Consider the following 143,532-nt stretch of genomic DNA (forward strand, 5'->3'; position numbering starts at 1 on the left):
GTTGTGCTGCTGTTCTCCTCAACTCAGCCCTGTCCTACCCACTGCTTCACGTTTGCTAACTTCAGAGGGGCACGTGGGGCAAGAAAATCTCTCTCTGCCTGTCTTCTAGGGTAGTGGTGGGTGGATTATCTGAGCCTTAAATCAAGCATTTAATTAAATCAAACAAATCAGGCACCTGCTGAGTGAGGCAGAGCCTGTTTCTGCATGTTGGAGGCTGCAGTAAAAACACTGAGACCCAAAGTCATGCTTTGTGGATGTGGGCCGTGATTTCCTCTGGATGGGAAGATGGGTATGGAGTCCTGGGGCATTCCAGCCCCTTCCGGGGTTGTCCAGAGCAGAGCTGCAGGGTTAATACAAAAAGTGCCTTTAGATACAGGTTAAATACAGCTTCTCTACACCCCATACAAGAGAGCCTGATCTCAACTGATGTCTAGAGGTAGTCATGAAATATAAAAAGCACTAAAGTTACTTAAGTTTATTCTTCCCACTTTTCTTCCAAAGATGCGTAACACTTTCTTGCCAGGCCTGTTAGCAGAAAAGTTCAACATACTAAAAAAGCAAACAAAAGGCCTCAACTTCATGAGAAACTGTTTAAAATCCTTGTGAAACCATGCTTAATTAACTGTTTTGTGGCATGTTGCATAAGTGATGGACCCCTTTCCCCCCCCTTAGTGGTTTCCACAGTTCTGTGCATGGGTGCCATCCTGATTTAATGACCTAGAATTATGTCTAATTGCTGTTCTACTCTTCTTTCCCACACCATGTGGGGCAAGGAACTTTTCTCATGATAACAGTGCCTTAGCTTTTTATTTTTTTTTATATTGTCGTTTTGACTCCTTTTATGCCCTGATCTGAGGCCTATTAAAATAATTCTGTTCCATAGCATGTTAAGAGAATGACTTGGCACATCTTGCACTGAGAAAATGGCTCCCCAAAAGGTGGTGTTTCCCCAGGCTGGCTGGACATTTGGAAAGCAAGTGCCATCCAAGCAAGGTGTCTAGACTACCTTTACTCAGTATGGGGCACAGGAGGACTCATTCTGAATGTTTAACATAGGTTAGATAAATCATGCCCTAAAAATACTTGTTTTTTCCCCTTATTGCCTTATAAAGGGTGAAGACAAATAACCGCAACATAAGCACATACCCCAAATATGCGTAAAGAAAAGGGAGATGAACCATCTCCACAGTGTCTGTGTTATAATAGTTCTAGTATCTGAAAGAAGATATGGTAAAAGGAAGTATCAGGGGCAGAGGTGGATAGAAAGAAGCAGGAGAGAGGATAAAGGACAGCACATCTAGCCTATCATGTAGCTCATACATGCCACATCAGGCAGTAAAAAAAAAAAAAAAAGAAAAAAGCATGTGTGTATGTGTGTGTTAGAACATCCTCTGGCTAGTTAATCTGCATCTCATTAAGCAGCTTAGACAACTTTTCAAGTTTCTAAACCGAAACGCTTGCTCTGCTCCTCCTTTTCTGCCAAAGCATGCTCCTAGAATTGTGCTTTTGGGCATCAGAAGCATATGGAGCATCAGAGTAAGCTATGTTGCTCCAGCATCTGAATATCCAGCAACTCCCATTTTGGCACCCCAAAAAAAAAAAGAGGCAAGATTTTTCAGGAAGCGCCGTTTCTATTTTGACAACCTAAAGTGTCAAATTTAGTTCCTGTGTGAAAAGTGAATGCTCGTGACAATCCGAACCTCTTTTTCGCTCGTCACCAGGCGCTGCTGAGCTACATCCCCCATGACCCCACCGCCGCCGCAGGACGAGCACCAGCCCAGGTGGGCCAAGGTGCTCTTGACTCCAGGCCTGCCAGGCATTCAGAGCTGCCGAATTCACACCTCTCTCAGCCCCTCGGCCCACCTGCACGCCTCTCCTCAGACGCTGGCACCATGAGGCTGAAGGGAGACCTTCTCCCTCTCTGCAACTGTCTGAAAGGAGGGTGTAGAGAGGTGGGGGGTTGGTCTCTTCTCCCAAGTAACAGGCAATAAGACAAGGGGAAATGGCCTCAAGTTGCGCCAGGGGAGGTTTAGATTGGATATTAGGAAAAAATTTTTACACTGAAAGGGTTATTAAGCATTGGAACATGCTGCCCAGGGAAGCGGTTGAGGCACCATCCCTTGAGGTATTTAAAAGATGGGCAGACATAGTGCTTAGACATACGGTTTAGATTAGTGATGGTTTTTGTCAGAGTTAGGCTCATGGTTGGACTAGATGATCTGAACGGTCCCTTCCCAGCTGGGCGATTCTACGATTCTGTATAACCCCGGTGGCTGGGGGAGAAACTGCCACTTACTGATGTCCCCTCCCGCAGGCACTGGCAGCTAGAGGGGAAACTGAAGGTGAGGGGGGGTCGCAGCCCCTCACTGACGTCCCGAGATGGCGGCGCTCAGGCCGAGGCACGGCGCCTCACGCCGGCCCGGACGCCTCGCCTGACGTCACTTCCCGCCCGCGCACCGCCCTTAACGGCCGTCCGCCAACGGCTGCTTTTCCCCCATGGCGGCCGCGGCGGCGGCCGGGGGGGTAGGCGGCGGCGGCGGCTCGGCGGCGCTGGGCGACAGTGGTGCCATCGACTACTCGGTGCACGAAGCGTGGAACGAGGCCACCAACGTGTACCTGCTGGTGGTGCTGGCCAGCCTGGCCCTCCTCGTCTACGCCCGCCGGTGAGGGAGGAAAGGGGGGGCGGTGGGAGGCGGGGCGAGGGCTCCCGCCGGACAGCGGCCGCGCCGGCCCCACGTGTAGCCGGGCCGGGCCTCTCACCGCCTTGCTCCCGTCGCAGGAACAAGAGGAGGATCATGCGCATCTTCACCCTGCCCCCGGCCGCCGAGACGCCGCCCGAGCCCAACTTCTACGACAGCATGAAGAAGATCCGCCTGCGGCAGCAGCTGGAGATGTACTCTATCGGTGAGTCAACGGAGAGAGGGGGCTCCCCTGGGCCCGTGGGGTTACTGGGGACGGTTCCTGCGGGGGTGGCCTCCAGCCGGCCTGTCCCACTGCGGTGGGGACCTGTGGCACCCCGCGAGCAGGGGTTCTGCCGGAGCGTGGGGCACAGGACTGAGGTGTGAGGGAGCGGCCGTGCGAGTCTCTTCTAGCTGACAAAACGAATCCGATGGTGAAGTTAAAGAGAGCTGGGAATGTCTGACTATTGTCAAAACGTGGAAGGATTTGTAAAAGTTGAGAGGACTGTGGAATTGCAAGTAATTCAACTTCATACACTGAAAATAAATGAGAATTTTACTGTACCAATATGTGTTGCCACTCCTGTCTTAATGTTGAAGGTCAGGATGGAGGTAGGAAAGGGCCCCATGCCTCTGATGTTCCAGAGGTCCAGTTCAGAGAAACACCTGTACTTGCTTCACTTCTGCCATACATGCATGCCTAGAGGGAATACATGCAAGAAATAAGTTAATGAATTGAAACCACCTTTTAAATGTAAAGATTTAATATAAAGACTCTTAAGCCAGGCCATTGCATTCTGTAGGAAGCAGATCCTTTTTTGTTCCTACAGAGTAATGCCTGCTGGCATTCATTGTTGGTGTTTGTTCCACCACACACAACTCTTTGATCTCCCTTTGCCTTGCTAACCAGATTAATTTTGAAGTCAATGTAGTTGTTAGCTTGTGGCTTGTATATTGTGGAGGAGATGAGTGATGTGGAGATCAACTTTGTGACTAACAAGTCGCTCAGGTCATCTGTAGCCATAGTCTTTAATTTTTTTTTAAATGAAAGGACCTGAACAGAATCATAGTTTTCTGCCATTAATTTACTGATGTTTTGCTATGACCCCACTGTTCAGCCTTTCCAAGGCCATGCACTAAAGGACTAGTTCCACGTGGTGAGTCGAACTTCCCCTTGTGTGGCTAAGTGGTGAAATGACATTCTCCAAGTCTGTTTCTTGATTGTTGTCTTATTTATACATGTGTATATATATAGATATGTATACAGGCACACACATATATATGCATGTATATAATAAATGGTATAATTGGTGTTGATCGGTGTTTCTTTTTTTCAGCAAGGAAGTATGAACAACAGCAGCAGCAGCCACCAAAACAGACTGAAAGCGTACAGCTCTCAGTGGAGTGAAGCCCACAGTTGTAGCAACTCAGGGTTTATTTCCAGTGCTGATAAGAGTCAGTGTGGAGCTATCTTCAAGGCCTCTTAATTGATACATAGCTAAAGGCAAGGGGTAAAGGAAGGGGACTCTCCTAAAAAATTTTGTTCTCAGAGCCCCATGAAGTAAACTGAGTGCCTACTGAAACATTGAGCATGAAAGTACCCAACACAGGACAGACCTGCTCAGAGAAACCTCCGAAGGTAGAGAAGTGCAGTCTTACCAATATTTTAAATTATTTCTCTCTCTGCCAGCACCTTGGAAATCAGCTCCTACCTTTTCTGGTAACGGCACCCTAGGGAAAGTAAAGCAGTACCTATCTGCTGGGAAACCTTTTTGTTTCTTGATCACACAGTGCTGAATTTGCTGAATGATTTCAGTAAATGTGAGTGAAGATACTGTGGCCTTACTGCCTTGTGAAGGCGAACAAATAGCTCTGAGAGCCCAGCATGTTGCTGGCGGTAGCGCAGAGAGATTCTGCCCTCTCTGTTTATATGGAGGTTGCACGTGCAATACCGTGAACCTTTCCTGGAGAAGCTCTAAGAAGTACACGGTGAATTGGATGTCTAGAAGACACTTTAAGCCAATACGGTAACGTTAATAGCAAAGGTGGTTAGCGTAATTTAGCCAAATTGCTTTAAAGAATGGAACTGTCTATAAAAATTTGCATAAACAGAAAGATCATGGCTTATGCAGAAGAGACATCACACCCCAGTTACTTTATTTCTTTCTAGGTAAATCACAAACTCATTTAATTTAAAGAATACTGCATAAATCACTTCTTAATAAAAGCATCATGAAAACTACTTGAAGATGTATCCTGCTGTAATTCCTAACATCGCACGACTTGAGCGGTGAGCAGAACACTAACAAACCGCACACAGCGCTGGGGGCCTACGCCCAGAAGGAGGGTTTTTTTCCCCAATTCTGTGCTAAAATAGATGAAGCCTTGGGGCAGTGGTAAATAGCACTGCAGTTCCGAATCATCTGTACTGTAGGGACTGAAGCACGAACGGGGCCGCACCGACCCCGGCGGGAGGCGGCCAGGCGCGTGCGCCCCGGGGAAAGGGGCCCGTTGGGGTGAAGCCATCCGCGGCGGCGGCCCCTCCGGACACCTGCCCCGCCCGTCACCGGGAAAAACCGAAGCGCGGGGCAGAGGGAAGCGAGAGGCCGCGGGAACCCCGGGGCCCGCCCTCCCCCCGCGTCTCCCCCTTTTCCTTCCTACGCTACACCGTCCGTACGACGACCCGGCTGCGCGCCCTCTCCCCGGGGCTGCGCGGTATTTACACGGGACGGACGGACGCCCGGCCCGGCGGCGCAGCCCCTCTGCCCGCGTCCCCATCCATCCACCTCCCCCGGAAGCAGCGCCCCCCTCCCCTCCGCGCCGACCTCACTTCCTGCCGCCGCTTCCGCCTCCGGGCCGTGCCGTGCCGGCTGCCGCCGCCGCCGCTGCAGTTGTGAGGCCGGAGAGCGCCCGCCGGGCGGTGAGTGGGGGCCGCGGCGAGGCACGCGCGCGGGGGCGCCCCGCCCTCGCCCCTCCCCTCGCCCGGTTGGCGCGGGGTCGGGGGGGGGGCGCGGCGCGCGGTGGCGGCGCGCGGGGGGCCGTTGCGAGGCGGGAAGGGGCCGCCTGAGGAGAGAGCACGGGCGGCGGTGGGGAGGGGGCGACCGGGGCCGACTCCGGCTGCGCTTGAGGCTCCGGAGCGGGCTGTGGGACCGCCGGGCCGGGTGGGTTCCCCCTCCGTCCTCCGCGGGAGGGCTTTCCGTCTCCTGTGCCCGGCTTCAGCCCGACCCGGCGCCGTAGCGGCGTCCCGGCGCGGTGGTTGTAGCGGGAGCTCTGCCCGCCTTCCCAGCGGCCCGGCCCACCCCAGCGGTCAGCCGGCGAGGAGCCCTGCCTCATGGAGCATCTGCTGTCACGCTGGCCGGGGCTACTGTGCTCGGCAGCCATCCGGTGCGGCCCCGCGCGCTTCAATAAAGCAGCGTGTCAGAACGAAACCCTTTTCTCCGGCTTCCTAAACCCGGCCGTCTGTAACTAGTAATTTTACAATTTTCCTCACAGCCGAGCTGGAAGCACTGTGAAGCGCATAGAAATCTCAGGCGGCTCCCAGCTCCGCTTGTATTCGTGGACCTGAGGTAGCAGCACAAGTATTTCACCAACTTACCTGTAGAGACAAAACGTGTTTAAGGAGAGGCAACCAAAGCTAAAGCTTCTCCGGGGCACGTGCCTTTCGCATTTGCCTAGCGCGTTTGCATGAGAAGAATGGTGCTTGAACCATGAGCGACCGGCAGGTAGTGGTTTCTTTTCCTGACCTAAGTGCAGTTATCGAAGTTCTGTCCTAGCAAAACTATACCCTGTTTTGTTGCGAGTTTTTATATTTTAGTTTTGCCATACAAGTATGCTTTGGAATGGAAAGTGCAGCCACCTTTTGAAATTTTACTTCAAATTTCTGCAGTGATCTTTACTCATTAATTCATGATATTGCATGTAGAAATAAAGTGCTTTCTTTAATTGGTAGTAAAAAATTGGTGAATAAAAGCAAAGGCAGATAAGGTAGAGACAGTAGATCTATTTTTTTATGTTCATTTGCACTAGTTGGGCTTGTAGGCATGAGCAGGAACAGATTCTCAAACTCTTGTGGACCTTTGTTCATGCTGAATTATTAGATGTCTTGGATGGGGAAAGCTTGCGACCTTTAAAAAAATTGTGCCAAAGTTATCTTTAGTCGCGTTTATTTTTGAGAATGCTGTACAGAGGCAAATCTTACTAGCTTACCCAATGCTGTTTAAAAAGCTGTGTATGATATGTAGATTTAGTGGTGTCTGATCGCACAAAGGGTGCGAGGGAAGGCTTTCAAAGCAGTTAAAACTTTGCATATGTAAGATACCGCAAAAAAGCGTTAGCAAGTTGCTCTCAATTATAACTCGGATGTTGTTGAGAATCTGACCGCTCTGTTGTGTCCATGGGAGCTGCTGAACAGTCAGATCTTTGTAAATGCAGTTTTCAGATGAAGTTACAACCATGACTCTCTAATCTTATGCGAAAACTATAATCTTCTGCTAAGTGGTGGAAAAGTTACCTCTCTCTTCATAACTAAAATGTGGCTGGCTAGGTTTTATACTCAGTGCAGCTCAGAAAATCAAAGCTTTTCAGATAGAGCTTTATAAATTCTGTGACAAGGCTCAAGAGGGTCTTACATATTTCTAAGCTATGAGTGTGGCTGTGTTTAAAGCTGGAGTTGTAAACTCTGTGGGCCTTCTTGTGAAAGTATCTTCCCCCGTGCCATGAGCATTTTGAGTTTCAGTCCAGTGTTACATGCTCGGATAGTATGAACTGGCATGTGCCGTCTGAGCCCAGATGACAACGTAGCCTGTAGCAGCTGCTGTGGTGTGTTACAGCCATAAGAGTTACAAATTTCAGCAGAGTGACACTCGGGTGGTGCTAAACTTGTTCTCAAACTTCCTTCTTTCTGCCTCCCGGTCTGTCAAGAAGACCCTCAGGGGAAGCCTTTGCTGTGCCACTTGTACCGCTGACGCCAAGTAGAAACTCTGAAAATAGGGAGAGTATCCCAGTGCCTTTGTCCAAGGTTGGTTTGCCAAGAAGTTTCTTCAGCGCAATGCAAAATTATTCATTGAGAATATTCTAACCTATGATGAATCTTTATGTAATTTGCATTTTGCATATATGATTAAGCAGCATTGGCCAAAAGCCTGGTGACAGCACAGGGCTCTGGAATGTCTCCCTGTTGCCTGGGCAGTTTATTCACGTTAGCTTACTTTTGTGAGCATAATCGTTCCTTTTAAAGTCCTCCTGAACTCGGGAGTGCCGCTGCTATTGAGCAAGCTGAAATTATACACGCTGCAGAGGGAAAGGTGGGGATGTTGCAACTTAACCTCTCTTTCGAAGGAATTTTTGCCCCAGCCCTAATTTCTACATTAAAGAGATTGAAAATTGTCACTACGTGCCTTCTTCAACAGAGAAGAAGCATCTTGTTGGAAAACGTGCTATTAACTCCATGATGTCTTTGGCCTGTTATGCCTAAAGAGCAATGGTGTTTGGAGGAGGCTTGCTGACAAAGCACGCTCTTCAGTCATGGTTGCGTATGTTCTGAATCGGAAGTAGCAATCAAAAGGCGTTCCCTTTGCCCTCCGAATGCTTAAACCGTGTTTTAGTCATGGTAAGGAACCTGGGTGTTGTCACCTAGTTTATTAACATAGTCGCTCACACAAAAAGGCAGCACTTGTTCTTGTCCTTGAGACAGGGCTGCCACTGAAGAGCAGAAGGTTTCAGTGCCTCGGGCCCCTGAGAAAGGAGGTAAGATCCTTTGCTTTGCAGCCCTGTTTCTGTTGTGGCATAAGAGTTAAGGGCTAAGAACAAGTTTCTTGTAGTCTAACAAGCTCTGTCAGAAATTGGTGTTGCCTGGGTCGGCAGGACTCCCTGCTGACGAAGGGACAGGTACTGAGTATGACCAGAGATAATGACTGCTGGCAGAACACCCCAAAGCCAGTGCGAATGTCCCATGAGAAATCTGATATCGGGGAGCAGAAATCAGTACTACTTCTGTAACAGAAGACAAGAAGGGAGGAGGAAAAAACCAACACCTTGTGTTAAGAGCAAAAGGCTCAGGATGTCTTTAGGCAGGAAAAATCCTGCCTTAATAACTCCTTTTTCCAACTCCCAGAAAAAAAAAAAAAAGGCTGATAAAACTTCTCAGTGTTCAGTTGTCTCTGTGAAATCTGTGCTTACAAGGAAAAGGCTAAGGACCTTTTTAAGAATGAAGGTGCTTTGCCTGCTTTTTGCAAGGAATGTCTAAGCTTTGGGTGTTACTTTAATAAAAATAATTCCTGATCTTTTTATGGAATATCTGAACTCTGGGCGTTACTTTAATAAAAATAACTCCAAACTCCAAGATTAACAGAATTACTAAAAGGAGTTAGTTCTCAATGAGAAAAACAATAAACTGAATTTGGAATTTCTGAACCAAGCCCTCGAAGGCAATTTGTGGCAAAACTCCAGAAAAAGAAAAAAAGAATCTCAATTTTATAAAATAGCCATATATCTTCTTTCTCAGTTATAGCCAGGCACTGCTTTGAAAATTGATTCTCCCCTCAGAGAGGCCTTGGAATGAGGTGTTTTAGGAGAACTGGGTATAATTTTAATCTAACAGTAAAATGTGTTAATGATCTTAAAAATCTTGCTGCTCAAATCAGGGATTTGCTGAAATTGGAGTCTGAGAAAATACCTTACATTTTCACTTCTGAAGACAAACTTAGCTCCTGAGTCTGTGAAGGAGTAGTCCCCTTCGGTTCCCGCCAGGCTGTCAGTCTTGCTGGAACTGGTGATGTATACATCCGTGATGTATAAAGGCACGAGTGGGTCTATGGCTTGCTCCTGAGAAAGACCGCGGTTTGGACAAGATTATAGAAACATTGTCTTTTTTGTAATGGAATAGAAGGAGTATTTTGAAAAGACTCGCCTGGCAGGAGGGCTGTATTACTTTCCAAAATATCCTCTGGATCATCCTGAAAATATAGTTTGGAATATGCTCTTGACTGACAGCGTAGGGTGGGAAGCATAAATTCCTGAACAGGAAAAGATGTACGTTGGTTGTGCAATGGGAGACTCCATGTGATCTCGTTATTTATGGCACTCCTCTCAGATCTCTTTCTGGGATTCGAACAGCTGCTGTGAACTTTACCCAGCAGAGAGTAGTTGGTATGTTTGAACGACTCTATTTTGCCGTTGCTCAGATCGTGGTGTACACTCCGATGAGCAACATTAGAACCAACTTCTGAGAGTGACACTGGTGGTAAAAACAGAGCAGAACTTAGGGAACCCTTCTACTCGTTGATGAAAAGCTTGAAGGGGAAAAAAAAGTAAGAATATCATCTTCCATAGCTTTGGTTGGTGGACACCAGGGAGTGATAGTTGAAGGCGTCCAATTTCTTTATACTGTAATATGGAAGGAAGGGTGGACTGCTTTTTCTTTTCAGAGGCAAGGTTGGAAGGGTAGAGGCAGAGGTACGGGCTTTTTCAATCTTACCTCTTTTCTTCATGACCATCTTGTTAAATGGCAGCAACGTTTTTTTTCAGCAAATTGCCTTCACTTTGGTAATGAGCTGTGGCTCGTTGTGCGTTTTGGTATGTGGCAGTGCCATTGCTAAATAGATCCAAATCTACAGCCAGATAAGGCTTGGAATAACTGGTGTTCTTAGCTCAACTAAATAACCAAGTTCACATGATCTGTAAGTGGCCAGTGGATTTTTTCTTAGGCAAAGTATGTACTGCTTGTATTGCACATTTATTCGAAGCTAATTTTAGCACAGCAGATTGAGAATTCTAGCAGCCAAAAATACCTTTGAGTCCATTAAAAGATTTCCTTACCCAAACTCCATTTTTATGTGTGACAAACAGAAAATATCTCATCTTTTTGACTTCGTATTCAGTAACAATCCAAAAGTGGTGAAAGCGTTGCACTCGAGGCCTCCAAGATTACTTCTGCTACTGCTGATGGGAGAATTGTTCTCTATCATTACTGTCTTCTCTTTCAACCTCAGCAAATCCTGAAATGCCAAAGGCAAACCACTTGATGGCTGATCAGAGGTCCTGGAGATGCTGGTATGGCACTGCTCTGAAACTTGTGGCTTGGACCTCTGTTTGAGCGTTGCCTAAGAGCATTGTAGAAGTTACTCTGACCAGTGTGTTGTCTTTACACACGTGAGACAGAAGAACAGGAAAGTGTATATGGCCTCTTAGGAAGAAAGTATTAAGATCATCGCTCTGGAGCAGAGTTCCTAAAACTGCTGCGTAACTATTAAACAGCATGGGGAGGTCACTGGGAAGTATACCATGGGACAATTTGACAGCCATGAGACTTGTGATTTTTATTGACTCTGATCAGTATATGATACTCAAATAGACAAAGTTGTATGTGGTTGCATTACTTAATGAGCTAACGCTTGGCAAAGTGTTGCCTGTTACCAGTTCTGTTAGTGCTATTTTGATCATTAAAGAGCTCCATTTGTTTATGGACCGTGGGTTTAGACAGGAGTTTTCTCTTGACCGGTTGCTTGCCTGAGGATTATTCTAAAGAAGGATGAAATGGTGTAATTTTCTTTTTGGTTGAGGCAAAGTAGTACTCTCTTGCCATAATTCACCAGTTCCAAGCCCATAATCAAAACACTTGCGGTAAAACAGTGATGGCTATTTGTTGTTTCTCACAGATGCTCTAAAAACTTCGTCATCTCCTTGGGGGGCCATCTTCCCATGAGATATCAGCCAGCCCTACGTTTGGACCTGATCTTTGGGACTAAGAACCTGTGGCCTGGGGTCCAAAGTTCTCTTCTTTTCCCAGAGGCTAGGAGAAGAAAATGCAGCCCAAATAGTTACTGAAAGCAGGACTGTTTTGGGAAGACGAGAGGATCTAGAACCTCAAGTTTGCTTTAAGAGTCTCCCATCCTTGTCTGCTGCTTGCATAGATCATTATTTTTTTTTCAACAAGCTTGTTGAATGAAGGTGTGGCTTTGTCCCGCATGCCTCTTGCAAGCATTGTGTGAGCAGAAACAGCAGTGACTAATAGCACTGGAGCTTTAGTAAGTACTTAGCGTAATAATCATGGTGAATATGTCATGAGCTCATCCATAACAACGTAGGCTAACAGAGGAACCTGCATCCCACAGGAACATCAGCCATGAGCAAAATGGGATTGGTTTTTCTTGGTTGGACACTGTTGTTCTTTATCCAGGCATGGAGATGGGAATTCTTTGCTGAGAGGGAGAGGTTCCTGTGTGACTTGAAAAGCTCAGCATGGTATGCTTCCTGTCGGTTCCTTTATAACTAATTTTATCAGAATCTCAGGGGGGTTGAAGGCACACAACACAGGGCAAAACAGTTTGCTTATAAAGGTGGCAGCTCTGGAGTGGAAAGGATCAGAAAAGTGAGCTTGCAGGATCTGAAAGAGGGTAAGGTCTGGTGAAATTCTGGTGGAGCTGCCAGAAAGATCCTACCAGCAGATCCCAGAAGTTTAGCATATAGAAATGTTGCTGGATAACTGTTGCTAAGTTGTTGCCTTAAAGGCCCTCGGATTACGTTCCTGCTTTGTAACAGAGCACCGTATGGGATGGGAGTTTATGGTGCAAGCCAAGGGCTGGAGCCCTCAGAAGGGGAAGAGAGGTAGTTAATAGCTGTGCTAGTTCCCATAGTGCACAAACAAAGGCATGTTTAAGTGAAATTGAAAATCAGTACATTTGAAACCTGGCATAATTATACCACATGATATTGCTGAGGCCAAAAGTTTAGTCGGATTCCAAGCAGACCTGGACATTTATATATATAATGACAACATCCAGAGTTGCAGTAAATAGGATTAAAAATAAAATAAGCATATAAACCTTCACGCTAATTGATGAGGTCAGGAAGGAATTTCCCCTTTGGGTGAATTACATCATTGTTCACTACCTGAGCTGTTCCACCTTCTGAAGCATCTGGTCCCGATCACAGGAGGCAGGATTCTCAAACAGATGGACCAGCAATCTGACCTGTCGTGGCAGTGCTTAGCTTACCCTGCCTGGATAGAATCCTGTTGAAAGGGTTTGAGAAGAGTTTTCTTTTTTTTTTTTTTTTTTTAAGGATTTTATGAGGCCACTTGCACTGCAGTATGTGTCTATTTTTCCAGTTTCTTGTTGGCAAAAGAGGACAACTGTTGACCAAATGCCTTTAATGAATCCTGAGAAGTGCCTGCTGGCATGTCAGCAGCAGCCCACGTAAAGATGGAATTGAGATGGGCACACAAGGCATGGCTGTATTGCTCCGTAGATTAAAAAGTAGCTCTGTGAGCAGCTGAACTAGGGAGGATGAGTTTACTGCAGCTTTTTCAGTTTTGGTGTCACTGAGGTACCATAAACATCTTCCCTTCTTTCTTTCCATTATATAGCAATACTGTTAGCATCCCTGATTTTCCCAACAGCACAGTGTCTGAGCAGCCCCTCACTGCCCCGTAGTTTTTGTGTATATTTAATTAAAATATAATGTCTCGATGATTTTTGTGAACGAGGCATGTTGTTCAGGGGACTGCCTTGGTTATTTATTCTGCATCCCTGTTGTAGGAATTGAGCACCTGTGAAATCTCTATCCTTTTCCATCAGATCAGGTTGAAATTGGCCTTATAATTTACGTTTCTGTGCATGGGACAGTCAGTTGTGGTTATGTAACCCTTGTTTCCTCGGGAAACAAGGGAAAATATCAGTCTTCCAAGCAAGTTCCTGTGGAATACTTTTTCTCTGAAAGCAATTAGGTTCATGAACAGTTACAGCAAATAATTGAGGCATGTGTGCTTTTAAAACATGCCCTGTGTAATCTTAAGACTTTCCCCAAGGTATAAGGGAAAGGCTTCCTTGCCAAAATACTGTAATTGAGTTAACAGTCCAGGAGGTTGCTGTGTTTTGTTACTGAGCTACGAAATTCTTCTGCCAGTGTTGGCTGCTGTGAAGATCAAAGTTAGAAGTACCAGCCTGCCAGTAAATTGTCTCTTCAAAAGAAAACAGGAAATTCCTCGGTTGTTTCAGGTGACAGCCAGCGTCAGATCTTTTTGACAATTATTAATCTCTTTCTGCAGTTCTCTTTCTGCATTTAACAGTCATCAGCCTGGGTGCGTTGTAATCTGTACGGTGCATATGCTGAATGTAGACATCTGATTAACGAGTGAGGATGTCAATAATAAATTGAATTACTTGTCAGTTAATTTCTGATGCTCAGAGAGAATATGGAGTTATGATGAGTATGGAACAGTGAAATGGTAGTTTCTGCTTCTTGTGTACACTGATCATGGTAAAAGATTAAGAATCACTGTGGTATAAAATAATGGGATGGTTATCTGGACATGTTCTGGATGACTTGCTGACGGGATGTGTGTGGCTGCCTCGGCTTTTGTGCTCTGTAAGCTCTCGAAATCTGTGATAGTTGCCTTTCAGTTGCCTGAGTAGGCAATAGCATGTTTCTCAATAGTGGGCATGATCACTGAGGCGCAGGCTTTCAGGACTGTTTGCCTCCAAAACGCTTCTGAGGGTAAGGACTACTCCCAGAATTCAGAATATGTGTTTTTCTTTGACATATAATCCTTGCACAGCAAATACATTTCTGTCCGGTTACTTGACAGGTATTGTTTCTGCAATAACCAGAGCGTTGTCAGAGGGTTTCTCGCTTTGACTGTCCAAGGCTCAGTTATCTTCTGTACTGCAATGTGCAAGAACCAAAGCCAAGACTTTTTGTGCTCGGATGTGACTGTGTCCCTATGGCTGTCCCTCGTTTCTAGTGTAAGAGAGCAGGAACGGCCTGTTGTTTCGCTGGGAGGAGTTGGCGAAGGACTGTGCTGTCTTTCTGAGTGAAGTGTGCCCTGTGTATGGAGCATGCTGCTGTCAAGTGTGTTTGCAGAAGAAAAGGAGGATTTCAGATGGGACATGGAATTCTGAGAATTTGAGATGGTAGCTGATAAGAGGTAGGATCTGCTCTGCCTCTTCTAGGAAGAGATTTTGGTGCTAGTGTTTATTTAAAGATGGCCTTAACCCTAAAAGGGAGAGAGAAAATTACTTTCATGCTTCTGTCTGGCCGAGAGCTGGCTGGCAGAACAGCTTTGGTGCCTGCTTATCTGCCCTGAAGGCTTCATGGCCAGGGAGGCTGCAGAGATCATTTCTCCTGCACCTCCTCGTTCAGCGTTCGGGCAAAATCGTGAGGCAGGCAAATGGTTTGGGCTGCTTGTTTGGACACAAGATGGCTGTATCTCCATTTTGCGGATGAGTCATCCCTCTGCCTTTTTGTTGTTAGACTCTGAACAGTGTTGCTGTTGGCTTTGGGCCTGCTTGATCCCGAGTTTTGGATGGCAGAAACAGACAGGCAAGTCCGCTCCGCCACAACCCCAAATTTTATGACATGAGTCTGGGGACAAAGACACGTTGAAAGTACCTTAGGCCTTTGTTACCTTGTAGTTAAACTGCTGTAATGCAGAGAAAGCGTCTCCTCCGGTACCCGATTAAGTGTGTAAAAACACAAATGTACTGTGGAAGTTGCGTATATTAAGGAGCATTGGGGAAAGTAGACGAGAGGTTTACATCTTTGTTTTTCATCTCAGTTGAGGGCTAGAGCTCTACTTACTTGGACAAACGGGTCCTGGGTAAAGATAACTTGCATTGTTTTCGGTAGCAGATAAGTTAGTAGATGGGTCAGCGGTTTCTTTTAGTTGAGCTGGCTGCTGCACACTAGTTCTGCAAGCTTGGCACCCGACGATGTTTTGCACAGTATGTAAGGCTAGCTGGTACAGGATTTCTCCTGCTCATCATGTCAGGAATGGAGGTGCACATGGGAGATTTCATTGGTTACCCCCATTTTGGCAGGCAATGTTTACGTGCCTAGTTTGGCAAAAGTTTGCTTTTGCGAAAGGAAACTGATTTCCTAAAAGGAACTTGAACGAAAGTTGGGATTTTATTAAAGACACAGAGGCATATTATTATTCATCTTTCCTTGCTTCATCCCTGTGATGTTTCCTGTTTTGCTTCTTGAGATACAGGTGTCATGATGAGGAGCTTCTCAGAAACAGAAGTGGATGATGAGTGGAGATGAAGAAATCATACATTTAAGAAGTTGGCTCAAGTTTCCGTTACAGGCATGGAAAGTTTCTGAGACCAAGCCATGTGAGAAGAACATGAGTAAAGAAGAGGGAGATGTAGACCCAGACTTTCTAGAAGGGATTGCAGGATTTGAGAGGACGCTGCGCTAACTTCACGTAGTTTGCTTGCTTATTCATTTACCTGCGCCCCTGGATTGTAATACTTTGTTTGCATATCTGTTTGGAAGTTGAAAAATCCCCTCACATCTGTGTCTTTAATATAATCATGGCTTCAAACTTGTTTTAGGAAGAGCAGAACGTTGCTGTAGTTTTTATTTGTGGATTAGATAGCTTTGTATTTGAAATCAGTTTTGGTTTTTTGTAGAAAACTACAGTGAATGTGGAAAAGATCAGACCATGACCACTACAAAACGGGAAATCACAGGTTTTGCTTGCCTTTAATAAACAGCCTTTGCATAAAGAGTATGACAGGTGCATAGGTAAAAGAAAAAAAAAAGAGTAGTTAGCCCTCTAATTTGAGTGTTTTTATGCTGTCCTTAGACAGATGTCAGATTCAAATATTAATTGGTTCAATCTTTTTTTATTTGACTGTTGGTCACAAAAATTTTCCAGGTAGGAAAGGATTCTTGGCAGGGCTGTGGGGTTTTACATGCAGCTTAATTTGTTTTGAGTTAGGGGAGAGCTTTTTAGAAACGTAGGGTTTTTTTAACATCTTGGCTGTTAGGTGAAGTATCTCCAAGGAAATACTAGCCATGCAGTCCAGCAAGTTACAGTGCTGTGAATAGACTTACTTTTAGTAAGTCTCTGATAAGGAGTTACTAAGACTTTGACATATATGCCTTTAAAATTTTAAAATTAAATGTAGTTTCCTATATTGGACAGTGTTGCTGGTAGAGGCAAAGAGCATCTTTATTTTTCTTACAAACTCTTATCTGTTGTTTTACCCTTAATAAAAGGCTATGGCTATTTTTGCATACTGGCCGAATATTTGGCCTTTAAGGGTATATAATTAGTTGGAAGAGTAAAAGCAGTTGTTCACGGACTGTTTTTCTAATTAAAATAGTTTGAAATCATATAATTTTAGTTTCTTCCGAATAGATATGATTAGTGTGTTGGAAATACTTTTACAGTGGATATAAAGGGAACAGTTGAGAGACAGTGGCTGAGAATGTGTTCAGCTATTTTTGTAGCTAACAGTTCTATTTTTTTCAGTCTCTTTACTTAGATATTTTGGTATAATTTAGCAGCTAAATTACATTTGGATACAAAAACTATTTGCACTTAGTAATATTTATATTTTAAAATAGATATTACTGTACTAATTGATAAGTAAATCGCAATGAATGTGAGAAAATCCTGGCCTATGTTATTACTTTGATAGAAATTTGAATATGGGATAGTATTGTTTGTACCATATAAAAATGTTTTCATGGATTATTAGCTGCTGAAACTGAAATCAATAAACTTTAGTTACTGTTGTTGACTGGAACAAGTAAATCTGCACACTTCTGTTTTCTTCGTATTACCTGTGCCTCTACGTTCACCTAGTGTTTCTTCCAGCATTACTCCTTTCATAGTATTTGCTTTTTTTAGATTCACCCATGAGGCACTCTCGGTGTGGGTTTTTGCATGTTTATATGGAAGACTTTCTTGATGGAGAACTGTGCCTCTGAGTTTGTGCAATTACTTTGTTTTCTGAATAAACCCTAGAGAATCCCAGACAAAATAAAATCCCAGGATTAGTCGAGTAGCCAGTGGGCCAGTTTGTAATTTTTTTCATATTTTAAATATATTTGTCAGTAACTGATGATTGTATTTTAAAGTAGGTACAGAATAGTCTTCTGCACACCTGAATTTCACGTTAGATAGGGACACCAGGTATCCTAGGTTGAATGAATATTAATGAACAGTGTGGTCTATGTTCTGGTTTACTTTGGAGAATGGTTGACAAATTTTTAAAACTGGAAAGGATTATGTTTATTTTAAACCCCTGGTACTTCAGATTTGAAAGAAACAAACTTGTAATATAGCCCAAATTTATTGTAAACTGTTTAGTTATTTGTATTAAATGAAATGACTCAAAGGAGTTCGTGTCTGCTGAAGATTTAAAGAAAACAAAATCAAATTGCGGGAGATAATTGGTTAAAAGCTTGGAGACAGTGTTGATTGAAATATTAAGCCCATTTGGGGAGTAGTGTATTCCACTGCTTCAGAGCAACTGTTTTCTTCACATTATTTTATTCATTGGATTTAATTCAACATCTGGTTAATTCAAGGCTGAGAGACTGATTGACAGTTGAAAAAAAGGCATAATTGATTTTCCCTTTTTAACTTATGCGTAGAAGAGATAGAAGAGAAAACGACTTCTATGACTTCTGAAGGTCTTGGTGACCAGAAACAACCAGATGTTTATTAATTATGGATTCCTCGTTGAAAAGAATTTATTTTTTCCTGAGTATTCAGTGTTCTTTACATGATGATCCACTTGCTCGTTTGTTTTATGGATAACACTGAGTGATTTTTTCCTTATCAGTATGACAGAGGTAGACTGTGGTCCACTCCAGGTCTTGCAAGAAATGTGCTCCACGTGTGCTTCCATACTCCAGAGGACTCTCATTTCGTGGCATGGTTGTCATACCTGGCTGCTGTAGACTTAATTTTATTTATTTATTTACGTTCTTTTGTCCTTTTTTGCTTAATTTTTTCCCCGATACTTCAGCGCTCTGGGAATTTGCACCCTGCCTTGGAGTGGTGTGGCTCTTCTCTTGGTGCTTGTATGGGGCGGAGAGGTCTGTCAGTGCTGTGCCATTTTCTTGGTCATTCTCTAGGTCATTTTCTTCCAGGGAAACGCATAGGTGTAGGGAAGTCCCAATTCAAGCTGTGGTGGGCACAACAGGATCCTGGCACGGCTAGCTCTGATTCTCACCCTTCTCCAGAAAGGCGGGGAAGAAGGGAGAGTTCCTTGTGGAATCCCCTTTGCTATTCCTGACCTCTCAGCAGCATCCATGCTATCTTTCTTCCTCTGGGCAACTGCCGGGGTGCTGTAATGCACCACTATCACCAGCACAGCTCAGCTATAAACACCTTTTTAAGAGGGTGAGGCACATTAGCCGCTGGCCCTGTTTGCTGGTGCCATGTACTCAAAGAAATATCTTCTGCTACTTTAATGACTTTCTTTTCTCTTTATAGCCTCTGTGTCGGCAAGCGGAGAAATTCTATCTATTCCAGCTCTTGCTGCAGACGAATACACTCGTCAGTTCACTGGAGGCAATGTGTTATTCTGCTGGTACCTTTAGGAAGACTCTTTGTATTCCACCTAGATGTAGGCACTGGACCAGTAGGCACAAACGCCAGTGTTACCAGGGTTTGCTCCCAGGCTAGAAAAAGCCCAGGTAAAACATGGAGCCATCTCTCCATGAGCAGTAACTCATCTAAGGCAGAGAGAGTTCTTGACAATAAGATCCCTGACCAAGCCCACCGTATGGGGCTGGTTTGTAGGTCCAGTTTTTCTAAGATTTTCAGTGCTGATTCTCATACGGGAGAAGCATTGAAGTGCATCATTTTCCTTCATAGAGGGTAAAGCCTAGCTTTTCTTGACCTGCTTCACAGGACCACATGCCCTCAGTAAGTCCTCTTAGAGGTGTTCACTGAGCCAAGTACCCATCTATGGGACATTCTTTGGTGTGTTGCATTGGCGATGATTTAATTCCTGGACAATGTGATAAGTTTATTGGCCACCTGTTAGCTCCAGCAGCATTGTCAGCCTACAGCGAAGTAGCTGTGACGTTAACTCTGCCTTGTAGGTGGAGCTCAAGGTTTTTGCTTCACCATCGTGCTCCTCTTGTCTTCAGCAGCAAATGCTACAGGAGGTAGATGTGGACCAGTACGTGGACTCTGAAGAGCAGAGATAAGCAGCTGCTGGATTTTGGGGGGGAAACAGGCCTTTTAGTTGGCAGGTGCCATTCTTTGCATGGGCTCCATACAGAATTAGGCACAGTCAACAGCCTCCTGGTGTAATATTTGGCTCCTGTTCCTATGAAATGAAGCCAAGGTCACAGCTTTCATTGCTGTTTCCACCTTTATATCTTTATTAATGCAATGCTTATAGGAAAAAAAAAAAAGGCAGCAGAATTTCCATTGTCACAATGTATTGGCTTCATCTACTTCCACTTACCCCCATAGCCCTGGTCGGCACCTCTGAGTGTCATGGTCCCTCTTTGGTTGTGCCCCTGGTCCATTCCTCCTTTTGGCGTTCAGCTAGCTCATTTCAGCAGCAGTTGGTCGTCTGTCCTGCTGGCCACACCGATTTTGGAGGTTGCCAGTGAGAGACAGCCAATGTGGTTTGGCATGTTGATAGCAACTCTCTCACTCCAGCTCCCTTTGAAGAGAGAGAGTCATTGGACTCAGGGGAGCCCCAACCATCTCTTCTGGCTCAAGGGGAAAAGACTCCACAGCGGTTATTCTCTGAAACCCAAACCGGAATGGAAATGGCAGGCAATCTGGGGCTTGAGGTGTCAGGTTTCCTTTATCTGAAAAATTCACATTGTTGACTTTTGGCAACCGCACTCTGGCTTCTTACCAAGGAGATCTTTGCATAAGCCTCTGAATTTGCAAAATTTGTATTTTTGGAGTGCCACGGGGGTGTTTCATGGGCAGTTTTTGTATTCTGTGTAAAGTCAGTATAGGTCTGTTAGTAATTCAGAATAATGCTTCTTGAGTTGTCAGCAGTAGCCAGGGCTCTTAGAAATACTTTGCCCATGCTGATTGCTTTCTTCAGATATGGGGCTGGGGAGGTGAAATGGTGGATTAAGCTCAGGGAGGCTCAGAGAAGCAGTTCACCCCTTTTCCTTGGGCTTAGTATGGATGTAGTGCGCTCAGTCTCCAGTGAATCAGCCAGAGTCATGGGCGATACGAGTCCAGTCCCTAGCATTAACTGGGCCAGTGCTTGAATCAGCATTGGCCAAAGCCTTGCTCCTTCAGAATGGGTTTGCTGCCTTTGAACTCCGCCTGGCTCGGTGTGGGTTTGTGCTGTGGCAGGGGTTGGAGCCAGCCTGGCTCTCCCAGGCCACACGGCACCCGGAGCCTGTGTCATCCTCTGCACCAGCCTTGGCCTCCAGCAATTCCCGTTGTGGGTTCCTCCTTTTCATTTTCCCAGGGCTCGCTTGCTCAATAGTTAAGTGTGATCTCAAGCAGGGTCATGCTCTGTACCATGGCAGCTCTTCCTGCATGCCTATGCAAGCACAGACAATTCCTCTTGCCCATCAGGAAAGGACGTCTCCTAGATGGAGTGGCATGTTCTCTTTGAAAGCCTGGGGACTTGCCGGAAAAAGAGGTTTGGACAACAGTGTGACAGAGTTCAAAGCCATCAAGAAAGTCCATCCAAATGGTTTGCTTCCACAGAGCAGAGAGTTGTTCCATGCCTGAATGCCAAGTGACTTCTTAATTTTTATGTCTACCACATTAGACTTTCCAGAGAGCCCCTGAGATGGTTGTTCTTGCAGTGAAGCACGAGTGCATCTCTTTCTATTTGTAGATTATCCTGATAGATAACAGAATGTGTTGGAGCTTGCTACCCAATATGCAAAAGCAGGTGTGCTTTTGTTGGTTGGAGCTGGCTCTTTCCAGCTTGAACGATGTTTGTAGCTCTCTGCAGAGCAGATATTCAGAGTTTTGTTGGTATTCGTTAGGCACAACGGGGTTGCTGAAGCACCCAGAAATGGTGCTGCATTTGATAGAGCTGTGTTAAATCTCCGTTAGCCTTGAGGACCTCAGGATTGATTTCCAGGTCATGATTGGTGTGTGGTGTCCTTCTTCAAGTCCCCATGGTGTAGATGGTCATGGGAGCCTTCAAAACCAAAAGGAAGAGTTTTGCAAGAGCTGTATTTCTTTGAGATACTATGTGGTACCTGTGCAGTCATCTGCAACCCGTTCTCATTCCTTCTCGTTAATTTTATTCTGGTTTGTAGATTGAGGGGAAATCACGGTTCCGAGCCAGGGCCAGGGGCAGAAATACTGATAAGGGAAACAAAAAGTCCCCATTTCTGGCTGCTTATGGCTCACAATTTTAGAGTACCAGCAGGTATGTGAAAGCCTGAAAGCTCCCATTGCTGGTCAGTAACCTTATTTAAGTTGGCACGATGTAACTGGAGCAATGTTCTGCAGCTTTTGGATGTTTTTATGGTACTTCTGTTTCTGACCAAATGAAGTTTACAGGCATTCAGGTTCCAATTCTTACAGGTTTTTATGTTAGAAAATTATAATCATCCTCCGTTATTTTCTACTCAAAATGTATGTATTTTAAAATACATATAATCACTTAAATATGTAGCGTTCCCATCTGAATGGCAAAAAGGCCATTTGCATTTGATATAAAAGTTACATTAAGTTGCAAATTACTGTTGTTTGAGTTGTTACTGGTAAATGAGAACCTGGGTATCTTTTAGAAAATAGCTGATGCGGAAATGTAAAACAAAGGGGGTTTAAAATTAATTATTGAAATCGGCATGTCCTATTATATTATTTAAACCAGAATATAAATCTGCGTAGCGTGGGCTTGTTGAATCAAACAGGGATCTCTCAATTGTGGATTTATTAGAATAAATTACAATTAAAAAAAATTATGGTATCTGATCAAGATTGTTATATATGATATTTATAATTTCTGCAAATATTTTATTTGATTTGATGGGAACCAAACTGGTGCTGCCATTGCCAAAAGCCGATCCTCATAATTTATTTTGTGGTCATATAAATTTTCCTTTGCCTGCTTCTTTAGTGGTATTCCAAATTGTAACTTTTTAATGGTCAACCTATCTTGGCTTGAATTTTCCTGTCCCTGAGGTCCACAATGCTGATTTAGCAGAACAAAAACTTTGAAGATATTTGCTTTTCTCTGTGCTGTTTATTATATCCTTTGCTTCGCCTGTAGACCGAGCCCTGAAGCTTAGGTCAACAAGAAACCACCGCTGTGGTCGGGCTGGCTCATGGGAAGCAGCACTCAAATGGTTCCAGTTTGTTGTTCTCCTGGATCCCAGATGATTCCCACAGGTCCAGCCGGCCACTTCTGGCTTTTGAAATCCATGTAGATAACTCCCAAATAACGTGTCCTTTCGACGGTCTTTTTGCCTGCGTCTGCACGCTGGTGGTGGTTACTCTAGGCTGGGTGAATGGTCCTTAAAGGAGAACTAGGGTGAGTTTAGCGCTTACTCGGACCCTTCGGGTTTGAGCTTTACCAAGCCAGACATCAACAACTTGTCAGCTATAAAGAGAACATGGAATAATATTTTGCATTCTTTTTTTTTTTTTTTTTTTACTTTATAAAGTTAAATAAGTGCTGCAAGAAAGTTTCTCTGTGTGTGTTTGTTCACTTCCTTAAAACCTTGGATTCCAGACTTATAAATAGAGGCTGACTTCATGTTTACAATTATGATCATTCTCATTTGAATTGATTGATGCTACTTGTAAAACAAAACAAAAAAAAAGCATTAAGATGTGTTTAGATCTGCAGGAGAAGATTAATCCTCTTGTTAAAATATGTTGCTTTTGTACATAAGGGAAAACCAGTGTCAAAGTGTCAACCTCTCGCACTTTTCTAAAACTGGGAAGCCTGTTTGCCAGCTATTACAGATGTAAAGGAAAGACTTTACAACCAGACTTAGGAGATGCAGCTTTTCACAAAGTTAGCACTAATATTGCAAGCTTAATAGTAGTTGGGTATTGACCTTAAATAAAGAGTCAGCATTTCTTACAAAGAATCATGGCCTGATACTTAGAATTCTTTCTTTGTTGGGGACTTTTAATGTCATCTCTGCGTTGCAGATTTCTAGCTGGAGTTTTGCCCTAATTCTTTGCAGAAGATGATGTAGGCTTACTAATCCATGTGAGTTTTCTTAAGAAATGTAAACCACTTTTCAGATTTACCAAATTATCCCTGAATATCGTCTTCAGCTGAATTTAACCAATTTAGAAAACTTTTGCCTCTTTGTTGAGAAATACCCTTTATTCAAACTTGAAAAAAATAGATGAGGTAAGAATTACGTTTCCAAGTCTGTGTTTACAAATCTAAATCGATGACTTGGCTTTTCTCAAATGTTCAGGACACAGAAAATTTACCGATGTAAGTTTATTATGTTGGAATATGATGCCGTGGCTTTGAGTGACTCAGAATGGAGTAAAACCTAAAAGTTAAATTTAAAAATCATTTATTTATAAACCATAAATGTGTCCAAATAAATTTGTGTCTGTCAGATTTTTAAACTGTGACAATGCAGTTTTGATTTACATTCCTTTTTGCTGAATAAAGTGGCTTAATTGCGCTATATAGCATTAAAGCAAATATTTTATAAAAAGCTAAGCTGGGTGCTTTTAGGCAAACATTATTTTTGCCTTGACATACATGCAAAAATGTTTCCCACTTAAAGGAAAGTGGTTGAAGGAATTTGGAATTGGGTAATTTAGGTTGAACTGTTGAAAGCTAAGTTGCTTGCTTAGGCGTCGTTCCAGTCAAAACTTGTGCACATCTTTAACTTTCTGCAGTCTGTGTAGCCTGTGAGACCTCTGCTGACATGGATAAAGTAAAAAGCATGCAACACGTTTCCCAAATTGGGTGTATGCACCCTACTGTCACATGCACTGGAATTCAGCATGCGTTTAAGCGTGCTTGCGAATAGAAGACCTGGGGCTCCTCAGAGATTACCTGATTTCACCAAAACTCCCAGCTGGCCGTCAAAAATGAGATTTCCTTTCTCGTCTATGCCTACGCTTGGGGGGAAAAAAAAAAAAGGGAACGTTTTGTTGCTTTTAATATGAGCTTCATTGGATTGGTTTGTCTCACTAGTGCAGTCGTGACGCAGTGTTGTGTTTTATCAGTGCCCACCCCCGGCAGAATTCTTTGCTTAAGAGGAGGCAGATTTTCACCTACTGAATAAGACTCTGGACTTGCATTGATGCTTCTCGGTGCTGGCTTGTGTGCTCTCCTGTGCCGGAGTGAATTTTATCCCCGAACTGCCTGGTGTAAGTTATAGCCCTCTTTCTCCCCTCTGGAAGTTTGCATGTTCAGATGTGACTGTGCTGAATGATAGGATGTCTATTTTAGACTTCAGCCTGTATTTACAATCAGGAGAGGGCAAGTCGCTGGAAGAACTTAGCTTCTTTTTCTTTTGAAACAACTTTTAAATTCTGGGTGAGTTTTTAAAGATTTCTGTGCATGGTTTTCTTCTGTAAAACATGTTTTCCATAACCATGAACACTTGTTTTCTCGGAATGGATCTTAAAAATCTGTAGTGTCGAATCATAAAAACCACTTGCTTGTTAGAAGGACTTTGTTCAGTCACTGAAGGATCACATTGTCCTTTAGTTAGAGAAAGAGATATTTATCAGCAAATGCACAACAAGGACTTGTTGATACTTTACCTATCTTACTTGTTTGTAGAATTGCTGCTTAAACGTGACTGCTGTCTGTGTTTTTAGGGAATGTTTTCAGCAACAGAATCTCCTGCTAAATATTTAATATACATTTTTGACCTTTCAGTGGTGGGAACAGAGGTTGATAGGGGCTAAGAAAAGGAAGCATCCTCTGGAAGTTTTGGGAGCTGGCGGTGACAGTCCCTCTCTGCAATGTTAAGCTGGATGGGAGTCCTTGGAAAGCGATCAACTTCAGTCGTGCTTCCATATCGAGTAGTAGCATGATGTATGCTTAAACGCATTGAGAACGTGTTAAAATAGGAACTGATTGATACAAAACCTTCTTCTGTGGATGCGGTAACTGATGTTTTTTTAAAGTAAGTTGAGGGTGCTTTTTGTGTACTGGAGCATTAACCTTGCATCATGCTTGGCCTTGTGACAAGTCCTGTGCATGTAATTTAGAGCCATATAGGGATGTTCTTAGTCTTGAACCACTTGAATTAATACCACCTTCCATATCATGAATGTAGTATTAGTAATTTAAAGTAGACAACTTGTGAGCCTTGTGGCCCGAGGACCGACTGGAAACGATAAGGACTATTGATGTGAATGATGTTAATAGCTTTGGTTATAAATCGGGCTTGGTTTCTGTGCAGTGCTGTGTTTAGTGCCGATACACTGGAATGTCAGGTCTGGTATGAGTTTATATATATAGGTGGGAAGCCTGACAGATCGGTTTTATATAAAGAGCAACATACAGAAATTAGAGGGGTATGGAATAACCTCCTAGAAGCTGCTGTCTGGTAAGCATTTGGGGCAGACTTTTCAGACGCTGGTAACTAGGAGTGAACTTGCCTGTCAGTACAAATTCAGTGCGACCGTCTATCATGAAATGTCTGCTTTTTTCAACACTGCAGGGAAAAGAAATCGTCCCCCCCCGTCTGTCTTGTCATAATGTGGAGTAGTTGTAAGACTTATCTTCAGAAATGCTACATTAGCTGCTGTCTTTTGATTTTTTGCTCATACTTGGGCAACAACAAAACAGTTAAAACCGGGACCTCGCTGAGTCTCTGTCCCATCCGAAGTAGGAGCAAGTTTTCAGCCGCAGCATGGGGCAACTTCTGAGAGCAGAAGAGCTGTGTATCGTATGATCTATATATATGGTATGAGCTGCATATGGTATGATTTATATACCTTTCAGTGTTTCAGAAGTGCAATAGGTTCTTCCCTAATTTTCTGTGAAAAGAAGATTAAAGGACATCGGGGGCGGGGGGGGGGGTGTCTCTGTTTCCTTTATGTCACGCAGTTGGATTGCTGATGGGTAATGCACTCTGATTGCTGCCCTAGACTTTGAACTTCGTCCTGAGCTTTTATTTAACCATTCGTCCCTGTTGTTAGATGTTTCTGTGTTCTCTTTTGCAGCAATTTGTTTGGCAAAAAAACCCCAAGCAAAATAATAAAAATGACAACTTTGTTTTTCAAATTTCATATTATTTTTTCCCTAAAAACCTGTCTAGGCTTAGAAGCGTACTGTGAATAGTTTCCAGGAGAGCTGTCTTAGTAAGTGTCCATATAGAAACATGTCCTAAAATGATCTCCTGATACCAGGAGATTCTGACTTTTTCCTGGGGATTCACTTGTCATTCTGCATGAATCAAGGTGCTTCCTTACCTAGATTTTCTTCCCTTAGGGAAGAAAGTGCACTTTGTGTTGACAGAGTTACAACAAGATGTTTAGCTAGCAACAAAATAAAGTCCGAGGGGGGTGTCTGGATCATCTGCCAGTGAGGCAGAGGGACGTGCTTAGCATTTCCAAAAATCAGACTTTTCTCACTGAGGGGCAAGTTCTGTAAGTTTCTAAGTCCACTTAAACAGTTAAAGGCTTCAACTCGGACTTCAATCTCAGTTGAAGTTAAAAGCTTCAATTCCTCAGTATGATACTCTAATTGTGGATCAAAGCAAACTATATTAGCTAAAAATCTTGCCTTAGCACAAAATTAGCTTCTTACAACTTGAAATTTCATCTCCACGCATGTCCTTTTGCTCTATCAGCCATCAGAGATGCACGCTCCAGCTTGGGGTCCTGCAGCTCCCCGGCGCTAACACAGTTCCTCTGCCCTGCCGATGCCCAGGGCTGAGCTGGCAGCACGGCCGCTGCAGTGGAGGCTGGGCTGGCTCAGGAAGAGTTATCTGGGGGGTAAATAGGAAAACGAACTTTTCCACCCAGGCTCTGCTGCAGGAGCGTGGCGCAGCCGACTGCGGAGGCCTTGGTGGAGAGGAGGTGTCAGTCCTGCAGGTAAATGGGAGGATTCCCTAGCATCTGCCAGGTCAGGTTGAATTGCATTTGGCACATGTAGGGGCGTGTTTATGAAATATAAATAAGTGCAGGAGAGAAACGGGCTAGTGGCTCCCACCTGTCATGCAGAGACCAGAAGATCTGCCATTCCCTACTGTACGGCATTTTTTCCAGTTTCTTTTTTGTCCCAGTAACAACATGAAATACCACAGGATCTTGGGTTAGATTAGGTGATGAGGGGCATAGCTCAGCATGTCTGAGCATGCCAGATGTATTTTGGGCTCTAGAAAGAAGCATGCTAGAAGACTTAGTCTGTATTTAGTCACTGGCCTACTTTGCAGGATATTTTGCATTTCTGAAAACTTTCTCAGCAGAGATGTGCCTTTTTTCCCCCCTTTCTTTTTTTTTCTTTCTTTAAACGTTTAACATCTCTTGCAGTTATTTAAGGTTGAAAGTAGTAGCACCTAGTCGTTCACATGCTGGCTGCATGTTAATTTTTAAACATGTGTTTATTCCCTTTCCTCTTTTCCTTTGGATTTTCATCTTGTTAAAGACAAGGCTTGGCTGTTGCTGTGCTCTGTCACTTGTGCAAACGCAATGGACGTCAAGTCGAGCCTCCCAATTTTTGGAGGAAGCTCTATTTCGAACCATCACCTTGCATAAAATGACAGGAGGGGTGACTTCTTACTTAAGACACCCTTTTCTCCTGAGGCTGTATATCCCATTTCACAGGGAGGGAGATTATGTAGCTGCCTCTCAGAGCCCTTTGCCAAGAGCCCTGCCGACAAACTTTGGGAGACTCACAAGGAGTTTTAGGAGCTTGGAAGTCTTAATTGCTTTGGGACCATCTGGAGTTCTTCTCCCCCTCCCTCCCGGGGAAGCTAATAAAGGCAACCTTGTGACTTAGTGGTTTATTTTGGAAGCTGCAGGGACTTGCTGTGGCTGGAGGAATCAGATTTGGCAAACATTGTCCCGTGAACTCCCTTGCAGTGGGGGAATGTCACAATTCCCCTTGCTCTTCCTCATCCCAGAAATTGGGTTACCACAGTAAATTGGTAGGTTGGTTGATAAGTGGACAAAAGACACATCTCTGTTGGGAATAGCGTTCATCTTGTGCGTCCGAAGGAAATGGGTCTGCCAGTGTCTGTGCATGCATGCGTGGATCTCAGTCAACTTTGCCCATTTTCAGGAGAGGAGACTGAGGCACAGGGGCTAACTTGGCAAAGGTACTGTGTGAATCCACTCGGAATGAAGAATTTAATCATTAATCTTCAGGATCAAGGAAGGACCCTAGTCCAGCACTTCACCTCCTAGCAAAAATCTGAAATACATCATAGAATCTTTTTAATGAATGGATTTAATGGAGTTTTGTCTTCCTTCACAGGCAAACAAGTGCTAACTCTAATTGTTTCTTCCAAATATTGTTAGCCTTTTCTGTCTCTGTCAAGTCCTTTTCCACTCAGTGGGCTGAGAGCTCATGAATTATAAAAGGCAACAAGTCTTCAAACATCAAAAATGCATTGGTACTTCATTTTCACATGTTATCTCATAGTATAAAAATCCTTATACAAATGTTTTTAGCCGCTAAGACCTTCTGAGATGTTATTTTAAAGTGTAAGGCGTTCAAGGATTGATGTCTGCTTCATGTCTGGAAAACACTGGAGTGACAGTTGTTCAGCCAGTTTGGAGCCTGGAGAAAGAAAGAGGGACATCTTTTCTGCTGAATATGTATCTCTAGAGAAAACATCAATCCTTGGCATCAACTTCAGGGTTTTCTAGGAAACACTTACGTATAGATGTGGTATTTTCCTGTTGGTTGTTCTCGAGGATCTAGCATCTTAGGAATGTGCTAAATTTCTTTTATTTTTTTAGTTTTGCTATTATTTCAGAGGTTTCAGAGACCTTTCTCCCTGCCACCGCAGGACCTACATTACGCTGGGTTCATCGAAAGAAATTAAGCATGGTCTTGAAACCGTGGGTATGAGACTGAAGTGACTGTGGGGAAACTGAGAGAGAGCAGGAGGTGGGCTTCGGGCATTTCATCTGATAACTCCTAGTCTCTTGAAATGCTTCTTAAAACGGGTGGAGTTGGCTGATGGGTATTTGCTGCTACATGTTAATTTGACCCCTTGTCATGTCCAAAATGACACTTTTCTGGAGCCAAACAATATGGATAGGAAAGCAGAGGGTGGCATGGGACGTTGTCATGGCGGCTGCTAGCCGAAGAGAAGTAGCCAGCAGAAGGGACAGGTGGTTTGGCAAATTTGCTTCTAGCTTTTGACCAGCTTGACATCAGTGTGGGCCTTGTCGCTCTGCTTAACAGGCTTTTGGATGGTGAAGGTTTTATTTTTTTAAAGTCCCTTTCTCTCTGTCCATTTTTTCGGTTTGAAAGAGCTCACTCTTTTTTTCTGATTAGACTAATTAAAATGTAATTCAAAAGGCAGTCATAAAACTGAAACCATCAAAAGAAATACTAGAAGGTGTCTAGTTTGAAGGTTTGAATATAATAAACCTGTTAGTAAATGGTAACTGTCTATAGGTAAGAGCAGAGAGCTCAAAAACTTTTTTAATAGACTTCCCTAGCCCGGCAGGAATACATGGGAATGTCATGATTATTGTGCTATTTCAGTGACTGAGAAGCTGTGATAACAGTAATAGATGAATATTAATGCTTTTCAGAGTATTTTCGGTGGTGTTTCCTAGACAGGCATAGAGATAAAATCATTTTTCAAAAAGGAGTGCATCCCTGTCTCCGCTGATAGCCTCATGAGAGCTCTGCTGAGGTCGGTGGAGCTAGGTGATATACATCAGCTGGGAATCAGGCTGCATGGTATGGTCTATATATTCTACGTGTCTTATATTCACTAGGTGCAAAGAGCCAAAAAGGATCCTCCTTCTAGAAGGAGAGCTTATCGCACTGCTCGGTAAATGCAAAACAAACAAAACCCCCAACTAAATCCTTTTAAATTGCTCAAAAGGTTTTCTCGGTCAGTGATATTGCAAGAAACATATTGCTTTGGAGGTGACCTAATTTTAACCTTTTCTGAATTGCTTTATGATTAGAACGGTCACATGCTGAGGTAGGACCCCATTAGTGGATTTAAATCATCTGTTTACTTCTGAAAACACACATTGTTACGGGCTCTGCTGAGTATTCCCCCCTTTTTTTTTAATTTTTTTTTTCCCTTTTTTTTTCTGTTGCAGGACAGAACGTCGCAGTTGTACCAGTTTGGGAGCAAAATATGGAATGTGTTTCACTGCTGACCGAAGGCAGCCAAATGAACAGTATTTATAGTAGTTTGAAAATCAGCAGTTAGCAGTTTCTTCACATTCTAACACTACCCAGCACTTTCCAGAGAGAACTCATTGTTTACAAGAAATCTGCTTTCCAAATCCGTTACGGTGCCCTCCAGCCTTGACTATTAACTATTTGCAAAGGGGAAGCTAATCTACGGTTTGGGGAAAGATGGCAACGGATGGGTACCTGTGGATGGTCATTGTGGGTTTTATCATTGCTTTTATTTTAGCCTTTTCGGTGGGTGCAAATGATGTTGCCAATTCTTTTGGAACGGCTGTGGGCTCTGGTGTTGTTACTTTACGCCAGGCTTGCATTTTGGCTTCGGTTTTTGAAACCACTGGCTCAGTATTACTGGGAGCAAAAGTAGGAGAAACGATTCGGAAAGGTATCATTGATGTTAACCTGTACAACAGCACCGTCCAGCTGCTGATGGCAGGAGAAGTGAGTGCAATGGTTGGTAAGTAATACTTTCCTATTCCAAGTAACGTTCGTTGTGTGTTTGTCATCCTGTTCCTTGTGAATATTGTTAATTAAGTCTTTGCATCTTCTGTGTTTGCACTTCTGGTTTTCTGTGAATGCAGGGGCCTGTATTCCTTTTTTTAGTCTCCTGTGTTTTTTAAATGCTTCTATTCATTTACATTTTTCAATGGTTCAGCCATTTAACTAATAGAAGAAAAAAACATTTAACATAATGAATCATATATATGTATTCCTAGGGTACTGAAAAAATTATTTTGGAGATTTTTTTGATGGCACATGGAAAACATGCAAGCATAGCATTTGTGACTGTACGGAAGATCCTACAGAAACAGCAGTTTGCCATGAATACGTACGAGAAGGAATTACCTAAATCGTTTCAAAAAATTACAGAAAATCCAAACATATTCGCTTAAACTGATTGTCTAGCTGAGTGATTGCAATTAATAATACACTTCACCCTTGTCCATGGCAAAATTAAAGGAGCAGTAAAGATAGTAAGGTCTTTTTAATTTTTCTGACTCAAAGCGACAGCAGTTCAGACTACCTTAGAGTCTGCTCCGCGTGCTCTTGTTTGCAGTTAAATTAGTCTCCGTTTAGAACAAATAGCGTATTCTGAGGTAAGTAACATTAAGCCACGGTATTTACTCTTTGTTTATATGCAAGAGGCTTTGTGCGCTTTTGGAGCGCTCCCTCAAGGATCAATAGCAAACCTGCTTTTAAAGAGCAGGAGGCAGCAGGAAGGAAACCCTTTCACTGTGGGAGACGCAGCCCAGGCAAGGGGCCAGCCTGCCCGTCCCACCACCACTTCTTCAGTCTGGCAGGTCCCTGGCATCCCACGCCAGCGTGAGGTGGTTTATACCAGCATCGCAGTGTCCTCTGTTTGAAAGGGATGCTCCACTCAAAGATTTTTCTTCCTTAAACCTAACCTAAATATTATTTCCACCTACTCCCTTGAACCTCCCCACAGTTTTCAGGCAGGACCTGCACATGAGATAGGTGAATCCGTGCAGAGGTCTACTACATGCGGTTATTTTCCCATTTCTTTGGGGAAATGGGAAAATTTTGCTTTTTTTTTTTTAAATTTTAATGGCTCAAGATGGACATTGAGTGCCGGTTTCTGGACTTGTTTGAGGTGGCTTTGTGTGCTTAGAGTAGGGAGGTGGTTCGCTTGGGCTTTTACTGCTCCTGAGCCTCCTTAGGGTTGGCCACCTTCCCCTGCCCAAGGGGGAGAGGGGTTGACTAGCGAGAAGTCACTGCTGGGACCGCAGACGCTTCGCCAAATGGTCCCTCTGTGATGCTGCCAACTTAAACCACATCAAATGCTCTTGGGCACCCCCATCAGTTCCTCTTTCCCGGTGCCTCAGAAGGTCAGCCGCAGATTTCTGGCCTTTCCCTCAAGCTGTCTTCGTAGTACCACTCCACTTGCATCATTTAGCCTTCTGCTTCTGGAGGTAGCTCCCTCATTTCCCACGGGCGCGTGCCTGGGAGCAGCGTGCACTGTCTGAAATGTAAGTGACCTGCATCTTCTGACCTTCACATTCTTGACAATCATGGTCCCCATTGAAGGGAGGGTCCTTTTCCTTTTCTGTATCTATTTATGGCACCCTGATCCTGGCCGGGCAAAGTTTTAAGTCTCAGATACCCCCTGTGGAGGCAACTGGCCAGAAGCTCAGAGAAAACAACTTATTTGCATGCATATTTACATAAGCCTGTGTGAACTTCATGACCACTTGCATTCCCTCCCTCCAGTAAGGGCATTAAGAAGAAATTCCGCATTTTAAATCTCAGAATTAATCACAAGTTACAAACTGCAGATTTCAATTTTTTTTTTCCTCAAATCCATTTCCAGCTTTTCTCTGGATGTGTGATATTTTTTCCTGTGTTTTCTCAGAGCCTTCCTAGATGTTTTCTTCTCCTCTTTCTGTTTTTGCTCTGCAATTTCCCCCCCGCCCCGTTCTCTCGTGCCTCATGATCATGTTTCTGCAAATGGACTTAGCTTCTGAATTTCGATGAGGCTTAAATGAGTCAATGGTCTGAGAGAGACCAAAAGTCACTGTATTCTCTTTCCAGATGTTGCTGGAAGATCCTTTGATGCTTGCAGCAAAGAGCAGATGGTGATTTTCAGGGCGACCTTTTCTCCTAAGAGAGAAAGAAGCAGGGAGCAATGGGATTAAAATGTTAAAATGTAACATTTTGTAATAATATGTAGCATATTAAGATGTTGTTTGTTAGGCAGTTGGGAAGTTAGGGACTGTTGTTCCTGGGGGTAAATTGTAGTACTTCCCTAGCATTAACTAATTGTCAGGTTATTGTCAGGAATTGCCCAAGCAGTGCTCTAGAGGTCCTGGTGGGAGCTGAAGTCTGCATCTGGTGCAACTGAGGAGATGCCATGGACAGAGAGGACATCCCAGCCAGGATTAGCAAAGCAAAGTACTAACCCAGTCTTGCAGGTGGCGTGATACTTGATGAGTGCTCGTGGCTGTCACACAGCACCAGAGCCTCAGGAGAATGGATGCGGTGCCTTCAGCAGCTGGGGAGCATGAAATGCACCCTGAGCCGAGAGCCGGCTCAGGCGACTCTTGGTCAGGGCAGTCTGCAGCCAACCCTCCTTAGGAGACAGCAACCAGGAGGAAAGGGTATGCGCCCACAGTGTCAGCAGGCATGAAGAGTCTGAATTGGTTGATGAGAAGCTCCACATGAGGCATCAATGTGCACTCGCAGCACAGAAAGCCAACCATATTCTGGGCTGCATCAAAAGAAGCATGGCCAGCAGGCCGAGGGAGGTGATTCTGCCCCTCTGCTCTGCTCGGGTGAGACCCCACCTGGAGTACTGCATCCATGTCTGGGCCCCCAAAATAAGAAGGACATGGACCTGTTGGACCGAGCCTAGAGAGGTGCCACAAAGATGATCGGGGGCTGGAGCACCTCTCCTGTGAAGACAGTCTGAGAGAGTTGGGCTTGTTTAGCCTGGAGAAGAGAAAGCTCCAGGGAGACATTATAGCCCCTTCCAGTACCTAAAGGGGGCCTACAGGAGAGATGGGGAGGGAGTGTTTATCAGGGAGTGTACTGATAGGATGAGGGGTAACAGTTTTAAACTGGAAGAGGAGAGACTTAGATGAGATATTAGGAAGAAATTCTTTACTGTGAAGGTGGTGAGACACTGGCCCAGGTTGCCCAGGGAAGTTGTGGTTGCCCCATCCCTGGGAGCATTCAAGGCCAGGCTGGATGGGGCTTTGAGCAACCTGGTCTAGTGGGAGGTGTCCCTGCCCATGGCAGGGGGGTTGGAACTAGATGATTTTCAAGGTCCCTTCCAACTCTAACCGTTCTATGATTCTGTGAATTTGAGACTCTGACTGATCAAGTGAGCCTCCTGCTTCATAGGTTAGTTTTGCAAAGATGAAAATTGGGAACGTGCATTTTGTGTTAAAGAGGAGTTAAAGCTTTGAGGTAGGTAGTTAAGGCATTACAAGCCCCAGAGGAAAGTCCTGCTCTGGCTTGATTTGTATCTCTTTCTTTTCCTTAATGTGCTTTCTTAAACATCTTTAGACCACATGTTGTCCTTCTCAGAGCATCCATCTGTCCTCCGTCACTTTCCCTCTTGCTCTCCTGTTTATTTTCATGGTGAAGTTGATTAAATAAGAAATAGTGCCGTACTCCCTCTATTTGCCCCCCAACAAAAAAACCAGTTCTCACTACACGTTTGCAATGCAGCTGTGACTTGGTTGCATTTTCCCTATTTTTTAGACTGAGTACTTCATAATTACATATCTATGGCTGGCTTATCTGTTTATTTGGCTCTTTACAGATTTTACCATCTGTTTTCTCTTTCACCTCACTTCCACTTGCTGATCTCTAAGTTCATGTCAAAGGTTTCAAAGTGTATTTATTTTTATTTTAGTACATGGGAAGAGAAGCCAAAAAACTAAAGAGCAGGTGTTCCTTGTTTGATCTAGAATTTCCAATAGCAATAGGAGTATCAGTTGTTTTGGGATAGTACCCCAGGAGAGATCAGCTTTACAAACTGGTTGACTTCCAAATGTAGCTGCATATGATGCCAGCAAATCACCATTTGCAGATGGCTCTGTTTCAAGACCTTCAAACCATCCTCTCCTGTTGGAATTGAGGATGGAGGCTGGCATTTTGACTAACAGCGTATGTCCAGCAGCCTTGCTTTATCACCTGTGGTCTGCTGGAGATCTGTTAAGAGAGGTGGCATGAGCCAAAAAAATACAGAATCTCTTATAGCAGTTTGATTGCATGAAGATTTAGTTTTAAGGCTATGAAGATGAGATCTTTCGAAGAATTCTCTAATATTAGGCGAGATCCACAGAAAGCTTCTGTCACTGCTGAAACAATTTTGGTGTGCTGAGGTTAGCACCCCTGCAAGAGGAGTAGGGAACCTGGGTCCTTGCAACGTGAAAATGAGTCAGAGCATGGAGTTGTGTGCTTGAGGGCTTGGTGGCCCACTGTGGTCTGATCTAACTATCGAAAGTTGGGACTGAAAAAAAAATACAAGGCATCCTCTCTGGTGCTTGGGGTCTTTTTGTAATATTTTTTTTTTCTTTCTCCAGCACTCTTGGTGAATACCCTTCCTTGGGCCATCTGCTGGGCACCAAGCATCGCATTTACTTTATAGACCATTAGCCACTATCCCTTAGTTAGTTAGGGGAACTTATTTCCTTATGCTATGGGTATCTTTGTTGACTCCATGACTAAGATAAGCCTTTTCTGCAGTTCTGAATTTTTCCAGTGCTGCAATGAGCTGCAAATGAAGGTAGTCAGAGAATCCTTATTTCCTCCTCAGTCCTTTTTTCCTATAGAGGACTCCGGATGGCGGCACGTCACTGAGAAGAGGCATAAAACACCCTGCCCCACAATTTGAGCCTTTCTCTGGTGGTATCTGAATTTAGGAGCATGGGTAGTTCATTAGTGAAACAGTGGATGCCTCCTCACACTCGGAGGCTTCCAGGTCCAGCTCTCAAGAATGAAGTTTTCTGAGCTTGATGCAGACTGGGAGCAGTTTGTGTATTGAGTCAGACAGGCTGTAAATACTGAAAGACTTACTTACAAAAAAAAAAAAAAAAAAAAGCAGAGCTGTTGCGCCATATAAGGAGCTGTTAGTAAAAAAAGTCATAAGTAAGATGCAGTGTTCAAAGCTGCTATTGAACTGTCTTAGTATCTGCTTTTAGGGACAAAACAGGAACAAAACTCGCTTTAGGAGATCTCTGTTGTGCATGTGGAGTGTAGGCAGCGCTCGTAAAAGAATGTGGGTACTTGGCGAAGGATTTTCTGCATGACATTATTGTTACTGTTGTTGTTTATACCATACGGTTGGGTTCTTTTTTAGGTTCTGCTGTTTGGCAGCTAATAGCATCATTCTTGAAACTCCCGATATCGGGCACCCATTGCATCGTAGGTGCTACGATTGGTTTTTCTCTGGTGGCAATTGGCACCCAGGGAGTCCAGTGGATGCAGCTTGTCAAGATTGGTGAGTCCCGTTTCCTTTTATGTGTTGCGGGTATGTGCAAGAGTGTGTGCTGCCTGCAAAAAACATTCCCAGAAGTCTGCTATGTGCTGGTAGTATTCCCTCCTCAAATTGTTTTCCACCCCAGTCCTGTCATTCAGAAGGTGCACTGATGCCGATTTCATTAACGGCTGCAGTGTGTCTCCGGTGGAGAAAGGGGTAAGACACAAGTTGCGTTTCCTCAGCAGTAGGCTGAGGAGACATTGTCCCTCAGAGACATGCTTCAAGGTTACATTCCTCCTCTTCTAATTCTTTTCGTGGCACCTCATACCACCTCGTTCTTGCTCTCAACAATGCTAGCCATCATGTGAATGCCCACAGTCATGTTTCTCCACCCACCAGCTTCAGGGAGGCAAAAGCTGGGCATACAGCACGTGTTTAACTCACAGCCTCCCACTGCCAAGATCAGCACAGCCAAGCAGGGACGTGAAGGAGTTTTCATTATTGTTTTGGAAGCCTTGTAACCCAAGTTGCAGCCTAAACCCTGTATTAAAAGGATTTGATGCTGAAGGCAGGGAAATAAATTGCAGCTTCAGAGAAGTTGGAGCAATGCGTTGTTATTTTTTTTAATTCTGTCAAAAGTAGAAGAGAGTTTGCAATGACAGCAGAATCAACCTGTTAGCCGTGCCACAAACAATAAATCACTCTGGATGAGATTTCCAGAGCGCTGCCCTAATCCGGTTTTATTGAAATCAGTGGGAGTTTTGCCACCTACTTCAGTTAAATCAGTCTGGGACACTTGCAAATCTGTCCCGCAAAAAATGTACACGTGCTGTTCATTACAGTTGATGCTTCTGTGACATTTTGGAAATTGAGACTTTTACCCTGCGAGCAGCATGGCATCCTGCTAGATGCAGTTGCTTTCCACTTGCTTGCAGCATTCATGGTCATGGTGATTAGGAAATTACAGGGCTTTCTTGGTCCACTCTGCATCAAACTACAAGAAATTTTCATGATGAATTTGATTGCTAACTTGCAAAATTATCGGGAAATGCTTTGGCTGATGCTTCTAATTGTGCCTAGCATTACTTTGACTTTCATGAGTGTCAGTTGACATTGAGTTGCACCAGTTGTAAATAAACATACGGAACATTCATTCCAGTTGTACAAGGACTGATTTAAATTTATTGCTCGTTTACTACTTACTTAACTGTTACGGAAGAATACTGTTTATTTCATGTTTCATTCTTTGTTTTCTTCAACACAGTTGCCTCTTGGTTTATATCCCCACTGTTATCTGGCTTGATGTCTGGAGTCCTCTTTGTGCTGATTAGATTCTTCATTTTAAACAAGGTAAATAAATTTCACTATTATAATGAGAAGGCTGCATTCTAGCCTCCCATTTGAGTGCTGGCATTTCCAGAGTTGAAAGTTTGTGGCTTGCTTTTTGGACAGGCGACCAGTCATTATTTTTATAGCTGTTGGAACTGTAATTGTTCTTAGTTCTGAAAGCTCAGAGTAAGTAATTTGACAAGTATTTGAGGCTTAGAAGGTGCTACGTGATAATTAATCAAACAGAATGTACGATATTAAAGGATGATACGTTGAGATTGCTTCTGTATTAGTACAAACTTGTTGGCATTGACTTGGCCTCACAGTAGCCGTTCTGACTGTTATTCAAATAGAACAGTCCTCCCTTGGAGATACTCTTAATTGGTATTTCGTAATTGTGAAATTTTAAGCTTTGGTTTTCTAGCACATCAGACATTAGAAGATGGGCTACTGCATATTTCCTAGATTCTCAAGAAATCTGAATCAGTGGGGTTCAGTGACCTCAGTCAAAAGTGGCAGGTTTGAGGTAACATCAGCCCATATATCTCCAGTGCAGAAGATGATTTGCCTGCCACCCACCATGAACTGGAAACCAGAACACTTTTATCTGCTCTTTCCATTTCTCTCACACCATTCAACTTGCTAAAATGGGGGAGTGCAGCGCATGACAATGACCTAAAATAAGGAACACTATATTAGCAGTTATACAGGGAACTTAAATAGATGAGGTATTAATTCTTTTGCTATAAATAACACCACCTGTAACCTCAGCTTCATCATTCTTTATTTCTGATGTAAATAAATGTCACTGATAAAAGCAGATGATAAAATTGATTGGACTCAGCTTTGGATTTAAAATTACTCAAGTTGCATAAAGTTCCTCTATTGCATTCAAAACCTAACAATTTAAAAAATTAGTCATCAAAATCACATGAACTCTGGTATAAAAGCCACATGTTTAAGCGTTCAAGCATTCAAGAGGTAGAAAAAGCTCAAGGTAAGGAAATTGTCTTCTGCCTGCCATCTGTGCCATTCACAAAGCAGTAAGTTCTGTAGAGCTTCTGGCATCAACAGGTAGCGACTTGCGTTGTGTGCGTGCATAAAAAAAAAAAGAGCAGCTTTTTAGCCTGCGAGTCCATGCCCTGGTGTAGGGGTTCATGCCCTTGTTGAGGGTGTCTGTGAATAGCAGCTGTCCCTGCAGGTACAGCCTGTGCTGCCGCATGCTTCAGGACACAGCGCAGGGCGGCTGCAGTCTTCTCTTGCCTCCCTTGTTTAGCTCATGGCAGCGAGAAACAAAACCACATTAGCCAGCCCTTAGCTTCGTCAGGCTCTTTGCAAACACGCGAAGGCCCTCAAAAGGCCAAAGCAGTCTCCTCACAAAGGCTTTTTCCATGGCTCGCGCGGTGCGTTTCCACCGTGCTGTCAGCTGAGCCTCTCCTTGTGAGCAGCGAGGGCAGGAGACGGTGGCCGGCAGCGGGCACAGCAGCGTGCCGAGCATCACACGCTCGCTCTGTGCGTGTGATACCTGCTTAATGTGGCCAGACGCTTCAATATGTCAGAGATTTCTGTTAGCTGGTGGAAGTGCTGGGCTGTCCCCGTTGAAACTGAGAGGTTAGGAATAAGGTTTTGCAACGGACGAGTTGCACTGATGCTTGTAGCCCTGCTCCAAAACTATCAAAGCCCTGTCCCACTCAGCGCCTGTCAGTTGTGCCGAGTGAAAGGGACTCCTCGTCTTGGAGACAAGATAGGTAAGGAAACACTTGCAGAAAGAAACCTGCCCGCAGGTCACCCAGTAGGTCTGCAGCCGACCTGAAAGTACAACCTGTCTCCCTGGTTCCCACTAACAGTGTCACGTTTCCCCAGAAGGCTGGTCCTTTCCAGGATCTGACTTGTGGATTTGGGTGTAACCAGACAGTTCACCCATCCTTTGCTCACTAGCCACCCAGAAACTCCACCTGCCTGGCACTGACTTGGGAGCGCGCGTTTGCATCATGGCAGTTTGTGCTGACATTAATCTGGTGGAAAATCCAGCTAATGTTTCCTTTTTTTCTGCGTTTTCTATGCAGGAAGACCCTGTGCCCAATGGTCTCCGCGCACTTCCAGTGTTTTATGCTGCTACCATAGCTATTAACGTGTTTTCCATCATGTACACGGGGGCACCAGGTGAGTGAGCCGTCGGCAGCGGGAGGCAGGGGGGAGGCTTCCCTCCCTCCTACCCACGGTGCGCGACGATGCTGTGCCAGCGAGCTGCCAGGTAGCTGTCGACACCACACGGTTATCTCCTACGCCAGGAGTTAGCGAGGGCGAGGGTAGATCATACACCTCCCCGCATGCTTCTCTTTGTGCACGTGTTTTTGTGACGCCCTCCTGATCACGCCGGTTAGTGGGGAAGAGCGCAGCTATGGGAAAAAAATCCCTCTTTAGGGGAAGGGGAAAATATTGAGCTGCCGGCTTCGGCTTCATAAACCTGAGCACGTGTTGAGCTCTCAAAGGTATTCCAGATACACGCATCAAGGAGAGAAGTTTCAGAAGGTTCAGGGCAGTAAGAGCGGGCAGGCTGTTTGCACTCAGTCTAAGGCTATAGCTCCATTGAAATCAGCAGAGTCACTGTTCTGGCAGAGCTGGCACGGAGCCTATTAATTAAATTTACTTCTTTATTTCCCTTCAATGATAAGAAGCCCTGAGCCTGTTCCTGCATTGAGTGCGTCTTCTTTCTTGGGTGCTGTGTTTTCATCGTAACTCAGTAGAAGCAAATGAGACATGTCATTTTCAGGACTTTATTTATATTTTTGTATGGTTGTATATTTTATGTGCATTTATATGTTTGTGTTTATTTATGTTTGTGTTTATATTTGAACTTATATTTATATTTTTATATTTATGTTTGTATATTTATATTAACACATTTTATGTTTATATATTTACATTTCTAAGTTTATATTTAAATTTACTTAAGCAGTGTACATTTAAACACACGCAGCAAAAGAGTTCATAAAAAAGATATTCAGTGCTCTCAACTACTTTATTGAAGACTCTGGTCATTAAGTGTTATATTTAGATTAGATTATTATCCCAGAGCCATGAAGGAACAGGCAACTGAAAAGAGCTCCTGAACACGCCCCTGAATTAAGAAAGCAGGCTTAGAAAGTGACCTTTTTTGAAAGAAATTTGTTTTCTTTAAAACCTGATGCACTAGATAGATATACTGGATAAATGCAGTCCATAGACTCTACTTCGTAACATAGCATTACTGAAATTAATAAAAAGCTCGAGAAGTTCCCAATTTGAGGGTAACATAACTCAACCATCCCTTTTTCTTAAGTCTAATTGGCTATGTATCCAAGATGTTTCACAGTAAATCAGCTGTATAGCCAACATTTCCTCATGAGCTGTACTGCAGAAGTAGGTCAGGCACTCTGCAGTGACTCATTAAGCAAAATAAATGAAATAAGAATCTTAATGTCCCTTCTGTTTCAGCTTAGCAGTCTTTAAAGTGCGTGATTAAAAAGGTGGGACTCCATTTTTGATACTCAGGAAATACATATTTACTCTCCAAGGCCTCTGTCCTGGCAACATTTACTCACAGGGATGAATTAATCGCATAGGTTTCAAGACAGGCGTGTGTATGCAGGTTTGAGAGATCGGAGTCCAAGCTATTTCTTCATTAAGGGTCTGATCATTTAATTGAACAAGCGCAACGAGCTCTGTTGGGGGGAGACATACGGGAGCATGAGTTATCGGCATGATAGCGCATTGCAGGACTGAAACCTCAGCTCTCTCAGGTGCTACATTAAGCTATTATCGTAAGCAGATAATGGCTTAGATTAAGCTAAGCATCAAGCTTTATTGACCAGAGCAAAGGTCAGGTAAATACTTACCCTAATGGGTAACATGGTTTAACGTGCGTTACTGTATAAAATCACTGCAAACTTGTTTTTGCAGCCCTGATGTGGGAGTTCTACCCCTGACTTCTTTAGAAGTAAGATCACAGTGGGGTAACAGAGAATTGGAAGACTAAACCTGCAACTTTTTACCTGTCAACTAGCCCCTAAATACTGCACTAACTGATATATATGTTAAAAACTATTATGTTGGGTTTGCGTACTTTGAGAACACAGGCTTTTCTGCAACAGACTGTTCTTCCACTGCCTGAGATAATTAAGTCATGTTAATTTATGGTTCGGTTGTGTTTTATTTCTTTGTCTTCACAGTACTGGGACTGGTACTGCCAATGTGGGCCATTGCTCTAATATCAGTCGGCGTATCCTTAGTATTTGCCATCTTGGTCTGGATTTTTGTCTGCCCTTGGATGAAGAGAAAAATAGAAAGTAAGTAGTTGCTTGGTGAAATGAGAGTGATGTAAAATTGTGGAAAATTGCATTTCAGAGCTGGAAGTGCCCTTGAGAGGTCACCTAGTCCAGTCCCCACCCACGGGCAGGATGTGCTTGAACTGTTCCTCATGTATTTGTGTAACCTGCTCTTAAAAACCTGCAGTGGTAGAAATTCAAAACCTTGTTAGGCAAACCATTGCAGTGCTGTCTTCTTCTAGAGTCTAGCAGAAACAGGAAAATAAAACCTGGAATATAATCCGTTTTATATTTTATTAAGGAAACATTAAAGAGGAAAAATCTGGCAGACTGATTATCTTTAAGTGATTTCTTTAACTCTACAGTAAGTTGGGCTGATCACAGCTTTTAGCTTTAGAGTGTTTTGCTTGTTTGCTTTGCTACTCTCAACGAATGCAGTGTTTAAAACACAGAGAAAAGTTTCAGATTTCATTAATAAATGAGCAGCTCAGTGTTTTACTGTAGTTACCTGCTTTGGCGAATTTTGTAGGAAGAAACAAAGATGCTCTAGAATTTTCTCAGATGAATTTAGTAAAGATAAGTGTTAGAATTAAATAAAGAATGTGTACGAAACAGGGCCCGGTTATTGTATCCACGTTGATCTATGCCCTTGATGCAAACAGTAGAAACATAAGCAGCAAGACGGGTAGGTTGGGTTTAAAATTACAGGACTGTTATTTCCTTAGGCCGGTTAAAGAAAGATGCTGCACTGTCAAGGATATCAGATGAAAGTCTTGATAAAATTCAAGATGAAGAAACACCAGTCTTTAAAGAGCTTCCCGGTGCCAAAGCATCTGACGAGAGCACGATTCCCCTTACTGGCTCCGTAACAGAAGCTGCTGGGGCATCAGATACTATTGCAAATGGAAACCATCCGCGTGTACCCTATGGTAAGAAACTAAGACAAGACAAGAGGGTTCATCTTCTCCCTGTTTCAATAGGGTTTCTTAACTGCAAGGAGGTCTCTGTTTGAAATGGTAAGTTAGTGTTTGGGATTTCCAGCTCTAATCCCTCTTCAGCACTTGTTGGGAAAGATGCTCATTTACAAGGGACATTTTCTAGAGAGGACTTAATAACAATTACATTTTGTTTGGCTGTATTTCAATTTTAGAAACAGCTGAAAATGAAAATTGCTTTCATTTTTTGCTTTACTTTGTATCCTTAATGGCATTTCTGTCCTTTTAAGCAGTGGAAAAATACAGCTAACACAAATTGCTGATGTATGAAGGTTAAATTCAGCATAAAGATGATTAGCATACTACCACAGGAGATGAAAAGATTTGGGCTTTAGTTGACAAATGTATGACTGTTTGGAGCGTGTCCACTAGAAAAATCTGACGCATTGTTTTCTGAACGTATATTTATAAGAAGTAGGATTGTGTGCATAAAGCTCTTTTTGTTCTCCCCTGTGGTGGGATCGCACCCCCCACACACACACACTTAGCAGTCTGCTGACTTTGATATCACTTTGCTAACATCTACACAGCCCTGTAATTTGGTTAATAAATGCCTAATATATTCAACTGATTCTTACAAAATCAAATAAGTCATGACGTGAAGCCCTTTGAGTGTGTGCTTCCAGATTAAAAATAGCTAAAAACGTTTCTGAATGTTGCACAGTGGAAATCCGGGAAGTCAGGAAATGAAAAAGATAGTTCCTTCAGAAATATTGCTCTAGCTGTGACATGTGTCCTACAGCATTTGCTAATGTTAAATGTATACAGAGGGAATAACTATCATCATGTTCATAGAAATAAGATATACAAAATGTTGGAATAGCTGAGGAAATATTTCTGCAGAACGTTAAATTTTTTGCTTTCTGTTGTTTTTTTTTTAAATTATTTTTAAAAGTTATGTAAAAGTCTCTTAAACATAGGTACTTTTGAAAGGTGACCTCATATTCAGTATGAATTTACAGTAAACCTCCTTTCCTGAAATCCTTATTGTGCCTGTTCAGTGTAGACAAAACCTCAGAAACTGTAGAGGATATTTTACAAAAAAAAGGAATATTATAGAAAATATTTTTTCAAAGAACCTGAGGATTTAACCTTCAACTATCACCTTTGAATAGCCGATCCCAACTGACTTGCTGCAGGTCATACAGCGTGTCTGGGGGAGACCCAACGCTGGAACAAAGCTCTTTTTGCACAGAAGATGAAAGAGTTTGTTTTGCAGTGAGTTGAATCTTGGCTTATTCACTGCATATATTGGAAACTGATCTCCTTTTTCTTGTACTCTTGGATTGCTGCTGTTTTATTATCTCCCGAAGTGGGAGGGGAGGGGGCTTCTGTATTACATTTTGTAGAAATAAAAACTCTAAATCTCGGCCTTTTTAGGAAGGGCATTTTCCATGACGCACACCTCGGTGAAATCACCTGTTTCCAATGGCACCTTCAGCTTCGATGGCCAGATGAGGAGCGACGGCCACGTTTATCACACTGTGCACAAGGACTCAGGTTTATACAAAGACTTGCTCCAGAAAATACACCTGGAAAGGGCCACCGACGAGAGGCCCTCTCAAGAAAACAACTACAAACTGTTACGACGCAACAACAGTTACACGTGTTACACAGCTGCTATTTGTGGCATGCCCGTGCATTCCTCCTTTAAGGCAGCGGATACGTCGACTCCAGAGGACAGTGAGAAGTTAGTGGGCGACACTGTTTCCTACTCCAAGAAGCGAGTTCGCTACGACAGCTACTCCAGCTATTGCAATGCCGTGGCTGAGGCAGAGATCGAGGCAGAGGAAGGTGGGGTGGAAATGAAGCTGGCCTCTGAACTTGCAGATCCTAACCGGCCCCCCGTTGATCCCGTGGAAGAGGATAAGGAAGAGAAAGACACCTCTCAGGTCCATCTGCTTTTCCACTTCCTCCAGATCTTAACAGCCTGCTTTGGATCCTTTGCCCATGGAGGTAATGATGTCAGGTAAGAGGATGAGATCTCACAAACCAGCAATTTTGCGGTTTAAGTGCTTGGAGCAAGCTTTGCCAGCTTGGCCCGTCAGAAGGCGTTTTCAGTTTTGCAGGCAGATGATCATCAGGGCTGTGTTTTGCAAAGCTTGTGACACTGATGTCCCTGGTGCTTTCCAGGAGTTGGGCTGCTCTGTCTCTGGTTTATTTTCTTCTTAATGATAACATCTTTTTTTATTCGCTGCTAAATAATTGTGCAGTAATTAGTTTAATTAAGGTTTAATTTTGGCAAGCTTTGAGGCATTGAGATTCCCCCTGGCATGCCAACCACTGTAAAAGCAAACAGGACATTCCCAGCCCCACAGAGTTCGCAGCCTATTTTAACTGTGAGATTGGAGACCATCAGAAAATGAGAGGTTGAGAGTATTTTTGTCACTAGATGAATTTCATCTCTTGTCACATTCTGAAAAGAGGTGTGTGAAGACCATCTTCATTTTGATTGCTGCAGCCCTTATAGACTTCCCTTTGCTGAATCTTTTGCTTGGAGTTTTCCAGGGGTCTAGTGCCGTATGAGGCAGTGTATCACTAAACAGCCCAGCAAATCTAACAAGCCTTAACATCAAAGTCCTACTGAAGTTCATGAACTGCACATACAATTTCTCCAGCTGCCACAGTTCTCAGCAAAATAAAGAGAGCCTACCTCTTGAGGAGCCCGGGGCACGTTCCTGTGCCCCATGTGGAGAGGGGACATGGGCTATGGCTCATCTCTTTGTGCTCATTTAAGAAGCTTCCCATCTCCTAGTATAGTCCTGGTACGCAGTACTCCCTGACAGCAGTTTTATCCAGAGCTGCTATCACCATTCCTTGAGTTTGGAAGAAGCCAGTGAGTTCATCCTTCAGTCATTTGGCTTGTGTTGGTCCTTAAATCCTGTGGCATTAGCATCATTTTCCAGGAATAAAGGAAAAGGATCATCCTCCAGGAGTCTGTCTCTCATGTTCATATCGACTCAGGCAGCTGAAAAAATCCCAAAGTTGGTCTCAGAATTGTTTATCTGCACCTCTTTGCCCTTCATCATCTGGTCAGACCCCCGGGAAATAAATAGTGTCTCTTCACTCACTCATTTGCCAGCCTCTTTCCCTTTGAAGGCTCGGCTCTGTTTTATTCCACAAAGTACAAAACTTTTGACCAAACGATGGAGGGTGTAGGCTCAGGATGGAGCATTTTATACCTTCCTCTTCTGCGCTCACATTGCTTCATAATGTTATAACATTATAACATTGCTTCATCTGCAGGGCCCTATTGCACCTTGCCACCTCAGTGGCACATGGCTGATGGGCAGTTTGGGTGTTTTTGCTCTGTCCCTGGGAACACTGCATATTTTTCCTTTAGGATTTGGCTGCAACTGCCTCTTCCCTATGCCTGGAGCGATCCACTTGGTATTTAGTAGGCACTCTTTCCTGTATCCTGATAAGGTCCCCCGAGAAATCCACTCAGAAGCTGCTTGTTGAAGCAGTGGTCCTTATTTGGGTTGTAGCTGGGGGGTTGTACTGAGTCTCCTTCCTGCTGAACCCTCGCAGTGTTAGCCGTGCCCTGGCGGTGTCTGTTTCAGCATTAGCAGTGGGGCTTTGCAGCGTTCATAACTTTCATAGTCTTCCTTAGGCGCCTGCGCAAAAGCTGTCCCACTCAGCAAGGAGGGTGGTTATTGCTCCACGCTCCTGTCAGCCACCCGATGTAACTCGCAGCTCATCTCAAAAACACTTACAAACATGTCTCTTCCCTCCCTGTCCATCCAGTGTCCTGGGAATTTGGAACAGGGCTTTCTGAAGAGCCTTCTTGTCCTCGCTCTTGTTATTGCTCCCTTTGTATCTGCGGGGATCTGGCTCTGTGAAAGAGTCCAGGTCCCCTCATCCTCTGGATCAGAGGGCAGCGGTGCAACTTGCTTTCCTCTCAGCTGGTCTCCGTTGATCAGGACCTTTGCTCTGAGCACACTGGGCAAGAGCAAAGACCCATGGAGGCTGGAACCTGTGCTCTGCAAGTGGCCAGCAGCGAGTGCCAAGGGGAACGTAGGAAAAAGGACAAACACCGCTGATACTTCTTGTAATGTACCCTGAGAAACACATTGCAGAAAGTTCACAGCCTACTGCCGTAGCCGCCCCTGCTCCTTGATTCCCTGTAGGTGATGTCTATACATTCTCCTTAGTGACTCACACGTTTATGCAAGCATCACTTGCCTTATCTGTAGGAGGCAAGGGAAGTAGAGTTTGTTAGAAGTGATCTGTAAGGATGCAGTGAGTTCAGAAATCAAATTTGGTGTTGATAGGAGCTGGACAGGATGAAAGACAAGGCTTAGGCTCTGTGCAGTATGCTTTGTTGCATCTTACAGCCTAATTTCCCCAGAATTCTGCATTTGGACTGGCTTGTTGCCTTGGGAATATCCTTTTCTGAAAATTCATATTTTTTTAGTGTTTTGCGGATCTCTACTTCTGTCGGGGATCCTACCAAGTTTACCAGCTAGCATGGGTTTTTATTAAATGCCGTTTATTCCAAAATCTCTTCTTAAGCTGAGTTAATGTAATTGCAAAACTAAAGAACAAGTTAGCTTCGTTTTGTCAAAGCTGGTAGAAATGCAAGAAGATGGTCATGGGTGTAGGATTGGGTAGGAACCCATCCTTGCAATTGTACTGAGTTCCAGCTAAGCAATAAAAAGTAAAGACCCCTTTGTATGCCAAAAACATTGAGTAGATAAAACACTCTGGGAATGCAGGTATCTATCCAGTGGATTATGTAGCAGAGACATTTTGCTGGTCTTTGTCTAGCAGAGCAGAAGATTTCTTACTGGGCTCTTGGCTCCTCTGCATGTTGCATAAAGATCTGCAGAGCCCAAAAAGCAGTGTGGCGTTTTAAAAATAATGCAGTAGAACCTAGCTAGTAGCATGGCTTTCTGTCCACATTTCTCTAAGAAAGCAAGCCTTGGCAATCCATCTTCCACCGAAGGCTGCTATCTTGTCATCTCCCTCCCTCGTTCACTTTCCTTCTGCTCATTTTAGGTGCTGCTGTCAACCTGCTTCTCTATTTTTTTCTCAGCCTTGAATCCTGTTAAAATCCTGCTTTCCTCTGCATTTGGTTTTAAGCTCCTCACTCATATTTAGGGCTGCACCTCCATTGTCCATATCTTTTTCTTTGGACTTGTCTCCTACATTTTCCTTCTCCATCTTGGAACTCACTCTTTTCCCATGTTTTCTATTTATTTTCCATCAGGCTGTTTGCTGGTATTCCTTGAAGGGACAGGAGCAGGTAAGAGGAGCAGAGAGAGAAAAATTATAAAGCTAATATAAAAATGAAAAACTGCAGGTAGTTAAATGATCGACGTGCTTTAGAGCGTGTTTAAGCATGAGGCATATGGTATGGACTGAACCATGATGCAGCTCAGAAACGCTTTATGGAGCAGAAGTGCCCCAAATAGTTTGGATAGCACTTTAGCGGGCAAAAAATCATATGGACATCTCCCTTGTTTCATTGTCCAGGCCTTCCACTGGATGTGGAAAAGTTAAATCAGTATTTTGCCTTCGACTGCAGAACTAACACATAACAAGGGGAGCTAGAACCCTGTTTCTTCCAAGATGATGCTTTTTTAGCATCGTAAGGATACCAGCCGTCTTTGCTGTAGGAGCTGATGCTTGTAGCAGTCCGGGCTCGTGTTTAGGCTGACATCAGCAGGGATCCTGGCCGGGGCAGTTGTGCATTAAAAGAAACAGGGAGTCATGGTTACTCCTTATTTGGGTGACTGTTTTGTTCAGACCATCCCCTCCCGCCCCTCTGCCACAGAGCTTATATGCGCTGTGTCAAGGATGCTGGAGCCCATCCAGGGCTGGGACTAACTGAGCCGGGCCGAGAGCCTTGTGACACCATCGTGGCACATGGGCTGAATGAAATCTAAAGAATTTAAAATCCCGACTAAATTGTGTTGGGACAGAACCGCTGAAAAAAAACCCGTTGTTGTTGAGCTTAATTAGCGGCGCCAAGTGAGCAGGTCCCACTGGCTCAGCACCCGAGCACAAAGGGAGCACGTCAGGTCATTGCAAGGGCAACGGCAGAATGAAAAGGGCAGGATGGAAAAAAAGACCTGGGCCAGGAGCGTGACACAAGGAGAGCTGCCAGCTTCCTAACTGCTTGTTCAGAGCCAGCTTTCCAGAGGCTGGGAGGCTAGGCTTTGTTGGCCGGCGGGGATTATATGCACCTATGGTTGAGTTGGACTGAGCTTATTTTCTGTAAATATAGGTTGGTTCCGCAGGAAATGCAGGTAGTGGGAGAGTTGCTGAAGCTGGAGTGTTTATCCTGTGTTTCCAAGTCTGGAAGCATATCTGAATTAACTAGTTCCCGAAAATGAAGGCAGTTGGGCAGGCTGTTTTGGAAGTGGCCAGAGAGAACTGCCCCTGCCCATGGCAGGGGGGCCGGAACAAGATGGTCTTTAAGATCCCTTCCAACCCGAACCATTCTATGATCCTGTGACTGTGAACCCCATAGCTGTCTCCTGTGCTCAGCACAACGGTGGCTGCGGCTCCTTTGCTGCAGGGCTGGGAATGAGAAAGCTGTGAGCAAACGGTGCGTCGGCCCCGCAGCCCATCCCAGCAAACGGGAAAACGCTTTTGTTGACTCAAGCAACCTCTGGAGCTCACTATTCCTTGAATTATCGCAATGGAAGCGGGATGACCTATGGAAGGATGCTTTAGGTTGACATGGGGATTGCTGATTAAAATCTGCTGTAGGAAGGAGAAACCTGCTTGCAGATGTTTCACAGTTGTGTGGGGCATCTCAGTTCTGCTGAGTTCCTGCTGCATAAATTGTTTGAATGTGGCTGCTCTAATTAAATTTCACGTGGAGGACTTCAGGACTACCCTTGCGTCTTCACAGTTAGATATTATAGGAAAAAGGGGTCATTCATGCTACAGTCTGCAGGAAATGCCATATAAATTTATAGCACAAGCTTGACAAAGAATGGCTCTCTTATTATCCAAACAATATAGGCTACATTACTGAAGATAGGATTTAAAACCATTTCAGAGCTATAGTAAAAATGTTTAGCACTTTTTATATATTTCTACACATTGTCTCAGTGGTTTTAGGGAAACTGAACAGCTACCAGATAGGTAATTCACTGTTAAGCAAAGCAATGCAAGTGAAACTAGGAAATACTTGCTAGCCCAAAATACAGGGAGAGGAAACTTCTCCTTTCACCTCCCTACAGATTTCTCTGGAGTTTTAGGTCAGAGCACACAAAGAGCAGCGAGACTCACCTTTTCCTCTCTTCCTAAAGTAAATGCAATGGGATTAAAGGAGGGAAGGGCCAGAACATGGCCAGTATCTCACTGCACACAGAGAGCTTAGTGGGATTCAGTCTCCTGGCTAAATAAGGAGCCTAAAGGAGCTATAATAAGGCTGGATTACAAAATGAGTACTTCTTATTTCCTCCCTGAAACCTGCGGTCAAGATCACTTAGAATATTTAGGAAGCTAATCTGTCCATTACTATTACTGAGAGCAGCATGAAATCTGATTTCTTCCCTTTTTAATAGCAGTCTGTCCTGAAAGTGCAGCCAGTGTCCTGAGTAGGTATGACTCTTTGCTTGTGTCCTTAATTGTGCAGGTACGTGGCATCTTTGTTGTGCCACGCGGGCAAGCCATAGAAGAGCAGCAAGAAACAGGGGGCTCTGGTGGGTCCAGGAATCCCTCCCCCATCCTGCTGTGGCTGGGCTTGCTGGGGGAAGGCTGGTGCTGGTGGGAGAGGAGGAGGATGGACCCAAACCTCCAGGCTGCAGGGAGCTGGGGTTTCAGGGCCAGCATTTACAGTACACAGCGATGAGCTGCAGGAAGAAATAAGTGGCCTTCCTGACTCATTAACGCACACAAAGCTTGCACTTCACAGGCCACAGCTGTGACACACTTCTATTGCTCTATGGTATACGTGCTATTTCCAAGCTGTCTCATTATTTGAACTAGGATAAAACTCTGCCAATAATCTGAGATCTCTGGAGATTAGGACATTATTTTTTTCCTGTTGGTACATACGGGCGTATCTTCCTCGCACCCTTACTCAACTGGGTGATGTCTCTGGGCATAACTGCAGCATATTCAGAGATATCATTCCATTTATTTTCCCAGTGCAAAGTTGGTTTGTGAAATCCTGGTTTGGGAAATAGTCAAATGACTGGGGATTTTGTAATTATATTTCTAATACTGGAAGCCTAATATAGATTTCTCAGCCGTCTATTTTGCTCGTCATTCAGTTTTAATCGGTGATAATGTATGTGTCAAGCTTCTGTCACTCAACTAGAAGAAGTAGCTACAATACAATCTGCTTTGTCAGGTAGCAGAGAATCAAAGCATGGTCATCAAGTAGTCTGTAGATTGTGGGTTATAACACAAAGCTTATTAGAGTGTAGCATTCAAATACAATTAGATTTTGGTTTTGAGCAACTCATGACTCCCCTCAAATAAGAAGCAGCGAGGTAATAGCAGTGTTGCTAGTTCATAAAATATTATGACAAGTCTGGTGGGATTTGGTAATAGAGCATTCGGCTGATGACATCCTTCCATTACTGAAAAAACCTCTTAATTTTTACTAAAAAAAAAAGGTCATAGTCCTTGTTCCTCCAGAGGAGGGCCTGGACTTGTGACCCAAAGGTACCTAAAAATGTGTGTGCGTGCATGGGAAACTGTAATTTCTAAGCTTGTCTCATGATAGCTGTACGTGGGGTTTTTTTTGGTTGGTAATACTATCTGTCTCACAGGGGAGAGGAGAAGCCAACTCTATTTATAGTTCAGATTCACTGTCAAATGCTATCTTTCACAACAGCTTTATAAATGGTGCGGGACAGATTCTCAACTGGCACAAGCGAGCAGAAAAAAGAGAAGTTGTGCCAATTCCCGTTAGTTGAGAGAGCTAGCGAAATCATCATGAGGGTCAGACAGCACTTCAGAAACACTCAGCAGCACTTCGCTGAACTGCCGTGACACGCGTCTGCAAGTACGAGCGTTGCTGTACATGGCATTTAATCCTGTATCGCACCTCGGGGGAAGGCAAAGAGCCCCCACGCACCGCCCCTGCTGCAAAGTCCTGTGCCCTGCGAGTAACCGGGGCCAGCGGAACACGGCAGAGATGATGGAAAATACTGGACGTGGAGAATACACTTCACGACAGGTAGACTCAGGAGTTAGGCTTCATATGCCATCATGTTTTATAAATTCACAATTAACTCATAATGGTCACCCTCTTGTGCTCAGTGGAAAAAATGTGTATTAGGTGAACAAAACTAAAGTAGCACCACAACAGGAGTTAGCTTATCTTGGCTTTTAAACCCAATAGCTAAATAATACGATAACAGCCTCAAAAACACTTCAGTTACATAGGAACCTAGTGGCAGTTTTACATATAGATAGATGCAAATAGGCGTTCAGAGCCCCTGGGTGGCCTTTTCAGGCTTTTTTCTTCTCCCTCTAAACTACCACGAATAAGACTTGGAGCTCCAGCAGAAAGGAGAGTTAGTTAAGGCAAGTAAAAGAGCTGCGTGGGAGAGTAAGAGAAAATCACTTCTTGAAAATAGACTTGTGAAACAAGTCTTAGCCAAATGCATGGAAGATTTTAGGTCTGCTTTCCTGCTAATCATGTCTTGAGTCAAATGAGATAGAAACGGTGGGAAATATTGTGAAAGCCACATCCCAGTCTAGCCAGCGTCCTTGTGGTTCATCTGCTTAGTCACTCAGCTGCAGGAGACATCTGATAACCACAGAAGTTCTCAAAGCAAAATCTCTTACCTAACGCGCTTTTTTTGGTGTGTTTTTTTCTTTCTTACTCTTCAGTTGGGACTGGTTGTCTTCTACCAACGAACTCTTCCTAGTCCCAAAGATGGTTGATTGCACGTGATCGTGGTAGTGTCTCAAAGCTGATGTATGTAGTACCAAGATCCTTGTCTGTGCAATTCGTGAGTTAGGCACATTCATTGTGAGCTTTTGGTAGTTTTGTGGTGGGACAGGCCTAATGGCTTCTTCTAGAGCTGTTCTCCATTGGCATAGGAGGCGTTGATACCACAAGCCCCTGGGACTGGACCTACTGAACAAATCCATCAGTGGAAGGAGCCCTCTGAAGAGCCCTGATGGTGGTAGATTGGAGCCACCGGCTTGCACACCACTGCCGGTTTGCTGGCTGTTGGTAGCCGCTTGCAGGTATTCAGGCTGGGAGATGCCTTTGTCCCTACCAGCTGAACATTTAGGTCACATTAAACGTGATTTACAGGGAGAGAAGAAATGCCTCTCTGGTATAGATAACCAGTGGTGCAGATACCCACAAATGAAAATGCAGTTAATTACCTTTTTGCCTTTCCGAGCATATATGGATCCAGTGCTCCTCTGCTGTCTTTTCCTGCAGGGAAGGTATCAGAAGTGCTGCCTCTGTGGGCACCGCTGTCGGCTCTTCTGATTTGTTGGGCAGCATCAGCCATTCAGATCCTCCGAGGCTGAGCATAAGTCAGCAGAGTTTTGCTTTGCCTTCTGTTGCCACAAATAAGAAAATAACCTTTTCTTTGAGGATTAGGCTTAGTTGATTCACAGAGGTGTAGCATTTGCAAATAATTAAAACTGGATTTTGGTACAAAAGAGCATAGTTTGCTGCGGTAGTTTCTGAAACCTTTTCTGTCTTCTCATTTACATTAGGACTGACAAATACCCATCCATAATCTCTTCAGAACAGTCAGGAATCAGTGCCTGGGCTCACTCCAAATGTACCTGTTATTTTCAACGGGGAGGTTCTCCCCATGTTGTACAGCACTATAAGAAGGGATGATCAGTTTTCCGTTTATTCATCTGATCAAAGTTTTAGTTGCCTTTATCCTTCCTTCTGCATCTGCAGCTGAAGGTACAGTGAATTACCTTTCTTTTACTATGCACAATAAGGTATTTAAATGTGCAAGTAATTTAATCCACACCTGAAAACACTGGCCAAGAAGTTGCAGGTCAACTTAAAAATATTAGAAATGCTTCCATCAAGAGTCTCTTCATCCTTGAAGGTAAAATAATTCTTGCATTTAGGCACTAAGGACTTTTCACATACCATCCTTACACCAAAACTCAACAAATCAAATGCATGCTCAGGCACAGTATCAGACCAGAATTTTAAAGTATTTTTGCTAATGGAAATCACTCTTTATTTGAAGCGTATTTAGTTCTTCATCATACTACCCAGTGTCTTCAAACCCTCTGGATTTTATTATCTGTGTTAGCTCACTAGTTTATTTCCAGCGTCCTTCTCAAAATCTGTAACAATTATTCATTCCTTTTTATATCAAAGAGCATTCTTAAGTACTTTTGTTGCCTCGCAGCTTGAATGTTGTTGTGTGTGTTTACCAGGGAAAAATTCCTTCCTAGTTACTTTCCTCCAGGATGGCTTCTCAGGGTTCAGAGCCTGGATTTCTCCAGGACCAGAAGAAAGGAGGAGGGTCTCATGTCGCTTAGATGCACCGAGCTGTGCCATGCTGAGGGCCCTCCTCTCTTGGCAATTAGCACCCAGCCCCTGCCACCCCGTATCTGGTAAAGACGGGATTCAAGTCAATTATTAACTGTCGGTTACGGTGGCTTGGTTTGCACAACATTTGACGTTAAAACTGCCCCTTACTCCATCTGTGTGCTTTGGAGCGAGACCAGGAACTAAATTTAGCGGGTCCTGGCTGCAGGGCAAGCATAGCTGTCAGCCCGGCCTGCGGCGCTCGCCGCAACCCGCTCCCCTTATCGGTTTACAAAGAGGGGAGCTTCCTGCTGGTCTTCAGGCTTTTTTGACTGACATTGGACCTGTTTGCTCTGCTCTTCTCCTGATTATCTAGACATAAGCGCAGCGCTGCCTTGTTTCTTAAGCTTTTTTGGTTGTGGATAAATGCTACTCAGTTTAGCAAAAGAGATGGGAAAAAAAAAAAGGGTGTCAAAGTTCACAGAATCACAGAATGGACGGGATTGGAAGGGACCTCTGAAGATCATCTAGTCCAACCCCCTGCCAGAGCAGGGTCACTTAGAGCAGATTGCACAGGAACGCGTCCAGGCGGGTTTTGAATGTCTCCAGAGGTGGAGACTCCGTTCTTATCTGCTTTTTAGTATTTAAGCCTTTAAAGTAACTGGATACCAGCTTTCAAGTTTTTCTTCTAACTCTCATGTCTAGAAACGTGATGCTTTTTTAGAATAAACCGAGTCAGAAGTCTCAGTCCAGGCACTGGAGGCACCGATATCGGGTGACCTGCATTAGGAGTGGGGACTTCAGCGTTGCTGACTTTCAGTGTTTTTCTAGATAGCAGCAGCAGGGTAGCAAAAAGGGCTTACGCCAGCTCTGTGACACCAAGGAGTCCTCTCTGATCCAGTCCAACTAGCTCTACAACGCATTTAAGGAGGACTGAGTCACCTTCCTGGCTGCATTCTGATCGTGTCTCCAAACATTACAGGTTGTCAGACTAGATTACATTTGTATCTTCTTGTCTGCGACGGTAATTTTGTTCATTAATTTCCCTCTTTGACAAATAGATCTAATTTAATACTTGAATTTTAAAGAGGCAGAGCTCTTGAATTGGTAAATTTTGAGATCATTTCAGCACAGTACTGAAAATACTGGGTTTTGTCCCGAAGCAGACATAATGAGGTATTACCGACTCTGAGATTTCAGGAAACAATTTGTAAAAGAGAAATTCCTTTCAGCATTCGCTATGGTTATCAGTGGTGAAGTGACAAGTGAAAAAGCAGCATGATAAGAGTCCCCTGCTGCAGCCTTTCCAAGAGAGAAAAAGGTGCTGCCTGTAGGGTCAAGTCAGAGCAATGCTGCGCGCACAACAAATCACAACCACACGGGAAATGAGAGACTTCTGTCAAGGCAATTATCTGCATTTTTATAACTCAGGCGATGTTGGTCTGTTTCTCCAGCAATGCAATCGGCCCCCTTGTCGCGCTCTGGCTTATCTACGAGCAAGGTGGTGTCATGCAAGAAGCGTCGACTCCCGTTTGGCTGCTGTTTTATGGAGGTGTCGGGATCTGTGTTGGTCTCTGGGTCTGGGGCAGAAGAGTTATCCAGACCATGGGTAAAGACCTCACTCCAATCACGCCATCAAGGTAGGTGCACAGCTGTCTTTATGGTGGTGTGAACTTTGTGCGTGAACCGCTCTGAGAAATTGCTTTTGTTTGTATTTTGTTTGTAATGCAGTTTGCTGGATTTGCTGTGCTTTTGATTTTAATGATAACCTGGCTTCGACTTCTCCGTCTTTCTAAAAAATGAAAGAAAAAAAGATGAAAAGGAGAGAAAGAAAGAATGAGAAAAAGAAAGAGAAAGAAAGAGCAACAGGAAAAAAAGATAACCCTGTAAACTAATACTGAATGCGTTTGAGGCGTAGAGGTCTACATGAACAGAGTCTTCTGCTGATGACCTAATTAACGTGGCAGAAGGTGCATTTGGAAATGGCAAGATTACAGCGGCTTTCCCAGTGCGCTTCAGACTATTAAAAACATATGTATTTATTACAGTAATTTTCATCCTTAATGCATACTCGACCTCTGCTGGTGCCTAACTGAATTACTAATTAGGCATGATCCACTGCAGCGTAGAGTAGTAAAAGTCCCTGACGCAATGAGCTGTGCAGCCGGGTTACTGCAGATGACTAGCCTGTGCCGTTCCCGTTATTCAGCCCTTCCTTGTTCTCTTAACGTATTCCTATGACAAAAAATCAGTTGGAGATAAAACAGTCGAAAGAAGACCACGGGTAAGACTTCGGCACGCTGCACGGTATCAGTCCGAGCTGATGCAAAGAGTGATTGTGAAGTGTTTTCTTATGCTTCCCGCAGTGGATTCACTATTGAGTTGGCTTCGGCGTTCACAGTTGTGGTAGCTTCCAATGTTGGACTTCCTGTCAGTACTACACACTGCAAGGTATGCCTTTGCCCAGCGACTGCAGTCAAGGCAGTCCGGACTATTCATCTTAAAACTGTGCTGCTCGAGCCAGCGGATAATGGCACGGCGAGGGGAAAGCAGCCGCTTGCGCAGGATGGCGAGGCGGAGGTGCATCGCTGCGTCTCAGTCGTGCCAGCCATGCTGGAAAACAATCAGGCTTCCAAAAAACGCATTGGAGTGGTCACGGTAAAGTCGCTGCAATCGGGCACAGCGTGAACTCCATAGCTGTGGTTAAAGAAAAACAGCACTTCCAAAAACGTGACCTCAATTTTAAAGCAAACGATTACAAGGAAGAACCTGTTTTCCTCCGACGGTGCCATTTGAACCTGGTCAGGTAGCGTTTCTCCCTTGTTCAGAGGCTGCGCACCATTCATCATTTATACTTCACTTTTCTTGATAAGTGCATGGCATGGGATTTCCTGCATATAACTCTTTTACTACAGGTTTTCCATCTGTCTTTTTTTTTTTTTTTTTTTTATTTCTTCACAGTGGATTTTGCATTGAAGTAATGTGTGCGCTAACGGTACTTGTAGCCTCAAATGTGGGTATCCCAATAAGCTCCACCCATTGCAAGGTATTGGAGTTTGCAGTGATCACATCAGTAAATCACATCACTAGGACAAACCATAACAAAACACGAGAGATACCGATCGTTGCAGATTGCCTTCACTATGCGATGCGCCGTGCAGACAGCAACCGCAAAATAACAAGGGCCGCTTTTAAAGCCGGTATGGCTAAGCAAAGTCAGCGTTATAAGTAATTGCACAAAAGTCTGGAACGTCTTTCACCCTCATGTGATCATATTGAACTAATATAGACATATTAAAACAATGTAGACTCGTAGTTTGTGTGATCCCAGTTACATGTATTTTAGAGCCACCTGTATGAAAAACACTGCTACATCATTAAGCTAATATTTTAATGTCTCTCTTCTTTTAAACCAACTTGTCCTCACTTTTGTGCATTATAATACAGAATCCGGTCCTCACAATTAGTTCTTTGAATGAGATTGTTGGCTTATTTTTAAAAAAATAAAGACCGGTTTGAAGTATAGATACAGGCTGGGTAATGAGCAGAATTTAATTGTGTCATATGATACGCTGTGTGAGAAGACACTTACGTTGCTCGTAGGCAGCAGGGACATTTGTGGACACTTACACTGCTGGAAGAACATAGTGGGAGTTTGGAATTTGTTCCCTGGGAAATTCCTAAGTCAAATATCCCGTCTTTCTTTCCTTTGCTTCCCCATGGACTCCCCAGCTCTTGGATGCACAGAGCTCTGTCTGTGTCCCTTGCCCTCGGGCAGGGCATGGGGAAGCCCCTCTGGAATCAGAGACCCCAGAGCGGCAAAGCCCCTCTGCTTTGGGATGTATCCCCAAGCCTTACAAAAGCCAGATCCTTTAAGATTTGGTACTGCACCCTGGGGACCCTGGAGCCAGCTGGGGCAGGCAGGTTTTCGGGGCAAACTGCTCCACGGCATGGCAGGCGGGCTGGCAAGGAGCCGGGCACCCTTGCCTGTGACATTGACCTGGTTTCCAGTGAAAGAGTCAATGAAATCCACACATCCTGCAAAACGCCCCAAGTTGATTCAATCGGCCTTTTTCTAGTGAAAACCATTTCTTCAGAAAGCCTTCCTCTATTGCAAAATCATTTCTTTCTTCTGCTGTAGAGCTCTTTGAGAAGCGGCCAAGGCTGAGCTGCTCTGAAAGGCCGTTCAGATTTCCTGGCCTTGGCCGAACTCTGGTTCCTCTGAATCAAGCAGGGAGGGGAAAAATAATAACAATGTGATCCACTTCTAAAAATGCTAGCCTGAAACCACCTCCCTTTAAGCTGACTGGTATATCAAATGTGTGATGAAGAATTTGACAGGGAGAATAATACAGCTTTGATTATCCCAGTTGCGTGCCTTGAAGCACTTCTAGCCAGCCGTCGTAAAAGAGAAAATACACTTTGGTGCAGACAAATAGGCTAAATTTAAAAAGAAAATGTCTTGGAAGCCATAAGCTAATGAGAGGGCGGCATTAGGAGGTATTCATTGACTCAATGCAGTTAAAAGCTTGATCTTTTCTAACTGCAGAGCAAAATAATTCTTTTTTTAAAAATACTTCCATAAAAGCAGTTAATGTGGTTAGTCTGTGTCTGCCCGCTGCGGTTTGCTGTATCTCATTAGATGGATCATTCTTAATGGGAAGATTCACTTTGCAATAGGATTAGACTGTTCCAGGATGTCACATTATTATAACTGACTCTGTGTTTCAGCAAAATGAGATCCTGAGTTGAAAGATCCAAAGCGATCAACACAAGATAAAGCAAACACTTGTAAGAGTGTATTCCTTGTTTTCTTTGAAGGCTCGGTGAAGGAATAAAAGAAACATTATATATATCATTTATTCCTTGGGAAGATGCCTTTCTGAAAGTGCTGTCAGCCATTGAGACAGAAATGCCGTCTTAAAAATCAATAGAAAAATTAGTTCGCCCTAGAAATCAAAAAGAAAACGGGTTCAAGGGGAGCCTAGTCCTAAGCCTCTAGCATCAGGGAGTGGGAATTATGCTTTTCCCCAACATTTACTCCACAGCGAAATATCATTTGCTAAAGTGGGAGCTTTTCCAAAGGGGTGTCAGTCAACTGAACGTGCAGCAACTAGATAAACCGATGGCAAAGAAGGAGCAGCGTGAAAGACCTTAGGTGGGGGGGAGACCTTTCCAAGGTGAAACAATAGACTAATGAAAAATGGAGACCAAGTATGAGGGGAAGCTCTGAGCAGCAGTTTTCAGGTCTTGGAGCAGATGTGGTGGCGAGCTGGAGATCGGAAGCAGGAAGAAAAGCATTATCTTCTGAGAAAGATTCATCAAGCCTCTCAGCTCAGATCAGGAGTTGCATTCGGTCCTAAATCAGAGGCTTTGGTCTACATGAGGCAGCCACCGCCCAATGTGCCTCTCCTCAATCTACAGCCCAGCAGCTTTGCCTTGAGCCAAAGGGGAGAGGAAAGTTCCTCTGAAAGCCTCCAAGTCAAGCGGGCCCGAGGGAAAGACCTGACCTTTTGAGCCTCCAAAGGAATTTGTGAGTCTGAGCACGGCAGCCACGTTGCTCTGCCTGCACCCGTTCCACCTCCCTTGGGATTTAGCACCGAAAAGCCGGTGTGGTGTGAATGCAAACCTTGCCTTTCTGCTGCCCAGGTAGGCAACTGATCGTATTGCATCTTACACATAGCGCCTGTTATTTATTCTAAGATATGAGATGTAGAAATAAACAGGCATTTCTCAGCTGTAGCAGATTGAACGCGTTCGCATACAGATAAAATTAGAGTGCAGGAGTTAAATGCTTTTTCTGTGCAAAAGTGACTTTGCTGAGGTCATACTGTCAGCTGTGGTTTGCTTTTATGATTTTGGAGGTTTCGAAAAATATTCTCCGTGTTGCTAATGGTGGAATTATCATGTTCTGTGTGTTATTATGATATGCCATTGCACAGGAACAAGTGAGCCCAAAGCATTTCTGTAATGCTTTACACAGAGCATACTGAAGGCAAACTGCACTGGTTCCAAGGCAATCTCGAAGTAGATACCATCTGAAATTCTGCAGACGGTGTAGTCTTCCTACACCCAAGTTCTAGCTACTCTCCTAACCTCTAGTCCATCCAAATCACTATTAATAAACTAAACTTTAATAATATTTAATACAGATTACCAATGCCATCATTGCTGATACCTTTTAAATTCCAGGAAGGACTCGGAGACTGTCGTACGTAGACTGCAGGCTCACTCAATAAGCAACGCTTCTTGTCGCAAGCATGACAGGCGGATGCTGAGGACGTGCAAAATGTACAGCAGAGCCTAACAGCTGGGCTGCTGAAAAACCAAACGCTGTTCCCTCGCGTTAATGCTTTGATAGAGTCAGAAGCGTGGGGTTCCTCCTAGCTGGGTGCCTCCTAAATACAGAATAGTGTATTGTCCACTCAAGGGGTATTCAGATTAAATATTATCTAACAGATTTCCTTACTGGATCAAGCTTTAGACCCCGAGGCCTTTTCAGTCCTGGAATATCAAGTTTAGTTTTCCCTTGTTCTGTCACAGGCACCTTTGAGAGTCTTATTTCCCTAGGGTTACGGGGCGTTCCACAAAAAACTCCTTTCTCCAAAAAGAAATGTTAAGCAGTAGTTAGAAGTGGAATAGACGTTAACAAAAGGTGATGATTTGATATCCCCGTCCTATCTCTCCCTGCTTCCCTGTCCTCCCAGCATTTACCATTTTCCTGGCTCCGCACATGGGGAGCAGCCCACCTTCTAATCTATAGGCAGGGACTTCTTTCCCATTAAGAAAAGAAGCAGGGAAGAGCAGGCAGGGATGGCATTTCAGGGAGCACAAGCCTGGCTGTGTTTTGGAGTTTCCTTTCCTTCAAAACAGGATATTCCTTCCACATTTCTCACTGCTTTACCATGTGCTTTGAATAGATTTGCACTGATTTACAGGTTTTTGTTAACAGCACAGAGCCGTTAACTTCCAGGGCAGAAAGAAAACGCAGCTGAAATTTCTGAAGTTTTTGCATTATTTTTCACTGGAAATGTTTTTCTCAGTCCAGTTCTTTCTTAAAAAATAAAATGCTGGGTTTATACCCGAGCTTATTAATTGAAAATACATTTGAAGGAAGAAAAGGTGGTAGCTTTGCCCATGCCGTACTGTGTTTTGTCTTCAACACTGACCTACCCAGCTGCCCTGGCAGCAGTGCCTTCAAAGGATATTTTGGTGGTTTATCCATTCCCCACCTGAAGCCAGACCCCTTGACGTCCATGCAGTTTGCATGCCCCGTAGCTGATGTCTTTGTCCGCAAGGAGGATTTTAGCTCTGGATGCTTTGCTTGGCTGGTTGGTCCAGAAAGACTGGTTTTCCTTGGAGGGCTCGGGCTGATGAGTTTGATGTTGGGCAGCTGCACTGGGTCTAACCTCGCGCTGTCTGTCTGTCTGCCCCCTGCCAAGTTGCCGTGGCTGTTGGAGGGTGGGCTCAGCTGCTTACATTGCCATTGCTGTCCTGTTTATAGCCCACAGTGTGGAAATATATAGGTACTGTTTGCAGTCAGCTCCATATGCCAGGCTGTAAGCTGCAGAGTTTCCGCAGCTGCTGGGTGAACAGGCAGGACATCCCAAACCAGCAAGAGGACAAGCAGGTGGGATGGGAACCATACTAGCTACCCCAACCTGTCCCCCTCCCCCCCCATGTCACACTCTCCACCAGAGCCTTAAAAACAACTTTCCCGGTGTTTTCGTGATTTAGACCGCAGTCTGGCCAGACTCGGTGGATGTTTGCCCTCTCCTCTCCAGAGCGAGTCAGGCGCTGGGGGGGTGGAGGGCTGCCTCAGTTGCACTCTTGGCTGGCCCAGGAGCTAGCAGGGCAGAGAAAAACACGCAAGTGTGTGTATTCTCTGTTGGCTGACCCCGAGACCCATGAAAAACAGGAGATCATTGAGAAATAAAGGTCAAAGTACCCCGGAAGTGTCGCCTTCCTGCCACCCCACCAAAACAGAGCCATCGTCATCATCAGGGGCTCCTTTATCTCAGCATTGCTTGGTATCAGCTGACTGGCATTGGTGTGGCCGTGGGCATGTTACGGGTGCTCAGACGTACCCCTCACATCTCTCTTTCTGTCTCTTCCCCGCGCTCCCAAGGTCGGCTCTGTGGTGGCCGTTGGCTGGATCCGCTCCAAGAAAGCTGTCGACTGGCGCCTTTTCCGCAACATCTTCCTGGCGTGGTTTGTGACTGTGCCGGTGGCCGGCTTGTTCAGCGCCGGGGTGATGGCGCTGCTGAGGTACGGGATCCTGCCTTACGTCTGGCCTTACGTCTGAAGAGCCTTCTCCGCTGGGAAAAGGGGAAACGGCCAAGCTACTACCGAGGGGAGAAGCGTTCCCGTGAAAGACCCAATCAGAGAGGATCCATCTTCCATATCTAACTTCTTATCTACTGTACATAACAATGTGTCATATTGGTGACATGGTGATGTGGTGCCATTTCTTATATATTAAAGAAATATATATGCATATAGTAGGTAACAATACCTAAGTTATATTATCAGTGGGGTGAAAATAATTGCCTAGAATTTAATATTTAGTAAAATTTGTACATAGTGTATCATTTTGGTGGCAATTTTTTAATCTTTTGAAGAAGAGTATGGATTAGGAAATGTTTCTTGTCCATTTGATATAAGAAGAAGCGAGGTACAGGACTGCATAACACATGAATTTTTTTTTAAAGCTATTAAGATACTGGAACAAAATAAAATGTGCAGAAGCGCTTTTCATAAAATAACTTTGTTCATATCATATTGATCTTTGTGTATCATAGTGTGCTGGTTATGGCTGCGTAAATACTTACAAACAGTAACTTCTAAATGGTGCATTTCCCTTATATATATTTTGGATAAGAAAGTTTAGGAAGTACCAAAGAAGCAGGGGAATAGCTTGCCGATATTACGTTGTTGTCTACACGTGTGGGCGTGTGTTGTGTTTTCCCACCTCTAATTCAATGTTATTTTCACCAAGCTCCTGCCAGCAAGGCTGGGATAGTACTGTTCATGTCTTAATGTAACTTTAAAAAAAAAAAAAAAAAAAAAGCACACAGAAAAAAGCTAGTTCTCGTTACTTAGTAGGCAGACCACGGTTCTCCACATTAGCTGATAGTAGGCCGACTTCATTTTGTAGGTTGAATTTCAAGTAGCTCACTGCTCACCTGCTACCTTTCCCCTTCAAGTCTCAGCTCCCGGTTGCCCTGCTGTCAATTCCAGCAGGAGAACGGGCCGTTGGTCTCCCCTTCCTCTGTCCATCCAGCCACAACCGCACACTCTCAGGTACAGGAGCGGGACCGTGGGGTGCACAGCACCCCGACGTACAGAAGCGAAGGGCAGCAGCGGGTAGGAAACGGGCTTAGCCCTGGTTTTGTGGTGGAAGGTATGGGCGCCCGCAGGAGTGCTGACCCGCAGAGGGGGCTGGCGTGAGGAGCATGGCGAGGATGCGAGCGGGTACCAGGCGTCCCCCGGCACATCCCGTCCCACGCCACAGCCCACCAGCCTCCCGCCAACCCTGAGGAGGGGACGGGAGCCTGGCCCTGCGTGGATGGAGGTTGCGTGGTAAACCAGCATTTGGGATGAGATTTTTTTCACGGCAGCTCAGGGGGCAATGGCTAGCTACATCCCCTGCATGGCTTTGGAAAGCACACCTGGGTGAAAGTTACTGTTTCGTGGGTGGGAGGCAAAGGGCAAGGGGTGCCCGGAGGAGGTTGGGAATCTATTACTGTTTAAATGCTGCTAAAATTTTGATAAAATGTTCTTGGTACTCCATTGTGACTTTTCCATTGGTCATTCATACTAAATTTATAATAAAAAGATAAACAGCCCCTATCACTGTTTGCCTCTTGGGTTTTTTGAGCGTTACTCAGCCATGCCAGCCGTCATGGGAAGGCTCCACGGGCAGCTAAAACCTACTCCCTGGCATCTGCTGCCTTTTGTTCTTTGTCTGCTGGGTTTGGTGGGGATGAAACCACGCTCTGTGCGGCGCTGACAAAACCTCCCTTTTCTTCCCGCCGCCCCAGCGCCCGGCCCTCGCTCTGCCCAGGGCTCGGGCATCTCCCCAACGAGGTTTGGGAGTTCTGGGGCTGCTTCGGATGCATTTGCCGGGCACTTGCTGGCTCCAGCTGCCTCCCGAACCCTGACTCTCCTTTTTGGGGCTCTCCGTAAGCATCCCCGTTGCTGTGGCACTTCATTTCCAACCCCTCTGAAACCCTAGAGCCCTGGTGTAAGTAGTGCTGGGAAGCGCGTGGGACGGCCAGGCACTCTGGCTGAGTGACCAGAGCAGGCAGTAAACGCACGAAGACAATTTGGGACCTGTGGAAAAGGGTGGAAGGCCTCACCTTATCTTAGCACTTGCATAAACAAATGCCTGCCTAGCAGCTTGCCAGCTTGTCTTATCTACAGAGACAAAGCAGATTTCTCTTGCTCCAGCGGCGGGGACCCAGCTGCAGCCCTGCCAGAGGCAGGCAGCGTGCGGGGGGGCTGCGCCGTCCCCAGGCGTATGCGATAATCCCCCAGCACACGCAGCTGAGCGTCTGTCAACACACATTTCTGAATGAAAATCCAAAATATCTCCGCCCCCAAATACAATAACCTTTAATCTGGAGGGAGATGGGAAACCCGAAGTGACTTTCTCCATGCCGCAGGGGTGTCCTTTGCCACCCCAGGGAAGCAGAATCGCCACAGGGGAGGCGCAGCTGGTGAAATGCCCTGCAAATATGGGCACGGTTAAAACACCTTTCACCCGGACAGCAATCAAAATAGGTACAGGTATATTTTCAGAGCAAGAAATGGTGGGGTTTTTGCATTTTTGCAGCAGTGTGGGGGCTTAGTGGGGCCCAAGAGCCTCACCTCATTTAGTGACGACCCATTTAGTAAGCAGATGCTGATGGACTTCAAAAGAGACATGGGATGCTTTGCAACCCGCAGGGCTACCCCGTCCCCTGAACTCAGTGCTATGGCAGAGGTTTTCCCACCATGGTTCATGGCCACCAGGGCTACAGCCCCCGGCAGGGCACAGGACTCCATGGCCGCCATGAGGCAGACCTTGCTGCGTGCGCAGGCTGCTGGGGGCTCACCCTTCAGGAAAGGTGAGGGCACGAAACAGGTCAGGAAGTAAGAGAGACAGAAGCCTGATGGAAATATTTATAACAAGTAAAATCTCTTTTAACTGAGGAAACGCAGTCCGAATTTCAGAAACCAAAGTGGCTACTGTGGCTCATGGGCCAGTGATAAAATCAAACCAGCCCGAGAAGGAGGGCCAGCTGGCAGGGTGTGATGGTGCTAGTAGATTTTAATTACCCTCATCAACCTCTGCTGATGCCTCCAGCCTCCACCTTGTTTGCTTGCTAGATTTCCTAGCTTGTCCTGGGGCTCGCTTTATCCTTGCAGGTTTTTCTGATGGTCGTTGGGCTGCTGCTGGGACTTGTTATTGCCACCAACCCTGCTCTGCTTGTGCTGCCTGGCACTGTGTCCTTCACTGGTGAAGTTGTTGTGGCATGGAAACCTGTGTGTCCTAGTTTGTCCTCCCCATCGGAGCAGCCCTGCTCTTCCCGCACCCTGCTGCTGGTCTCCTACCCCCGAGGTAAGTGCCCTGTGCACTTGGATGGGGCTTTGAGCAGCCTGGTCTAGTGGGAGGTCTCCCTGCCCGTGGCAGCGGAGGTTGGAACTAGATGATCTTTAAGGTCCCTCCCAACACAAGCCATTCTATGATCCTCTTGTTCTTGTGAGACAATTTTGAGAATCCCCTGATTCCTCTGGAAAGCAGACACACCTGGAAGTGCCCAAGGTTTCTAGTTTGAATAATTTTCCACATGCCTGACTCCTCTGGCTCATTCATGCTTCTCATGGATTCCTGGTGATCTCTGTAATGGAAATTGCATGTGGCATGTCTTTCACACTCATGGGCTTATCAAAGTAGAGCTGACAAGTTCGCTCTTCTCAGCCTCTGACTCTGCATGACAACCGGCAGTAAAGTCTTGGCCGCTTCCAGACAGACGACAACTTCTGTTTCCCAAAAGACCAGAGATGCTTTGTTACACTGATAAAGTGCCTGTCACAGAGTGCTGGGGTTAAGTGCTGCTCAAAATACACCAAAAGCAATGGGGGACTGGCACAAGAAATTATGATGAAAGAGAGAAAGGAAACTTCAGGTTAGACCCAAGCACTGTGAAGAGCTTGGTCACCTTATGGGGAGAACTGCACAAACTCAATTCAGTGGACAAGCTCTGGATGGTAGACAATGTGAATGCACCCAGTTCTCTTAGGTCGCAGCCGTGTGCTGTGTCTACCTGCTTTCCAAAGTTTTAGATATTGTGGTGGGTTGTTCTTGTTTTTTTCTTTTCCTAAGCACTGTGAACAATTTGGATACAGAAATCTGTGCCCACAATCTTTGAGACAGCAATTCTTCAAGAACTACGTTATGTAAAGGTTGGCTAGAAACCTTTCTACTGATTTGGGTTATCGTTTCTAAGGACTGCAGAAAGAGGTTAAAGGCTATATCAATTTGCAGGCCATTCTCTTCCACAAAAACCTGTCCTTCCCATCCCATCTTTATCCCAAATAATGTTCATTAAGGCAGAGTTCCCCTTCCTATAGGAAGGCTGAAGTAAATGCTCTTTCAGATATCATTTGAAGAAAATCTCCTGGATTCCCTATTATGACAAATACTTCTTACTTGTTTGCTTCATTGTTTCTTTTTGGGAAGTTTACATCAAATCCGTGTAAACGTATTTTCTTTGTTACTGAAAATGTTACTGTTACTTCACACAAGAATGTATAGAGATAAAAAGTCCTAATTTGTAAGACCTGTTAACAAATGCAAGGTGTTTGCAGGTGGTGCTGATAAGTACCAGGATAAGCAGAAAGGGTAGAAATAAATGAGGTAGAAAGGACATACTAACAATACCAAAATAGCCTTCAAAGATCAAGAGGTCGCAGCACAGACAGATGAATAATGGTGGAAGTACAAGCTGCTGATGCAGAACAGAAGAGAAATGATGGCTACAAAGATGACAATGGCTCTCCCCGAAATTCACCAGCTTACGCGGCCTCTGCTAAAGTAGATTCAACTTGCAATCTGTTGCTTTTATTCCTGTGCCAACAGTAGAGAAAGGGCAGAGGTGGCCACTGACTTTTCAGATGGGGGCCATAAGAATGATGGTCACAGAGCAAAGAGAGCAGTTTTTCTCCTGCCCTGAACTATCCTCCAACACACCAGGGTGCTTCCTCTTATTCTGCTCAGCCAGTTTCAGGAGTAGTACTCAAGGACTAAATTTCCACTTAATTTAATTGAGAAAGGCTGTAGGGCTTTACTGCTATCATTGTTTAGCAGTTACTTCTCCTGGAGCTGCAATTATTGCTGCCAATGCAATTCAGTGGGTAATGGAGGAAGTCAGGACAGTGTATGCTTCAAAACCTCTCATGTGCTACCTACCCATGATGCTTATTTGTGAGGCTCCCGCTCTGAAACATTTTAACTTCAGATCCTTGTCATTTACATTTGCCATTAAGATTCTGCATATAAAGAGCTAATAAATGTTTTAATACATTCTTCACGAAGTCATAAAATCCAACAGACCAGCAAGATGTTTCTACCTGTGGCCTGTAACCATCTGCACCATTCACTGATGTCTTTATAACCATCCAGAGATAAGTGGTACATGTGATAACAGTTCATACCCTCATATAGCCCACTGGAGAATGTTCCTTCGATATAAAGTTGGATCATAATTTTATTACTCAGAGGACATAAATTAATTCCCATTTGCAGGCCAGCAACACATGCGATGAACAAACCTGCTACAGACCTTCTGATAGAGAGAAAGCAGAAAAGGAAAATTTGCCACCCTTGGAAGAAAAGGCTCAGTAAAACAATAGCAAGTTTCTTGACAAACTTATTGAAAGGATGAAGGAGTAATGAATTATCCAGGCAATACCTGGGATTAAAATTGCAAAATATAGGGCTCTCTTGGAGTAATTATTTTGTATGCTCTGCTTATTCCTACTCACTACTACAGTGTAAGATTCCTTTAATCAATTAAACAGGTACATTCGTGATGCAAAACAAATTAAGTGGAACAACTTTGGACAGGATTTGCTTGTCGATTTGTCCTGCCTTCAGCCTGCAGTTGCTAATGCAAGTGTGCCATCAAGCGGTACAGCAAGAAAGAGCTTGGCAAAGAACTGATCCTCTAGCTTAAGCCTATTAAATGCAGGAGACCTCGTGTGCCCTGAAATGCCACTTTATCCATAAATAACTAGTGACAAATATTGATGTGCCACCATAACACTAGGTGGGAAAGAGCTCTATGGCTGGGGTTGCTGGGCACAGAACTACTGGGGCGAATGTCTATTAATTCCACAGGCTTTGAGGTTCTTAGAACAGGCTTATATAAAAATCTTACCTTTTTAAAGACTGCCAAAGGCCCTAATTATCTTACAGCGTGGTGTATGTCCCACGGAACAGAACAAAGCAGCTCTTGAATGACCCTTCTGAGGAGCTGATGAGCAGCATGGCTTGTTCAGACAGACGATGCTGATTTTGGTGCAGCCCGGAAGGGAAACTGCCACTGTCGTCTGGGACCTGCTGGTAGTGCCTTGTTGGTGAAAGACCTGTAAGCCTACATGGGGACACCAGGAGATCCTCCATTCTCCACCTTGCATTACTTCCAGCTGTGCTGGAGCTGGTGAGTTTGGCTCAGAAATGTCTGATTGGGGTCAGGGATATGAAGGGATTAATTTAGGTATATGAAGAATCCTTGTTGGGGATTTCCGAGGGACTCGCACCCATCACCAAACTACCCCAGTATCTCAAATCTGAATACATCAGTCCTATGTTACTATGAGGAAATGTTTTACTGCCTTTTTTTTTTTTTTTTAACATTCAGGTAACTTGAGCCCATTGAAGGGAAAGGTCATACTTCAAGAGCTGCTAAGGTGCCCATACTCAGTAAAATCACTAGAAATTAACTGCCCCTAAATACCTTTACAGAACTAGTACTATGCAATTAGCCACAGGGTATACAAGTACATACTTTGTACAAACCCACTGTTTCCCCAGCCCCAGGTGTAGTGGATGGTAAGACCAAGAGCATCATAAAGTGGATCTGCTAGTTTTCAGACTAGCCTGGCATATATTTGCTTTACCTCATGTATATACTCAATTATGAGCTACCACTGCATTTTCAGTTCTGGTGGAGCCAAGCAGCAGATATTCCCCTATGGAGATTTTTTTTTCCCCGGATATTGCCTGATGTTAAACACATCTCAACACTGCCTGCTTCCTTTGAAAAAAGGTAATGCAGTTGTGTTGAGTGCAACTCCCGAAGTCAAACAGCGTGTGGTCAGCAGGCAATCAATCACAGCCGTTTGAAATAACACAATAGGAAAATGTCAAGGAAAAAGAATAATATGAGCAATAACTGAAGGACTGTTTGGAGAGCATCAGTAATTTGTGGTTAGCAACACAGAGATGTTTGAATCAGGACCACAATCATTTATTTCCTAAAAGTGAACAAAACAAACCGCCTTTCCAAAGCAGCTTGTTCTCATTGTCAAAAGCATCAGGAAACGTCCGGCTTTCCTCTTTTTCACTAATTGGGAAGACTTGCACTCGATACAGTTGTCCGTGGTCAGCTGAGCTGGGATATCTGTCTGTATTTGTGTTCCCACCCACAGGCAACCTCCCCTGGCAAAAAAGTCACAGGAGCATAAAGGGGGCCCTCATTTACCTCTTGGGGAGCACGTGTAACACCGGCATGCTGAAATAGCCGGGGCCTGCATTGTCTTTATTACCAGTATTTACACGGAGCTGGAGATAGAGGAGGTAGGAAAGCAGAGGAAGAGAGGAAATGTCCATACACTATATGTCAGATATGGGGGCATTGCTTCCAATAGTTGAAGGGCTACAGGAAAAAATGAGACTTTGCAAAGATTTGAAGTGACTGGATTTGCATGGTATGTAATTTGTAAACCAGGAAAACTGGGGGAAAGGAAAAACCAAACAAGTGAGTTTCAGTATTAGTATCATAAAACAAACAGTAAAACATACTGGCGGACTTTCTAAACTACCAAGGAGGTGAGAGTGACAGGGAAAAGTTCATCAGAGAACAACGGCAAAGAACAACAGGTAATTTAGTAGGAGCTGTGTACCCAATTACCTGGGAAAGCAAGGAAAGGAGGGAAGAACAGAGTGTTCACTAAAAATAAATACGCATCTAAAAGAAGTCATTATTAAAACTGCAGTTGTTGTCTCCTCACTTCAAATGCTGTTGGAAAAGTGAACCTGCTGGTGGGTGAAAGCCCAGCTAAGACATGGGAGGCTTGGGAAGTAACATGTGAAAAGCAGAGGCTGTGCTTTAAGGCGGTCAAAGAAAGTGACCATCAGAACTTCCCTGCCTCTTCCAAGTTGCTGCCTCCCCCTGCCGCGGTGAGCAGTCCTTCTGTCTTGTCAGGCTCAAGTGACTGCAATGCTCACAGAAAGGGCAATTTACCCTCTGTTCTTCAGCTTTTCTCTTCTAACACCCTGACTTCTTTCTTTCCTCTTTAAAAAGCAAACCTTAAATGAGCTTCTCTGCGCCCCCTCAGTGTAGATAATGTGATGCACAGTCCTGTACACCCAGCGTGGCCCAGGCTCTGCGTTCTGTAGAAGCTGGTCTGAAGTTGCTGCTAACAGCTCTATCAAAGAAGGGTCACCAAAGCTGAAGGCTGTGTTAGAGGCAGCATTGCATACGTACTCCTGATCTAGCTTTATTTGCTATAAGCCTTATGCTGAGCTTGCAAAAATTAATGAAAAGACTCCGAATCATAGCAAGCTACTTCCCAGTAATGTATTATTAAACCAAGGAGCTTTCAAGCATCTCTGTGTGTAAACCTTTCTCAGGGAAAGCGGACCCAGAGTTCAGTGAGACTAATGGTCTCTATGTCATAGGCTGAGCTACCGTGCAAAGGTTCAGAGGATCAGAGCTAATGGTGTCAGCAATCTCCGTGGCAGAGAAGTGGCATCGCACAGCAGTAGGATGGAAATTGCCCACCTCTCTTCACTGTCTTAAGCATGATGGAGATTTTAATTGAATTTACCTTTCCCTTTCATCTTCTCTTCAGTCTTCTTATGGCAACTTCTAATTTTAATTTCCAAATTGAGCAGGTTTAGGGCTCTGAAACAGTAAGTCAGTCCTGCGTTTTGCAGGGGGGAGGGGAGCTTAAAAAACAGAGACCAAGTCCTGTGTTTTGGGAGTTGGAAACCAGGCTCATTTCAGCAGTTTAAGGTCTTGAAAACGGAGACCAAGTCCTACGTTTTACTGCGTGAAAAACAGAGCTTAAGTCCTGTGTTGCTGGGGCTTGGAACCAGGCTCATTTGGGCAGTTCTAGGGTTTGAAAATTAAGATTAAGCCCTGTGTCACTGGGCTCAGAAACAACCACTTGTTTTTTGAAGGCTTGGAACCAGGCTCACTTGTCTGAGCTTAGGGCCCACAAACTGAACCTAAATCCTGCATTTTGCGGATGTAGAAACAGAGATTGTCATATTTCTGGGGCTTGCTACCAAGCTCATTTGGCCAGTCTGGGGCTCACAATCAGCCCAACCGCGGTGCCCTGGGGCTTGGGCTGCTGCTGGGGGCTTGGCAGCAGCAGCCCGGCCCTGGGCCTCGGGGCTCAGCCCTGGAGCCCCCCACCCGTTCCCGTCCCCGGGGCAAAAGGTGCTCCGAGAGCCGAGACGCCGCCCGCCCTCCCCGGGCCGTTCCCGGTCGGTGCCCAGGGGCTCGGAGCCCCGCCGCGCGGCGGGTCCCGGGCGGGCCGTGCCCGGGCAGAGGGTGCCGGGGACGCCCCAGCGACGCCGTCGGTTCCCCGGCCGAGCCGCCGCTGCTCTCCAGCCCCGGCGGGGGCCGCGCCCGGAGCCGCGGCGGCACCTCCAGCCCCGCGGGAGCGGGGGGAACGCGGGACTCGGGCCCGGGGCCTCGCTCCCCGTCCCCCGGCTCGGCCCGGGGCAGCTCACGCCCAGGAGCGCGGCTCCTTCTACTCGCGGCACGGGGAAAGAGACGGCGAGGCCGGGCCCAGTGCTCCGGGCGCTGCGGAGAGGCCGGCCCCGGCCCCGGCCCCGGCCCCACTCCAGGCAGCGGAGCCCTCCGGCCGCGCCCTCCCGGGCACAGACGGGCAGCGGGGCCGGGACTCCCCCACCGGCCCCGGTCAGCCCCACGAGAAGCCTCCGCGCTGAGGCTGCCGCCTCGTGTGCGGGCCCAGAGCTCCGCCCGGGACCGGGGCGGGGCCTCAGGGCGCCTGCGCGGGGCGGGGCCGGGCAGGTTTGAGCCCCGGCGGCCGCCGTCCGGCCCGGCTTAAACCGCCGGGCGGCAGCGGCTGGGGCGGGATTTTCAAGCGGGGCCTGGGTGAGGCGAGTGGGGGCGAGGGCGCGGGCTGGGGTTTTGTGGGGCTGCGGCTCCGGGGGGGTGGTCTCGGGGTGTTGGGCTGGACCCCGACAGCACCCACTCCAGTCTCCCTGAATGGCCGCTGGGGGAACCCGCCCGGGCAGGCCCAGGCCGAGGCCGGGAGCGCTGAGCTCCCAAGGGACGCGCACCGGCACCACCGGCGCTGCCTCTCTGGCCCCGGGTCCCGTCTTGTCCCCCGAGGGCCCCGCGGGGACCCCCGCCAGCGGACGGCACCCCCCGTCCCTCGGCCGTGCCGCCGGCGGGACGGGGCAAAGCCAAAGTGCCCCGAGCACAAAACTGCCCTCGGGCCCCGGCCGGGCCCGGCTCCCTCCTGCCCGCTCGGCCCTTGCGCCCCCGGGGCAGGGCAGACCCCGGCATCCACAGACACCCCTCCATCCCGGGCATCCTGCAGGGACCCGGCCCCTCCTGCGGCACCGCAGATCCCCCGGGCCCCGCCGGCAGAGCCGCCCCCGGGAGCCCAGTGCCCCTGTTCCACCGTGCCCCACCTCACCGGGGTCATGCTCCCCACCGGCATCATCCCCCAGCGCTCGACGCCTCGGGACAGCACTCCTCGCCTGTGCCGCCAACACCTCCCGAGGGACCAGCAGCACCGGGATGGCTGTCGCTCCCCATGCCCGGCCAGGCCGGCTTCACCGTCTCACCGGTGGGGATCCCTGGAGCAGCCTTTGCTTCCACCGTGGCACGTTTTGAGCTGGAAAACAAGGTTTTCAGTAAAAGTGTGGCTTCACACAGGGCCCAGAGCCCGCCTGAAGGCCTCTCTATGGTAGCCCCCCAATGCTGCCGGCTCCAGCCCTGGGGCATCACCTGCGAGGGTGACAGTGGGCAGGGCTGAAGGGCTGAACCACAGTGGAAACCAGTTCCCCCCAGCAGCAACTCCCACACTTACTGGTTTGAGCTCTCCCCGGCTCCAGCAGAGCCAGCACCAGGCCGGAGGGCTTTGTCCTGCCGGCAGCCATGCCATAGAAGGCGGGGAGAAGAAACCAGCACCAGGAGGAGGGAGCCCAGCAGCAGGAGGGGTCACTGGCTGCCTGGGAGACCCCCAGCCCCACCAGGTCCCCTTCTCCCCCAGGGGACATGTTCCCGCAGCACAAATATTTTCTGTACATCTGATAATGTTTCATGTATTTCTTACATAGGAGAGGAACAAGACAGGAGAGGAACAAGGTTATGGGTCTCTGCTTTTTCTTCACTTGTAGGTTGGATCAGCATTATAAAGCCTCATGGTTAAGCGCTAATGCTTGACCTGCTCCTCACTGCCATAAGTGCTCCATCACTGAAATCCTGCAGCTTTAAATAGGTTGCCTCCCTCCCAGAAGCACTGCTTTACCAGGGGACAGATCACCAGGCAACAGAGGTCCCCTGGAAAATTGTATTTTGGGAAAAAAAAACCCCAACAGACCCATTATGAATCTGGGGCTGGGACAAATATCTTGTTCTTTATGTCTACAATTTTTATTAATAACTTTTCTGATGTAAAGATTTTTCCAATGGAGCAAGAACTACTTTTTATAACACCTTTTACAGTTAGTAAATAAGAAGCACTAAGAAAATAAGTATTCTGTCATGAGTGGCTTGGCAACCCGTGACATTTTTCAGAGTGAAAAAGTGTAGTTGGTATGTACGTATCAACGTACACAGGAAAAGCAAGATTGCGTGTCTCGTTTCAAAACAGCCATAGAAATGCAAATTTGAGAGTGCGTTTGATGCCGTCATACCTGATTCACTTTGAAGACAAAAAGAAATCCTCCCAGCCATGCTCAGCACATTGTCTCTCTTGTAGCATTCACTGAGAGGCAGCAGTGACGGCAGATATGATGAGATTCACAAAGATGGTGACGATTAGTTTCATGTTTATACAAACATACGGTCAAATTAGGTGACGTCCTCAGTCTCCTGGAAAGCTGTCTATGCTATTTGCATCATCTGGGCTCCCCTGGAAAAGTAGCGCAGGCAGCTCTCAGTGCTGCAGCCACAGCTGTGATGACTTTTTAACAAAGCACTGCGCTGTGACAAATGAAGCCCTGCTGTATTTCATCAGGTAGTAAAGGTTACCCGTGTCTTCAGACTTCTTTTTCCTTCATATCACGCCCTCTGGTACCATTTCTTCATTTATTTCAGTCAAATCCCACTGGCTGATACTTTGACGGTTTATAGCTTTACCTAATAGCAGAACTTGAAATTCAAGCTTGTTTTTTTTGAGCAAGAACTTTGAATGAGGCTCCCACGTGCAAGATAATTATTTTTCCATTAGTGCACTAAAACCGTTGAATATAATTTCTCGGTATTCCCACTGGAAGATCTGAAGCAGGCAGCCGCGCAGGCTGTGGCTGCTGTTGGATGTTAGCGTTCTCCTTTCTGCGGAGCTCCCCACGTCCTGCCGGCAGCTGCCCAGCAGGTTCAGCAGCTGAGTGGGTGTCTTTGAATGGGATGGTGGGAAATGGTCATGCCAGTGGAAACATTTATTCTTCCTACCAGAATTGAGACCAATAATTTGTTAATGAGCTGAGTTCAGGCTGGTTACCTACATTTATACAGATTCTGAAATGAGCTCCTGAAGCGTGTGCCTCCTGCACGTGTGAGTGGTGAAGTACTAGAACTGGGACTCCGGAGGGCGACGCTCAGGTCCCAGCCCTCTCGTAGACCCCTCTGATCTCAGACAAGTTGCAGCTGCCAGCTAAGACCCCTCCGTATCTCCCTAAGAAAAATACTGTTGTCAATCCTGCCTTTTTTTTCATTTCCTTAGCTAGAGGCCTTTAGAAACAGGTATGAATCGCTACATCAGAGTTTTACAGCATCAGATGCATCGAGGTGTGCAGGTACTAATGGAAAGTAAATAATAACATATGCTGCCTCCGCGGGCAGCCCTTGTGGCAGTGGACTCTGCCACGTGGGAGGTCACTGATCACCCTCCAGTAACCTTGCCTATGTTGACATAGTATCACGTGTGTAATAAATCCTTTGGAAGTGAATGTCTTAAATTAAATCTTTGCAGTGTGTTCAGCCACAAAGAAGGTACATACATGTTTTTAAAGCGAGCATGTTTTAACGATACCTGCCAACAAGCCTGGAGTACAGGTCTGCATTGCTGGGGTGTGTTTTCCAGAGAGCTCCATGCTCTGAAGAGCACGTCACAGAGATGGAAAACTTTTCCATGCAGGTTGAAGCAGCATAAACTTGCTCATCTCAGAGTGTCATCCCACTTAGCTTTGAGATTCCCTTAAATGACCTATTTTATATATGCTCATCTTCCTTCCATCTTTACAAACAAAAGGGGAGATAAAGTCAAGCCTTTCTCCATCAACAAAGGTAAGGAGGAATTAATCAAAGTTCTGTGACACGCTTACCCAAAGTTCTAGTCCTTGGGCTACTCCTCCTTTAAAGCTGAATTTGGACTCCCATGTTTTCCTAGGCCTGTGTTTTTTGGCTCGCTGGGTGACGAAGTACATCAAATAATGCCATCTGTGACAGCTGCTTTGTGGATTACGGATTTGCTGACTAGGAACTGGGTTTTGGGTCACTTAGTCCAACTTCAGAAGCCCTGTACCCTGATGTGACAGCAGCTGTGGTTTTCCTGGTGACTTGGATTGTGTCCGAATTGTTAGCTAGAGCTGAAAAGGTGTCCTTTGTGCCACGGCTCTCGCGAAAGGCTGTTTCTGCCCAGGCTTCTGTGTGCTGCGGAACTGCGCCTGCACGGGGAGGAAGGTGCCGTAACTTGAGCAATTTCTGTTAGACTGAAAAGGGAAGTGTTGCTCGCATCATTGGCCACGAGATTATCAGCTTTTATGGTCACAGGCAATTGAATGTCCAACCCAGGATGCTGGGGGCACATTGCTACATTATACAGTTGTTTATTGGGCAAAATAAAAGCAACCAAGCAGAATTTAGCAGTAACTTAAGAGCATATCATTTAACTCCTTTCCTCCGCTGCAGTGATGCTAATGCAGATCATATCAGCTTGCTTGTTCAATAGGAAATGATATCACTCCTGCCTCCAAGCCGGAGAAATCGGGTATTTGGAAACACAGAACAGTATTAAGCAAACTATAAACTGTGTTATCTCAGAAATGAATCTTGCATTTAAACATGCCAAAGTCAGAGCAGAGATGAGGTTGGATAATCTCCGCGTGGTACACAGGACTGCAACGTGTCAACAATCTCTGCGGACCACACTTAATGTGCCCCCCGCCCCCCTGCACTGACATCTCCGGAAGAGCACGAGCGAAACTCAGCTCAGCTTTTAGTTGTAGCTGTCCCAGAGAACTGGAACAAATCCGCTTCGGAGACAGAGTCCAGCCTTCCCCTCTTGCAGGCAACCATCCCGTGGCATCTCTTTTGGAAACAAGCAAGCTTTTAATCCTTAAAGCTGTTTACAGTTCTTGTCGTCACTGATGCTACCGCTTCAGGATCTTACTCAAATGAGGGTTTGAATTTTTTCCGAATAGCTGGACTATCGTTACTAACAGGCAGTTTTTACCCAATTACCCTTCAGCCAACATCGCCCTTTCACTTAGTTTTTCCCCCTATGCTTTGCTCTATGACTTCGTTCTACCTTTACAAACAAGCCAGCTTCCGTAACATTTTAATTTTCATGAAATTGCCTCTGTATTGAGTTTGATTGAGTTTGTTATTTTTATATATTAATATATAGATAAAAGATTAACAAAATTCAGTGCAATGCTATGCGTTGTTATGTCTATAGTAAAAATATATTGTCCAAAACATCCTGGGATTATATTTTCTGGCAGCTGCATTGTATTCTTGGCTCCTGTTTATCCTGTGTTCAACTAAAACTCCAGCTGTCCTCCTTTGTCACTTCCAACAGAGGAGCTCTTAGAGCGCCTTCTTATGAATTCAGAACTATATGCTCTTGCACATTATACTATGAAATTTACTCCCCCCTGCCCCCATTTTTTTTAAAAAATCCAGGCCTTAACTCTGACACGTTCTTGCATAATCCTTTCTATTGCTTCTGTAAATTTATTACACGCCTAATTCTTGTGCTGCCATCGCTACTGCAAATATAAACAAGATAGGTGTACGCACCCCGCTGTGAAGAATTCTCTTATAAAACTTCTTCCAGTCTGACAGCTTTTCTTTGTTTCCCTTGTCTCAGTTTATTACTCTTTTTCTTCCCATACTGTATAAATACTTTACTGTTTTACAGGTAGGCTAGATCTGCCACATTTCTGCTGGCTATGAAATCAGTTGCCAAAAATACATGACGCTAAGAAATAAACTCACTTTATATTATAACTAGTTTTATGAATAAGGGTAAGTTTTCTGTTATGGAAATAGCACACAGAGCCCATGCGTGGGAAAGCTCAAGTAAGCAATTTTAGAAAGCGCAGCAGCTTCCAGCTGACTCTGAGGAAGTCTGGGCTTCAGGCAATCGGTTCAACAATTTCACTGTTCAAAAGGCAAAATAGGAAACGCAAGCAAAATGTGCTAAACTTCCTGGAAAAGCCAAATACAGGAAAAGGCTTCAAGCTATTTTTAGTTTGTTTCTTAAAGGAGAAGGCTCACGTATGAAAGCACGAAAGCCCCGTTATGATCGCACCAGGCTCAAAAAAGCTGAGCTTGCTGAAGATAAACTCAAAAGTACGCCATGAGGCACATAAATAATTTAAATTCCTCGTATGACACTCTGCATCCAGCACAAGTTAATGCTACTGCAGAGCTTGGTCCCTGCTCTGCACTTACCACAAACAAGCAGGGAGCCCTTCTGAGGAAGAGAAATGGCTTTTCTGAGAACAAGCAGGAACACGCTTTAGCATGTTAAGAGTCCAAAAGTATTCTAGAAATGACCTGTAGCAGTTCATTTTTGGAGAAAATAGTGATTGAACTGATGTAGAGAGGCGCTATAAAACCTTTCTCTCAGTACCAGGACAAATTTGCAGCTTGGCTCGCACATGTCCAAGCTGTACATTGCTGAGAAGAGTTGGAGAACTTTTGAGAGACTACACAACACAGCTGACATACACAATCCAAATAAAAGCTCAATTTAGTTACGCAAACAATAGCTCTTCAGGCCACCCAGAACTCCGTAGTCAGTCTCAGTCCTATTTTAAGTCATCTACAGCTGATTTTGTTCCAAACTGACAAATAACACGCTTGTATGAATTGTACCTATTGGCTTTCTGATGTTGCTGCTTTTCATTGCCCTCTGTGATCCTTAAAGTAATTTGAGAATTCATTTCCATTTTCACGTGAGCTTTTACATCTGCAAGACACTTAGAATGGTTCGGGTTGGAAGGGACCTTTAAAGATCATCTAGTTCCAACTTCCCTGCCATGGGCAGGGACACCTCCCACCAGACCAGGCTGCTCAAAGCCCCATCCAGCCTGGCCTTGAACACTTCTAGGGATGGGGCATCCACAACTTCCCTGGGCAACCTGTTCCAGTGCCTCACCACCCTCAAAGTAGGAATTTCTTGCTGATACCTAATCCCTCTTCCAGTTTGAAGCCATTACCCCTCTTCCTATCACTACATTCCCTTGTAAAAAGTCCCTCTCCAGCTTTCCTGTAGGCCCCCTTTAGGTACTGGAGGGCTGCTATAAGGTCTCCCCGGAGAGACGTCTCTTCTCTAGGCTGAACCAACCCCAGCTCTCTCAGCCTGTCTTCATAGGAGAGGTGCTCCAGCCCTCTGATCATCTTTGTGGCCCTCGTCTGGACTCACTCCAACAGGTCCGTGTCCTTCTTGTGCTGAAGGAGAAGCTTCTTGAACTGTTTTCAAGAACAGTTCTATAAAGAGAGAAGTGCACCCACCCGTACTTACAGCTGGGCTGGGGACCCAAATGGGAGCAGGGAAATGCCATGCACAGCTCAAGGAAGGAGGCATCCCCTTCCCAGATGCCCAAGATGAAGGACCTGTGTTTCAAGAAATAAGATCCTACACAAATTAAGATATTGCATGCAGTATCTTTTAAAAAATCCTTTGTGAAGACATTTCAAACTGTTTAGTAGTGCCAGCCTTCTAAATAACATGGCAGTTTCCATTCATGTGTATATTACTACTAGCAGAATATGAAGAGGACACTCCTGAAGGAAACAAATCCAAGGTTTAATAAATTTTTTGCCTGTAACAGCTCATTGTCCAGATGGGAAGGTAATAGATATTATACATCTGTGAACTGCAATGCTAGCATGGTTTTGCAAATTTTTGCTGTTAATAAAATCATTGAAGTAGGAAGAGATGAACAAAGGTACCCATCACAATGTACGGCGCTATCAACTGTTCAGTTTTTCAGTGGAGTGCTTCACTGCTTTTCACAGTAATAATGGCATGGACCCTTGCGCCTGTGTACGTCTTCGATACAGTAAGCTCCATTTCTCCTCCTCAAGATAAAATGCTTTTCAGAGTTCAGCAGTGAAAAAAAGCCACAGAGGAGACACCCACGTGCACCCAGCTGGCATCGCGTGCTGGCTGCTGACACTCAGCCGCCACCAGGAAAGAGCCACAGCACAGCGCTTCGGGCAACCGTAAGGCAGATGGAAACCCCAGGATGTCCTGGGAGGTGCGATGAGAAGTGTTATTTAAAGACTCATTGTGTTTTCATTTTACAAAAGAATAGTCCAAACGCTACTGATTTGAGACAGAAACTATTCTATGTATTCCTTATAAAAAGCCTGAAAGGAGAAAGGCAGAAGTCTACGCTTAGTTTGTTTTTAAAGTTTGGAGTCTGTTCTATTTTAGTCCATGCAACTACACGCTTGGCAAAGGATTCCTCCTAAACCATCAGTCAGAAATCTAGGCAAAAGCTTTACAGTCCCCTAAAGAGCCAAAATTGTCCTTATCTAGACACTGGCACAGAGACAGAGTGTGACTCCCCTGTTTGAGGTCACTGGAGATGCAGGTGACTCTCACAAAACACACTGGCCTTCGAAACAGCGCCCACGTGAATCAGTCCCCACGGCTTTTCCCTGGAGTTCAGAAAAGCCAGGGTGCAGGTTTGCTTCAAAATCCCATGGCACAAGCCTGGCTGGAAATGCACCTCGCATCCCAGGTGCGGCACTGAGGTGACACAGGGACGTTTTCCAGGGCAGGACCAGAAAGGGCAGGACCGCTGCCCTCGATCCCCTGCCAACAGCAGCGTCTAACGCGCTTTCAGCAGGACCGACAACGAGGTTGAATAAAAACATATCGCAGAAATGTCAAGATGGAAAATGTCACAGCTCAACACCACTCAGGAGATAAAAATCAACTCTAATGTTCATTGAATACAAACATGAAAAAAAACCCCACTAGGCGTGTAGCAAATAAATCATTAACAGTGCTGAAAGTGGAGGGAATGAGAGAATTCATTACTTCAGTGTTTTACAGGAAACGCCAAAAAACCTTTGCTTCTTGTCAGATCACATGACACTTAAACATCTTAATTCTGGAAGACTTATTCTTGACTTTGTGTTACCGGGAAGGTTATTGCAGCCTGAACCCCCCCCTTGAATCTTCACAGTGATTTTACAGAGAGGGGGTTCTGCGTGGACTCTTAATCCATCCAATTCTTAAGGGGACAAGCCCAGTTAGAGCGGGACCACGAGCTGTGCTGGGAGGTGGAATATGCTCCTCCCATTACGATTCGAATGTGGCCCTGGGGACTTTGTCTGAACACAGTACAGTCGTACGCACAGGACAAGTTCTTCTTTTAAGGGACTCCTACAGTGAGGGTTATTTAGGACGCAGCAGCAGCCCCAAATGAGCTCAGTCAGAAACCTGCTTTTAAATGTTACTCATCGAAACAAGTACAAAGAAATGACATATATAATGATAGAGAAGCAGGGCTGATTCTGAGTTAAATGGTTTCTGAGTTTCCCCAGGAGATCTCTGAAGCACTTAGGCAGGAAAAAGCAGCCGGCACCGCCACTGCCCTGGAAGCAAGTGCCTTCTGTCTGGGAACAGCTACATGGTTTTTTCCTCTACTCTCTGTATTACACAGGGATTTGGAGGGGAAAAAATAAAGGTGGCAATCAGGAAGCTTCCAGAAAAGATGGGAGAAAGGTAGCATCAAAAAGAACCTATCTGTGTTACCAGTCTTGAAATTTAAGCGGAGGATTTAGAAGTACATTGAACTTTTTTTTTTTTAGTAGCAATGGAAGAACAGAGCATTAATGACAAAGCAGATACTCGTGAAGACCTGAATTCTTTTAACGGCATCTTTAGCTTTTTTTCTAGAGTTCCGTGCAAAACACTGTCATTAAAACACATGGCTTCGTCTCCTGGGAAACTGCAGTGTAGCCACCACTGCACAAGTAAATTCTTACTATGCTTTATTTAACTATACTTTAAAAGCCTGAACTATGCTTTAAAACCTACCTGCTTCTTAGCACAGAAATCCCCCCAGCTGGTAAAGCCCCGCTGTCACGACAGGCAGGTCTCAACAACGACAAAACCTGTGCGCAGTCCAGGGTCAAAACACTACACTGTCCAACCGTCCCATCTCCACAGAGGTATATGCATGGCAAGCAACAGACTCGCCCCAGAACATATGTTTCTTTTTTTAAAATAATAAAAAGGCTAATGTATTAGAACAAGAAAAAATAGAGACTGTGAAGGAAAGCTTAAAAAAAAGGGCTTGTTACCAGCAAGTTGTATGTACCTGTTGAGCACCTTGGGATAAGAATTTGTTAACTAAGAGCCACGTTATCTCCACTGCTAACAGCACTCAGACAAATACTTTCTTATCTCTCCAATCACAGATGGAATGAAGAAACTAGGAATCAAAATGAAAAAAATTTTTAATCAAACATTTGCATGCCTTTGGTTCTCTTATCTGCTGAGCATCAAAAATGGGCAATAGACTCTTAAATCGTTTTTCCTCTGCAAGAGGAATATTCACAGAGACTTACTGAAGTCATCTTAAAGGCATAGAAATGTTTGTTCTCTCAGGAAAACTGCATCATCGTGCTTTTCCTAATCTTATTAGGAGGAGGACATGACCGCAGTAGGCTAGAGTATCTTTCCACTCTTTAAGGAGAAGCGAAGGAGAGTTCCGCGGGTTCAAGGGACAGAAATGCCCAAGGGAATGAGGTACTTGGCTCATGCCGGCTCTCGCTAAGCACCTAACAAGATGCATAAATACGGAAAGAGACAGGGAAGGAGCTGCTGGAGACTGGCTTCTAGGCTTTGTGACACCGGGCCAGGCAGCACTACAGACCCACCAGGGTGTCCCGCCCTGTGACCTGCCATCCCACATGCAGGGGCTTCACCCCTCTGGTAAGGGCTACTGACAGAGCAGCGGCTCTCCAGAATTTTGGACTGGTATTAACAGCTTTTAGAAAGAACATGAATGGAAAAATGATTTAAAAGGATAACCAGGTAAAATTTTCAAAATAAGGAATTAACAAGCCAAGGCACTTCACAACTCAAATCTCCTTCAAGTCAAGAAGAGACTTCTCAGTGTCTGACAATTAACAGAACGGGATTTTGGTTGCCAAAGGACTTTCCTTACCTAATAATTCATCTCCTTCACCCTTCATCCATCATCTTCTCCAGATTTCTTGTACCTGGGAAGTATGTTCCAGCTAGCTCGAGCAAGATCGCTACATTAGAAAACAGAATTTATTTCTGAATTAAGACAGAAAAACGGTCACTTTCTGCAAACCCATGTCTTTTGTACCTTCATCACCCACACATCGATTAGCTGCTTCTTCCTCTATGAGGAAGCCCTGAACAGTTTGCCAGGGGCTAATTTGGCTCCCTCTTCACATCTATTAATTAAACCCTCATCCAAATGACTGGAAGATGAGCTCTTTTCCCCTGTAATGCTTTAAAATGCAATTATCAGTAAATGGTACATCTAAAATATGCCTAGACAGACACAGACGGGTTCCAGAAGCAGAAACATTTGCTGCGAGCAATGTTCATTCTGGACACAGGGTCATCCACCAGGGCAAGCCAAGAAACAATTGGGCGTAATTAACTTACATTTAATGAACATAAAACCTAGACACTGTACTGCAGAACAGCTCTGTCTCAAACACACTGTCTGATCAAATCCTTGGACTCTGGTATAACAGTCCTTCCCCTTTCATGTCACTTGGATTCCTGCTGTTTCAGTGACGCCTGGGGCTGGGCAAGATGTTTTCCCCGGCACGCTGGGCCCTGGGAAGGAGCCGCTTCACCGTAACTCAGCTGCTTCACTTCCCTATTAATTGGAAAAAAATATATAAGCCGGGGCTGATATAAAGACTTCTGACAACTCTATACAAGACACAAGAACATTATCTGGATAGTACAAGACCAAAAGTTCAAAAGACTAGAAGCTTGTAAGTCCAGTTCCCCTTTCCCATTCTCATCCTCTTTTGATTCCTCTGTCTGAAACAGAGCTGATGAAAGCTCAGTTTCTTCAGAGTGAGTGAGGAAGGATTAGTGATAATTTTATATGCATTTGGAGACATTCTCAGAAGAAACTGAGGGGCTGGCAGGAGTTAAGAGAAGTTAGCAGTCTACCTGCCTGTGTAAGTTGAAACAACCCTAAGCCACGTGCTGCTTGACCCAGCTAGTCTCAAAATCCTGGTGCCAAACTACCAACAGTTCTTTACACGTTTGTAACACTCTCTTGGACCTTTGGTGACCGCAAGTCACAGTTTGGTAACCATCATCTAAAACAACAGATAAGCACCGTAAAAAAGAAGTGACAACATATGCATATTTTTTAAAATCCTCTCTCTAATTTTTTCCCCTCTGGTGTTAAGCAGGCAGAAGTAAAACAAACAAAATATCCAGGTGAAAACAGATTTTCTGTCTAGGCAGCTTTTAAGAAGACTGATGAAAAAGCCTGAACCCTTGGCACAGAGAGAGACTGTTCTAGTGAACGGCCCTAGGAAAGGCAACGCTACAGAGTGGAAGGAGGAAAGTAAAAAGGGGTGAGGAATCAGTCCTGGCAGAGGGGAGAGGCTAGGAAACAAACTTCCAAAACCTAGAGTAAAGCCCAGGATGGAAAGAATCAAACAGAGTCAAAGCCAGGTTGTTCTTGAATTTGCACGCACACCGTAAAAGACCTGACCAAGATACTTCTATCATAAGTAAAACCCAAAGGCTTGAATTTATTCAAGCGGTGCACCTTACTTATTTTGTGCACCACCACCAATATGAGTTTGTAGGACCAAAATTCGACTTTGCTACTTTGAGGAAACCTGCACTGCTCAGCACACGGTGCATCCTGCGCCACACAGATACCTTCAAGTGTCTGTTGGATCCGGCGGAACGAACACCCTTCTGACCTGCAGGAAAAAAAGAACAGTTTGAAGCGGATCTGAACCGAATGCTGTTCTATGCATATTTTAAAAAAACCCAACAACTGAAAACTCGCAAACCTTTCTGTGGCACAGCGATTGTCGCTTTAAAGGATTTATCACACCCCTGACCACATCTGGTTCCTTCAGAGGCTGCTCTGGATGCAAAACAGATACGCTATGAAATAAAACCTACTTTACACCGTAATGTTGCTGCTATTTGTTAACATCTAGCTCTATTACTTTTTTTTTTTTTTTAATTCAGTGTAACTTGCTGCACACTCAATGATAGACACTTGATGCAGTTTATTCAGCTCTTGTACTGCAGTTATTTCTTCTGCAAGTTGACCGATTTCAGCGGGTATCTGAACGCTGCCTCATTTCATCTGGGCCAACTATGAAATTTGGAAAGGAGCCAAGTAACCTCGAAAAAAGCACCAAAAAGAATTCATAGTTCTCACTGATGATAATACTTTTTATTAGAAAGAATTACAAAGTGCTTTCCATAGGATTCATTTAATACAGAGTTCTTAAGAAACATGATTTTTCCTTTTTATATGGACAGTTTCGATGTGATGATTTTTCAGTGCAAACAGGGTTCTCCAGGATTCTCTTACACGTAGAGCATCTTCTCTGTACACAGTAGTTCAAACATTTATGCATTTGGCGGGTGTGAAACAGTGCTGAAGAGTCCATTCTTTAAAAAATGGAGGTTATGTAAAAAGCTTTCAATATGTTACACTGACCAACAGGAATTACATCATTTGTCATTTAACACAGATTTAAGGGACATAATTCCTTCATACAGTCCTACACACAGATGCATAAAGGTGCTCTCAGGTCTCTCAAGAATAATAATCATATATAGTAATATAAATAACTATCAATTTTTTCTATATAGACAAAAGTGAAATTTTCTTTCTTTTAAAATGAACCTTCTGCTTTTTCGCTAGGGACATGCTTTGAACACTTTGTGCTTCCTCTGCCTTAGAAGTACACCTGGATGGAAGGAAGAACACAACGCAAGGACTGTTCATCCATTCCCCTCTCACTTTTGGCACACATTTACAACCAGATTTCTTTTCACACATATATGCATCATTTTCATGCATTCCATTTTCCACGCTTGATGTCTGATTCTATCCCAGTCCCCTTTTTTTTCCGTAACTCCTCTTTCCTTTCCTGCAAATGACAGGGAGATAGTACAGCAATAGCACAAAATTAGGGCAGACGATTCAGTGCAAATTCTTATATACAATGGAATGTATGAAACCAAACAGGCCAGGGGTATCTTCCATGCAACACATTATTTTTCTTTTTCATTGTCAGTCAACCAAACTCTATTAGGAGAGATATTTCTTCAGATTTTTAAAAATGAAAAACTTCTATGAAGGACGAGACGTAGTAAGTTACCCTTAAGAGAAACCATATAAAACATACACTGTACGCAGTCTTAGTCCAAAAGTTACCTTTCCCTAGAATATACGTATACAAACACGAACATCAAAAGAACAACTAAAATGACTTCATGAGTGAAAGTCATAGTTATGCACATAATAAAAGGTGACATGCAAATAAACAATTTCCTTACTGAACTTGTCAGTCACACCCTCGGCTCACTGCTCCCCATTCCTTATGCACGGAGCAAAATCACCACTTCAGGAAATACTACACGCCATCTCACAGCACAGTGTCTTTACACACGAGTACTACTGCAACAAGGACATCACAGAGACACTTTTTCCTACAGGAGGAAAGGAATTGGATGAGATCCTCTGAACAGTAACTTGACTGTGGGTAGAAAGGAAGGATTTTTTTTTTTAATGATGAGATGCTTTTGTAGTACAGCCCTTATACAGGAGAAGAATACACATTATAACCTACCATTATTTCTATACAAATATGCAAAGGTGTAAACAGATGTTCTGCTTTCTAAGGGACCTGAAACAAACCCAAAGTTTGCCCCTAGGCACTTGTGAGTACAGAGCTCCTGCCTCTGAGTTCCGCCTGTACTTGCTGTTTGCTTTGGGACCTCCAGCTGCGAGGAACAAACCCCTGTCTCCAGGATCTGTTGTCAAACATTTCCCTGCCATCGGCATAACTATTCAACTAGGTGCCAATCAACACAGGTTGCCATCTAAATGCACAACTGGGCCTCAGTCCCACTCCCCTGCAGTCCTGCCCGTGCAGCAGAGCCTCTCGCATCCACAGCCAAGGTCACCTGAAGATCTGGAGAGGAGACCTGGCTCCTCAGAAGGTGACTACGCGTTTATTAGAAAAGCAGAGAGACGTGTCCACAGGTGACATTTAGGCACATAGAGACTTTAAAGGAGCTGGGCCTTCATGTTCACTGCCCTAAGTAACAATTATTTCACAAATAGCAAAGTCGGTAAGGACTGGGGACGAGGGTCCTGGAAATAGAGCCCAGCAACCAACATGATCCATGAGGGCATCCAGGTGCAGGAGCAGGACCACAGAGAAGCCCCCCTTAACTTTAAAAGTCTCTGGATAAGACAGCATTTTCAACTAATCTACTGTTGATCTCTGCTAGTATAAAAATGTTTAGGAAAAAATTCACTGCAAAAAGGCTAAGTAGGTTTCTGTAAATTTCACATCTTCTATTACATTTCTTTAAGTAAATGTATAATTTCACTCTACCATAGGTGAAGTCAATTTTGGAATTAAGTTTCTTACTAAAAGTAATGTCCAGCAAATATTAAATTGATAGCCTATTTAGTAAAGATTCTATCTCATTTTACTGTTTTCCTTGAAATGAACACATTCAACTTGGAAATATTCAATACACCCCTGGTATGGCTCCTGGGGAGCCACAGTGAATTTTGCACCTACTCTTGAATGTATATATCCTATTCTCTGATCTGTGTTGCCCATGATATGCACCTGTAGATATGCGCTTTTGTTGCCCAGCGCGGAAATGAATCAGTTAAGACTACTAAACAAAACGACCACCTGATCTTGCCTTGCATGAGGAAACAGGTCTGATTTGCTTATGTACGCAAAGCCTTTAGCTCGCGTTGGGTCCACACTGCAGCAAATTAGGCAAGCGTTAAGAGACCTGGCGTGACACCCCCTCTGGTTGCTCAGACACTTCACACGCGACCCAGGGGAAGCAGACAATATTCCAGCATTGCCGTCTGGAATGGCAACGCTCCAACGCTGCAGCTGTAACTACCTACAGAGTCCGTGAATTAACCAAATATTTACCTTCAGAAGGAGGGCTGCAGGAAAGAGCAAGTATAGAAAAAAAGAAAGAATAATAGCAGCAGGAGTCGAGTACATTTCCAAAACCATAGCAGAGCTACGTTAGACCATTTGGCCAATATAGGACAGCAATTCCTCCTAAGCAACAGCTGAAGCCTTGTGTGAAGTCACTAGTATCAGTATAAAAGCATTTTGCTGGCAAAGCGGGTTTCCTGGGGGAAAGCTTGCTACAAACTACACTAACCAAAGATGCTTTCAGTGTCGGGAAGTTGTATTCACCTTACGAACGTTTGTCATGGTAGGTTTGTTAGCACACCTCCCTTGTGCAGATTTAGCTTTTCAGCAAAAAACTAGCAAATTATGCAGACTCAGGGAACAAACAGCACACAAGCCCCCCCCCGCCAACAGTGAAACAGGACACTCAAATCAAGTGTCCTCTTAAAAACAGACAGGAAATTTTCACTGTACAAAGCAAGAACGTTAGGGGGGTGAGGAGGGTGGGAACAAAAAGCCAGTCCTTGGACTAAGGCCCCAGAGAGTGCAGAAAACAGTACATTGGACACCATTATATTAAAAACATACATTTTTTTGCCCTTCAGAAACATAGCTGACTTTTCTTAGAATGCATAATTTTGAACGTTGGAAGTTCAGCGAAATGCAATTTGAAGCATTGCAGTTTTTGATATGCCACCCATTTACTTAAACACATAAAACCACTGACATAGTGACAGTGTCGAAATACATAATCCCAACAGCATCTATAAAATTTTACTGTTGTACATAAATAATGACAAGGCACAGAACAGCAACCAGTCCAAGAGCTTGTAGGCCGAGAAACCAGAGCATAACCCAGAAGAATATAATTATTACAGGTTCTACTATCCGTTCTCCAAAGTACATCCTTGTGAAGCCTATTCTGATAAGGCTTTTGTTTAGTTCGCCGAAGAGAGTCCCCATCTTTTTATAGTCATCTATTACAGGTTCCGTGGTGTGGTTTCTTTGTTCTTGCTGGACCTGCAGGCAGATGACAAAATTAGGAAATACGTTGTACAACTGGCTCTTATCACTGTAATTCTGAACAAGCCACAGCTGTTTCTATTCGAATGCATAAAAATAAGATACAAATGCAATAAAGCTACTCCTAAAATCAAGAAACTGAAAATGTTACGTAGCTTGTGACTTTGGTACAACGTTAAGGATGACCCTCACTTGTCCAAATGTGGGACATCTGAAGAGATGGCACAAACAAATGACAGCCTGTCTCCCCTCCAGATGCCGCTCTAGAAGGGTAAAGCTCTCTATGTAGGTCATACATCTTACCTGTCTCTGCAATATGGATGTCAGGGCAACCAAAACGGAATGCGATGCCTGTGATTTCAGGGAGGGGATTTGACTGAAGTAGATTTGTTATCAATTATTTCCAGAATATCTTCAGAACCACAAGAATGACACAAAACTATTAAGCGCAAACCATAGTATTTCACACCAAAGCACAGGGAACTGCAGGGCTACTATCACCACTGACAGAGGGGCCCTGCATTCGACCAGGAAGAAGGCAAACATCTACCCTGATGTTGGCGTAGAAAGCTGTGAAAGGCAGGCAAAGGAAGACAGACCCAAGGACCACACAGACGCAAAGTGGTGGTACGAAGCAGCAAAGGGGAGGGGAAACAAGTTCTGCACTTTTCCCAAAAAGAAAAACAATGGGGCAAATGCATAGGAGAGCAGAATCACATCTTTAGATGAAGATGCCGTGTTTGAATATCACTGCAGAAAACACGCGACTCTTTCAACATGCAAACTGTAACTGGATTAGAGCTTGAGATCCCATCCCTCCTTCCCCAGTGTCCAGAGATCCTTCACACAAAAGCTCATTGCCTTGTGTTACGGTATGACAGGGTGAACACGCTTTCAAGAGGATGAACGTGAATTTTCTAATCCTTCCACTAGGCAGCAATGAAAACACGTGCTCATCAATATTTCAGTCAACTGATCGATAGGGTCCAACAAATTGCCTGCAAACTCGAGGTGCAATTAGTCTGCTCCTGGATTCAAAGCAAACACGTATCTTTAGTTCTGTCTTCAAGGATGAAAGCTATTCCGCGCCCCTGGTTGCACAGGATGGTCTCGGTGGAGAAACAAAAGTTCCCTCCCACAGATGTGCCAGACTCTATACTAGATATCAAGTAATAAAGTGAATCCCCATTCCCACAGAAAAACACCCAGGAAAGACCAAAGGAAGCTAATATTTTTTTTTTAGGCCACGATACAGAACCTTCTGAGTGAAGGGAGGTTAGGTAACGCACCACAGCTGCTACTGAAAACCCCCCAACAAATCCCCTACAGTCCCTCAGCCCCATGTGCTCGGGTACGTTTTTTATTTGCTTATTCAGAAAGATTTTGGTTACTGAATCCCAGAAAGGGAGGGGCGCAGGAAGCCTGAAGAGCAATGAATATTGTATTCAATTTTTCCACGGTTCTACAAAGAAGCCTGAACATGGAGAACTGCAGTGCCGGAGGTTACATACGGACAGCCACCGCCCCCTCTGTTTCCAGCCCACTTCTCAGCCCAGGTCATTTTCTCCACCTCGCTGGATATGGAAACCCCAGTTTTCAGCATTTTTGATTTAACTGTGCTTTATTTAATCCAAATAAATGTTGACTCCTCTTTAATACCCGTGTTTCAGGATTAGTCTTTTCAAGAAGGGCAGTCCCGCCCTGGGAACACAGCGTCATTACAGGAACTCTCACCCCTCTATTCCCAAAGAGCACAAGGAGACAAACATGCCATTAGCCTAAGTGGCACGTTGATCACAACAATTAGGGACAAGAAAAAGGGTATGCCGAGAAGGGGAAATACATTTATTTGCTTCCTGCAGGCAGAGATCACCAGGAACACGTGCCTACAGGATGACGGTGGAGGGGATGAGAGACCACTTCTGAGAGAAACAGCGTGTGCAGGAGGAATCTCTGTCTTCTAACAAAGTAGCTTAGGCTTTGAGCCAGGGGCCAGCACAAGCAGGAGAGGGAAAACAACCTAATTGCTGCTTTGCCTCTGGATTATTAGTGGTACTCAGGAAGGTGCTGGAAGCCTTCGCACAGGGCAAGGGGAGGGCAGCACTTGCAAGGAGGCCACCAGCCGGCACGCTTCCACGAGCTCCATCTCCCCAGCCCAGCAAAGCACGATGGACAGTATGTGCCCACATTGATGTCTCTCCTGGTACGGGGCAGCTGTAGGACACGGGATTTCCCTAGCAGCCCCCTTCTGCTTCGGTAAACTAACAGCAAGATACTGCACAGCAGGCTACAGAATAAATGTCACCTTACATAGGTTGTCCAGGTATTATTTTTTTTTAAATTATTATTTTTTTTTTTTTAAAGCAAAACTTTATCTCACCCTCTCCTTCTCAAACAAGGGTAGATTCATAAATCCCTACAGCAATTACACACGGAGACTGACAAGTGTGTGTTTAATTACAAAAGAAGCGTCTTTTTTTTTCCAAAATATTTTGGAGACCTTACAAAGCCTTTCAGAATCATCATGGAAATTCTCAAATTTTCAAAGTCTGCTTCAGTTAATTCGGGCCGAGTACGTCTTGCTTCAGGCAACTCGTCAAAAAACAAGTGAAGTTGAAAACAGATGATGAGCCATAAAACACAGATGGCATATTTTTCTTTAATATTGCATCATGTTTCACATGCTGGACAAATATGTTTCTTCAAAGGTATAGCTGAAATAGAACCATTAGGGCAAACACCAGTAGCGTTACAATACCCCAAATTGCTAAAAAATATTAAATAAGCTTTAATATTGCAGCTAGATGTTCTCTCACTAATTTTCAGGGTGACAGTAAAATGGCATACAGTCCCACATGTGTGCCAGTAGCTCTCAAACCATATCCTTAGAACTAAATACTCCCTCCCCCCCCCCAAGTACTTTTCCAAACATTGTAAGAAATTGGCTGTCTTCAGCAAGCATACAGTTCCCAGCTGACTCTTAATTTCCACAGGATTATTTCCATACTAAATCTTCCTGAATCGGCCTGAACCGAGACAGAAACTACTGTGACAGAAAAAAAATGCGGAAAGAGGAATGTACCCATTCTGAGCTCCCCTCCCCAACAAAACAGAACTTCCTCATTTAAAAGCAAAAGAAGTTTCTGTTTCAAAATTGCTAGTTACAAAACCAACACCCCAGCCTTGGCTTCATAACTTTTGAGAGTTTTTTTTTGTGTATCAAGAGGGAGCAGAGGGAATTTCTTGACCCACACCAGCCCCAGAAAAAGCATGATTTCCAAGCCTTTACAGCAGCTCTCCTCACCGCTAACACGGGCTTTGTGGGGGGCACCCCCACACCTCATTTGCCACAACTCGGGAACATAAGAGATGTCTACTTCATCTGCAGTAATTTGTTTGCCTTTCCTCGCTCTTTGAAAGACAGGAGCGATGAAGAAATTCAGAGGGACAGTGGAGAGCGTTTGTTTCCTAACCTAATGTTTCTTATCAAATTGCTGTAATGAATTACTCCTTACCATAATTTAAATTAATTTTAAATCTAAGTGATTTTATTTCAGCCATACTGGGATTATCAATGCCCTTAAAGCAAATTACACTAGCAGATTCCTTTATACCGATGTACAGCCACTGTGCATAACTTCATTGCCTCAATTTCCATTTTTATTTTATATTACTTAAATGCCTTCATATACTGTAACAATTATTTTTTCATTAAAAAGATATTTCATAGAATCGTAGAATAGTTTGGGTTGGAAGGGACCTTTAAAGATCATCTAGGCCAACCCAACTGCAATGAGCAGGGACATCTACCAGATCAGGTTGCTCAAAGCCCCATCCAAACTGACCTTGAATGTTTTCAGGGATGGGGCACCTACCACCTCCCTGGGCAACATGTTACAGCATTTCACCACCCTCATTGTAAAAAATTTCTTCTTTATGTCTAGTGTAAATCTACCCTGTTTTAATTTAAAACCGTTACCCCTCAACCTATCAGTACACTCCCTGATACAGAGTCCCTCCCCATCTCTCCTGTAGGCACTGGAAGGCGCAATAAGGTCTCCCTGGAGCCTTCTCTTCTCCAGGCTGAACAACCCCAGCTCTCTCAGCCTGTCCTCATAGGAGAGGTGCTCCAGCCTTCTGATCATCCATCTTCATGGCCCTTCTCCAGACTCACTCCAACAGATCAACATCATTCTTATGTTGGGGGCTCCAGACACAGACACAGTATTCCACACTTAATTTCATATTTGGTTTCTATTTTTTAAAGTGTCTCATCTGTCCCGTTGCTCAGCACGTATGCACTATGTTCTTCACAAGCCTACTGCAGAACCTGAGGGTTCCCATCAAGCACCCCATTTTCTCGTGCCTTTTCAGATGTTTGGTAAGATTTCCCTCACTATTCAAAAGGGCATATTTTCATCAGCAAAGCTGTTGTCTGCTGTCTCCCACTGTTTACTGGCAGAAAGTCAGAACCTGAAGATCCAAACTCTGAAAAACTTTACTACGGAAACTTCGTAACCAAATTTACCCAGCTGTTATGGCCAAATGGCTTTGGGGCTTGGATGCCTTAAGTGGAACCATGACATACTCTGTCAGATACAAGATGCCATAAAAGGACCTTTTTTCAAAATTAAAGTCTCCGAGGAGGTTGCAGAGGAGGTAGTTAAGTGCAAGTTCTGTCCACTTCTAGCACAGCTGGTGCTCCTGTGTCCCTGAAGTGCTTCTGAAAAAAAAGTCCCACGTAATTGAATGTTTTCCTAGACTAGCTTTAAAACATTAGTGAAGGTAAAGTCAACTCAGCCTACTGAACCCAACGAACACCCGGTTGTGGCTTTTTACCAGTTATGTTTGTCATCAACATAACACACAAAATTACGTGTGTTCTGACCACTAACTACCTTTGCTTATGACAAACTTCCACCACATTTGCTCAAATTCACTGCTGCCTAAATTCAGGAAAGCACTCGGTAAATCACAATCAGAGGCTACTTCTTGCTTATGCCCTTCCCATCAAGGGTGTTTTGACTACACAGAGAAACACAAGAACTCATCAAAACATACCTCCCACAAAGAAGCCATCTTTGCAGTGATTCACACGGTACTTCCTAGGAGAGGATAAGGTTAGCACAGAACTTTCCACCATCATTTAAGGCTAATCCCTGTCTGCACCTTCTAAATATAATGTAGCCAGTCCGAGGTCTTTTCCCTTCAAATTGCTGGGAGCACACAATTCCTGCCCCTGACCATTTACAGATCACACCAAATAACTTTGCCAAGGCCTCAGAGGGTGCAGAATACAGATGGATGTGAAGGGGAGATGAAACTACCCAACTTGCTGGGGAAGTTAATTTCTTGTTGCTAAACAAAGATAGCAGAGAAGCAGAGATTTGGCATTTCTTTTTTCTGCTATCAGCAACGCTAGCTCACTCAAGGACAGTATCAACGATGTCCTTACACAAAGGCTAGATGTCCTTACACAGCGTGGCCAACAAGCTCTGCCTGGAAGTCCCTGCAGCTTCTCCTAGGGGCACGGCATGGCCACTGCTGCAGCATTTTCCTTGCCAAACGATGTAGCCCAGTGCCCAACCTCAGGGCACCCCACACTTGCAGGACACAGTGGATTTGCCGGCCACACGCAGATGACACACGACAAACTACTGCAACACCTATGTGCGGGTGAATCTCTGTGTGCTCAGGGCTGCTGTCCCCACCAGAACAACCTGGGCCTCACAGGGCTCATCCCTGGAATGAAGAAAGTGGTCTGAAAGGAGCGACTCAAGCAGCTCCTGGAAGAAAGAGAGCCCTGCCTCATCACATGTGCCCCCGCTGCAAAGCTAGCGTGATGGGTGAGGTGCTACGGGGCCACCAGGACAGGCAGCCATCAGCTGGATGACTTGTCTGGGAGGACCACAAACTGAACAGCTCTGAAGTGACCGCAACATTTCTCAGTCCTGCAATCCCACCAGCTGTGAGGAGAACAGGAGTAGTTACAGTTCTGCCTTCCAGGCGTTTCACCTCCTAAAGCAGCAGCTTGGTCCTGAGTTTTCCGCACTTACCCTAAGGAACTTGAGACTGTTTGTTTGGTTTTAGATTTTTTCATGTGTGTGGAAAAACAAAATCCCAAGTAACTGACTTGAGTGAAATAACTGGATGAAGTTCAAAAGCCTTTATTCTGTGGGAGGAGAGAGGGGGTGAACATAAGCAACCTGCTTCACCTGAAGATTCAGGATAAAAAAAATAATAATTCCATTTGACTACTCTGAAGGGACAAGATTCTTCAAAACAAACCAAACAACATCTCTCTTCCAATTTTTCTTGATTAATAAATTGAAGAAACCCCAGCAGTGTTCTGTTGCTCAGACAACTTGAAAAATTCCCACCCCACACTCAACTTGACAACAGCACCAGGCTGACCGTTTCTCTTTTCTTGCATCAGCTGCCCTAAAGGGGCATTACACAAATGTGAACTGCAGCAATGAAGGAGAAAAGTCCAATGGATTGAGAAGATAATTGCTCTCCATGTAAAAGCTTGTGATTTTAGAGTAAAAAAAAAAAAAAAAAAATTGCTGGTGGACAAAGGCAGCAAAGAGAGAGAGGAGTAGGAAACGCTTATCCACAAAATTAATCTCCACCACAGAAAAGCAGCAATGTCTCCAAATTGTAGCATGCCTCAGATCACAGTTGGTCACATTTACAGTTATAAAAGAAATAAAAAGAGACAGCATATTTAAGAGAATTATTTCCATGTCAGATAGGAAAGAAACCTCTCGAGTTTAGTAGCAAACGTGTGTTTAACGACATCTAAATGAAACGTTAAGAAAAAGCGTAATATAGAAATGCAGGGATATCACATTTACATACCCATCCGCACATTTTCCTTTTTTTTTTTTTCCCCTCAAGTAAAAAGTTTCCTCTGCAGTATTTAACTGCTCACTATCTATTTTACTCCAGTCAGGGTTATTTTTACTGCAGGGAACAGGTGGTGTATCTGATAGCTGAAGCCCATAGACACTTAAATGTCAAAAAAGCCACTGAGATGTGACTTTAAGAACAGGCTTACTTACTGAAAAATACGTCTATATTTTTGAAAGCGGGAGCATTAACGTTCAGAAGAGAGAGTCTCACAAAGTTATCTCTTTTTAGAGGATGCAAACTAAAACTGAAAACGCTTCAAGCTCAATCTTACAGAAAAATATGAGAAGAAAGTGAGCAGATGACAGAGACCAGGACGGAAGAAGCCGCAAGTTCCCTCCCCTCCAAAATAAGAGGCCAACTTCTGCTGGGTGCAGACGGGGACACAGCTACAGATATTCGATGGTTAGGTAGCCAGCAGTGTAAGTCCCGGAGGAACGAATTACCTGGTCTTGCCGGTGCTCAGCCATCCGACCGGCCGGCGTATGGCCACGGAGAGGCTTTGGAGAGTTGCAGCCAACGGCAAGTTCCCAGGTGGTGGCCTCCCCTTTCTGGGAGCCACAGCCTCACGCGCTGCCGGGTGCCAGCGGCAACCCCGAGACACACGGGCTGGCCGGGTGCAGCCTCTCTGCCTCCTACTCCTCCACGCATGCAAACTAGATGGTTTCGTTACTAGTAACACCTGGCACGTGACCAGGATCTCACCCTGCTTTCTCAAACTTAAAAAAAAGATTTCTTATGTTTAATTAAAAGAAAGTGAAGTTTGCCCAAGAAAGGCAAATTGGAAATTTTTCTGATTTTCTTCCTCTTCTGCTATAGCAGGAGGGAAGGGTATCCCTTCGCATCCTTTGCTAGCTGTGAAACTAACGATTTGACCTTGTAAATGTAAGCAGTAAAAAGATCTTGACACTCAGCCAACTAACTATTAAGACAACAAAATTAATTTGAACTGTCTGGAGAAAAAAAAAAAACAAAGCCCAAACAAAACAGGTTCATTTCCCTAGGCTAATTTAAATCTGGTATTTAAATATGAGAAGACTGATAGATTAGGAAGTGAGAGGAAAAAAAATAAATCATACCTCACTTCCAGATGAAAAACAAGACAGAGAGAAACTAAGTTTAACTTAGTTAAAGGGGGGGGGGGGGGGCGGGAAAAAGGAAATGCAAGAAAACTAGAAAAATTCTTACTACCAAAAGTACTTTACAACAGCTGCCAATAAAAACGACATACTTAAAGGGAGTTTAAATAAAAAAAAATAAAATAAATCACAAACCAAAGATTGGGTTAAGGTTCGTTTTATAGCAAGAATCTAGATGCCATCTATAAAATAGAAACAAGATGTTTCTATAGAAACAAGCAACAACATAAGAAAAGCAACTGCACCGTATTCGCTTCAGTCAGCTTTTACAGCAACTCCACTTCAGCATCAACAGTTGCTGAAACCAACTCTGAAATACCAGAGGCAGTTTTGTGTTAAGGAGCTGAAAAGGCTTTTCCAGATCCTGAGCTTGTGCCTGGGCAGAGCGGAGGCGGCTTCAGGAGCAACAGAGACTTCCCTCGACAAACTGGGTTTGAGTCCCATCATTTCAGGAGGAAGTTTCCCCACTAATACGGCACCAGATGAGAGTGTCACCGACAAGAACCCAGCCCGGATGGGTGGGAGGGAGAGGAACCCTTCCTGCCCCCATGCTAAGAACTGCTGCCTCCCTCCCTGTTTTAGGCTGCTCTCTGCACTCTTCCTGATGCTCCTACTACTGCCCCTTTCACTCAATCCCAGCCGTGCTGCAATTTTACATAGAGACTAGATTAAAAAGCAATTTCTAAACCATCTTTTCCTTACACCTGCAACATGTAATTTCCACAGGATTTTGTTTATCGCTGTTCTCCTACTAAAACTGGTCAGCTTGACCCAGCCAAAGGTTTGCAATCCACCGTGGTATCAAGGCACTGGCCTGCTGAAAAGCAACAAACAGCTGTTAATTTTGCCTTTTAAGGAGAAGAAATTTCTATTTGCTTCTATCTCCAGAATACTTTTTTTCCTTTAAGGAAAAGGGATCTTCCCATTATTCAAGCAAAGCATGCTATCCTGTCTATTGCAGGTGCTACAGCTATGTCTGAAGGGGTTTTATTGTTTTTCTTCACATGCTGTCAAGCCTCAGAAAACCCACTACAACTTTTTAGAAAGTTGTTATCACTTATTACTGAACATCTGCAGCAGAGTTAAATCATTTGTAGAGCCAGAACAAATTTGGGATTAAGCCCTCCCTTGTCAGGTACTACTATTTTCAGTTCAGGCACAAATCCCAACAACTGCAAGCAGGAGAAACCTACAATTTTCAGATTATCTCAGTGTGGAATAAATTTGAAATAGGTTTCTAGCCTTAGGCACCACAGTTTCCACACATACCATATACTTTAAAACATTCTTGGCCTCTACTGACTTACGACTGAAATGGTACGGTTCCAGGCAACACGGCACACATCCATCCTACAGTCCAATGAACGAACAATGAAACATTTACATGAGGGATACCACAAGGCTGTTAATATTATCCTCTAGTTTTGTTTCTGCTCATTCTTTCCATACTGGAGAAATACTAGTGATAATGGAAACTTTTTCCAAAAGTTCAGGACTTGAACTTAGCTAAGACACCCATACCTCTTCAACATAACTCTCAATGGGCGACACCAAAAACCTTTTGTAATAGCTTCTCTAAATTTGAATCCATCTATTACAAGATAAAATACTCCATTTCTAGCAATAAAACACTGCTCAAAACAGTAATAAAACATCCCAAAGGGTTACAAACAAAGGTAACTGTCTAAGCTAATTTATCTACTTGCGAATACATGTATTGCATTAACTCTGCATTTAGACATTTTCTAGGAGAAGTGTTGGTTCTAGCTCAGCTGTCAGATAGCACTTTGGATTCTACGTATCCCAAACCAGCGTGAGATGGAGAGGTCCTGGCCTCACTGGGGCAACTGGGAATTTTGCCATTGCCTTCAACTGAGATTACAAGAGCCTACACCCCATTACAGCCCAGACAGACAATTTACAGAGCAGAGCCACAGCTTTCAGGAACTCTGTCTGCTGTTAACACAGCGCGGCCTCAAAGTCCCTATGGATGGAGCGGGTGCTGTGTCTCCTGCTCACACCACCTCATGCCCTCCTGTAACACAGGGCTTTTGCCTCACCTTTTATTACTATACGCTCACATGCGTTCCACCTTTCCATTCTTATTTCGTGGTTTAATTTATAGGTGTCGATGAGATTTAGACTGCAGTAATATGACAAAGGCTAACCTATTTTAGAAAGCGGGTTAGGGAAGGAGATTTGAGGGCCTTAACTCTAGCGACATTGAAACTACAGGACAACTTGTGGGCCTGACTAATAACTATCAACAGTTAGGAAAAAAATCACGAGGTCGCAGGGTGAAGCAGCAACTTACTCCCATGGCTGCAGGAGCAGATGAATCTTTCGGTGCCTTCACATACCACTTGTGAACACCAGCAACGCGACACAAGGGAGGTGGAAGAAACTACCCAGGTTCTGCAGCGCTTCGAAGACTAAAGTAAGGGTAATTATTCCCATCTTTGCACGCAAACCTACGAAGGATGTTAATCGCACTATCACCCAGTTCAGCTTTTAAATCTAACCACTGAAGCAGGTAATTCTACGGTCTGTTGCAATAGTGAATTCCAAGGGCTATGTATAGCATTTAGTAACAGATCCTTCTATTCTTTTAAAAATGTACCTGTCAGTAATTTCATTAAGCATGTCCTCGCTAACAAAATAATAGGCTTCAATAGAAAATTAAAGACAGATGGTTTGGCATTAAATAAATGGGTTTATTTCCTACCAAGTACTGTCTTTTAAAAAAATTCTTAGAGGGTGTAATCATTATTATTTACATCCTGCTTGCCAGGAATGTATTATTTTAGCATTATGTTATAGGTATGATGTTACACAAACTAAGTTTATTTTGGAGGAAATGGGGAAAAAAAACAAATCACACCCAGGCTACCAGCCCCAGATCCTCACCTAAAACAAAAGCTCTCAGAAAAGGCCAAAGGATTTGCACTCACACGGGCTTTACTTTACACCGGCTGAGAGAAGTAAGAGTGTACACTGCCATAAAAGCAGATTTTGACCCATTTCTTTTGCATGGCACATAACATGAAGGCGGCGCCCACATGTATACTTCAGAAGAGAACGCGAAACAGGGAAGCACAGGCACAAGCAATTACATTACCAGCACAAACACCCTCAGCAAACACAGCAGCAAGGCCAGGCCTCCACGAGGGACACCAGGTGAGCACCCAGCCTGGAAACAGCATTCCTGCCCGCTGGAATGGCAGGGTTCAGCAAGAGCTCCTCCACGAGAGCATAAGGGCAGGGGAATCCATTATTTAGAGAGAAGTCTGGACACATACACAAAAGCAAAAAAAGCGACAGCACATGACGAGGCTCGATGATCCAGGAGCCCTCCCAAATCAAGCTACGTGTCTGTGCTTCTCTTCAACAAGAGAATCTGGGACTTTTCTGTCAAAGCTTGCAGCAAGTGTATGTACTGCTAAACCCTCACCTAGCTTTCCTCTTCCCTACACACTGAAATAAAATACTCCTATTTATTCATCAAATCATGATTATTTACATATATATTCACATTCTAGATGTATATTAAATAAAGGCAACTGATATTCCTTATTTCCAAACCTAGTTTATTATCTGTCCAGCTGCTGGCACCTCAGTATGCAGAAAAAATACTCCACACTATAACAGTGAAATATTTCCCATAAACAGGAAGGATTATTTCTTTCTTTTCTCACGGTCCGTTTAATATTTCTGCCTCACTATCCTAACGTTATGCCCCAACTTGTCAGAAAGGGCCACGATCACTACCTGTGCCCAAGAAGAGTGGGAAGACAGTTTCTCTGCCAAGCGTGCCAGTGGCCACCCAAGAGGCACCTTTACCAACTTCTTTTTAAAATGCATTTAGGCAACATTGGAAAGCAGTTCCTCAGCCCGCACCATCCCCTGAAAGCACACCGACGCACTCGCCACCGAGAGGGAAGCAGTGGGAACCTGCAGGGAGCAAGGAGTTACAACCAGTTTGAGAGCAGCAACATCTGAGATGACCTGATGCCACTTTTTTCACCTCTCTTTTCAGGGAAGGAAGACAGCAGCCAGAACCAGGAAATATTTCAGACTTCTCCTCCCGCAATATCCCGCAACAGGGCTTGTGGACACTAAGTAGGGAACTGCTGCACCTCTCAGAGCATCTGGCCTTACCCTACATTCAGGTAGGTGTCCTGCACTGCACAATTTTTTTTTAGAAAAAGGGACAAGGTAAATGCACTGACTTACATAAATGGTCACCAAGTGAATTCTCAAGTAGCAGCGTCTTTCAGAAGTGGCCTGTTCCTAGCTGTAATGTCAGGCAAGTACTACCAGACACTTGCAAATATTTAGCTATTCTAGCTGTGAAAGGGCTCCCTTATGGTTGAGTGCACTCAGGACTGTCTTGTAAGATTTTTCAACAGAAATAATTAACAACTTAAACAAATCTGGAAATTGCTTTGGGATGTACTCCAGCAGCTCTGTTTGCCCCTGTGCAATTATCAGTGCTAGTGCATTTCTCTTACTTTAACCGCTCAAGGCATTCAGAGGGGATCGTTACATTGGAGTATCGAATACGAAGAAGGTTGTGTTCTTTTTCTCTTTAAATGAAACATCAATAAAGGTGCATTACGAGCACTGCCTTTGTCTGAGCGCGGGCGCAAGACGCTGCCTGCAAAACAAAGAGCGCGTGGAAAGCCATTTCGCAATTAACAACAGAGAAATGTACGCGGCCCCTTTCATTTTTTCATTTCCTAAGCAAGAAGCCCGCTTCCACCCACCGTGCCACCAACCCGCGTGCCCTGGAGAAGGCGGACGGGTTAAAATACGAGTTGGGTTTGGTTTGTTTTTTTTTTTTTCTCCTCCTCCGACTGCGATACATTCTGCTCCATAAGTAACAAAGAGACTGAAAGCTTAAAACATTGAAGCGGACAAGGGTAAGTCTTTAGAAGAAAGGGAATCCCGGGGGCGGCCCACAGCAACCCAGTTACTTCCAGCGCGGATGCTGCGCGGGGACCACCCCTGGACATCGGCTCCCACCCCCTTCCACGCGGGATAAGCGTCTCGGAGGGAAGCACGGGGGGGGGGGGGGAAGGATACCCCAGCATCACCCAGGGGCAACCCCACGACCCCCGGGAGGAGGGGGAAGCGCCACGGAAGATGAATCAAAACGGCGTTTAGGGTTTATCCCTTGCCCGACGGCAGCCCCGGGGATGGGGCGGGACGCCGGCGGGGAGGGGGGGGGGGGCGGACGCCCCCCCCCCCCCCTCCCCGCCGGCGTCCCGCCCCATCCCCGGGGCTGCCGTCCCGCTTTCCCAGACCCACCGACACCCACCTGCTCCTCCGGTCGCCGCCGGTACCGGGCGGAGGCCGCCTCCCCCGCTTCCCGCTCGCATTCCCCGAGCGGCGAGGGCGGCGGCGGCAGCAGCAGCAGCTCCGCCGCCGAGCCCATGGCTCCCTCTCTCCCTCTCTCCTCCCCGCCGCTACCGCCTCGGCGGGGCGGGACCGTCACGGGGTGCCGGGGAGCGGCGGGAGGGCGGGGAGCCGGAGGAGGAGGCGGCCCCTGGCACCGGGGATGCGGGGGCCCCGGGGAGGGAAGGAGGGAGGGAGGGAGGGAGGGAGGAGGATGCGACTGCTGGGCGACCGCCCCAAAGCGGGAGCCACCGAGAGCCTTCAGCTGGAGAACGGCTTGCTGCTAATTAAAGCACCCCCAACCCCATTTCTCAACCTTTTATTAACACCAGGTGTTGCTGAAGCGCTAACGTTAGCACCGCTCCCCGCCGGTGTGTCCCTGGGGAGGAATGCCTGGCTGTCAGCCTCTTGGCAGGACGAGATGTGGCATTTGCCCGTTCTTCCCTAGGGAAAGAGAAAACACTGGCCTCGCTCTTCTGAACCTGTTTGAATCTTGTCCTCTTTTTTTTTAAAACAAGCTAACGCAAACGAGGAAGAAGGAAATGTAACAGCAAACCCAGAAGATAAGTCTTAGCGTCCAGCAAAGCTCTTGGGGCAGGGTATGGAGGGCTGAAATGCCAATGAAGATGTGCCACCACTCAGCGGTGTGACTGGCTCCCGCTCCCCGTGGTGGTGCCACTGTTCCTCTGCAGAGAGAGAATCATAGAATTATTTAGGTTAGAAGAGACCGTTCAGATCATTGAGTCCAACCGTTAAGCTAGCACTGCCAAGTCCACCACTAAACCACGTCCCTCAGCACCGGATCTACGCATCTTTTAAACACCTCCAGGGATGGTGACTCAACCACTTCCCTGGGCAGCCTGTTCCGATGCTTGACAACCCTTTCGGTGAAAAATTTTTTCCTAATATCCAGTCTAAACCTCCCCTGATGCAACTTGAGGCTGTTTCTTCTCATTCTATCACTTGTTACTTGGGAGAAGAGCCCGATCCCCACCTCACTACAACCTCCTTTCAGGTACTTGTAGAGAGGCCTCGCTTCTGCCAGCCCTGCGTGTGTTATCAATGCTGTCCACCCCAGTACAGCACAGCGAGGAGTGGGCCTGAAAGTGCAGCTGGATTTCAGTGTGTGGCATTCCCGAGCCGTGGTGGAGCTGCTGGTGCATCTGTTCTCCTCATCCAGAAGCCAGTTGGTGCATTAATTATGGTGGCTCTGCATGGCTCAGTTCTGTTTCCACGGGTTGGAGGCACTAACAGGTTGTGTGACTGTAAGATTCTGTGGAAAACAGACATTCAGATGAATTTTATATGGCCTTCTGGGGCCGAGGGCCAGCTCAGGGGCAGCTGGGACAGGACACTGTCACTGCCTGCCTTGCTGTGCTCGGCTGCGGCTCCCCTTCCTGACAAAGCAGCTGGTCCCGGCAGCTCCCCGAGGTGCAGGGTGGCCAAGAGCAGTTTGCCCTGAGGACTTGACTAATTACTTGCCCAGAGTTCTGGTCCATCATGCATTTGTTAGTTGGGTTTCTTAGGAACGGGGACATTCTTGGAGGAACATCAAAGTGTTGAAACAGTGCATAAACCATTGCAAATCCTGCTGGCACGGGGAAATACTGGACACCACAGAGAAAAATCCTGTGGAATTCACCACCGAGGGCCGTGGTGATACATCTCTGTGCACAATGTGACTGCTCAGCAGCAGCTCTGTAAAACACCCCCGAGGCTCTCTGCTCCTCAGGTGATTTGTGAACAAATGAAGAGTCACACATAGTACTGACATTCAGTAAACTCTCTCTGGAAAAAGGTCTTAAATAAAGCACTGATTAAGTGTACCTTTCAGTGAGCTTTTTAGGACACTTAAATCCATAAACCTTAGCTGGTTTGTGGATCACAAAAACGTGTATGAGAGTTAGGGTTTTTTAAGAACAAGTTGATGCTGAGGCCACCATTGTTCTTTACAGCACAGCCTCTGATCCCTGCTGCCTCTCGGGGACCGGCGACCATTGTGCCAGGAGTACTATAACGCGTGCGGGCTGGCTTGGTGCTACGCCTTCCTCCTTGCCTATCTGCAGTCCTACTGGTTTGATGTTGATCTGCCCTTTGATTCTTCCGTAACTGCTGCAGTGAAGCAAAACTAATCACATTTCAAAAAAAAACCCCACTCCTCCCTGCTGCAGCTGTCGGCCTTTGACTGCCCCTCCACACCCTGAGCAATGCCAGATGCTCCGGGACTGATTCTGGCTCCCTGGCACTCTCCGTGTGGGGAAGCACCTCAGGGGGCAATAGCCCCAGTGCCCAGGGGAAGAATGGGGACTTAGAAGCCCTCACTGAGATTTCTTAGGATGCAGATAGCGTTACAGCCTGGGCAACTTCAGCAACCTGAAAGAAACCCATTCCCCTTCATAGCAAACACTCACAGAAAAGGCGATGCCACAATCACATCACAATCCCCATCTCTTCTTACCACCAGCTTCCCCTGGGCTTCGCGTGCTCTGAGCACTGGTGCCTGGGTCTGCGGATGTGGCTGAGCTGTTGCAAAACTGCTCTGAGTGACTGACATTTCAACCTTGTCTTATGGAAATCAGGATTCTTTACAAACATTCACAAGCGTGTGGCAGCTTCCTAGAGATCTAATCACAAGAATCAGCTGAAGGATTTGTGTCACCAAAAGAGATGACTGTAACTTTCCTTTTGAGATCCCTGTCTGAGTGAAGTTTCCCACCCCAAAGCCCTCTGGACATGGCTGACCTTCTGCTGACAGTGCCTTCTCCCAGTATCAATAATCTCCGAAAATGCCAGGATAAATCCCAGCATGACTTAACGATAGGCAAAAAAGCCATGTGCCAAAAGAAATTGCAGAGATGCAAGTTAAAGGGCAGATTCTGCAAAATAATTGTTTTGCACGAGGCAACTTGTGGTCAATTTGTAATGCGTGTACAGACAAAATATCTCCCAAAGGGTAAAGAGAGGTCCTCTCTCATGTCTCTGTGATTTGGGGCGGTCACTAAGGAGAGTCAGAACTGCATGATAAAAATCTGCAATTAAAGGGTTTTCTGGAAAACAGGTGCTTGCAGGAGGAGGAAGACTGAATGCTGCAGCTTTGCTCAGAGCTAGGACAGGCTGAGCGCACTGGCCTTTCTGCAACACCACTCTAGACCGCAAAACATAGGAACAGCTGGAGTGAGCGAAAGGAAAACTCCCTCTGGATGGGCATCTGCTCTCTAAGTATCTCCTCTCTGACTGGCTCTCTAACTGTAGCCAATAGTAGGTGCCGGGGAAGGAGTAACAGATGCTGCAGGAATACTCCTTGAGAGTATTCTTTTGGCTTCCAGTGATCTGAGGTTCAAAGACTCCCAGAGCCTGGGCGCCGGGCTGGATAGTGGTGGGATCAGAGGCAGCTGAGGGAAGGCATGCTACCACGGGGATCGCATGCGGCCAAGTCAGACAGAGCGCTTATATCGGTCTTGTTGCCCAAGGGATTGTATCCCTTTCATCCGGTGCTTTTTTTTCCCATGTCTCTGGCATTCGCTAGTGCCTCCTTAGAACGCTGTCATGGCTGGGGCAGTGAGTCCCCTCCCCAGGGATGTCAGCTGCTCCTGCTCTCTGGGCGTTCCCCATCCCAGCTACATGCCCGAGGGCATGAAGGTAGAGATGAAGCCTGCAGAGTGCAGGCTGTGGTTTGAAGATAGGATAAAACCAGTTTTAGGCCATTTAATTCCAGATTGAATAGCCGTGTAACACAGAGGCACCTTGCTGGTTTAAATAGGTCAACAAATTTTGATTGGTTATTACTGTGTACACAGGTCTTACGCCAGAGCAGGTACTGTGTGTCCTCTCTCTCTCAGCTGGCAGAAAGCTGGCATGAACACCCACCACCAGCCTACACCACTGGCCTTGTGTATTAGCCGATTCCACGGATAGGCAACTGCGTGCCTGCATCTGCTCCGGGCCAAGCTGGGCCCTTGGGGTTATTCTCAGCACAAAACTTACCCTCGTGGGGACTCAGGAAGGGCAGGGATAAGATACAACGGATGTGCCAAGTTCTCACCTGCTTGCTACCTGTCATTTCCTCTCAGAGGTAACTCAGTTAACTTCCTCTAGTAAGTACGCGGTTAAGACCTTCAGAAAAAAACCAACAAATGCTTTTTTTTTTTCCCTCTTTATATGCATCTAACAGACGTAACTGACTTCAATATGAGATTCACTCAGATTGCTGAGTGCACAGTTTAATCCTGAATCGTTCCAAACTCCAGAGTTCATCTAAATATTAAAAGGCTTGGAAAAGACAGAGGTTCTTTAAACCTCTAGTAATGGAAACTTTTGTCATAACTGGGAAGGGGTCAATGTGGTTTTGTACAGTATAATGGATTTACTGATGAATGGAACATTTCAAACTCTCTGATGGGTTTTATCTACTTTATATTCCAGATGTTAATATAAGTAAATTCTCTAAACTCTCAGACAATTTGTCCAGTATGACCATGCAGCTTATGGTGGTCATTGGAGCTCTTACATGGATTTTTGAAGTAAAGCTGTTAAATTCTGTAATTTCCTTAGATCCTTCAAGCATATTAAGAAATACAAGAAATGGCTTTTCCAACACTGGATACAAAGTGAACTGGGAGAAATTGGAATTCAAAACACGAAAATATATTAGAGTATACTGAATAAAAATGAAATGAAACAATTAATTTGGTTCCTTTTTTGTTCCGTGTATAATGACAAAAGGACATTGAAGATCACTCCCCATTAGCAATACCTATTCTCCAATAGTTGATGTATATCATGCAATCTCATTCAAGGGCCAAAGCAAGATATACATGGGCTCATATATACAGGCTCAGAAAGAGAGAAACAAAACAGTAATGGAGAAGTTCTATTACAAAAGGCCACCTGGAGCACTCCTCGGCATTGGAGGGTAGTTTTCTGCCGTACCTTTTCTAATGCATTTGCCAGTCTAATTTTTTCTTTTTTAATGTCTCAAGTGAAGTCTGCCGTTTCCCTTGCATATTATTTCACAGTATAAAAAAATTTGACATAAGGCTCCCCTCTGGCTATCAAGTCTAATTTTTCCCCTTTTTATTTCATTCTATTATTAGGTTAGGTTAATTTATCATCCTTGATGAAAGTCTGATTTTCTGCACAGCCTGCTTGCATGATCAATATTTCCCTCTAACCCTGTTAGGATTAGCAGGTTTGCAAAACAGAACCTTAATTTTGCTTACTTCAATTGCTCTGATCTTTCTTAATTTATGACCTTTCTTCTTGGCTACCATTCGAGAAGACAGCTTTGATTTTTTGTCTTGCCATGAGCTTTTTATAAGCATTTACTCCACTACAGTATAAGCTCAAAGAAGCCAAAAAATGCTTTTAAAATTTATAGATAGTCTAAATTCACAGCAGTGTATTTATTTATTTGTTTATTACTGCAGGACACTGGAAGCATGGGTCCAATTTGCTGCTTGCTGCCACTCACAAAGCTCCTGTCCTTTCAGCAGTTCTCCACAGTAATATAGCCTTTTCTTTCTGCAGTCCTCTTCGCTGTGTTCAATAGCAATAAAACTGTTCTCTTAGTTCATCTGCAAGTTGGAATAAGTCTGACGGGTTACTAATACGATGCCTTTGTCTTTACAGTGCAAGCCCATTAGTGTGTGTCCTGGTTTGAGGTAAGAACAGAACCAACTTTCTGTTCAGTAATTTTACTTCTTAGCTTGGCCTCATCTAACTCTCTGAAATTAACAGCATATTGTGCAGAAAACTGTTTGTTCTCAGAATCATAAGGCCTATGTTTATAGTTAACACTAAGGAATGGTATGCAAAGAGGCTCTTGCTTATACTTATTGCTATAACAACCAAGGTCAGCTAATTTTGTTATTTGCCTCGCTGGAGGGTTGGAAAAGGAAAAGCATAGAGGGGTCCCACCAGCAGGGAGGAGAGGATACTGCAGGTGGCCCAAAACAAACCAACAGGGTATTCCATCCCGTCTGCCCTATGCTCAGTATAAAAGCTGAGGGATCAAAAGCTCATCCCTTTTTCTTCAATGGTCGATGCCCAAGGAGGACCCTCTCTGTTCATTTGCCTTTGATCCCAATCCCTGGATTCCTGACTCCAGCTCTAGAATCCAGTTCCCATCCATCACTGAGTCCAGTCTGGCACTTCCCCAGTGCCTGCCAGTGACATCATCCTGGGAGCTTGACAAGGTTCTGTATATATTGTATCTATTTCATTATTTCCTTTTTATTTTATTATTAATATTTTACTTAACTAGTTTATTTAGTTCCTTCTAAACTCGTAAATCTCTTCATCTCTCCTCCTCCTCTCCTTGGAGCGAGAGGTAGGGGGAGAGCATTTGTTGTCTCACCATTGGCTGATCTGGCCTAAACCACGACAGTGTGCCATACCAGTTTCACAGGTCTCTCCCCACCTCTCCCTTCCTCATCCACCCTCGTGGCTCATTGCCCTCCCACAGCTGTTCCAGCACACTGCAGAGCGGTCTGTGCTGTGAGCCGGGGTAGAAATGGAATCATAGAATCGCAGAATCATAGAATCGTCTAGGTTGGAAGGGACCTTTAAGATCATCGAGTCCAACCATCAGCCTAATGCTGCCAAAACCACCACTAAACCATGTTCCTAAACACCACGTCTACCTGTCTTTTAAATACCTCCAGAGATGGGGAAATATGTTGGCCAAGTATTAAAAAGGGCTCGTGATCATTTCTAGCCTAGTCCCATGAACAGTTTTTTTACCACTAAACCAAGATGGTGCTTTGAGTCATAGGAACAGAAACAAATGGCTTGAGGCATTAGAAAGAGGAGAGGGAAACTCCTTAATAAGGCACTCTTGCCGAACACTTCACATGATGGATCTGTGACCTCATCCCCAACATTTAATTACGCTTCCTCTCCTTCACTGAGAATCTCTTTGTGTTTACATGAAAAAAATGCCTTTTTTTTTTTTTTTTTTTTCATTTTGAGGACAAGGATATTTAGGCTATGGGCACTTTAACAAGTATGGGCTTATAATGTAAAATTTGTTAGGCTGAAATAAAACCCAAGCTTTCCTCAATGGTGCTCCTTGTGCTGTCATTTGTCCAAGTGCAAGTAAGGACAGGCCAGAATAGCAGGGTACTGTATGGGAGGTTTGTGTGTGCGTGTGTGTTAAATCTCACGTGGACAAATGAATTACGGTTTTAAGTGATTCTGAATATATAAAACTTAGCTACAGAAAGAACAAAGAGGATGCTAGATATGTGGTAGCAGAAAAGGTCTTTTTGTTAAAACTGGGAAAGATTATGTTAACTCCTGATTAAAATCCCAAGCATCCAGGCAAGCAGAAGGGATTGCAGTAACCCCATATTCTCAAAGAAATAGCAATGAATTTGTATGAGCATGAGGTAGACAGATAAAATGAAGAGGAATGGCCTTACTCAAAGTATTTCATTGAGAAGGCTTCCTGGCACCCCAGAGCGGGCAGATGAACAGACACTGGGAGAAAGACTGACAAAAACCCCCACACAATTCATGTTTTGTTTTTAGCCTGGCTGGGCCTTTTTTTTTTTTGTCTGCAGTAGAGGCAGTATTTTATTTTCTGACAATAGAAGCCTGTGAGAAAGCTCCGTGTGTGTGTGCATGTGTGTAAGACTCAAGCTAGGCCTGAGGAGTCAGGGCTATGCTTAGTGATGACTTCAGTTTACATGGCCCCAGTTTCATTTGCTGTGATTAATTTAATGTAACTACAAATCTGATAAAGTTCATACAAGTGAGTTATTAAAGACTTAGAAAGGTCTAAGCACTATGCTTTAAAATTAATTTTATTAATTTTTTTTAGCAAAGTTAACAAAGTACTTTAAGTTCTCACGTACCCTTGCGCTTCAGGGAAGGGAGTAATAAATTAGGATCTTTATCTTGCACTAATTTAAAGTTTTCTGTAAAATTATGTGAATAATTCATAATGGATACTTTATCTCATGAATTTTAGTTCTCTTCTTTGCTAATTGTTCCCAGGCAGAGCAAGTTTTCCTCAAATATTTGTTATTAAAAATTATTTGTTAAGTCGTTCCTTTAAATAAAGTTCTGGGTCTGCAGCTCATCCATGAGTGAACATCTGAGAGTCATCTTGTGAGGATACGTTTTTTCCTTGGGGTCACTTGTTTACTGAGTGCCGAGTCCCTCAGGTGGGGACCCAGTCAGAGTGCGCTGGGCGTCCCTTCTGGCTTGTGTGCCCACATTTCCTTCCCAGGGGAATCAGATGTGTGGAGGAAAAAGGTAAAGTGATAAAAAAAATCATCTTGCCAGCCTGAAGATGCACCTGGGAAGTGATCCGCATCCCCGTTGCACTGTTGACTATTTGGATAAAATTTCTATGACGAAAGGTAAAGGCTGTGAATTCCTTGGCTGTTTCTGGAGTATATACCAACGTAGCTGCCTAACGTTTGCCTTGCTTAATACTGCAGTATCCTTGGAAAGAGGAGGCAGGAGTCAAGAACACATCAAAGACTGTTTAGACACCTAAGGATGCAGATCAGCCACGCTCGGGTTTTTAAAAGTGGCCTGAGATGTTTGTGAAAATCCCAGGGAACACCTACTTGTACCTTTGGGCACCTAAATAACCTTTGACTCTGGTTTAAAGTAATACGAACCATCATCCTTTGAACTTCTCCTGCTGTTTCTTCTAGCCCTAGCTATCTACATTTCAATATGACCGAATCAGGCAATTCCTAAGGTCCAAATTATAACACTTAGTTTTTGGACAAAAAGAAACCATTACAGTTTAATAACTGAAACTACAGAGAGCGCTAAAATATCATAGTTCTCTACTGGATTGAAAAAACAATACAAAGGAATGCAGCGGAGACCTGTTGTGATGACAGGCTATACTTTAACTAAATGGCAAGACTTAATTAACGCTGCCCCAGCCTGGGTTCAGAGTAAACTAAAGCCTACTATATGATTAACTCCTCTGTGCTGTAGTAAAAGAAAGGGAGATTACAAATGGAAGCATCTGGCGCCTTTCAGAATTTAATTAAAGTAATGCAAAGAAGCTACTATTGCTACTGCAATTTCTCCTCAGGGCAACGAAAGACAAACACAGTAAATGGGAAAGGAAAAACTCAGAAATATGAAGGAAAAAAACCCAAACAAATCCCAAATAATTGAGTTTTTCCTGGCTGTCAAGCCTTCTGTTCCTCATCTCCTGAGCAAATTGCCTTAAATATTATCTATTAAGATACTGAGAATACTGAATGAGTTCTGCTTCGAAATTACTACTATTTTTTAATTTATTTTGTTTTTCCTTCCACAGCAGTGTTCGAGAGCTAGTATAAAAGATTATTATGAAGTTCTATTAGAGAAACAGCTATTAAGTCTTTAATAGCCAACTCAGGGATTGTGATTCGGCTTCAGTAGAGGTTGTACTTAGACACACTGAAAAGACCTCCTATGCCTAGATGATTTATCATCTAATTATGAGAGCTGGTGTAGTTCATAGTAAAACTAACTGAAGCCTTTTAGCTTTTAAAATATCCTAGTATTTTTTGCCTTTTCAGATTACTTTTGTACTTCATACTCAGGGGAGACATCCAAACAGAATGGAGCATATTTATTGCCACCAAAGAACTGTACAACAGCTCCGGTGCTGCATGTCTGTTTTGCTTGTTAAAAAAAATAAAAGGAAAGAAAACGACTACTTCCAAGGGGGAAAACAATGGAAAAGGAAGTTAGTGAAATGCTTGTCTGAAAGCTAAGTTTCATGTTCTTATTCATGTCCTCATTCCTCCCTTTTTAATTACTAAAACTATATAGGTCTTTACCTCTAAAAAATATCAGAATATGATAGTACTGGAGTAAAGCTACTTTATTTATTTTTAATGGTGTTTCCACTCTGGACAGCTATCCTGGGACACTTATAGTAAAACAGCTTATTCCAGTCCAATCCCATGGAGACCAGCACGTCAGACCAGCTTTGCTGATCTAACAGATGCTAAATTAGCCATTCAATTTAGACAAACTCAGGGCAGTGATATTAAGAGACAGAAGCTCACTAAATAAGAGACCTCGTCAAAGGCTGCCAAACATGTCCCTGTTGTTAATCCCAAGTTTTGTTTAAACTGTATGATGACCTTCTGGGACATATTTAGCACCTGTAGCCTTTCCTTCTAAGTGTGGTTCCAGTGTGACCCGAAAGACAGCTGCCAGGAAGAAATGTGCTGCTCGTGCTCAGCGTGGCCAGAGCCACGGGAATCAGAGGAGGAGCGGGCAACAGCACTGCATTTTGAGGCTTGAAGGAAACATTCGGCGCATGACTGTTAGAGAAGTGAACTGACCCTAAAAGCTAGAGATGTGAAGCAAGTCTAACGTGAAATTACAGTGCCTTGGACACTGCAACTGATCACTCAAAAAGTGCTACTTTACCTGCAATACTACACATGGAACCTTCGCCTGACTTCACTCACTATAGAAATCCCCAGCCATTTTTGTCACTGTCATATGAATGAGGGTACGACCAAGCAAAAGAATATGGAGAACTTGTGTTGCTGCAAAGCAGAAAAGCCTGACTGTGTAAAGCAAAAAAATCCTTTATTTCAGAAGCATTTTTAAAAGGAGAAAATATCAGACATTTTAAGAAATGGTTATGCTGACAGTTTCCCAAGTATATTATCTAATAAAACCTCTAATCTTTACATTTGGAAAGGCAAGTGCTGTGAAATTAAACTAAACCCCATTTAAACTGAAATTACTTGCTCAATTCAATGCTCTTCCTGCTTCGTTTCTTCATTTTGAATTTCTTATCAAGTTATATGATCCTTAGTTTTTCAATTAGAATTCCCTGTCCTTCCTATCTGATTGGCTTCTTTCTCTTGATGTCAGCTGAGAGATTTTGTAACTTGATGAACTTTACAGAGAGGCACTTCAGCTAACCACAGTATAAAATTATGAGGTTGCGTGCTAAAAAGCTGCACTGAACTTTGACTATGATTTTAATTGTTTTACGCACTAGTTTACTAATGGCTATGGTATACGTGCGATTCTATGAAACCCAACTGAATCCTTCAAACTAGCAATCAAATAGTGCATATCACTGTAAGAAGCCCTTTACTGGCCAAAGCAGACAAAACCATAGACATTATGAGACTTACTGGTGTATCGAGTTCACAAATGCACAATACCGACACACTTCTAGTCTTGTAAAAAACGTGCATAAGCTTAAACTTCGCTTTTAGTCCTTGCCTTGGTGTGGGGAATGTGAAAAAATACATTGTCATTTGCAGCTCCAGGACTGAAGGTGGAACCAAGTGTTCACTGATCTCCTTCCTTTGAAGTGAGGTCTGGAAGGGAATATATGTGCCTGGAACAATATGTCAAGGAAATTGGTCTATGACTCCTTAGTAGTAGTGTTCTTCTGAGATCCTGGGTCAAGAATCTGGCACTGGGTGGCATTAGGAGGAGTCCCAAAACATGAAGGTGTTTGCCTGCTTCTCATCAACTTAAAATGTTGTGATTCTGTACGCCCATGTCTTAGCCTCATCCTTACTCTCTTTTGTCACCTATCCCTTCTTTCTCAGTGGGACCCCATTTTTTCCTCTTTCTTCTTCAGAGATACAATAATAAAAGTCTCAAACATTTAATTTTTTTTCTTTTTCATGGCTCAGAGATTTGTTTGGTGTTCTGAAGTTCATCAGATCCCTAATCAGGGAACAAGTTCTTTACCAGGCTGAAAAATGAAAAAAAGGTTACTGTCCTAATTTTGATCACCATGACAACTATGATAAAGTATAGTCTTATTCTCAGTTTTAGAGTACCATTCCTGTAGTACTTTTTGGAATGAATTTGGTAGAGGTAAGAAATTTTCCCCTTTAATTCCTTTTGTAAAGCATTCCAATATTAATTCTGGGTTGAGGGAGAAGAAGAAGTAGGGTGGAACTAGCAGGTGGAGACGACAGCAAAGAGAAGGTTAGATGACAGCAGAAAGGTCTGACATCAGAAGATGTTCCTCTGAGATGTATAATGAATATCCGTGTAGAGGCCCCCAAACGCTTTCAGTGTGGCCAGATAATTAGAGTAATGCAACTACATCTTGAGGATCTAAGGCATAGCAGATAGAGCAAATTTTAAGAGAGGTAGCCGATCTCTGTAGGCAAGACCCAAGTGTCAGTTTTCATGTCAGTATTTGTTTTTAACAACTCAGCTAAAACTCATCATGAGAACACTAGCAAAGTGTTCAGAATAGCAACAGCATGATTTCAGGATGCTTTATGTTTTGGGGAGTTGCTTATTACTTGAGCTACTTATTTCTACAACTGTAAACTAATTGGACCGATCATTTCCAGTTCAGCATCTGCTTCCCGTGACGGTACAGGGTCAGGCAGATTCCTGCTGCATAGTGTAGATTAGCACACAATTGTACTTTTTCAAAAAGCTGATTTAAGCAAATGCCGTGGAGACAGTTCTCTTTAACAGAAACAAATTGGTTATAGTAAATAGCACTTTCATGCCAGTTTTGTGGATTGACAAGATGAAGCTTTTTATTGTTTCTAAGAAAGAGAACTAGATACCCGAGATACTGTTTTCTCGTAGCTGCTCTTACAATCATTACTCGCCCACTCAAACCCTTTTTCCAGCTCACTTGCAAGCTATTGATATTAAAACCTGCTTTTTCAGCAGAGCACCACTAGCTAGGGTTCAGGAAGTGCAATAATTGTACATGTATTGCACTAAGGAGACAGAAAATTTCATTATTTTAACAAGCAGTAATGTATGCAGAGGTGCTTTCAGCAGCCTTTGAGAAACCTGGAAAGTACATGGAGTAGCGAAGCACAAATGGTTCTAAATCACCACTGATGCCAATGAACAGAAATTTAAGTCCAAAATGTAGACTGGCTAGGTGGGAAAACTTCTTCAGTTCCTTGCCATCAATACAATATTCCCTAATCATCAGCTGAGACAGTGTCAGAGACCTGTCCTAGCACAAAGGCTGTGACAGATCTTCTCTGTGATCTCACTGTGTGGCTTCTGGGAAGTCGTTGCTGTCAGAGAGCTGCTATGGAAAGAGAGGGAAGGATTGAAGGTCTAGAGGTAAGGCCTGAAGTTGTCTTTCCAGGAGTATATTAGTTGGGGGTACTGGGGTGCACTGGCTGCTGCCACATGAGGTGGATCTCTTCCACTGTGAAAACAGTTTCAACTTCCATCAGCGTATTGCGCATCCCCTGCACCTTACATTCCTATATTTATCGAAACATACTCATACATAATCATAGAAAATGGGCAGAATAGAATAAAATATTTTTAAACAACACTAAACTAGAGTTTTCGCACAGATGTCTGGTAAAGGGACAGTTTCCAAACTCAAACTGTGCTGCCTCCACCGGGGATAATTTTTTTCCTCATTTACACTGTATAAATGTCTTTACACAATACCAGTGTCTGCAGACTAACTTCCACCTGGTATGGTGGAAAAGGAACATCAGACAATGTGTGTGTTGGACTAAAACTGCATTAAAATAAAGGTTTATGAGTTCTACACTAGGACGTTTTCCATCATGGCAGGAAGCTCTTGCAGAATGAATTGTACTGCCTGTTTGGTTTATTCATTGTCCAAAATTCTGAGTTTGTGACACTCAGTGACTATCCCCTTTTCCGTTTCCCGTCTCTGTTGCATTAGATACAAATCACCCAGTATCACTCATATAGCTCTTCCAACAAATCAGAGAGAAGAAAAATAGTCTGTCCTGCACACTGGAAGTAGATTTTGTTTCCCTAACACTTCCACCTAATTGAGGCCAATTGGCTCTTCTCTTGAGTCAATGACAGAAATTCCATTCCCTTCATCAAGATCAAAATCTCCCCAGAAGAGATCTTTAGATTACGTTTCCAAAGACAGATCCTTGCTCAATAATGCTTCACATCTCATATAATCATAACCTAAAGTTTGTTTTGCTTTCGGGTGGTGTTTTAAACACAGAAGCCCGATAACGAAGTGCCATCTGGTGGACAAAATGACATTGTTTTTTTCTGGTCCACACCTAACTTCGTGTACTAAAATTTCTCCTTCCAGCAAGACCTGAGCTACAGAAGCCTCTAGGGAAGAGACCTGAATAAACTAATTTTAAACTTCTCTATCTCTATATATCTAGCTCTACATACAGACACGTTGGTTTTAAAAAAAAATAATTTTAGAAGTAGTCAAGGTGCACCTCTATTGCTCCTTGCTGTCCTCCTGCCGTCACAAAGAATGCTGACAGTTGTAGTAGGAGCAGCTTCTGTGGCAGCAGGCATGCAAAATGCCAAGAATTAAAAGTCACGCAGTGTGAGTAGCTGGAAGGTCATCTTCTTGAGGAGGAATCCTTTCCTCCAACTAGCTGTTGTCCCTGAGAGCTGCGGAAATAATTTTTACTACTAGTGTTTTCCTCTAAGCTTCTGCAAGGGCCTGATTTCTTGCTAAGTCGTATACTGCTGCTAGGAGCCGTGACATGGGGTTTGGAGGAAATGGGAAAACCTGTAACTCCTGAATGATTTACACTTCAAGCTTAATACAGTCATGGGCTTGATTTGGTGAACTTAGCCAGGTAGAGGAACTACAGCAATCAATGGGAAATAGACTCCTGAGGGCTTACTGTGTCTGGATCTGTTACACTGAGCAAGATAAACTCTATTCACCACCAAGCCCATGAATGTTTGGGCCACAAGAGCTTTGTAGGAACATGTAAGAAACCGTACTGGACATCTATAACACGATCTACCCCAAGAATGTTTCTTTCTAACAATGACAACTGATAGATATCTCAAACATGATGGCTGAAGTCCTTCCTTACAGCTCGTTTTTAAAGTAATTCTATCTCAAACCGTAACTATGTTAAAATGGACATAAAATGTTGACATTAAGACTGCACTCAATCACGGGTAGTGCTCAACATGAACATTAGCGTCCTTCAGCATGGAAATGTCTCTGGTCTTCACTACCTTTGGCAATGGTGTTATATAATATGGTTTATAAAAACAAATGAAAATAATATTTTAACATACATAGCTACTAAGTATCTGCATCCATACAGAAAATGCAGAGAGGTTGTACAGTGACTCATTTAGATTTTGGCCACTAGGCGGTAGTAAAAGATTAAATCATGTAAAAATAACCAGTAGTTTTGTATTCATTTTGTAGCAAACTTCAAAACAGATGCTGGCTCCATAAGAAATTTCGTAAAACATTTTCATGCTGTATCAAATCAGACAGACCCTTTGAACAAAAGTATGTCTCACAAGATTCCACAGTGGGTTAAGAGCATTATTTGAAGCTGATTAATCACAAGGACAAAGGGTGCATAACACCCCCCCCCCCCATTTTTTCCCCTCACCTTATGTTTTGTGATTAGTAAGGTTCAAAAAACACAGTTTAGCCATTCTGGAATCTTATTTAGATTAAAGAACTTCAATATGATCAACTTCTAACACTATGCCATCAGCCTTACACTGGAGCGGAACTAGAACCACAGAATGGCTTGGGTCTAATATGACAAATTAACTTTATAGGGTTAGAAGCATAAAAAAGGAAGATTATATGACTACAGGATACAATACTGAGTGGATTTTGTGAACTCCCAGCTGTAACAGAATAAGTTGGCCTAGTTCACTTCCTCTGCTGTGTTTGACTTCAGCATGCTCGTGTTGCTTATGGTTGATTGCCTTCCGTGAATGGTAAAAACATTATGCCAAAGAGTATTCGGGTAACGAAAATCATAGAATGGGTAGAAAATCTAGGCATGCAGCATTTTGGCTCTTTTTCACACAAATGAAAAAATCAGATCTTTCTGCAGTACCATCTGGGAGACATGAATTCATGTTTTTTTGAGTTCCTCATCTAATGTTTGTTTGTTCTACCAGGTATGCATAGTTCCTCCTAAAATACCTGGCGCTATTGTTGATTGTAGCGCTGTGCTGCAGTATCTCTCTTGGATTTATTTGTTATTGATGGGGGAATGCAGGGAGACCACCACGAAGAAGGCCGTTTTTAGATTTTCATAACTTAAGAAAATTTTCTCTGGCAGGAAGGGGAATACAGTACACTATTAGGAGACTAAAATGTTTTCCTCAATTTATACTTATTTTGCTAAAAGACTAACTTTCCTTTGCAGTATATTTTTCCAAAGTTTGTTGGTTTTTTTTTAATGGTTGCTAACATCCTTATCAATATGCATTTTGTAGAGTGCTGTGTGGATTCAGAGTATTGCAAAAAGAATTTTAAACCAAGACTGGAAATAAGCCACAAAGTCCAAAATGAAACAGTAAGGTGCTTTAATCTCAGGTGGTTTTTTACCCTGTTACACAGAGAGGAGCCAAAAGCTACATGAGATTGTGGGCTCACCCTTTTTGAAGAATAAATTCTATAAATGTCCTCATTTAACTGGAGTTCTGCCCTTTAAATACAAACAAGTTCATGAGAGTGCATGCTCTTTAATTCTGAAGTCTATATGTTGGTATGCACAACCTAGCGAGCATGGAAACTGTAATTATACTCCAACTAAAACTACCTCAGTCTTACAAAACCTTTCCCACAGATACTCATTTCTACTAGTTTATTTTTGACCTAAATTTGAACCATCCTTGATGAATGTTTGCTAAACCAACTAGGGTTCTGTCCATTTTTGTTTTTTAGCACAGTTTTTTGAACTGTGGAACCTGATTGCTCAAGAAAAAGGGAAAGACCCCCAGCACCTCTAATAGTGCAGGATGAGATCATACAGGCTAATGCGGAAAAGACTTTTTTCCATCTCTTTTCATCCATTTTAAGTCTGATGCAAGTCATGAATCCTCAAGATCCATTCCCTTCTTCTTTTCTATTATTTTTGGAGGAGCTTCATCTCATCTACTCCCCTCTCTCTGTTGAACCGTAACATGAAGATAAATATTGTGGTAAGTACTGTGAAGGGGGGGAAGTCTCAGAAGAAAAAAAAAAAGCTGTCCTTTGCATTTCTGTTTTTCTCATGAAGACATTTCAATTAGCGTAGGTCATGCTGTGAACAACAAACATTGGATGCTGCACTTCCCTTTGCCGTGTGATAGTATAGCTATTTCCTGGTTTCATAGGTATTGATATATTACATAAAAAGGCTTGAGGTTCTTTCCATAAAATAATAACATTAAACCCTTGCATCTTAATATATTACCTTGAAAACTCAAAGAGTCAATAGTTATTTTAGGAGGCTATCCAAAGGTTAACCAGATAAATTTAAAGTTATGGTCGTAAATAATCTAAACAATGACCAGCCGTAGAAACAGATGGTGCTTCTGGAAGGGCCCAAACCATTTCCACCCTTAATTCAATGTAAACCTCCTGTTTGGACCTCTGCAGTTGTAGTCTTTCATGCCTGCCTTTAAACACATTGTTTCTTCAAAGGTGAGATTTGTGACACAACGTGTGAAGCTGCTTTACCCAGAAACAATGCTAAGCCCCTGCATGCATGATTGACAGAAGAATTTGGATAGTTCTCCTGAAATCAGAGAGGCTGTTTACAGAACTACAGTTACACAAATTGCAACCAAAAATAACAAACACAGTCAGCTTTCGTTTCTACTATTGTTTCCTTTCCATTGGTAGCACGGATCACTACTTGTTAATGGCATTGAATTTTCTTAGTTTAACTTAGTAGTACAGATTACTTCATGACTGAAAACAATAAATTTTGATATCTACTTTTTGATCTTTCCCTAGTTTTGTTCTAGGACAGCTTCACTGACTTTGGTTAGTGGATTTGTCAGAATCAGATGTTTGGTGCTTGAAAGATACCAGGTTACTGAGGTGAATGCTCTGAAACAAGTCACTTCAGTGAAATGACTTAAATAACACAACTCTGCAGGGGTAGGTTTCTTAGACAGCTTGGTGGGTACCTGAATGAGGATGAACCCAATCAAGGAGCATGCAAACCAGGCAGTGGTGGTGTCCTCCAGCAGACGTACCTCCAGTTATAGGGCTTGCTTTTTTTTTGCCAGTTCCTGCCAGGGAAAAAAAAACAGAAAAAAAAAAGTGGGTGTAGGCTAAATGCGTTCACTGGGCAAGTTCTTGCCAAAAGCCCTCTTTATGGAACAAACAAAATCATTACATCATAATAATTTTAAAGAATTATGTGAAATAAGTGCAGGATATGCTCAGTCTACGTAATTTATTAGTTCCTGTGCCTCATCAATCTTTCAGTCTCTTCTGCAACAGCTTATTTTTTACTTCCGTGGTACAGAGATCTGCCATTCCAGAAAGAGGTAAAGTTATCCAAAGTGGGAAAAAATGTCTGGGAATTTATGAACTAGATACATGGAGACATAAAAAATCATAAAAAGATTAAATCCAAAGAAGTGGTGCAATAATTACAAATCTGGGGCAGCATAAGGTAGGAATTAAAAGCACTTCCTCCTCTTTAAAAAATATAGTGGAACAAAAACTTAACAGTCAGTTGCACAATCTTACTTTTGCTGTAAAGTGGTTGATTATGATTGTCTTTGATCTCATTCAAGAGCTGTATATATTTATTTGATTGGCTTGTACCCATTCCAGGATATTTATAACCATTGACAAAATATGCAAGTCAGTGGATGGAGATATTTCATACAGAATAAAGACGAATGAGTCACTGAAAAGGAGGAAAAAATCTTTTTTGTACCCACTTATAGAGTCAAGATAACATAGCAACATTTGCAGCTCTACAGACTAGATAGTATTTAATTCATGTAGCTATGGAGTTTCAGGACCATCTCTTGAATAAGTTAAAAGTAAATACCTTTCAGGACAGAGAAGTTAATATGTTTTACAGAACATGGGCAGGGGGTGGAACAGAGAAAGAGAGAGAGAAAGAAAGCATATGTGAAGGGAATAAATCTGTCTAGACCCCTGGAGTACTCCAGAGGAGATAAGTTTTAAAAGCTCGCATAAGAACAGCTTCCAAATATTTGTGTAAAAGGCCTCTGTCACTAAGGCATCTGAACTTTAAAACAATATTAAATAAATAAACCTTCGCAATATTTTAAGAGAGGAGCAGCTGAGCCACAGGGACGCTAAAAGCCTGACTTCCCTTTCCTTCCAAGTAGGCTTATACCATTACAGAGCCATGGGTGTGAGAGAAATCGCTTCATGTTCGCGGCAAGATGAGTGGGAGATGTGAGCAGCTCCCAGCTTGTGCATGGCCCTTGTTCTCTTGGGGTGCAGCTGAGAGTGCCAGAAATGGGACCCAGCATTGCGTACACGGAAGCCAGTGGGCCCCTCAAAGCCTGAGCTGCTGAGCGATGTTTCTCTGGTACCCCATGCATGCTTAGCAGCTTCTATCAGCCAAGTATTATCTTCTATTATGCTCTAGCAGTTCTTGCCACTTATGTCACTGTTCACTATTATCTTTTTATGAGTTAGCGATGCAGAATTACATTCCAGCATACAGCATGAAATACTTGTTCTCCCTTTGAAGCAACATCTCTAGATGAAAACCGGACTGATCTGGTGGCTGTGTGGACAATGAGTTTCTCTGAGAATTGAATGAGGTGGATACTCTCTACAAGAATAATTAACTGCCAAATGCTTCAGGGCAAAATGTGATTACTGTGTCTTACTGCTGGAGCTTAACGAGGCATTTCTTGTTCGGAGGATGAGTAATTTCTGTTACAGGAGTGACTGTGCTGAGGGGTCTCTAAGTCGATGCAAGCTTTCCTAGGCTGCCGGTATACTATCGCTAAGTTTGCTTTAGAGCCTTGCACCGTAGTGCCTTATCTTGAGCTGCACTCCTGTGCTCTACTGTAATATAAATATTTCCTAAAAATACAGTGGTAAGGCAGAATGATTCAGAGCATTGGTGGTGTCCTGAGGCAGGCCCAGGCTCTTCAGCATTTTCTCCATCTGTACCCTGGGAGCTGGTCCTGAGGGAGCACGTGGCCTGGTTTGCCTGAGTTTGCCTTCAAAGAGTCTGTTAATTCTCCAGTGCTTTGGGGTTCACTTCTTCCTGACAGGTACTCGGCACAGTTGATCCAGAGAAGTGAATTTTAGTTACTGATGATTGTTTTCTTTTCAAGGTTACTTACATATAGTTATGTTTATACATAAATTTAAACACATATATGTATTTATAAAATTATGTAAAGGTACATATGTAGAAATACAGATGTATATCTGTTTCTCCAATGGCCAAAGGAAAAGGAGAAGGAATAGGAAAAAGGAATAATGGAAGAAGCACAAAAATGCCAAAGGATGATGAAAGATCAGTTTCTGGTTTATTCAAGGTCAACTTTATCTTGATGACAGTGAAGGCTTTGCAGTAGCAGGAAACACCAGGCTTTTGTTTAATTGAATGAGTTCAAAGATTTTAAATAGCACATTTTCCTAGATATCCTTCCAACGCTGAGGTAAGCCCGACAAACAGGCCAGTAAGAAGAACATTTCTATGCAGGAAGAGAACCGTGTGCTACTTTCAACCTTATCTTTCCACTAGACACTCTCTAAGCAGAAGCAGCTTAGAGAGTTTTCAGTATCAGCAGAGCACTCCTGCATCTCCCTAGCTATTAGTACTGCTGAAAACATTTAATTGTTACTACTACTTCCACCCTGGATGTGAAAATGACTGTTCTTTTCAATAAATGGAAAACATTGAGCAAAGACCAAGCAGGGACAGTTTCTGCCATGTAGGAGAGCTAAAAATATGTTAAGCAGACTTGTTTGCAAAAAATTATTGCAGCTTTAATCACAAACTAGTTTCAGTGATGCTTTTCACAAACAGTGGTGCCAGAAATCCCACAATCTTATGTGTTGATCCTATTTTCTTACAAACGATGACCACAGGACTATTTCAAAGGTATTTTGAGTTCTCCTCCTGCTTATAAATATTTCTATCACCTAACGGAAGAGTGCACAGTATGATAGAAGTGTCAGGTTAGCACAAGCATTATAGATGCAACCAGTACAACTATCTCACAATTATCTTCGGTTAAAAAAAACAAAATAAAGACCCAGTTGAAAATTAGACCAGGAAAGAATTTTCTTCTAGTGTAGCTTCATTAATTCAATGGAATTACATTGGAATTAATAAGTTCAGCCCAATCATCATGCGGTTAGAACAGAAATCACACTTCCCACAACTCTGCTGGTGTCAGAGTTACGGCTGAAACAATTACTGCATGAGATGACTTCTAAGTTCTACAAAAGCTGTGCTTACTGATTCAGCACTACATTTTCAGTTTACAAATCCAGTGTCAGAAATCAATGGCATAATGTTCTTATAGTAATCTAGGGAAAAGCCTTTTCTAAACCTAATGTACATTGTATTTATTCCTAAAATCTCATCAGCTAATCCCTTAGAAATAAACTGTTGTGCTATAAATGTCATGTATTTTCCTGTCTGTGTTTTCAATTCAAATGAATGCTTCCTATTCTGAATTCTGCCACAGAGTATCTTTTACCTCTCTGGAGCCAAAGAAAAAGCGTTAATCTTCCGGGAAGATGGAAGACTCTTATGTAGAGTTCATAATGAAAAGTAGGGAGGCATGTATTACACACCTACAGCTGGGTACATGTTGCTCACAGGTCATGTAAGTTGCTGTCAACAGACTTATGTCTGCTGTAGAAAGTCCAGTTGTGTGTGATGTTCTCAAGCAGCCCTAAACCATACAAAATTAATCTGGCATGGATTCTATTTGTATAGTTCAATGGAGTTTGGATTTGTTTATACAAGATTCGACAGAAAACCCCAATTAAAAAATAGATATATCTTCTTCATTGCGCTGCTCTTGAGAACAGAATGGGTAAGCATTAACTTCAGTTATCATTTTAACCTGAATCAGTAACAATATCTTTAAAATATGTGCATAAGCTTTCTATTGCAAACACTTGCCACTTATTTTTTGTGCTGAAGATTGCTGCAATCTATTACCACAAGGAACCTATTTTTTTCGTAATGCAACTATTTCTCAGTCACCTGTTTATTTCATGGATCAGTCTGGGACAATTAAAATTGTTCAACTCGGATAAGGAACAGGTTTACAGATGGCTACACTTCCACAAAAATGATCCGAATGCATTTTGAAAAATATATATGTTCGCACACAGTCATGGAAACCTTTTCATTTTTTGACTCCGCATGGAAAGTCCCAGAAATCCTCAGGGATGACACCGTTTGCACACCTCGCCTCTCAATGCCCAAGCCAGCCCCCTCCAGCTGGCCTTGCACTGTGGTAATGCAGGCACTTACCCTTGCTGTTAAGCTACTATGACTCTCAGGAAGGCAGGACCTACCACAACATATCAGCTGGTTTTTCTGTCAAGGCAGGTATTTTTCGCTTGCAAGTAGTAAATATTCAATGTCCTAGAGAAAAGTAGGAAATGCCATTGGACTAATGTGGAGTAGAAATAGAAGAACATACCAGACTGATGCTGAAATTTGACTACCTTTCTAAGTGTGTCAAACTCTGTAATTACAGGCAATTGGATTGCTCAATTCTTTTGAAAATTTCGTTATACAGCTTAGCCAATGGACTCCCCATGAGAACAATCTCACTGAAATTTTCTCACAAATGGTGAAGAAGATCTACCATTCCTTTTGTCACCTATCAACCGCAGAAACAAATTCAGATTCAGGTGCTAAAAATTCATTCCTTGATTAACAGGCATTCAAATCCAGGATTTTGGTTTGGGCACATCCCTAAACAGAACAGTTATTCAAACAACCAGTAACCCACTGGGGAGTCATCGGTGCAATAACTGCATTGAGTAACGGTGCTTCACAGAGCTGCTTCATGGCCCACCATCAGCTGTGAAAGCCTGCCTTTAAAAATGACTTTGCATCACTGATATAAAACCCTACAGGAACCAATGGGAATTGAAGATTTAGGGCAAGAAATCTTATTCTTCATTGACAGTAAAAGGGCACTTGGCTCTAATAATTTTCCTAATGGCTTAACTTGCCAGTTGTAGTGTGTTACAAAACTAAACTACGCAGAGAGCGATTGCCAAAATTAACAAACTATGCGATCACTCCCTTTTGAAAGACAGAATTGAAACTCCATTTGCAGTAAAAGTCCAGACAATTAAAATGTGCATTACAGATAGGACCACAACATTAGCATCGCTTCTTTGTGCTAGCTTAGAAGCCTATCTTTTAAAATAAATTATATATCCACCAGAGGAGTCAGTTCTGAACCTTGTTCCATTTTTAAATTCCTCTCTATCAGGCAGCTCAGAAGCCTGAATGCTCTCATTTCAGATTTGGCCAAAAATAATGAAAATACAACAGATAAAATAAAGCTTAGTGGTATATTTGAGTATAAAAGGCCCTCGTATAAAATGAGGTCAGCTTGGCTTATGTTATACTCGGAGCATAAGTGAACACGCTGAACTTTTTTAGTTGTTCTTTTTGCATGCTGTTTATATAGTATGAAAGGCATTTATGATATATATTGTCATTTCAAGTATTGTTGCCAAGCAGTTTCTTAGTCTTTTCATAAATTTAAAGGAACTTTATAACAGTTCAGCACATTTAATAAACATACTTTATATGGAAATAACTTTTTGGATAGTAGCAAGATACAGTTTATCTTAGAAAGTTCTGCTTTAGCTTTGCAAAAGCAGGCTAATCACAATCTGATTTAAGACCTTATGCTAACTATAACTTAAATGCAAATGCAAGCATAAATTGTCTGCACTGATAGTCCTTTACTGCACTTTAAAGACTGCAGATAAATCTGGTATGTGTTCAGACACAGTGTTTTAGTGAGAACTAAGAAATATTAAAAAAAATCAAAGTTTGTAACAGTGATGGGCTAAAAGTATACTATGCTGCCATGGGACACAGAATATAAGATGATCAGACAAAAAAGTGAATTATGGCGTGCAGTGCAGTAGGGGAAAAAGAAATACACTCACTTCAATTCTCGGCTTGCAACAGATCTCTTATGCACTCTTTGGTGAAAAGAAATGTCTTTATTTTCCACAGAATGGGTGACATAGCTTAGCTACAATGCAAGTAGGCCTGACAGAGAGATCAGCAATGGCACGGCTGCATCATGCAATGGCAACGGCATCATGCTGGCTGTCTTCTCAAAGTCCTGTGCAGCGATGCTGGTGCAGGGAATGATTTCCCGGCATTGTTGCTCCCACAGCAAGAGGGAAGCTCTCATCCTGTGACTGCTGTCACCCTGCACGCAGGACAGTTTCTGAAAGGGATCATTCACAAATGGGACAGAAACTACGAAATGTCAGCAGAAGGAAAAAAGCTGCATGTTCCAGACTGACTGCTGCTAGGAAAGGATCAGAGAAGATGGAAACCACAAAGAATTGTAGCTCTCCTCCTCTTTATCAATAAATGTGATCATTACTTACTATTTACATTATGGGCCAAAGTATACTGGGCAGTGTACCCTGGGTGTGCCACATTCTTATGTCTTCTTTTAATTTGCTGGAATTTATTTTGAAGTGTCATGCTCAAGTACTACTGTATGTTTTGCCTCCTCCCTCATTGCATTTCCAAGGCTTGATTAAGCAGGTTATAATCCTCGAGAAGATGTCTACTCAAGGCTTAGTGAATGCCACAACATCTTGCTTTCTTATGTACTCATGCGATGCTTGCAGGTTGCTAATATTTATTTTCTAATCTCCAGCAAAAAGTATTAAGTACTTTTTCTGGATCAGACTTCCTTTTACCCCTTGTCTCCCAGACCTGTAGTGAAAATCTCTTTACAAGAGGGTACTGGGCATTCATCCAGGCTTAGATATACTTTTTTGAGAACTTAAAAAAAGGGAGGTGAGGGCTTTACAGTATGCACCACTGCAAAACATTAATCTGTGTCATTTTGATACGCCATCTGTGTGATTTTGATGCGCCTTGATTAATCAACACTCTTGGTTAGAAATTAAGCAAAATCTAACGGTTACTCAGAATATACCACTTCCATACGGACTTGTATCCGACTGCTTCAAGTAGGAAATTGCCTTGCTCAATTTTTAACAAGACCTCCCACCAGATGTCCCCCTTTCCCCACCAAAGTGAAGACAAAAGACTATTTAACTGGCAATTTAAACCCCTCTGTAGTAATTCAGTTCTTCATTACACTATATATCCCATAAAATTAGTTACGATACTTGCACTTCGACACAAATAGTAGCTGCTTTTATGCATGATGTAGTAATAGCCTCAGCCTGTAGGAAGAGTACGTGATCTCAAAGTGTGCTTTACATTTAGAGAGCTTGAGCCAGGCAGAGCAGAATCCTCCTTGCCTATCTCACAGCGCATGGGAAACGATGGGATATTTCAGATGCCTCTTTTCCAGGACTGGCAATTACATGCAGGCTGCCTGGGATTGATTGTAGTCACATATTTTTAGGGAAGTGAAAGAAAGACAAAGGGTATGTTTAAATCTTTTGGCCTACTCATTAGGAAGTTTTGATTTCTGCATAGAAAAGTGCAAAAAGTGGTCTGAGTTCATGCATCTTTATGTAGTTTTAAAAAGCTGAATAAGAAATAACAAGTGAAATCTCAGGGGCAGAACTATCATCTTTGATACTTCACAGGAGTACTACTTGGAATATTTATTCTGATTTGTCATCGTCATTTGTTAGGATGATTTGTTAATCAAAGGGCATGTTTTAGCATTTACTATACCACTGAATATGACAAGCTGGTTGCTATTTCCACTTCCCCTTTGCTAGCATAAAGTGGGCTTTCTGATCTTAAAAAAAATCCTTTCTGACCGTTAAGGGAGCAATGCAGAAATGACAGAATATAGAGTGAGGGCAGAGCGGTGTAAAGTTTGACATAACAAAGCCAAAACATTTCAGAGAGTCTTCAAGAAGTAATAGCATGCAACTGAAATGGGCATTGCCACGAGGAGAGAATTTTTGAAGTGCCCTGTTATTAACACGCTTGCTGGCACGTATATCACTAGCCATGATGAGCCTGACTGCACAAATGAGCCTGAAACATTTTGGTTGCACTTCTCAGCCAGATTTAATTTCATCCATGGCTGCAACAATCAAAATCACTCTTTCAGATATAGCCATCTTTCTTTCTCTGCATACACCTGTTTCCACTCATTCTGACAGTTTAGTACTTAATGTGGAAAGGGCAGCAGGGCCTGACCATAAGATCATGCTTACATTCCACAGAGTCCGAGACAAACAGGAGAAATGCGTCCATGACACCTATTTCTTACTGCACACAGAATAATGGGATATTTCTGGTGCTTGAGTTCTAGACATTGACAATTAAATGTGAACTCTTAGAAGTGTGCTTATTTGACATCTTGCCAACTAAACTGTGAGGCAAGATGCAGTGAATTTATTCTTCTGGCACCACCAGACACAATGTGAGCCAAACCCAGAACCTCAGTATCACATGGGGTAAATTGGTTTAAGGGAGCTGAGAGCCCATGATGAACCCAGCCAGTTTTTAGACATGGCTGGGAATAGAATAGTACGTGCAAGCCACTGATGGTGGATTAACCCATTTTTCCTATTTTCCTATAAGCTGGAACCTCTGTGTTCCAAGTGGGATCAGAAATGTAAATACACCCCCACCCTCTCCCCTCCAAAAAAAACCCAAACAAAAAAAATCCCCAAAAAACCCAATCCCAAAAATCTGGGAGCATGAAGACAGTGAAGAATCCTTACTTTCTCTGTATCCCAGTTGCTTATGTATATAGCAGAATTAAGGATATTTCTTTCATCCCACCTTTTCTCACGTTTACACTGTCCTTGTACATCCCATAACACAGAGGAGGTCTCCATCTGATAAACACATTGGATGGTTCAAGTAATAGTAATAACAAACAGTGGGGACAGCTTGACTGACATAATCTATTTACAGACTCAAGGTGTAAGGAGCAATCTTGCAGGGTGCTTATCTGCCCAATAATGGCCAACGGTACCGGGCATAGATAGTATTTTACAGGCTTAACCTCGTAGTTCCCTCCTCACTTTCTTCACGCAGAATTCTGTCATGTAAAATCTAACTAAATTCAAAAGGCTACATAAGGAATAAAAAGGGGAAATGTGGTTAATAAAAGGATTTATTTCAGCTATTAAAAATAAATAAATTCCCAAACCTCCACTGCAATTGAAATGGACAACTCAAATATTCTAAGATAGACAACTACTCAGTTGTAGCTCTAATGATTATGATATGAGCTTCCGATTTGTATAAAAAGTGGCATAATTACTGTGAATATCCTACTGGATCTGGCAATAAGGAAAGAAGGATTTTTCATGCTTTCTAGGTTAGGGATAAACATAATTGATTTACGATTAACATGAAGGTCTAGGCTTATCTTCCAAATATATTGTATTTCACAGAGAAATGAGGATAAAGGCATTTTTCTCATTTCTATTGAAACAGGGTATTTGCAAACCAGAGCAGCTAGGAACAATCCTGGTGAGAGCTTCTACTAGATGAAGACTTGACATCGTTCACGCTAGATTCAAGTCCATCTGTTGTATGGCAGGATAAAGACGAATGGCAGGTCAAAAGTCTAAAGAATAACACGAACAAGGTTTTTAAAGGACATATTTATAAAGGAACACAATTAGGAGAAAACAGGTCCACATCTTCCTGTCAGTTCACTACAAATTAATTAAGCAACACTGATCACTAGGCATTTCTTGGGAACTAATGGGAGTCAGAGGTTAATAATCCAAGCTTGTGCCCCACACCACCAGTTCTTGCCAACTTCGCATGCCTCTGAAGTGCCCCAGACTAAGGCTCTCATTGTAGTTTTGGTTACAAAAAAGGGTGCAAATATATTCTAAATTTGGGAAAGCTGTACGAATCATGAGGAAATAGGTCTGATGTAGGTCTGATCCTGAGAAATGTCAAGATCTGCCAACTCCCATCAATCCCTCTGGAACTCTGTTCCTCAGCAGCTGACAGAGGCTCTGGCAAGTCTCACTGAATTACACCCTCAATTTCGTGACTTTGGTAGTCCAATTCAGATAACGATACAGAAGATGACTACATTTCCAAGCACTTCAGGCATCCTCAGCCACTACGAATACTGCAATCAAATCACAGCAGTGGGTCAAATTTGACACTCTACACTCATCTGCAGACTCTTGCGTTACACACAATCCTCTCCAAAAAGGTTTCTTGCAAGGCCACAAAAAATTGGACTGCTTCAGACAAAGTAAGGAAAAAGTTCCAGAGACCTGGTGAGTGCTGGAAAAGGCCTGTCCCCTCATTAAACACAATTACTTACATTTTAAACATCTCTCTGGAGTACTAAATAATTTTGCAGCGTCCTGCCTTGTTCAGCAGCAAGGACGATTCCTTGGAGGTGTAAGACGGACGAAAAAATATGTGTGAATTGACTGTTAGAGAAGTATAAATATGATTCTGACCATCCCATGTGATGGGATGAGAAAAGCAACTAGTTGCCATCTCTGTGTACCTCTGATCCGTTACTCTCTCCAAAGGTTAGACATGTTATCCACGTCAGGATAGCCACTCCGTGTCTGTACAGCTGGCTGAAGTGCCAGTCAGATACAGAGCTCGCTGGCATTAATGATTTTTGGTCAGGAGTGTCCAAATTCCAGACACTAGTTTAACCCTGACTAAACTGCTGGCCTGACTCTCACTGGCACCAACGACAGCATTGGCTACAGCTCATTTCTCTAAGACTTCCTCCGAAACTTCCCTGCTCCCCCCCATCCCAGGATGATTCCCGGCAGTGTACAGAAACCAGCAATTTCACAAGGTTGTTTTAAACACTAGTCCTTATATCTAAAATCTCTCTCTTGTTAGCTTTGCTAAAACAGATGGCACTCAAGTCCTGGGTGCTTTCTAAATGGCTATCAATGGACCCTGCACTTAAAGGGCAAATGTAAAAAGAACAAACTGAACACATATATCATATACCTTTTAGGGCTGAGACATTAAAAAGCAGAAGCTTAATCTTTGGAATTTTTCAGTATAAATAACTGTGCCTGTTTATTCAACTCCTGAAAATGTCCTCCACACTCTCACACGAAATCTTCTCCAGCTAGTGCTTTGAGGAAAAAATCTTCTCAGCTTTCCACACTATCATTTTCACTGATTTCCATTTATCAAAAGCAAATGCAGCCTATTAAGAAAAGTTATTCCAGCATATTGCTCTGTTTCAATACACAAGGAGGAATACAAGACACAGTGAGAGAACGCTCTGCGTTCTTGAAAAATGAATTCGTTGATAAAATTCATACTTTCCATAGTTGTTGCTTTTATTAAGAATGACCTTCCTGCCTTCTCTGGTTTGACATAAAAAAATCAAGGTGACAGCCACAAAATACCACTGAGATAGTGGTAGCCTGCTCTGTCCCTTATCTCCAGAAGAATTATATGATGGCCACTGAATAAGGGTAAAAAGCCGTGTGTGATGCACTTTACTGAACGTTGATCTCCGCATGTTTTTCAGATGTCACTAGACAATGCTTGCACCGCGTTTTAAGAATGCGAAGTATGGTTTGAAAAATTGATAGTATTTATTAAATGCTAAGACCTTCTCTAAGCTAGCATACAACAAAATGGAGAAACTTCAGACTAGAGTTTTGCATGTACTCAATTTTAAGAGCAGAGCAGACATACTAAAATATACGTGATTATTGAAACGTTTCTAGCTAATGATGTTGCCCTACAGAATAACAGGAAAGGAGACTTTATAAACTGCAAGCTACAGCCAGTCAACTGTGTGCACTCTGCAGTTTACAGCCTCTCTCTCTATTGATTAAGAAGACACACAGGCCTCAACCTACATTCTCACTTGAGCCAAGCTCCATGGCATTTTGCTTAAATACACACTGCAAGGTTGCATCCCAAACACAGAGAACACTTGTCCTCGGGCATTGCTCCTCCTGCTGCAAGTGGGCCTTGCTGACCATCAGCGGCGTAACTCAGTCAGGTAGAGCTGAGTCTGTCTGTCCTTGCAGAAAAATTCCAAAATGCTTCTGAAGAGAAACCTGATCTTCCTTTAACTTTGCAGATGTCAGGGAATTTTCTGAGCAAAGGAGATGCATCCCTTCAGTTGGAGACTCAATAGAAGGGATATGACCGTAGCTGCTCCAAACACTAGTAAGAGCCAACCTCAGGGAGCATGGAGAGAGCCAAGGGAGCTGGCGTTTCTGAATGCCTCTCACTGCACACAGTCATTGTGAAGAATGACAGACAGTTGTACTCCCAGCTGAAGTGAGCGTCACGCAACTGCCAGCGAAGATACTTTCACGCAATTTCTGAAATATTAAATATTTCATTATGGAGTATGCATTTATCAGTAGCACTTGGTAGAAAGAGAGTAAAATATCTTAAAATATAAAAATGGAATTGGTTAGATTTGGGTTTCCCTTCTATTTTCATGTTTAATGTAAGGTAAACAGTAATGTTATGGTTTTCAGCTTAATAAATACATTGACATGCTGAGACGACATCTGTATAAGACGAATGTGTCACACGTTCTCATATGCAGCAGGGTGAATATTCTTTAAAGCTGCTGGTACATAGCCTATAATTTCACTCTGGGAAAAAAGATGTGGAGTGGCAAGGGAAATAAGGGATGACTTTGGGCTTGTAATAATGCTGCAAATTCTAACACCAGTGGGTGTTATGCTTTTCTTTTCTACTCATAGTCCTGGAAAAACTATTTGTTATTCAAAATATTGTGCCATGTTTTAGCATGAATCGTAGATTTATTACTCATTGCTCATTTTGTATTTTTGGGAGGGATGTAATTCTAATTCTTCCCTTATTATTAGAAAGTGTGTCCAGGAATCTGAGGAAGAACCGGCGCCCAGGAACTGAATTAGAATTAGGATTCTGTGCCTATGACTCCTTTCCTCTTCTATCTATGCCTTTAGGGAAATCTCTACTTTACTTTCCCTATGCATAAAAGCTTACTATCCGCAAATTTTAATTAGATGGGGTACAACACCTTCAGGATTGTAAGTGCCAAGCATTATTATAATCTATGACCTTCAGCTAATGAAGGAATACCCTGCTTTCACATAAAGCACATCAGGTATTAGATCATGATACTGTTTGAGCGCTCTGCCCTTCTGACACAAGCTGTGTGCAACCTGGTATGTTGGTAAATCCTTGCTTACACACATATGCGACGCCGCTGAAGCCTGTCAAGGTTTGGTGCAAGTCAAGGGTGTGCATGTTGTAATGTTTATATTCAGCATATGCAAAATCAAAGCCTTTTACAAGAAGCCCTGTGACAGATCTCAAAGTAAAGGAGTATGATAACCTCTAATTTAACATACCTCAAATTACAAGATCAAATGCAGATTCGGACATGTTGGATGAGAAGTCCTGCACTGCTGATGATAGCTAAAAGAATTTAAATAATGTGCTCTGATATGGCCTAGGGACCTCTTACAATTTTGTTGGAGAGTAACTAATTTTTCTTTATTTCTGTCACTTTTTCATAGTTAAAAGATTTTTTTCTGTCTCCCCTAAAGCTCATAATGTGCTAAAGAAGCTGTCAGGAACAGTTAAATCAGTGTATAAGTCCCCATGAGAGAGAGTCCATCACACATTTTGCATATCTCAGGGGTTCAAGGACAGTGGGCAGGAATCTGATCTGTGTTACAATAATTTAAAACCAGACTAATTTCAGTGAACTCACTGGCATTCCTCCAGATGTCAGTTAGAATAACAGAGAGCAGAGTGTGGCTCAGGAAGTGAAAAATAAAACAGAAGACCTGTGTCTTTCACCATTGATGCTGTAACTTGTGACAGAAACCTTTTCTGAAGCAGCGATATGCTGGTGTTCCAACCATGCTGAATTCATTTACTTTGGCAGTTTCTTGATTGTTCCACTGTCTATTTATTTGAAATGGAAACCAAGTCAGGTTGCCTGCTCCTTTTCCCGGCATATGATTACACAATACATCTTCCATTTTTAGCAATCAATCACTCCCTGTGCTATTTTCCCATTGTGTACCACAGTACCTGGCTTTTGAAGAGGTTTCCATTTGAACATAAGCGTAAAGGAAAAACTTAAAAATAAGAGAAAGTGTCTATGCATTTGCAATGTGTGAAGAATGTCTACGTTGTTCCATGCATTTGCTCGGTCATTTAATGACAGCTGATTTGGAACATATGCTTCTCAGACATTCAGTGTGCTTCTCAATTTTGGGTGTCAGAGCCAGAGATTTTAGTGTCAGATAAGCAAACCTTGTTTTTCAGGAAGAGTCAAGACCTGCCATTATTACAGACATCTCCTAGTTGGATAGGCACAAGCCCCACAGTGTGGCTGTTCAATATCAGAGACAGATGAACCAAATGTTTGGTATTCTCTGGATTCTATTTAAATTGTTCTGCAGTCAAATAAAGTAAAAACTAAAATAAGGTAGATAAGAGACAAGTCACATCTAATGAATTATACACAACACTTATTAAAATGCATTTCAAATGGAAAGGAAATGGATTAGAAAAATATTTTGATTTTAAAAAGGTAATATACTATATTTAAAATATTTTTTCTCTCTTCTAAGTTCAGAGCTCCCACATATTGGTTGATAGAGCATCCTTTGACAAGTTATTTTATGCCTATTATACAGATGTAGGAACTGAAGTACGTAGACAAAAAAAATGCTCAAAATCAACCAGCAGGCCAGCGTAAGAGCAAGGAATAAAGTATAAGAGACAGTAATAAAACTGAATAAAGGCCATATTTGAAACCAAAAAAGGTCTCGGAGAGTGAAACTATGTGTTGCAGATGGCCACTGGCTTAATCCAAACGCTGACGAAGCTCCTTTCCCCGCTGAGGCACAGCTATGTGTCTGCCAACATCTAAGGAAGGGCACAGATTCTGTCAGCAACTGATTTACCTGGGGCTAGTGCTTCATCTGTCTATACAAAAGCTGCAGTAAAGCTACCCAATTGATTAACTAATCACTCAGGGAAAGTGCTTCTGTCACCAAGAGTCTGTCAGTCTCAAAGGCTTGGGATTTCCTCTCTTATTCCATTAAATCTCTCTGTCTCCTAGATGGCTGGTGTTTCTTCCCACTGGCCACGATGGCCTTTTGGTCCCTTCATGACACAATATCTGCTAGTGACCCTTCCCTGTCACCCTCTCCTTGTGCCTCTGATGTCTGGACTCCTACCACTAACTCAAGCCTTTGTTACTGTCTCCTCTTTTTTGACCTGTTTCATTCAGTAACATAGAGACTGACCCTATGCCCAGCACCATTTATTTGTTCTCCACATTTTACTTAGTCCCTCCGTACCTCCACTCATTTTGCTGATAGAGAACTGATGCTTTAAGGAAGGAGCACTGCCTGATTTCCAAGCTCTTGGGGACTGCCATTGTATGGAGGCACTGTTCAATGCCCCAGACAGGGGAGATGAAGACTTCTTGCATCATTCACCTCTGCATACAGTGGCCACAACCTGGTCTCTGGCTGCAGAGTCATCAAACCTTCACAACTGTTGCAACCACAAATTACTGAAGAACTAATTTTTCTAAAGCTGGGCCCGCATCCAACAGCTCTCTTCTTTGACATGCACATGTACTCCAACTACAGGCGGAAAAGGCGCCTCGGACAGACAAGTGAGACCATTTTTCTGGAGGAGACTACAAATCCTACAGACTTGAACAGAGTAACCTGGCAGACCCCTGACACGTGCACAGGGCTCATAGGGCTTAGAGGAAAAGATACGCAGTTTTGCTGCCTGACTTCTGGAAAATGAAGGGACAGAGCCTGGGCAAATGTAACTTGGGACAGTGTTGCAATGGTGAGAACTACATTATCCCGCTTTCCAGGGGAGATAGTTCTATGTCTTCACTGCAGTGTTAAACCATGTGAGCATGTCAAAGGAATAAAATGAGAACTTTAAAAGGAAAACCAACCAACCAAGAGGAGGAATTATTTTAAAATGTGTTTGTGGTTAATCCCTTCTATGCTATTATCAGGGAAGACTGCCGCAGCTGCGGGGTATGTACATCTCAACCCACTGACGTGCTTAACTGGAAGTGAAAAAGCAAGGGGTGAAACCTCCACTGAACTGGCATCTAAATTACAGCTTATTAAACAGAAAGGTGACATGCGGAGCGTATGAGTTGGGACTTGCTTTTTTCAGCATCTGAACATTCATTTGTAAAACTGGTTCTCTCGTTATTGTGTCAAAATGAGAGGTTCCCAGCAGGGTGGTTGACAGGTTAGACAAAGAGTTCTGTTCAGTAATAAAATAGTTATGCAGGTGTTCTCCAGTTTTCCCTCCAGCATTTGCACAGAGCCTATGAACTGTGCTTGGGCCTGATACACTCTTGCCCTATCTAGGATTTGATAATTACTGCTATGAAAGTTGAGAAGAAGAGATGTATGGACTAGCACTAGAATATGTCAAAGACAATAAGAGGGTCAATAATATTTTGGTTCACAGGAAGGCTGGTGGCATGTTCACTGTGTCCATTTGTTGCAGTAAATGCTGGTAATGTTTTCGGCATTAAGCACTGACTTCAGAGATTCAGTCTATTAGAAAGATTATAATTTTTCTTGAGAAACGTATGACCATCATGTGCCATCGGTACAGGCCAGAACTACACCAGGGATGCCATGGAGGCAAGTGCAGACCATCCACAACGAAGGCTGTTCCCTTCTTTTATGTCCTCCTCCTACTTGATAAATGTTGCTTGTAGCCTTATTTTCTTTCACATAATTACAAGCCACACCTAGCACAGACAAGAATTTGGCTTACTTAAGGCATATTGCAGTTAAAGTTCTAGGCTCCCTCAGATGGGCTTTAGAAATAACCATTTCTTGGGATAAGCATTCAGCTGAAGAAGTTCTAAAAAAACAGTCTGAAGTTCCCTGACGTGTGAGTTTCATCAATTCTTGGGTTCTTTCAGAGTTCTGTGCACTGTTACAGCAAATTCTTCAAAGCCATTCCCTTCTCAAAGCACTGATGAAGAGGAATAACTTGACGGACGTGGATGGAGCTATCCAGGAGAAAAACAGGCATACAAGAAGCAGACCAGTTGGTGTGACGTGGAACAACTTACATTTAAAAGAAACCTCAACTTGAACAAAATACTGAACAAGGCCCTAAGTAACTTCAGCCGGTCTGTTCTGCTTTGAATAGTGGATTCGATGAAGTGACTCTAGAGATCCCTGCTGCATACTACCTAAATGATTCTATGATTCTGTGAAAAGTATGTTAGTGACAGAAGCTGATGTTGCTGTTCTTCCCTGAGACAATACAAGTCTGTATCTGTTAGCATCCTGCTTCACAGACACCTTTGGAACTGTTACCAAGTTACTAAATACAATTAGATTTAAAAAAAAATATCAGTAAGATCTTGTGCTTATTAGCCATTTATTCAGTAAACAATACTTCTCAGTTGAGCTAGTCTGGACGTAGACGCAGCCAAAGCACTAGGCCTTTCCAGCAAGCAAACCCCTTATGAAGTGTTGCCCTTACTGGTGTCTGGCACAGTGTGGTGCAGCCCAAGTATGAGTTCACACTCTGTGGTTATTTGGAAGGCAACTGTGAAACAGTCAATCAGTAAAGATGGAAAGTGCATTGTTTATCAAATCATTGGTGTGATCTCACACAAAGGCTTTGAGGAAGGGAGAAGCTTCCTATCCTCCTCTGCTTTCATACAAATGCTTCCCTTTAGGTATTATCAAATAGTTCATACCTTTCTCCTCACCTTGTTGATGACTACACTGCTCTTACAGACTTAGGATGATTCCTCCCTTCCTCTGTCTCACTCTATCTTAACCTTACAGCTCTGAATTGGCCCTAAAATTTAGCCATTAATACTCATCCAAGCAGGCCTATGCTAACTACCAAGACCATTGCAAAACCAGCCAGAGCAAATAATCACAAGGTAGTAACCACGAATTAAAACTGGCAAGCTTTTTAGCTTCCGCAGTGGTCTGTCCTCATCAGACCAGGATATGGAAAAAAGCCTGGCCATGTGACTTTGGTTCAGACCCGCTGTATAGACCATAGCCACAGAAAGTAAAGCAATTCACTGGGAAGACCTTAGTCTTTGTATCTCATGTATTTTGAATGTCATTGCTTTTAAATTTTCATTTACAGAACTGTTGAAGATGCAGTTCTGTAAAAAGGGAATGCCTACTGACACGCCAAGAGGACAGGTGGCCTACCAGTAATACAGTAGATAACAAAAGGCAGCTATGTCATATTCTGCTGAGAAATGTTGAATATGATGCTTTTGCAAGCACTCTTAGATTATGACACTATCCAACACTCTTTCTTACCAATACCATTCTCTAACAGGGATAGTTACAACCAAATGATACATCATTTCTGTCTGAAAAAAAATACCTGGTGTTTGTTGTGCCACAACTACCAGTAAGGGGACAGACATTCTCACATAAAATTTGAAATGGAAACGGGAAAAAAATGCTCATTCTTGCTTTCAAAACCTATATTTCTATTGCATTTATAGTTGCAACCCTATCAGCTCAGGTAGCAAGAAACATAACTCTCTCTGAATATCTGCAGGGGAATACTTATCTGTATTTGACAATCACAGGACTGGGAATGCCAACACTTTCTCAGATGCCAAGAACCTGTTAAAGAACCTGTCAGCAAAGCAAATAAAATAAATCATACATGTGTGCTGGAGGAGTGGTTTGTAAGGGAGAAATGGATATACTTATTACATTTCATACTGGCAACAACAGTAAATCTGGATGCATAACTAGCAGAGTCTGTGAAAACATTTCTAAAGTAATCATCTTCGTTACACTTCTCCTTCAGCATACTAGGCCAGCTGGCCAAGAGTAAAAATGGGGACTCAATACACAGTGTAGAAGAGACAGGAAATTATCTTGATATAATGCTGGTGAGCTTTTGCTGCTCCATCTAACCAAAGTAAATCCAAACCTGTATCTGAGATAATTGGCAAAGATTGGGAACTACAGCTGGGAGAAGACCAACGTATAGTGACAATTCCAGGAGAACAAAGACATTTGTTAGGCATTAATGGGATTGCTATAATTTAACAGGCAGTAATAAAAGTACAGACAGAATGTACAAACGCCTGAAGGGAGGAGAACCTGATCAAGTATTACGGTGTTAGTAGCTACGAATATGTCTCGTGCATGTCCACATCATAGTGTACAAAGGACACGCTGCAATAATTTAACACAAATAAGCCCAAATTCATTTAAAGAATTTAATGAAGTCCTAGACGGTCACAAAGCAAAAAGTTATGAAAATAAGTGGCGACGGATGAAAGAATAATCTAAGACAGAAACAGAATGGTAAATTTTCCACATTGCAAGACACCAAGCAATGGGATGTATCAAGGATTTAATTCAATGAATTTAGTAAGGATTTACTTTCTGTGAACGGAAAGAATCTTAGGGCAACTGATACTGCTTAGATGCCCAATTAAACATCAGGCTAGATAACATAATCATACAGACATCTGGTGAGAAATTTTTAAGTACTCAGTAATGGTTTAAACCCTGTGTAACCATTGCTGATCTTTGACTAAAATGAAACAAGCCAGCTCTGAAGACTTTTAAACTGGCATCAATTGCACCCACAATTACTGCAACCCCCCGCTACAACCCTCCTCTATAAAATTGTTGGTACAAAATTAGACTAGTTACGACCAAGCCGAAAAATCAGAACCTAGTTATATGTTTTCATAACTTTCAGCTATAAAAATCTACAACTATTCCATGTACCCATTCACTGCTGTCACTCATTTTAAATATTTAAATTACTCCACAAAATAACAGTTATCTGAAGATAAATAACAGCATCACCGACAAGACACTGTATACCATTTTCAAGAACATTTATTGACTATTTTAGGAATTAAAAGCTTCCCCATTTCTAAATATTTTTTCCACATCAGACTATAACACAAAAGTCTATATGGGCATAAACCATAGCTTTGATGTAAAATTAATTCATTCATAAAATTCAAGTATGGTTTATTATTGCTGCTGAAGTGTCTACCTAAAGGAAAATTAATATATTAAATATTTTTCCACAGAATAGTCTCCATAAACTAGAATTGTTTGAAATAAGCCTGATCCTAAGGAGATGTGAAGGAGGTGCTATTTTTAACATGAGAAGCAAATCATAGCTTCCAGTGTTTGACTTCCCAAATCCCTTTTAAGTTTCTCATTGAGTTTCAGATTGGTCTGTTTACTGGATCTTTTTCTCTAGTAAACCTGTATTTTATATATTTGATCTGTTTGTGACATGACTTTCTGATCTTTCTTAGTTCCAGTCCAAACCAATGAGGCATTCTGGCAACATGCAAAATTTAAATAATTAATTAAAATTTAGTGCAATGCAAATTTAATGCAAATTTAAATAATCCTTGCCTTCTTTTAGATGAGTATTGTAAATAAATATTTTTTGCCTTGATAAAATAAGGCACTTAACTACGTGCATAATTTAATCACATCCCTATTTCCTGAAATATAGACTCTCAACTACATGGAAAGGATCTGTTTTCCCATGTTGCTTTTACCTGTTTCTTTGGTTACTTTGACATTTATGCACGAAAACATTCACAAAAAAGTTCAATGCGTGGACTTCACGAGGTGATCCTCAGAGTGACAGCATCGTGCTGCTATGGGCACCCTGAAGAGGCAAATCTAGTGTGTTTGTACAGCTCTGCACAGCAGCGAGGGGAGATCATTGCAGGGAATCGCGCATCTCCCCAGACTGGGGAGTAGCCACCGAGCCCTGGGCCTGAATTCAGCTGCATACACAAGTACTGGAGTTTCTTTCCGCTGGTTGACTATTGTCAACGTTGAGTTACAGGCCCGTTTCCTCTCTGCAGTATGAGCTCATGGATTTCCTTTTATGTTTGTGCTGCCTTGCTAGGGAGCACCTGTCTGTGCCGCTTTCCTCATTTCCTTTAAAATGAGACTAATAGATAGCAGCCTGCCTCTGAGGTGCGCTGTGGGACGTTCCTCTTTGCACACTGCTTAGATCTTGTAAAAGCCTGATTTAATGCTGTCAGACCCAACAGAACCCATTCCCGTTAACATTGGTAGTGTCTTGGAAACACATGACAGAAAAGGCCCTGTTCTCAGCCCCGCCAGCGCTACTGCCGAACCTCTCTGCGTAGAGCAGTGCAACAGCTCTGCATTTAGACCCACTAGTTACGAGCAGGGAACAAGAGTATCAGTTTCTTGTCTGAGCCTCCACTGTTTGTATTTCCAAAACTCACGGGAGAGTGTGATCTGGCCAAAAGTGTCTTTAAGAAAAATCTGGTACTCCAAGATTCCAAAATTTAACAAAAATATGTCAGTTTTCATTGCGATAAATGCTCGCATCTCCAACAGTAGTTTGGTCATGCCCAGTTTTTGTTACCTTCCAACACAGATGCATTAAGAGATCTGTATCTGATCTAGTACAATTTTTAGAGAATATGATATGCTGGCAAAGAAGCAATTTTCTGCTAAGATTGATGCTGGACTATCGAATATTTAGATTATTCATAATTTTAGAAGTATACGACAGTACATATGCATCTGATGTCAGAACTAAAGCACAGGTTATGCAAAGCACAATAGCTTTGAAAATGTATTGCTTACCATTAAGAAAAAGAATAACCCTACACAATTCCAGAGACCTTTTTTCTACAAACCTTGAAAAAAAACTCTGGACAAATTGCCAAGTTTACAAATATGCACACACATTCCACATATGGATATGCTTTAGTAATCATCTTTACAAACCTTTTAGGCTACACATGGCTCTAATAAATAACCCATTCACAAACAATATATTATCATCTAAAAAAAAGGAAAAAACCCAAACCCTTTTCATATACAGCCCAACAGTTCTAGCCTTCACTTTCAACCCCCAGCTTCATGATCAATCATTACGTCAGTGTTCATTTTTCATGGTTTGGTGTTGAACAATAAATGGAGAAGAAAATGACTGAAATAATTAATATTGTCTCTGACAATGAGCAAAGCTCAAGAAAGAGCTCGCGAGCGACAGCTGAGGACAGTCTGCCCTCTGTAAGTTGCAAATGTAATAAAATCTGAACTTTTTTTCCCTTTTCTTTTAGAACAAAGTTCACACGGGCCAAACTGCACGATGGAAAGGCTCACGTGTCAGTCCCTTTGTGTAAATAATAAACAGCTGCAGTTAAATGTTTTACCCCTTGAAGGACAAAACTTATTAGCTCAAGGTTAAGAGCCTTGCAGAAGGTCAGCCTAGCTACTGCAGAGCTGTGAAATATCATCCTTTGGCTATCTGCTGACACACAATCAAGGGCTGAGTTAGACGCAAGCTTCATTGCTCAGAAGATGACAAAAAGTTGTGTTCCCCAACCCACAAATTATTGGGGCAGTAACTGCTTCTGACTGGTAAGACCCTTTCCCAGCCTTGATCCTGTGAGTTTTCTTCACTCCCAAGTCTCACTGGATTCAGTTACCTCTATCACAAACACATGCTTCTTGTGTACATGAGAGCCAAAG

At 43.6% G+C, this 143,532-nt stretch overlaps 4 protein-coding genes across 9 annotated transcripts; 2 read left to right on the forward strand and 2 right to left on the reverse strand.

Annotated features, from left to right (window-relative positions):
* The first annotated feature begins 2,085 nt into the window (after window positions 1-2,085).
* Window positions 2,086-17,812, forward strand: SMIM19 (small integral membrane protein 19). Of its 2 annotated transcripts, none has more exons than XM_063337353.1 (3): window positions 2,086-2,663; window positions 2,780-2,904; window positions 15,667-17,812. In XM_063337353.1, exons 1-3 carry the CDS (start codon window positions 2,497-2,499, stop codon window positions 15,717-15,719), a joined length of 345 nt encoding a protein of 114 aa, XP_063193423.1. In that variant the 5' UTR covers window positions 2,086-2,496; the 3' UTR covers window positions 15,720-17,812. The 2 variants fall into 2 exon arrangements, with proteins under 2 accessions (XP_063193423.1, XP_063193422.1); XM_063337352.1 differs by lacking the exon at window positions 15,667-17,812 and adding an exon at window positions 4,016-4,920 and having other exon boundaries at window positions 2,121-2,663.
* Window positions 3,241-6,060, reverse strand: LOC134516766 (basic salivary proline-rich protein 1-like). The gene is made up of 2 exons (XM_063337351.1): window positions 5,504-6,060; window positions 3,241-3,378 (listed from the first exon to the last, which is right to left on the reverse strand). Exon 1 carries the CDS (start codon window positions 6,057-6,059, stop codon window positions 5,505-5,507), a length of 555 nt encoding a protein of 184 aa, XP_063193421.1. The 5' UTR covers window position 6,060; the 3' UTR covers window positions 3,241-3,378; window position 5,504.
* SLC20A2 (solute carrier family 20 member 2) lies at window positions 5,479-63,524 on the forward strand. Of its 5 annotated transcripts, none has more exons than XM_063337342.1 (11): window positions 5,479-5,598; window positions 30,628-31,178; window positions 36,549-36,689; window positions 37,933-38,018; window positions 40,064-40,160; window positions 42,209-42,325; window positions 43,030-43,233; window positions 44,680-45,268; window positions 56,200-56,385; window positions 57,112-57,196; window positions 62,874-63,524. In XM_063337342.1, the coding sequence occupies exons 2-11, from the start codon at window positions 30,890-30,892 to the stop codon at window positions 63,048-63,050; spliced, it is 1,971 nt and encodes a 656-aa protein (XP_063193412.1). In that variant the 5' UTR covers window positions 5,479-5,598; window positions 30,628-30,889; the 3' UTR covers window positions 63,051-63,524. The 5 variants fall into 5 exon arrangements, with proteins under 5 accessions (XP_063193412.1, XP_063193415.1, XP_063193417.1 ...); XM_063337345.1 differs by lacking the exon at window positions 57,112-57,196 and adding an exon at window positions 57,707-57,791; XM_063337344.1 differs by lacking the exon at window positions 5,479-5,598 and adding an exon at window positions 6,386-6,400.
* A 22,379-nt stretch (window positions 63,525-85,903) lies between these two features.
* FAM241A (family with sequence similarity 241 member A) lies at window positions 85,904-103,218 on the reverse strand. The gene is made up of 2 exons (XM_063336252.1): window positions 103,048-103,218; window positions 85,904-89,673 (listed from the first exon to the last, which is right to left on the reverse strand). The coding sequence occupies exons 1-2, from the start codon at window positions 103,162-103,164 to the stop codon at window positions 89,428-89,430; spliced, it is 363 nt and encodes a 120-aa protein (XP_063192322.1). The 5' UTR covers window positions 103,165-103,218; the 3' UTR covers window positions 85,904-89,427.
* Between the last annotated feature and the right edge of the window lie 40,314 nt (window positions 103,219-143,532).

This window comes from Chroicocephalus ridibundus, chromosome 5 (assembly GCF_963924245.1).
Source record: "Chroicocephalus ridibundus chromosome 5, bChrRid1.1, whole genome shotgun sequence".
Taxonomy (NCBI): Eukaryota; Metazoa; Chordata; class Aves; order Charadriiformes; family Laridae; genus Chroicocephalus; species Chroicocephalus ridibundus.

Bases quoted from the DNA above. Each gene is read 5' to 3' on its own strand.
- SMIM19 (XM_063337352.1), top strand. From the start codon at position 2,497: ATGGCGGCCGCGGCGGCGGCCGGGGGGGTAGGCGGCGGCGGCGGCTCG. The intron at 2,664-2,779 runs GTGAGGGAGGAA...CTCCCGTCGCAG, and splicing joins CTCCTCGTCTACGCCCGCCG to GAACAAGAGGAGGATCATGC. The intron at 2,905-4,015 runs GTGAGTCAACGG...TCTTTTTTTCAG, and splicing joins GCTGGAGATGTACTCTATCG to CAAGGAAGTATGAACAACAG.
- LOC134516766 (XM_063337351.1), bottom strand. From the start codon at position 6,059: ATGGCTGCCGAGCACAGTAGCCCCGGCCAGCGTGACAGCAGATGCTCC.
- SLC20A2 (XM_063337342.1), top strand. From the start codon at position 30,890: ATGGCAACGGATGGGTACCTGTGGATGGTCATTGTGGGTTTTATCATT. The intron at 56,386-57,111 runs GTAGGTGCACAG...TGCTTCCCGCAG, and splicing joins ACTCCAATCACGCCATCAAG to TGGATTCACTATTGAGTTGG. The intron at 57,197-62,873 runs GTATGCCTTTGC...CGCGCTCCCAAG, and splicing joins TCAGTACTACACACTGCAAG to GTCGGCTCTGTGGTGGCCGT.
- FAM241A (XM_063336252.1), bottom strand. From the start codon at position 103,164: ATGGGCTCGGCGGCGGAGCTGCTGCTGCTGCCGCCGCCGCCCTCGCCG. The intron at 89,674-103,047 runs GTGGGTGTCGGT...ATCTGCCTGCAG, and splicing joins GGCGGCGACCGGAGGAGCAG to GTCCAGCAAGAACAAAGAAA.